This window comes from Manis pentadactyla, chromosome 14 (genome assembly GCF_030020395.1).
Source record: "Manis pentadactyla isolate mManPen7 chromosome 14, mManPen7.hap1, whole genome shotgun sequence".
In the NCBI taxonomy this organism is placed as follows: Eukaryota; Metazoa; Chordata; class Mammalia; order Pholidota; family Manidae; genus Manis; species Manis pentadactyla.
Window position 1 is genome coordinate 33,422,181 of NC_080032.1, and position 121,896 is coordinate 33,544,076.

The following is a 121,896-nucleotide window of genomic DNA, read 5'->3' on the forward strand; positions in this document are numbered from 1 at the left end:
GGAGCTCATGGTGTTTTTTGTTCCATTATCAGTAACTGTTTTCTCCTGTCCACATATATAAATTATTTTTGTTATCCTCTTAGTTCTAAAATATTGAAATAATGCATCAAAGTGTGGCCATAGTTTTCAGTCACAGTTGATTCTGGAACAACATGGGTTTGAATTACATGGGTGTACTTACATGCAAAAATAAATATAGTAAATATTTTTTAATACAAAATCTGTAATGAAGGCAGCAGATTCTATGGGAAAAGTGTCATACCTGTTGTGCTCAAGGCTTTGGAGTTATTAGCACAATGCTCTAACCGAGTGAACTAATGTTGCTACCTGAACTGGCAGAGATGCAGCGATCTGAGAAGAGCAGACAGAGGTCAGGGTCAGGCAACTCAGAGGAAGGGGGGGCAGGAATCCTTTGCCCTTCAAAGTGCACCCCTCCCATTCTGAGCCTAATTCACCTGCTGGCAGGTGTCCACCCTAACTGGGACCAGTAGAGCAGATGATTCCCCCTCTGCTGGCTCTTTCTCTGTCCCTATAACCCTCCCATTTCTTCTCTACTTTTCTGCTCTGTTGTATCTTCAGTTAATCCATTTCACATACAGTAGGTGATTAATAGTTGAGTTTAAGGGGAGTCAAAAGCTATGTGGGAATTTTCGATTGCACAGTAGTGAGGGGTCAGCACCCTTAACTAGTTCAAGGGTCAATTGTATTGCACTGGTCACTAAGTGGATGGCTTCAACCAAAATATGTGTGTCCTTCAAGTAAGGGAAATTTTCTTGTAGCTTTCTTTAATATTTTCCATCTCTGTTTCTTCAGAATTCCTATTTATTGAGTAATGGGCCTTCCGGATTGGTCCTATGCTGTCATTCTAATAGTTGGATTAGGTCTCATCTTTGAGAGATTTGTTTGATTTAGTCTTCCAATCTTTCAACTAATTTTGTATTTCAACATTCATGTTTTTAATTCTCAAAAGTTTTCTTTTCCATCTTTGTGATATTTATTATTCTGTGAATACAAACAAATCTCTTTTTATACTAATCAGGTTTCTTATTAAAAAATGTTTCTATTCCTTAAATTCCTTATCATTCAGGGTTCCATTTTCTGTTTGTTTATCTGGGTCTGTTCAAATAATCAGCAGTCTTCACTGTTGGCTAAGTTTTAAGAGAACAGAATTGAAAAGCTGATTTCTGGGCACTGTGTACATGGAGGGGGATTGGTTTGATTGGATAATTTAGCCACGGGGATGGCCAATTATGCTGAAGCTCCTATCTGATTTTTAGAGTCTTTTCTCTGAGGCCATTCATTCTCTCTGGAAATAAATACCTTTCCTGTTTTCTCCTATGATTAGGGGTGTGGATACCTGTGTGCTGAGAATTGAATTCAGAACCTGTGGAAACAGCTGGGGTGTCAATTATTTCATCTTTGTTTTTTCAAAGAAACTCTCTGATTGTAGATACACTTTTGTCACTTCTGCCCACTGTCAAAATGAGCATTTCCCAGTTGCAAACCTCTGTGAGAGCCTAGAGGTCTGTCAGCTCCTGCCTGTGTGCCCGTGCCTCTGGCCATTTCCTCCTGCTTCGGTCCACTTGTTACCACTTTCTGTCTTGCAGAAGCTTGATGAACTCTCCTGTCTTCTCATATCTATTCTCCAGGGCTTAGGCATTTCAAGTTGATCACTTTAATGTCATTTTAGCAAGTATTCAGCTATGTGACAGAACAAGTATTATCTATCCACTACCTACAATACAATGGTGAGACATTTTCTAAGATCCTTTCAAAATTAAAAAGAACAAACACAAGTTTTAAACCTATAAAGATAACGAATACTTAAGGCCCTTGTAAGTCCAGGCACTAAATTTATATTCTGAAGTTTCTGAGAACAGGGTGTCTTAAAAAGAACTTGGAAGTCAAGCAGGACACTGTTTGGGTTCCACTCCTCCAGTGGCCTGTTTGAACGCAAACCTAGATGGAGCCTGCTTGATTACACCTGTCTGTAGGGCTTTTGTGAGAAGATAAGTATTAAGTCACCTGAAACTGTGTCTGAAACATAGTAGGTACCCAGTAAATGCTAGTTCCTTTGCTTAATCGCTTCATGTCTCATTTTTCCTCTCCTCTATACACAGTTCTTCTCATAACCTTTCTGTACAGACCAAAGGAATTGATTGCATCTACTCCTTCACCTTCTGTCCAGATGCCTCCACAATTATCTTTTCACATAATACACAGAAATCAGGATGCATCTGTTTGCTTTTCCTGAGTGCCAAACTACTCCAAAATCTAGCAGATTGAATAATAATTATTTGTTTAATTCATAAATCTGTGACCCAGGAAGCTGGGTTGGCCCCGTGGGCTGGTTCTGTCGATCTGAGCCAGCCTTGCCAGATCATTTGGCCTTGCTGACTTGTCTTTGGGCAGTTGCTGGTTTGACTGGGAACTGGCTAGTCTCAGATGCTTCTTCTAGAGTGGTTTGTTTACTTGCCATGAGGTTTCTTATCTTCCAGCAAACATAATGACAATGTTCCCTTGCTGGCCTATTCCATGAGTAAGGGCAGATGTGGGCAAAACACCAGGCTGAATTTGTACAATGTCTCTTTTGCTACATTCTGTTGCCCAAAGTAAGTCACAAGGCCAGCCTGCCTGGTTAAATATACTCTCGTAGTCTCTTTCACCTTCTGATAAGAGAAGCTGTGAAGAATTATGGTCACCCTTGAATCTATTATGGAATAAAGGCACTTAGAGGATGTGTTGGAGGCCATGTCCAGGGAGCAATGCACCGGGAGTTCTGAGGAGTAATGGGTTGAGAACCAATGTAAGGTTTTTACTCAGCAGAAGCCTGATTTTTTGTCCATCACTTCATATCCACTTGATTTATGACATGCTTAGGGAAAACATGACTTGTTAGCCAGCTTTTGCCTGCATCTGTTTTTTATTGCATTCTGGTAAGCCAAGGATGGTTTTTACACTTTAAATGATTGAAAACAAATCAAAAGAAGAATAATATTTCATGACATGTGAAAATCATAAAATTCAGATGTGTTCATAAAAAAATTTTATTATCAAACAGCCATACCTATACATTTGCATATCATCTTTGACTGTTTGGGGGCTGTAAATGGCAGATTTTAGTAGTTTCAAAAGGGACTGTAAGTGGCCCACAAAGCCTGAAATATTTACTACCTGATCCTTTACAGAGGAAGTTTGCCAGCACCTGATTTATTACATATGCCACGCATCTGGAGACGGGTGCGCCATCCATGCAAAGCTGTTGCCAAAAAAGTAAAAGTCAGCAAAAACTATGAGAAATGAAATTTAACACAGAAAAGCCAGCACTTGACATTCACTCTTGAAACATTAATGATTCAATACCCTTAATTATCTAAAAATAATCTTGGTAAAGGAAATTGTTTTCCTGAGGTTTCTTTTTTATTAGGCATAAATAGGAAGAACTACCAGATTTATCAGGTAATTCAAAATACTCAGCAGGAAGGGTCTATTTAATTTTTATTATTTTGATCAGAATAAATGGTTTCCTAGAGCCATAGTCAATCTTTTCAAAATGCAGTGCCCAAATGCCTTGACTTCCTAACAAAACTTCAGTTAGCATTTATTTCCAGATCTTGGGAGACATGCCGTGGAAGGGAGGCAGGAAGATGACAGGGAGGGGCAGGTGGCAGAACAGACAATGAGAAGTTGACAGTGAGTTATAAAAATCTAATTTTTCCCATGAATTAAAAACGAGAGCAGAATTCACAAGTAGCAGGAACACTGAGAGCTTAAATGCCTCTGAGCAAGGTCTTCCAGCTCCCTAAAATTAAAAGCACAGCGTTTTTATAAGTATGCACCTTTTTTTTTCTCTTCTGCATGGCTCTGTACTGTAAAAACCTTTTACCATTTTCTTTCAACTATTTTTCATTAAGAGAAGTCCTGAATATAAAAAAATATATTCCATGTAGAAAAATTGGAACAAACAGAAAAAAAAATTCTGAAACTAAATTTAATGTCTTAATCCTCACTACTTAAGTATACAACATCTAATATTTTGTTGTGTTTTATTCCCTGTTTTTTAATAATGAACATTTGCATTTTCCAATGTTATACAATTTTTAATGTCTGCCTAATGTTCCAGCAAGTTACTATATTTTAGAAATGGTTTATCTATTTTGGCTTTTTATTCTTGTTTATTTTTCAGTATCATAAATAATAGCATTGAGAAATTTGACTTAATTTCCTTTCAAATTTTTCATTATGCCTAAGGAAAGATGAGAGGTTAGCACGTTAGCAGATACGGATATTTGAAAGCTCTGGGTTTATGTTGCCAAATAATTTTCTAAAATTTCTTTTTGCTGAGGACTAAGATACCACTTGATGGAACAGAATGATTGTAAAGATCATTGAGTCCCCTGCCTTCCATTTTAATTTTGTAACACACAGCTGTGTAGACTGGACTTAAGTTAGTAGATGCAGTCTTTCTTAGCAAGGCCTAGTGAGATAGAGAAGTGACTGACTTATTTATTCAGTTGCAGAATAGCAGGCTTTCATGATTGAAAAAATTTGCCTCGACTTTTATTATTCTAGTTCTGGTGCAGGTCAGTCTCATTATAAATCAGGTTGTGATTTTAACCAACGCTAAACAAAATGATAATGATTCTTAAGTTTGTGTAATACCAGAATTCCCAAAAACTTTGTCAGTACTTTGTGATATTTGAAAACAAAAACCCAAATAAGCAAACGAACAAAAAAAACATGTTGCAATACATTCTAGTTCTGGCTTGGCTATCGATGATCTGGGTGATACTGGGAAAGTAATTTAATCTCTTTGTATTTTGATTTTCTCACATATATGAATAAATTCTTGGACTTGATAAATTTCAGCACCCCTCAAAGTATTCTTAAAAAGCTATTATTCGCCAGGCAAGGGAAACAAAAGCAGAAATGAACAAGTGGGACCCCATCAAACTAAAAAGCTTCTGCACAGTAAATGAAACTGTCAACAGAATGAAAAGGCAGCCTGCTGAATGGGAGAAGATATTTGCAAGTGATATAGCCAACAAAGGGTTAATGTTCAAAATATATTAAGAACTCACACAGCTCAACATAAAAACACAAATTATTTATTAAAAACAATGGGCAGAGGAACTGAATAGACATTTGTCCAAAGAAGACTTACAGATGGCTAACAGACACATGAAAACATATTCCACATCACTAATCATCAGGGAAATGCAAATCAAAACCACAGTGGGTGACCACCTCACACCAGTCAGAACAGTAGTATTCAAAAGATAAGAAATAACAAGTGTTGGAGAGGATGTGGAAAAAAAGGGAACCTTTATGTACTGCTGCTGGGAAAGTAAATTGGTGCAGCTATTATGGAAAGCAGTACAGGGGTTCCTCAAAAAATAAAAAATAGAAGTAGCGTACAATCCAGGAATTCCACTTCTGGGAATTTACCTGAAGAAAACAAAAACACAAATTCAAAAAGAGCTATGTGTTCTTATGTATATCGCAGCATTATTTACAATAGCCAACGTGTGGAAGCAACCTGTGCCCATCAATAGGTGAATGGTTAAAGAAGATGTGATGGATACCCACTGTAATATAACTCAGCCGTAAAAAATGAAATCTTGTTATTTGCAACAATATGGCTGAAACTAGAGGGCATTATGCTAAGTTAAATAAGTCAACAGCAAACAGCAAATACCGTATGATCTCACTTACATATGGAATCTAAAAAGCAAAACAAGCAAACACATAAATAAATAAACAACCCAGAAATAGACCCATACATACAGAGACCAAACTAGTGGTTGCCAGAGGTGGGGGATGGGCAAAATAGATGAAGAAGATTAAGAGGTACAAACTTCCAGTTATAAAATAAATAAGTTACAGGGATGAAAGTTACAGCATGGGGGAATACAGTCAATGATATTGTAATAACTCGGTTGGTGACAGATGGTAACTACACTCATCAAGGTGAGCATATTATAATGTATATAAATGTCAAATCACTGTGTTGTACACCTGAAACTATTACAATATTATGTCAATTATACTTCAATTGAAAAGAAAGCTATTACTTACATCACATATTAAAACTGTGCATATTGGTATTTTCCCTTCCAAAAAACCCTTCAAAGTCACCTACTTTCTAACTGGTAACCAATTTTGGCTGTAAGGCAGCCACGATAAAAAGCCAAAACGTTTCCTAACATCCTTCTATCCCCCTTTTTAAATCTCTTCCCCAGCAATATATGGATAGTAGCCTTACTCTAACTAAGCAGGGGAAACTGTTGGGGTGATTCTTCCTGGCAAATGATTACAGGCTTCATAGTAACTTTCAGTTCATGCTTACATAAGAAGCAACTGACAATATCACTCTTCACAGATGAAAGGAGAAAAATAGTATCTTAAAATCAGTTTTAACATAAACCATTATAGTAATATTGTTAAAATTTAAATAGAATTACCAAAGGAGTGGTAATGGGATGTAAATAAATGGCACACTGAGCTAATATAGACATTGTGATTAATATTAAGTGTTTTGTGCAGCCATGTAAAAAGTAATAATCATGGATCACCTTATTGTATAAAAAGAAGCACGTATGTTTTCCCAATTTTTTTCTACTGATTTCTAAATAAACCACACAAGGTAACCATTGTTTGTGCCAGAGGTTAAACAGAAAATACTTCGTATCTGAATAGAACTCGGGAGCATAATGTTAACACACATACTCCATTAAATGCTTTCTGAAGCTTCTTTCTAGGTTCATACCTTGTTTTGATTTTCTCACATAAAGGAAAGGAATTGCAACCAAAAAATAACCTTATTTTCCTTGTTATTGCCTAATAGAACCTACAGATGCCATCAAATCGAACCTAACTGGCTAAATCTCCATTAACAGGGCTTCCTCATCGACAAGCCTGACAGGGCATCCTATACAAATTGTTCCCCATTTACAGGCAGGTGACAAGCTGGCCACGTCCATAAGAAGACTCTGCATTGTCCATTTCCTAAAAGCTTCATGCTATTCAATGTGACAAACTGATTTTGGCTTGTACAAATCAAATATGTCACATCACTCAGCATAAGTGTCCAATAAAGTAGAATTTCTTTCCATAACAAACCGACTATAATTAGAAAACATGTGAAATGCTCTTCTGAAAATATATGCCTAGTGGCCTCGAGTTCCTCTTTAAAGCTCCAGTCCAGATGTTACTATCCTCATCACTCCAAGAATCAGTCCCAGAGAAGTACTAAGACCTTATTATCAACTGCTGTCCACATAGAAGGAGCAATTTTGGGAATATGTCTGCAAACCAGTCCCTGCCAGTTACAGGATTAGGGGTGAGCCCCAGAGAGCAAAGCATGTGCTCCAAAAATCCTCCTCCTCCATGTTGCCAGCCTTAGGATTTCCTAATCCACGCATACCAATCCCCTTAAAAAGCCTCCTTCCGTGCCTCTGAGCTTTCTCACATGCTGTCTTCTCTGCCTGAAACATGTCTCTTACTCTGGTCTGCTTGCAATTTCTCCTTCTGCTCTTGTCAGCCTGAGGGTCTCCTACCCATCCTCCAAAATTCAAGTTAAACTTCCATTTTCTGCAAGTCCTCTCTGACCAATGCTAGCATAACTATTAGCATTCCTTCCCCGACACGCTGCTCTGTGTCTTGTCACACTTTGCACGCACATTGCATCATGTCTACATGCCTGTCACCTCTGTTTTAGTGCAAGCTTTTAGCCCCATTCTCATTGTTTAATTTATAGACAACACAATCTCTCAAGGACTTTTATGAAAAACTATGCCACACATCTAGCACACAGCAGGTTCCATGGAATGTATCTTCATTAAAGGAAATAGATCCCACCATATTACCCTTTTGTGGCTATAAATACATAAATGATCAAGCCATTTCCCTCCTTCGTTGTACTGTTTCAGCAGGACACGAAGATGACTTTAGGGGTGGGGATTTCTCTCCTAATGGGGTGAAAAGGAAAGAGAATGCTGCCTCCTAGAGGTTGCTCATAAACCTAGGGGCGGGGCAAGTGCTGTCCAGGGTTGGGAGGTTCCATGCAGAGCAGTATCTACCTGGGCTTCCTGGCGAGAGCTGAAACCAGCTGTGAACAGGGCTCTAACCTGCATCCCTCACTGCCATGTATGGTCTCACTAGTGCGTGGCCACTCGAAAGTGCATACACTGGGAGAGAAACAGAGAATGGACTTCTAAGTGCCATTTCCAAGGCTCCCTGTGATGTGAGCATTGTGTCCAACAGGACCTCCCAAATGCCACTTGGAAATGCAGCGGCTTCAGTTCAGATGTCAAGGGGGCTTTTCCCAAAGCAGATGATGCTTCAACATGTGGTGATTAATTTTCACAATTCCTTTCGGGTTAAATGAAGTCATGCAAGTCCAGCAAGCCCATTCACGCAGAAGTATAAGTGAATTTTGTCTCTTTAGTGCTTTGTCAGAAAGAGTCATGTTTAAAGCTGCTCTTTTGCTTCTTTCCCATGAAGCATGAGGTGGCTCTCATTTCCAAAATTATTTTCTACCATTTGAACAGAATATAAAGGGAAGGGAATGGAAGAAACTCTACCTTGAGCAAAGCTGAAAAACAAAATAAGAATATTGAAAAGAGCCTGTTTAGGAGGGATAAACAGGGAAGAGGACACATAGGGTCATCCTCAAAAACCAGTGGCTGTGCTGGCATTTCTAAGTAGAAGGGGTCTGGGTGGAGCAGCTGCATGAAAGTAGCATATTAAAGCCTCTTTTGCACAGACTTCACATAAGGTTGTCTATTAGCAGTTGTCCATGTCAGAGAGGGCCAAGGTCTGGCTTTGCTGGAGACACACACACACACACACACACACACACACACACACACACACACACACACACACACACACACACACACACAGTAGCCCCATCATCTCCACATAAACAATGCCTGCAGAGTGCCCTGTAGTTTGTTTGGGATTTGCTCCTTTGTCAGGATTTTTCCCTTTCTTTCCTGAATCGCACAGCCCTGGGACTCAGAGCTCCTTCTTCACATTCTCATCATTTGAAGTTATAGATCATGAGCCTGGCAGGACTTTGATTCCCACACTGGATATTTTTCAACATAAGTAACTGGAAATTGAGGCAGCCCAGGTTTCTGGGAGTCACTGTAGGATAAACAAGGTTAATCTGCAAAGGCGGGAGGCACTTTGAGTTCGTGTTAGTGAAGAGCTCCATCTCCTGTTCTGTGTGGGGATGTTCTCAAAACAGCTTCCACCAGCAAGGGGCTGCTCCGAGTGCCTGAGTAACCAGAAAAACAGACAGCCTGTGACCCTTCTGCAAGGCAGGTTCTTCTGTTCACTTACTGCACCTAAAAATGAATTTCATTTGCATGGCGGTGGGGACTGAAACCTGAGGGAGAGAAACTCAGAAAGGAATAGAGATTTCACATTTAACCCACAGGAAACAAAAAAAGTTACCAGCAATTTTAGGTTTTCTTGAAATAATTTTACCCTTTCACTTAGAGAATTCGATTCTGTACCTCAGGAAGAGCAACTAGAAAACAGTCCTCAGCACTGTAAGATAAGTGAGTTAGGATAGCCTCGGGACAGATCTGGCTCAAGTTGGTCAAGAAACATCATTCTTGGCTCATCAATAGACCCAGGTTTGGTCTACTGGGCTCTGTCAAACTCCTTCCGTATTGATTAGATCTTAGTTCCCCCTCAATGCTCTGCCTTTCATTACCAAAAGGAGCTTAAAGGAGAGGAAAATGAGTGGGAAGCTGTTTATTTTAAGATACAAATGTGAATGGTCCAATAAATGTGATATACAGACTGAGGAGAGCGGAGGCTTCTAGACAAAATTACATTTTCCTCTCTTTGCTCTGTTGTAAGAAGAACTATTTTTGGCAGCAACTCAGTGGTAGCTTTTGTTTGCTTGTTTTCCCCTATTTTATTGGAAAGACAATGAATCAATGAAATTTAGCAGCTTTTCCTCCACAATTATATCGGAAGACTATGTAATTTGGAATAAGATGCATTGGGCTATAAATCAAAAGAACTGAATTTTATTTTTACATAGAAAACCAACAAACACTAACAACCTCTATGGACTTCAGTTTATTCACTGTGGAAGGAAGGGTTGCCTTAAATGAAAACTTTGTTTTCATATCTAAAAAGGTTATTTTTGTGTCATCCACCAATAGTATGCCAAACTTTAGAAACACATTTCTTATTATGTTTGTAAGAGTGGTGATTTGTATATTTGCATATTTTGAACCAATGTATTTAAATTATCTCTATATAGGATTTTTTTTTACAGTGGAATGCCATGATCCTTTATCATTCTAACTAGCCAACTTAGGAAAAGAAGCCCAGTTTTGCTGATTGGTTTTCCACATTAGATGGCATAATTTTAACCTCAGCCAGTGACAGCATTGCTAGTATTCCTTGGTTATCATTCAGTTCCCAGATGACTGAAACTGCCTTATTAACATCACTTCTTTTTGTTACTGCATAAAATCATACCCAGTATCCTGAAGTAATTATAATTAGTATGTAACAAATATTTAATATCTGGAGGGCAATTAATATGAAACACTAAACAGAGAAAACTTGTTTATTCCATAGCAACACAAATATACTGAGCCAAATTACTTATTTTTGAAAATCATCATCATTGATCACAAAGAGAGGTTTGTATCCACATGGATCATGAAATCATTTAGCCATTTGATCAGTGAGGGTTCATTTTTATGCCAGGATCCCAAAATGTCTATCTAGAACTGTGTTAAGAGAAACCAGCATTAACTCCACTATGTTTTGATTCTTATAATACATTTTAAAGAAAAAGTTTTTAAAGTAAATATTATAAATATTTGATGTAAGATTGAGAGTGATTCTGGTAGCTCCCAAATAACTTACAAACTAATGACCAAAAGTTCAGAAAGATCAGTTTTACCAAGATTAGTTTTTCTCTTCAAGGTCTTCATTTTGTTGACTTTGGATATATACCCAGAAGTGAGATTTCTGCATCATAAGGTAATGCTATTTTTAATTTGAGGTATCTCCATACTGTTTTCTGTGATGGCTATACCACTTTACATTCTAATCAACAATGCACAAGGGTTACCTCTTCTCCACATCCTGTTCAACACTCGTTATCTTTTTGAAAATAGCCATCCTAATGGATGTGAGGTGATGTCTCACTGTGGTTTTGACTTGTGTTTCTCCAGTAATTAGTGATGTTGAGCATCTTTTCATAATCTGCAGGCCACTTGTCTGGTTTCTTTAAAGAAATGTCTATTATAGTCTTTTGCCCCTTTTTAAATTGTGTTATGTGTTCTTTGCTTTTGAATTATATGAATTTCTTAGATGTTTTGGATATTAGCATCTTTATTGGATATATGGTTGCAAGTATTTTCTCTTATTCTCTAGGTTGTCTTTTCATTTTTGTTGATTGTTTTCTTTGTCATGAAGAAAGTTTTCAGTTTGATGTAGTCCCTCTTGTTTATTTTTGCTTTTGTTGCCTGTGCTTTTGGTGTCAAATCCAAAAAAATCATTGCCAAGACTAATGGCAAGGAGCTTTTCCCCTGTTCTCTTCCAGGAATTTTAAGGTTTCAGGTCTTACATTTGAGTCTTTAATCCATTTTGAGTTGATTTTTGTATAACATAGCATAAAATAAGTATCCAATTCCATTCTTCTGTGTGTGCCTGTCCACTTTTCCCAATACAATTTACTAAAGAGACTGTCAATTCCCCCTTCTGTGTTTTTGGCACCTTTGTCAAAAATTAGTTGACTGTATATGTGTGGGGTTATTTCTTGGCTTTTTTGGTTCCATTGACCTACGTGTCTATTTTTATGCCAGTATCATACTGTTTTGATTACTATAGCTTTGTAATATAAGTTTATATCAGGAGGTATAATGCCTTGAACTTTGTTCTTGTTGCTCAAAATTGCTTTAGCTATGTGGGGTCTTTTGTGGTTCCCTATGACCTTTACTACTGTTTATTCTATGTCTGTGAAAAATGCATTGGAATTTTGATGGGGATTTCATTGATTCAGGAGATCATTTTGGGTAGGAACAGTATGATGTCTTTCTATCTACTGGGGTCATGACAGTTCTGAGATTTTTCAAATCACCCCTCAGTGTTTTTTATCTCTCATACTAAGTTCTGTTTTAATTGTCTTATGCCTTTTAAAGGTTACTGGATTTGGTTTAACTTTCTAAGCATAAATAATTAGAATGTTCAGAAGAGTCTAGCTTTTTTTAGAATTAATTTCCTGACTACCAAAAGACTGCAGACCACTATGAGAAACCTTGACCAAGTTTAAAGTTTGACATTTTACATAAACACAATTTCCATTTTCTATTTAATACACCATCAAGAACATCTTTCTTTTGGGAAGGGCAGCTTTTAAAATATTCTGATAATTTGCAATTATTCAACTACCTACTTAAAAGGGAAAACTACCTGGAAATAAGGTAAAGACTACATTATTATTTCACTTTCAATTTACTTCTTTGAATATTCTCCTGGGGAGGGGGGGAAGAATAAGGGGAATATAAAAGAGGTTAGAAAAAGTCAAAGTAAAGAAATATGTATTTTCATAAAATATCAGATACTTTTCTAAGGTATTCCCATTACTATTGAGAGGTGACAGGCAAATAAATAGGAAAAAATTTGAAATTATTGTTGTTGATGTTAACAATAAACTGACACCTCTGTTTGCAAGGGTATCTTCAAGTACAAAAACTTATTCAACATTCAGGACAGCTCTGGGAGGTGAGCATGGCAAGGAGAATCTCCGAAAACAGTTTTCCATTTTTCTCTTCACTTTCCTTCCTCAAAGCTCCTAACCGTGTTAGGCATTTGGTGTCAATTGTGGGATTTCCTGCACCTGACCAAGATAAGCTTCATCAGACATCCATCAGTACATGTCTTCATAAAAGTTATTACCAAATCTAAGATAGAAAAACCTCTGAGAATTTCCAAATATAAACTTATGCTCAATACATAATGGTAACCAAGAGCTGGTTAAAGGATAAGTCAGAAGAGCAATTTTGTGATGACTACTCTATAGAAGCACCAAAACACCACAGATATAAACTTAGGTGTCTAAATAGAATTCTTAAGTAACTAGTGACATGTAATCTGGACTAAGTCTTGGTAAAGTAAACAGAATCCTAGAGTGTGAATTTAAAAGAAAAAGTCCTTGTTATCAATGTCTGGGGAGTTTTACATCAGAACAGCAGTGGCACTGCCAGCAGCCCTTTGATGCTCACTTGGATTTGCACTTGTGATGCACAGATACCCTAAAACCACATGGCTTCCCACATGCTATGGTGATATTTGCAGGGAAATAGCAGGTCGTTTTAAAAGGAAAATTTTAATTGTTTTAATTTAATTCCTAAAATGATGCCTGGTTTGAAAAATCACTAAACAAAAGTGAGGAAGAACCAGATCTTAAGAGCCACAGTTGCCAGTGTGAAAGCTAGACAGAAATTTCAAAATACAATTTGAACATGATTTTAATAATTATATATTCATGTAAGTTAACTTTACTTGGGCAGACTGTGAGAGAATAGCACCAATTAAATACAAGTGGTGGGAAAAAGTGAAATGAAAGACAAATACAAATGTTAAAATGTTTTATATCTAACACATATAAGCATTTATTATTTTATGATAAAAAAGAAGTAAACAATTTTTGTTAATATAAAATCATATTCTTAATAACACCTTCACATAAATGCTCAACACATATCCAAAGAATATTGTGCTAACGGCTTTTAAATGATTAACTTGCCTGGATTACCCCCAGTGTCATCAGCTCCATATATTTAGATTAACTTTACTCAGTATAGAAGGTTCCTTATCACTTGGAGGAATCAGTGATGGAGCACATCACCGAGAAAATAGCACCGCATAAAATCGCTGTATTGAATCTCACTGTAGTTCAAAATAAGCATTGCCAAGGCTTATAGGAATGTTACATAACAGAGCTAAGAAGAGAACCTTCACTGTAGAAAGGTTTTGTAAGATCAGTTTTCTGATTTATTTTCATCAGAACTTATTTAAAACATGGAAGTTAACTCTTTCATGGCTAGTCTCCTGGTGTGCACTGTTCCTTTGCTTAGCTTTGAGTTTTCTCTTGGGAAGAGCTTCATTGTCCATTGTTCTTTGTGATCTCTGGGTGAACCCCACTCTGTAGGGTTCTTCTTTTACTTTTCCCTCCTGTGTCAGCCCTGAAGCAGGCATTGGGGAGCACACCCTTCTTGCAGGTTGCAAAACTTTCTCAGCCTTCGTTCTGCTAGTAGTGGGTGCCCAACTCAGTTATAGGACCTTTAAATACAGTCTCTTGATTTATTTGATAATACAGTTCTCTCAAAATATAATAGATTTCTTATCAATTTCATTCCAGCAAGTTCATGGGTCAGAGATCTTTTTGAACACATGGTTTTCATGTAAGTTGTGTTTCTTTGCCTTTTTTGTCTTCCTCTCTCTCTGGGTTTAAATTAGACTGCTTGGAGCTTCTGGGCTGTTCTGGAAATATTTTTATTTTTGAGAACTGAGGCATCTTAATTCACTTAATTATCTTAACACTAGAAGTAAAGACCATAGCCTTAATTTGGTCTATTCAACAGATTAGATTTTAGCGGGTTTTAAGACTTTCTCAATTTTGTCTTTTACATTTTCAGTCTAAAAGAAATAAGCTATTCAATCTTGATATTACCACAAATTTCTGAAATCTATTTATTTTTTTCATTTCCACTTTCAAACTAGTTAATTGTTTTAATTAGCTCATATCTTTTCTTAATTCCTTGCCAAATGCACCGATTTCTTTTAGTTCAGTAGCCATATGGTCTACCTACCAAGTTGCTGCAGGTTACTGTTTATGAAATATTTTCCATTATAACATGGGTTTCCATTTTTCTAGCCTCTAATATCCATTTCCTTACTACTTCAAAACAGCTGCTAAGGCAATGCCACATATTTAATATTTTTATGATGGGGTCAAATTTCTACCACATTAGCCAGGCCACGTTAAGCCAGGATATACCAAATTTCAGGGCCAGGTCCATTGTAAATTATGTAGCTCTGAGTCACATATTTTGGTGTTTTCACCATAAGGAATATTTCATAGATTTTTTTTTTTTTGTATAGTTTAGGGTTTGTAGGTGAGTTGTATCCATTTCCTAATTTCTTTAAAATTTTGCTCAATATTTAAATTTTCTAATAGACTTAAAGATTGAGGATTTGAGCAAACATTATTTAATCATATTTAGTAAGGTCTCAAAGTAACAAAAATTTAAAGGCATACAGGGCATTATGTCTCTTTTCTTTCACTAATTAGTAGAAAAGGAAACTCCATACAGTCAGATCATGGTTCTTATTTTAATTTAAAAAGAATTCTAAACATTCACATAACATATTTATAGCTTATCTCTCCAAAAGCCCATATAAACATTAGTAATAGAATAAAATATAACATAGAATAAAATACATAAATAAAAATATTTATGTATTTATATATACATATGTAACTATTTAAATAAAATATATAAATACAAATAAATATATAAGTGAAAAATACATTTTTATATACAAATTAAAAAATTTTATATAAATACATAAATAGGCAGAGGTAACAGACAAGGCAATATCTGTAGCTTGGAGATCTCAATACTTTTTGGGGAAATAGAAAGCAATAGGAGAGTGGAGACTCTCTACTTGAGAAGGTTAGAGCAGAAAAATTAAGAAGGCTGAAGAAGAAGATCTTTCTAGTAAGAATTTGACCTGTCAAGCCTGACAAATTTATAAGCAGCTAGTGCTATAGAAGTTGGAAGTGGTACGTGGGCTGAAAAGGCAGAGATTGCTTTAGAGTTTACCTATGGAGTGCTTATGCCTCCAAGCAGCCTCTCGCACTCCATATGGCTGATCGACTACTACCTTTCTGAAACGAAATGAGTCTAGAGATCCCCTGACTGAAGAACACAAAGAACAGTGGGGAATGGGGTGAGACACAAGGCTGAAAGTGGCATAAGTGAAAGCCTAGCCTGATCTTTCCCTTTCCCCTTGTCCCAGACCATTAGAGACCAAGTATACACTTCAGACAACACTTTGGAGGATTCCCTTGTAGAGAGATTCCAAAAGATCAATAGAAACTGATACTTGCTTTCAAAGCCCAATTGTTGTGCAGTGACTTGCACCAATAGATAAATCTTTCCTACATGCAGAGGTTTAAAATCACCTATTTAATAATTTGCTCATAAATACAAATGGACATCCAAGTATGACCAAATTCAAAGGACATACGAGAAGAGCTTCCATCTTGATAAAAAGAGTCTAAACAAATAAATTTTAAAAATGAAAAAGAGCTCAGAGGAAACAGACCATGAAGTGAATTGAGGAAAACAGATAATGGTGACTACAAGAGTTAACACTATCTCCAGTATTCTCAAAGGTATAAGGATATTGCACCCATAAAAGGAAAATACAATGTGATTTTAGTAAGAGCATCAGAGAACAAAAATTAACTTATGGGTTATGGAATTTTAAACACTAAATAATAATAGAAATTGCCACAGTTAAAGTGAGAGAATTCCAGAAACATGAGGAAAATGCCAAAGATGGAAAGTTTTTAAAAGTGCCTCATAAAAACAATCCAGAAGATTTAAAAAAAGTATAGCAGAACCATTAAAAAGACAGGACAGGGTAAACACGGGGAAGGAATTAAAGAAATAGCAATATATTTCAAGATGTAAGGACCTGTCTACCACAATAAAGAGAAAAAACCTCCCTCCAATGTGTATTAATGTAACATTTTAGAACATCAGGAAATAAGTGAAAAAAATTAAAGCCTTCATAGATTAAAAATAATAAAATTCAAAATATCAGAAATAAAAGTTTTAGGTCTTCCTAGCAGCAGTACTGGAAAGTAAAGGGCAATGCATCCAAAATCCTCAAGAAAAATAGTTTCCCACCCTAGAATTTTATACCCAGCCAAACTACTCATGCTTAAGGCTAAAATAAATAGAATGACAGAGTCAATTTACCTTCTAAGTAACTTTCTTCTTAGAAAACTTTTGGAGTACAAACTTTACTAAGATGTAGGAATAAACCAAGAAGTGGGAAAACAGTATACAGAAATGGGATCAACACTAGATGAAGTAGGGCAGTTCTGGAATAATATATGTTCAGAAGTCCAAAGAAAAACCAATATAGGGATGAAGCAAAGGAGCTTCAAAAGGAAAGCCCTAGAAAAAATAAAATACACTGATGAGTTGTCTGACATGTTTGATTAGAGAGAAAATGGAAGCTTTCTGGAAGAACTTACAGTAACTACACAGAAAAGAAAACAAAATTATTTTGCAAAATACAAAATGCAATCATATTTCACTAACTGAAGTTGAATATTTAAGAATGTATTTCAGTAAAGCCATTTATTTACACCATAAATATAACGACTGAATTTTGATTTAACCAGAGTTCATGAAATAACTCCATCTGCAATATAAAGGAGCAATGGTTGGGGAGGGCATCTTTTCTGGCTAAATCCTAATCCACCATACAAATAAGTTGACCAACACTATCTGGTGGGCTAAGCCTGCCAATAGCAATGAAAACAGAGTATTTAGAAATATTAATAGAAGTACTTGAGCAAGTAGTTAACAGTGTTGGGCATTTTAGCTTTGGCAATTGGGCATCAGGTGTAGAAAGGGACAGCAATTAGACTGGTATCTTTTTTATGCTCTATCATTTAGAACAATTTAGTTTTTTAAAGTGCATATTGATTTTTTTTAAAAACATGAAATATAAGGTAAGTAGAAAACTATATAAAGTCCATATTTTTTTATTTAGGAGCTAAATAAAACTAGTTTCACTTTCACACTGGGATTTTGTCAGAAATAGCAGAAATGTTTTAGCACTTATACTAAAGCTGTCATTTATAATTTCAGTTACAAAGGCAATGATACTCATTACAGGAAGAATGGATCTATTTTTGATGAGCTTGAGTAAGAGGCTAATTCACGCCAAGAGCAATCGTATGGGTGCTGACAGTACATTAAAAGATATTAATGTCCTGAGAGACCAGGCAGCAGCCTCGGAAGGAAAATCACTGGGAGTAACAAGAAATACCACTGATAACATAAGGGGAGAAAATGAAGCGAAGGGTTTTACATGCCTGGCTGAAGTTTGACTTTGATCATCAGCAAATGAACATTATCTTAGGATGTTGGGCATCAATTTCAAAAACTCTCTGCCTTTCTTGAAAGTACTCCATTCCTCTTAGAGAGGCTTGCTATATATCAGAGATATAAGAAATCAAAGTTACTTCTCTTATTTTTCTAAGTTCTAAACACTAAGACCCACCTTTATTTTTTCCTTCCTGAATACTTTTATCTCTTCTACACAAGACATTACCTTTCAAACCCTCCCATTCAAGGGATAACCTGCATTAATCTGTTATTAGGCTATGGCCTTACTTGGTGACTGACTACAGGTTAGCCATTGTAGAAAACAATAATGTAACATCTATGTTAAACAGAAACATACAGTTAGGGGAAAAGGGTGGTACCATGATGTGTGTAGTTTATAAAAACATCTTTTGGTTTAGATGCTTTTGTGCACAAGGGAACACTTATCTTTTCCTGAGTCCCTACTCTCAAGGACATGATAGAATCACTGGCAAAAAGAAATTGAATACATTCTGTAATAACAAAAAGAGGCTTTTAAAGCAATCAGTATTTTTCAGAAACTTTAACAGTAATAGCCCTGAAAAGCAGAGAGGGAGTGTGGGCCCCTGGGGAAACTTTTGGGATCTAGACTGAAACAGCCTTGTTCATACCACCCTTGAGCTTGTCTTTTGTCTTTTAAAATGTTGGACATATAACTGCATTACATATATCACTAATGTGTCCGTTTTTATTTAACATTAAAATAATTTCCATTGTTCACCAGTATAACTGTATGCTCAACGTACTCTTAACATTTTCTAAGAATCTTGAAAACTCACTAGAAGTGTCCTAATAATACCATGACTCTGGTCATCCCACAGCCAATAGTACAGATGGCTTCTGTAGGGAGAGGATGGATGAGCCATGACCAGATGCTGGTCCTGGTGAGACTGAAGTCCTTAAAGTATGGGCTGTTGCAAAAAACAAAGGTTTGGGAGTCAAAAATGTTGTGTTTTAACTCAGCCACTCACTAGACTCATGACCTCAACACGTAGCTCTTGTCTCTGATCCTTGATTCCCTCTCTGAGGTGCAATGCTGACTCACTTATCAGACGAAGGGGGTTGTAAATGAGGTAGTGTACCTGGGAGGACACCATAAACATGTCCAGTGTCATGTTCGGAGATGGCCCCCTTCCCTACCACCTGATTTTCCTTTCTCCAGGGTGTTTTCATGGTCTTTGCAGCTTCTAACCTACATACTCATCTTCCAGACGCTGAGTCTTTGACTCAGGAATCCTTGCCTAATGCCTCTTTGAAATTTGCTATCACAGTTTCTTAGCAGTCAGGAAATGATTTAAAAAATCCTTACACTGAAATGAAAATAAATGACATTGTCATTTTTAACACAATAAGTTATTGACAATGATATTACAGGGACAAATAATGATAGCTATTTTGTTTCATAGGATTTTTTTCCAGCAGATCTGCTGTGGTCACTATTGTGTTGTCTTCTATTCATTATTCATTCATGTGCCACATGTGTGTAAGGGTGCTTGGGAGGAGAGAACATAGATTCCCTCCCAATGGGAAAGGGAGCTGGGAAGATTTCTGTGCAAGAGTGGGTTGGACCATCAATGCTGGACTAAACAGAGAAACCAGAACACACAGTGATTTGAAATCAGGGGGTAAAAACATCTTTCTCAGGATAGGGAATGTGACAGAATAAAATAAAATAATTACAGGTATAATTTTAAGTAGTTATCAAGCTTCCTACTTCTTTAAGTAGTAATTAAAGTGCTATAAATTCTTCTTGGCTGATGGGAACATTCAGAAAACAGAATGAAAAATATCTGAAGAAGACATGTATTTTAAAAGATGAAAAGTGAGATAAAGGCAGGAGTTCCCTCCATGTGCTAGGGCTCGACATCGTTGCAAGAGAAGAAAGTGCTGAGATTTGAAAGCTACAAAGATCTCAGTCCTGGAAAACCAGACACAGGGTCACACAGGCAATGAAATTTAACACCTAGATCTCAACAGGTGGACGGGCTGAAGCTATGACAAACTATTTCAACTTTTGTGCTCAGCCCAGGAACTGGAACAGCATGCTATTCAAAAACGAGCTGTAGAGAGATGAGAGAGAAAAAAGGCAGGGCTGATGAGGAAAAGATAAGGCAGCAGATGCCATCTCCAGATGCCCCAAGAGCCAACTGTAAAAACTACAGGTCCTTTGAAATCGAATAACTCATTGGAGAAAGCTGAGCCTAATAGCCCCCCCCAAAAAAAATCTGTTCAGTATTGTTCCTTACACCAAACAAAGACTTTCCTTTTGATTATGAGTTCAATGGAGGAAAATGGCTTTAGTGAAAATTCTGCACCAGAATATATGTGGTTTAGCTTCCTGAGGAGATCTCATGTCATGATGCAGAATTCGAACCTGGCTCTTGATTAGTAGCATCTGTCTTCTCTCCATCCCAGCCCAAATGCTGCAGAACAGACTCTCATCCTATTTGAGATCCAGAAATGCATCCCCATCTTGTACTTTATTGTGGTAATGGGGCTAAAATCCTCTCCTTGTTAGTTTGTTTCTTGACATATATTCTTTGTGTTTATTTTTCCCCATAAATGTTATTTTAGTAACCATTTCTGTTCCTAAGCAGATACAATAACACATATAAATGTATACATGTATCAAATCATCAAGTTGTACACCTTAAACTGACACTATGTTATATGTCAATTATATATCAATTAAGGTGGGAAAAATATATAACATATATCTTGCTATCTGTCAATTACCACATGAGCACTTTTTCATATTCATTTTCCATATTTATTTGTAAGTACTATTATAAAGATAGCATTCTAGTCCATCAAGGATTTACACCAAAATTTACTTAAATATTCCCAATTGTTAAGCTGTCTCTAAGTCATCATGAATATAAATAATACTGTGATAACCAAAGCATGGAAATTTTCAAATTTCATATTATTTCTGTAATATATATTCATTCCCAGAAAGAGAATGAAAAGCATGTAAATGGTTTTATTGTTCTTAGGGCTTATTGCCAGTCACTGACAGAAAAGATTGCATTTACTTTTGCTGTATGTTGTGAGTGTGCCTAATTCACCACACCCTCCAGACCCCATTGTTCTTTCCCTTCTTAATTTATGAATGTTGGAGCAATTTTCTTGTAAATCTCATTAGGAAATAAGTTAGGCAGTTTTACTCAATGGAATACTGTTTCTACTATTATAAACATATACTGTTTGTCCTTATTAATGGAAGTCAAAATTCCTATTTTGGGTCAGATTCCTACTATTCCATGAAGGTTCCCAGATCAGCCCTGCCCTCCAGGAGCCCCTGCTCACCTCCGATGTGCCTCAGCGTGCACTCTCTGCCTCTTTCCACTGACACCTGTGGGCTATTGTTTTTAAGCAACTATGTCCCGACTCTTTGTAAGAACTTTACTTCCTTAAGAACAAACACTCATTGCTTTTGTTGCTCAGAACTTTTCATGTAGCACCTTGATGCATTGGGTAAGCATGTGACAGACCTCGTTAGGGGACAGAACAGAACCTGAGCTATCAGAGGCCTGTGGACACCTGTCTTCCCAGAATCTCAGATGGCACCTCTGCTTGTTCTGATGGAACACTTAGACATGCATCTAGATCCAGAACCTCCCTGGGTCCTGCAATGGGATGAACTGACCATCTTCTCAGTGCCCCCCTTACTTACCCTAGCAAGGTGACTTGGGAATCAAAGGGCATCTTTTGGGGGTGGTTCCTTTTGTCAAAATAGTTTCTTCAGAACTTTTCTCAACCAATGTGAAGGCCTTTTGTAATGAAGGCCAATTCAGGACTCAGGGACAAAATGAATGCTCTTTTTAGGATGATTAACTATGGTTAGCATGAAAAGAGAAGAGAGAAAGTCACATTAATGCCAGATTAGACCCTATGACATTAAGAGGAAAATTAATGTTTGTTGTGGTGAGATGTGTTTAGTTAATTCAAGAGAAATGGTCCGCAGTCAATGTTACTATAGAGAAGTAAACTAAAATTTGAAGATACTCCCTTTGCCCACCTTCTCTATCTCTAACCGAAGGGCACCCGACACCATGGCTGCCCTCCAGCGAGCCAGATTTGAATGGGTAGAGGAAAAGGCCATCGGTGTTTGGCTGGTCTGAGGCAGCAGAAGCTTGCAACATACCTGGATCGAGGGCTGAAACTTCCCGAGGGTGTGAAGGGGTTGGAATGCCCTCTGGGAGGCAGGCAAAGGAGGGATACCAGGGGGGCAGAGCTTGAAGGAGTTTGGGACAAAGGACTGACTGGAGAGGACAGGGAAGAGAAGCCCATCTTTCTGCACTGCCCTGCGAAGGCCTCAGAGTGACAGCCCCGGCTCCTACAGCACATGCAATGTGAGGGGAAGAGAGCCGAAATTTTAACTTTAAAGTAAACTCCTAGTTGCTCACTCTATCCTATTTTGGGACAATGACTTGAGCAGCTCAGTCACAGAGCTATTTAAACCTCCTCTGACTTGAATATGCGTTCAGACCCAAGAAGATGGGTGAGAAACAGTTCTCCAAACAGGGCCAGTGCATGCTTCTGATGGCCTGCCCATCCTCATTTAATTGAGGTGGAAAGGATTATAGTTGCAGGCAATTCCCTAAGTCTGAGAAAACCTAATGGTAGTTTTGCTGATCCTTTCCCCAAACTTACACAAAGATTGCAAAGAAAATAATTGTGTGGTACTGAAAATACAGACTGTCATTCATAGATAATAAAATTGCTTCTAATTTTTTCACAATGAATAACTTACCCATTTTCATTGTTAAGAAACTCAGTACAGGATACTCAGAACAAATTGTGAATATACTCTACCCAATTTTCAGCCTAAGAGTCAGCACTGAAAGCTTGGTAGGTATACTTTCAGTATTAGCCATGTGTATGTCATTATAAATATAAATATTAATGAATTTATTAGATCATATTGTAAAATAGTTTATGATTAGTTTTCTAGAAATTTAATATATGTCATATAAAATTTATATCACTAAAATAGGTCTACCAAGTCCTTTATAAGGTCTGTAGCATATCACCTCATAAAAGTAGTAGAGATTTGCTTGTTGGATTATATTCATTGGGCTACAGCTCTCTTCTTCCGGATACATGGATGATTTCACTTCGTCATTCCATTGAACTTAGCATGGCAGTATGACACGTCACTATCAATGACTTTTGAGTGGAAATAACATGTGTCATTTGTGGGCTGAAGCAATTAATTGCCAGGGCTTGACTGTCCTGTGCTCTCTTCTTGTGTTTTGAACAAGCCTGTGTTGATACAGGAAACCACAGAATGAAAGCAGCCTGGACAACTGAGCGAAGACTTGTGAGAGAGTGTGCCAGGAGGGCTGCCTGCGTCTGCAGGTGACGGTGTGTGTATGCAGGCCCGTGTGTGTGTGCACCTGGGTGGTGCCGTGACAGAATCATTGGCTTGAGAGGGGGTGCATTGTGAGGAAACCAGTATTTGAGTCAGGAAAGATGGCAAACCATGATGTGCAGAGACAAAACATACAGTAAAATTTTGACCTGGAAGGGGATGTGCCTAAAGAATCTGCAGCTCTAGGGGAAATTAAATTTAAGTAATATGATGTTTAGTTTAAGTAGGTGATGTTTTCTGATCTTATAATAATCGTAAATAATAAGAAAAATATTGGTATTACTTATTATGTGCCTATTTTATAATAACACAGAGATCTGTCAGGTTGTATTACAGAACTTTGGAAGGTGGTTTTGTTGAATGGCCCCAACAAACTATGACCCCAGGGTTCATATTCCTGGCTAGTCCCCTTCCATGTTGACTCTGGGCCTTTTTCATGTGACTTTCTTTTCATTTTCTGAGTTAAAGCTCTGCTCTTCTGCAGGAGATGTTACCTACATCCATCCCCTTCCTGATGAAAGAGTTCTTTTGTTCAGAATTTCTCACTCTTTGCAATTCTTTAACACAATGAGCCCTTACAGCAAAAAATAGCTCATGCTCATGAATAACCCAATTAATTAAGAAATAAAATATTTGCCTCTATTTCCTGCATGGTTTAACCAGGATTTAATGATTGCATCTAGAGACAAATCAGAGCAAAAGACCCATAGGAGCTAAAATAGGAAAAGAGACTCTGATCTTCCAGCGCATGGAACAACAAGGCAGAGCTTTATTTGTATGTTTTGCAGTGGAAATGATGAACCTTTTACTGATGTGGCTAACATGACAGCCATGCTGAGCTGCACAATACTCCCCAAGCCAAGTAACACATACTTAAATCAACTTGCCGAATTATGTGGAGTTTAGTCCTCCCATCTGATCTATTCCGGATTGTTGCAAGCACCTGCAGAAATTCAGTGTTTGATTATTAGGCTGAAATCTAGTATGTATGTTCCTTTTCCTCTGTTGGGAAATTAATCCAATAAACCATTGATTAATGCTTTCTGCTATTTCTCCATCTGCCTTTTGCCCACTGCTCCCACGAGAGAACTTTAGCGTTCAGTGGGATCTTCCAGTCAGCTTCGTATTCAGCCAACCAGCAGCATCTGTACCACTGACCTGAACTCCCATTTGGAAACCTTCCCTCTTGGCTTATCTGACAACATACTTTCCTTATTATTCTTTTTTCATCTTTTCCCCCTCTGGTACCTCAGTCTGTATTTCCTTAGAGAATTATTCTTTTCTGAATTTGAAAAGATGGCGACCCTCAGGCTCAGGCCTGGAGCTGTATTCGTGGTTCATACCCTCTTTCTGGGCTATGACACTCGGTCTTTTATGCTCTAAATGCTCTGTAGTAACAAGTCCCAACTGTTTTTTCACCAGCCCAGGTTTTCTGGAGGACTCTATGCAGCTGCATAAAAATAATACTCATCTGTATACCACAAGGACATCTCAAAAGCCGGTGTTTCTAAATCCGAATGCAGTATCTTCCTCCTACAATCTGATCCTCCTCTAATGATTCCCAGATAGTGGTGACTGGGACCTTCATCCAAGACGGGCTGTGGAGCCAGAGATCCCAGAGTGGATCTTATATTCAGCTTCTCCCCCATGCCTATTTCCCTTCCCTAAGTCCTGTTTATTGTACTTTGAACATATTTCCTACGTGTAGGTGTTTTTATCCGTCTCAGCAGCCACCACGGTAGCCTCGGCTGCTGCCCTTCTCCTGTATTCCACGCTCCCTACTGTTCACACTGCATGCAGTCTTGCCCTCCCCGAGTCATTCTCCAGAAAGCAGCCAAAATTCTCTTTATGAGACACAAGCATGACTTGTCACATTCCCCTATTAAATCCTTATGGGTTTGCCCTAGGTTCTTAGGATAAGAAAACCCATACCACGTCAGAATGGGGTGGTCATTGAGAGCGGGGGCTTGGGCCTGATCAGACAAGGCTTTAGTGGGGGCTCAGCTCCCTCCCTCAGTCCTGAGCCCCTGCAGCTGGCCACTGAGGCTCTATTTCCTAACCTAATCCTTCCACATCATGGGTTTTTATGAAGACTAATTAAGACAATGTGTGAGAAGCACTTAGCAAAGTGTCTGACACATAGAAAATGCTCTGTACATCTTAAATGTACTTGGTTTTGGCCTTCATTCATGTCCTTCTGACCCCACCTACCTCTCAACCCTCCCCTTGCGCCATCACTTACCTTGTTCTCAGTGCCCTGGCCGTGTTACTCTCCAGGCAGTTCTTCTAATGAACTGTGATCTTTTTAAACTTCAGAATCTTCATGGATGATTTGCTCCCTGCTTGGACACCCACCTCCTTCACTCAGCTAACTTCTCCGATTCACGATGCAGCCTCCATTTCTCTCTCTTTGCCCAAAGCTTTACCGAGACCTGAGAGAAGCCATGCTTCCCCCTTGCCGGGCCCGGGAACACCCCTACAGCTGTCGGGAGGCATGGCTGCTAAAAATCTCAGCACCCTTGTCCAGAGAAGGGGCCTTGACTCATGGTCCTCAAATATTATGAATCAGAATCATCTGGGGGGGTTTGTTCACCTTCATATCTCTGGGTCCTGTTTCCAGAGTTTCTGATTCAGCAGACTAGGGAGCTCCCTGAGAATGGACAATTCTAGCAAATTCCCAGCTGATGCTGATGCTGCAAATCCACGAATCACACTCCTAGGCCAGGCTGCCTCCGACTCACCTGGGGGTTCCAGCAAACCCACCCCCATCCTCCACATGAAGGATGAGGACTGACTGTTGGGGGGCAGAGAGAGGGCTGCCTTGCCACAAGAGGCACCAACTCTGCAGGACGCCTCCTGCTTGGGAGTCCCCACGAGCCTGGGCTAAGGGGCAGCCGGGTTCAGCTCCTTTCTCGGCCCCACCCCTGCCTCTCCTCCATCTAGACCATGTGCCCAAGAGTCCCCATCACAGCCTTTACTTCTGAAGGACCCAGCCAGAGACACACAGTGTGGAAATACAGGGAAGCCAGGAGCAAAGTCATCAATGTAGCCTAGACAGGACCACGAATTTCCTCAGAAAGGGATTTGCGGGAGCTTTCTGAGATGCAGAATGTGTATTTTTCCTTGAAGGCTGCAACATAGGAAAAGAGACGCATCTGATAAAAATCTTAAAAGTTTATCAGCATCATTTTTAACAAGCCTCAGAAGCCCAGTTATACCTGTGGCCTATGAACACTTGGAATTGCCCCGTCTCTGAGGTGCTAGGTTGTTATTTCATATAATGAGACTATCTGTACTTTCCAGGATCTTACGCAGCAAGACTCAATAAATTCTGCATCAGGCAGTGTGCGGAAGATCTCTTAATGGTCCCAACAACTACCATTTCACTGTCTGGAATCTGCCAATATGAGATAATGTTGATAAACTACACAGCCTTCCACCAGCAATCAAACTAGAGAGCAAACAGAGTTTAAAGGCTGCAACTAACTTTTTTTTACAAGCAAGGCCAGGGAACAGGGCACTGGATGAGTGAGGAGTCCTCAGCGGCCTGTTTCTAGAAATGGACGATGGGGTCCCACATGACTAACACTCTTGAATCAGTGTCATCTTTGTAAATCAGAATGAATGGGCTCAGCCCTCTCCCTCTGCAGGCTGGCCAGCCTGGAGCAGAGGCTGAAGCCATCTGGACCACTGTCAGGGAATCACGCTGTTGCTGAGTTTGGACCTACAGGGCAATTAGCAGGCTGCTCTGCACAGCAGCTCTGTGAATGCCGGGGCCCCTTCATCAGCCAGTTCCTCATGCCTGACGCGACAACATCCACTTGGCTACAGTAATAATGAGGGGATGTGACTGGCCAGGCCATCTGGCATGTTGGTAAAAATAACGAGAAGCTCTCTGCATAGGTAAGTGTTTCCGGTCAGAACTGAAGGACAAGTACCTGAGTCCCGGTGTGTTGAGTATTTCCAGATTTACACCTTCTTACCAATAGGGGGCGTTAGGTCTCTACGTTGTCTGTGGTCTTTATTTTGCTTTTATTTTGCATGTCATAGATCAGCAAATACCTGGCGCCACCCGGTAGTTCTCTAAGCGAACTTGGCTTGTGGGTGCCGTTGCCATACCTTTCATAGTCCTTGAGTAAGTTAAATAAAGACAACTCTGGCTGACAGAATTGCAAAAAATTCGATGTATATTTTAGCTCTTGCCAGTCCTGGGAGGGCAAGAGCATGCAGGACCCCAGTTCATCTTTCAATAAAGATCCCAAACAAAGAAAGAAAATGCTCTTTCCTTTCCTCTGGAGCATTTCACAATTCCTTCCCAACCATCCCTTACTGAAAATAGGAAAATCTTTCATATTTTGCGTGTCACTGGGAGGAGGCAGTTTTTATCTGGAAGTTGATGCAACCCAGTTTTTCACTGTGGCCTTTCTCTCTGAGATATTTGTCCAGAACGATTTTCTTTTCTTATCTCCCAAGCAAAACTGTAGCATCAAATACTCCAAATTCTAATATCTACACTGGGCAAGAGAAAAATCATTCCAGACAATGGAAACATGTCACAGATCAGAAATGTAGAGTGGAACACAGGTACACTAAGTCCTGGGGACTTTTTGATTGACATCTGAATTCAGATAATCATCAGGAAACATACAAAGAAGGAATTGGAGGCCCGTCCTGAAGAAAGTCCTGTATGTACTAGGCAGCTCTTATTTTAACAGGTTAGCAGCTCCTATGGAATATGGTCTTGGGAAAAGATACATAACATGAAAAACATAGTGCCCCCCTCTTTTCACACTACTATGTAAATGACTGATCGTTTTTAAAGAAAGAAAAATTTAATACAGTGGAATCCAGCTCTAATAACGGCTCCATCAAGGGAGAGGAAGCATTGCTTTACTGGGACCCCATTTCAAAAAAAAAAAAAAAATTCAACTGACGTCTTTTGTAGAAGACAGTTCTGCCCAAGACTAGTTAGTGACTAAGAAGAAAAATAGAAGCTGCTCTTTTTAAAATGCTCTTTTTAAAAAAAAAACCCCAATCTTTTTTTTTCTTCCGAGTTTGTAGCTGGAGGAGCAGAGATGCCAAGGGGCTGCATGACAATGAAAGCGGGTTCTGGCCCTTTCTGGCCGAGGAGGGGGAGGGGAGCGCTCACCAGGAGCCCATGAGGGAGGGATCCTTGGAGCGCTTCTCTGGCGTGGCTCACTCAGAACCCTGTCCCCTCAGCTGGGATCCTTCCACCTGTGCATCTTCCCAAGGAATCAGCTGTCAGCAACCACTGTTGGCCTGTTCTTCCCACACATTTTTGTACTCTCTGGCTCCTTGTGGTCAAGTGTTTTTACTTAATATTATGGGTAATTTTCTCTCAGGGCACTCTTTCGGTGCCCTGGTTATGATTAAAATGTTTATCTCAGTAATTTTTCTCTCATCGTTGTAGGCAGTTTATAGAGGCTGACTTGTGTTTTATATACAGTATAAATGTTAAATATTTGCTAGGAGCCCAACAGATTACACTCGAATTTAAAATTTTTACACACAGCCATCCAGAATAATAAACAATAATTCCCTGCCCTCTGAACAGAAAGTGGCATCGTTATAAAAAGTCTTCTATAAAAAAGAGAAGCTTCTGGAATGTCAGACTTTTTCTTTATCCTTTCAGAGACAAGGATGGTGGTCTACGCCATGCTCAAGAATATGCAGCTTGCTTTTGGGAGTCCCCTTTGGTTATTTTAGAGAAAAAATTTTTTTGTCATTTTTTTCATGAAGAAGTGCCTTTTCAGAAATGGCTGTTTGTCAGAGGAGGAGCACTTCCCCTTCCCATCTCTGTTCATGGAAGATCTTGCCATCAGCTTGTAAACAGCCAAGCATGTGGTGATTTGTGTGGGGCAGGACAAGTGTTCCTCACCCACATCCTTTCCCCACCTCTTAGTGTGGCTAGTGAAAAGGACCTGCCATTGTTTCTATCATTTGCAAGTTTCTCTTTATTGGAGAATAGAGAGCTGGTAGGATTTGTGTTGGGGGTGATTTTTCTCCCTTGAGAGGATGATAGCATGCCTAAAATTATGGAAGCATAAAAGCCGCAGGTTTTCTATAATGGGCACTGCTCAGTATTATTAATAACTGTGCGCAAGGCACTTTTATGTTGGCAAGTGGCTTCAATCATTTTTATCACATAATAGCTGCAGAGGTTCAGTGAGCTTTTCAATCTCTTCACCAGATTGGGTTCCAGTAACATGTAGAGTTTTAAGGCTGGGAAGAAATTTCTAAGTCTCATGCAAGAGATGGTTTTGAATTATTAATTCAAAAAATATTACACACACACACACACACACACACACATTGGTATATGTCAGTAGGGTTATGCCAGGGAGACGAACACAATCCCCACATTATCTCATTTAATCCTTACAATAATTCTATGAGAAAAATGCTATTATTATGGCCTTTTTGCAGATGCAAGGTGAGATTCAGAGAAATTGAGGAATTTGTCACAAATAAGTGGCAGAGCCTGGACTCAAATCCATCTGCCTGATGGATTTGACCACTTATAACAGGCAAGAGGATGCTCTGTGCCCTCCCACGAACCCATGTCCTCTATGATGCAGGACCCAGAATCTCAGAATCTATGCTAGAGATGGAAGGAGAGACAGTCTCATGTAAACCTTGGCTGTGATGAGGAACCATGTCCTCATCTACCGTGCATCCTCAGCGGGCAGAGACTACACATTTCAGAAAATAAAAATCGAAAAGAGAAAAGAAAATCAGTAAAGACAGAAATCAATACATTAGGAAGCCAAAAGAAATAAAAAGTGAGTGTTTAATTTAAGAGCTACTTTTGGGAAACAGTCAAATCTCTGACAATGTTGAAGAAGAAAAAATTATTAAGAAAGAGAAATGAGATACAGCCATAGATTCACAGGAGATTAAGCAGCTAATTATATATAAAAATAGCCACATGTAACTCACTCCTATGTGTTTACAGTCTCACTGAAATAGTTGGTATCTGGGCTTATACAAATGAAATATTGAAAAAAGATAGAGGAACCAGAGGCACATGCAGAAGAAAGAGGGAAAAAGTTTCAAAAAATTGAAGGTTTAAGAAGCATTAGGTTGTCACTACTTCAGTGGCAAATTTTATTAAGTCTTTAAAATATACCTTCTTTCTGAAAAATTGAAGTGTAGTTGATATACAATATTATATTGTTTCAGGTGTACAACCAAGTGATTCAACATTTATATACATCGTCAAAAATGATCACTGCAATAAATCCAGCTACCATCTGTCACCATACAAAGTTGTTACATATTATTAACTGTGTTCCCTATGCTATATTTTGTGTCCTCTTGTCTTATTTACTTTGTAACTGGAAGTTTGTACCTTTTAATCCCCATCCCTTACTTTACCCATCTTCCTACTCCTCTCCCCTCTAGCAACCACCAGATTGTTCTCCCACCTGAGTCTATTTCTGTTTTGTTTCATTGGTTGGTTTTGTTTTTCAGATTCCACATATAAGTGATATCATATGGTATTTGCCTTTCTCTGTCTGTCTTATTTCACTTAGCATAATGCCCTCTAGGTCCATCCATGTTGTTGCAAATGACAAGATTTCATTCTCTCTCTGGCTGAATAATATTCCATTATGTATATGTACCACTTCTTTATCTGTTCATCTATTGATGGACACTCAGATTGCTACCATATCTTGGCTATTGTAAAGTAGTGCTACAATAAACATAGAGGTGCATATGTCTCTTCAAATTGATGTTTTAATTTTCTTCAGCTAAATATCCAAAAGTGGAATTACTAGATCATATAGTAGGTGTATTTTTAATGTTTTGAGGAACCTCCACACTCTTTTCCAGTGGCTGCACCAATTTACATTCCCAAAACAATGAATAAGAGTTCCCTTTTCTCCACATCCTCACCTCTTGTTATTGCTTGTCTTTTTAATAACAGCCATTCTAACAGGTGTGAGCTGATGTCTCATTGTGGTTTTGATTTTCATTTCCCTGATGATTAGTGATGTTGAGGACCTTTTCATGTACCTTTTGTCCATTTTGTATGCTTTCTTTGGAATATATCTATTCAGATCCTCTGCCCATTTTTTAATTGGATTTTTGTTGTTATTGACTTACTTGAGTTCTTTGTATGGTTTAGATATTAACCCCTTATCAGATACATCAATTGCAAATATTTTTTTCCGATTCCATAAGTTGTCATTTCATTTTGTTGATGGTTTCCTTTGCTGTACAGGAGTTTTTTAGCCTGATATAGTCTGACTTGTTTATTTTTGCTTTTGTTGCCTATTCTATTGGTGTTAAATCCAAAGAATCATTGCCAGAACTGATATCAAGAAACTTACCCTTATTTTTTCTTCTAGGAGTTTTATGGTTTCAAGTCTTACATTCAAGTCCTTAATCCATTTTTTAGTTGGTTTTTGTGTGAGGTATAGGATAGTGGTACAGTTTCATTCTTTTGTATATGGCTGTCCCTATTGAGGAGACTGTCCTTTTTCCATTTTATATTTTTGGCTCTTTTGTCTTAAATGAATTGAACATAGAGGTATGGGTTTATTTCTGAGCTCTCTATTCTATTCCATTGATCTGTGTGTCTATTTTTATGCCAATACCATACTGTTTTGATCTGTGAGATCCTAAAAATTAACCACTATCCTAACTTTTTTCCAAAACCATAAACTGCAGGAAAGTACAGAAGTTTATAAAATAAGCCTAGTGTTGATGCAATAATCTTACCAATAATTATCGTTAAGAAAACTATGTCGGCCATTCTCATTTTCAAACACTGAAACAAAAAATCTTAAATGAAATACTTGATATGATATATCATTTGTAACAACATGAGTAATACACCATAATCAAGTGTGTCTTTCAGCAGTATTAGGAAATATAATACACTAATAAGCCAAAGATGAAAAAATCATATGAATCATATCAATTAATGTCAAGAAAAGTTATTTATAAATTTAATTTCTATTCTTATTTTTTTGAAATAAGCTTATTGTATTGAGAATTTCTGATTCTCCATGGTAAAATATTTAAAGAACTTTTATTAGGGGTAAAAACAGAAAATGGATGTATACTCTCTCCTTCATTATTTATATTATTTTAGAAGTTCTAGTTAATGCAGTAAGGTAAGAAAAGTATTAGATTTTTGAGGTTGCAATGGAATTCATTATAATTCCCTGCAGATTCTCCAAGAGACTCAAGGAAAGAATGAGCAGTTTAAAGGACAATCCAGTAACTAGGCTGAATAAAAAGAACAATTAGAACAATTCTACTTTCAGGAGCTTATTACCCAAATTTGTATTAAGGTCATTTTTATCATCAATTTAAGCACTCTCTGAATATTAATTTTAGTTTCACAACTCTTTTTTCTATTGGATGGTGATTTTTACCATTCTTTATTGGCTGGTGATTTTTGCCAGGAATCTTGGTTTATATTGCCTTTTGTTTTATGTTTTGATTGAATTCTCCCATACTAGAAATGCTTCTTAAGACACTGGCTGTTCTCAGTGGTCTTAGGCAGAAATAACTATGTGTCTAATTGCCACTTCCTCCTTCTGAACATATAGCAGTCACCATTAATTGGTCATGTCATTTCTTCCCCCCATGCAAATGTGATCTCCAAATCTTTCTCAATACAGTTACCACCAACTGATTTGCATTGGTTTATGCAGTCTAACCTCCCCTGCCTAGGAGATTTGCATCAGTCCATCCATTGGATTTCCTACTGAAAAAAAGCACAGACTTCTAGCATTCTATACAACCTCTAACTTGCTACAAATTCAACTGTATTGGGTTCTTTCACAAAGGTCAAGGGTTATAATATGTAATGTGTTAGAAAGGAAGTCCTTTGGAAATGGGATTAGCAGAGGTTGTGACAAATTGAGTCAAAGGAAACATCAAATTCATTTCTGAATTTTCTGTAACTTGTAGCCTTAGAATGAAAAGCTTGACAGTTCTTTTATATCTAGACTGTCAAAGCAGTCATGGCACCAAATATCTGTATTTCACAGTCATTTCTAGCTGCCAACAATATCAAGAGCTCAAGCCAGCCATTTGGGAAGACCCATACTTGACTAAAAACAATTAAAGATCCCCTGGAAATAAGAAGGTGCAGAATTTCATACATACACTCCAGGGAGAGTTGGTATAAGGATATATGAGAATAGCATGGTGAGTTACGGTGACAAAGCATATACGTTTCGGAAGATAGAGACACTAAGTCATTCTGCCTCAGGAATTAAGTATTAACAACTGATATCCTCAAAGAATCATGTTAGGCACTGTGAAGTTAAAAGTACATTCAAGATAAAATGGGTACCTGCACATTGTGTTTACCTTTCAGAGGATTAAACTTCTGAAACTGGATTGCAGTAAGCACTGGTTAAATCTTGTGAGAGACTTCCATTGGCACTTGAAGAAGGAGTGAACTCTTTGGCACTGCAGAGTGTTGAATGATCTGGCCCTGCCTTCCTTTCCACCCTGACACCATTCTACTTTTCCCCTCCTTTGGGTCACTCCAGCATTTTGGCATCAGGGTTTCACTTCAAAATCCTGGTGCTCCATTCACACAGACATCACACAGCTCTACACTCCATTCTTGAATGACTTTCTTTTAATTCTTAGAAAACACAGTCTTTCTCTGCTTCAAAGCCTTTGTCTATGCGTTTCCTTCTGCTTAAAATGTTGTTCCTCCACCTTCCCATTCTTGGCAAATTTCGTCTTGATACCTTGGATGACATTTCACTTCCTCACCAAGACCCACTCTGAACAGTGCTGCCCCCCAAACACATTATTATCTTTCTTTATTTTCTCATTGTACCCTTGCTTTTGCTTCACAGCACTAATTAAAATATATACTTATTTATTTTGAGCTTACTTAAATTATATGATTTTTATTCTAAGTATCATGTTTATTTTGTTTTATAGACCAGATGCCTAACAATGTCCTTGCTATTTAGTAGATCAAAACTTAATAAAATATTGAATGGATAACAAAGTGAAAGAAACGTATTACTTAAATAAATCAGGGGATAATATAGTCAGTGCTGTGCTAAAAATAGAGAAGAAGATTGATAAGAACTCAGAAGAGTGAAAAATCACTTCTAACCTGGATGTTGGAAAAGACTTCATGAATTTGGTGGTAACCTAGATATAAAAACAAGTAATATTTGGACCATGAAATGTACTTAAGTTGAAAGAACTCTGGAGTCTAACAGAGTAAGTTGTGTGAGTTTGGACAAGGTCCACCACAGTTGTTTCAAATATAAAATAGAGGCTGTGATGGTTAAAGTGAATGAGATAATCACTCAGTTCCTGGCACAAAGTAGATGGTTGCTGAGTGATAGCTGTCTCCATTATGCAGATGTGATAGCATTTTCTAGACCAACTGGACAGAGTGAATCAAGGAAGGAGGTCAACAAGGATGTATAGATGGGAGCTGGGGATTTGGATTTGAGTGGAACTGAAATTACCTGAAAGGGAGAAAGAAGTATGGCTTGAAAAATAGTATTCAGATTTTCTCCCCTGTGGTTAGTGGAGAGTCACAAAAGGCTTCTGGTTGAGAGAATAAAATAGTTAGAGTTAGGTTTCAGGAATGTTGATCTGGCAGCTGGGACAAACAACTTTGAGTTGCTATGGAAATACCAAAGGGAAGATTTTCTTGTGGCACCAGTTTGTGGGAATTCAGAGGAGAGAGAGAAGAGCATTTGGAGATGGTTTGCTGGAATGCTATTTACTAAGTGACTTTTTAAACAGTAAATGGATCTTAGAATATGAGGACCTAGAGGTAGGATGGACTTTCATTCAGAGCTGGATCATCTTGGAACAATTTGACAACATCAATTAAAATATACAATACATTTAATAATTTTATTTGATGTCTCTATTTTGTGAAATGTGCACAAATAATGTTCATATTGGACAACTGTCAGTGATATTCAGATATTTATCTATATTTTAGATAAAGGGCATGCTTACTACTCAAAGCAGGAATTGGGATGAAAGGAGAAGAATGTGAGACACCCATCCATCCTTCACAATGCTACCTTCCTCTCCTAGACAGATTTATATCTACATGTCTGTATGTCTGGGTCTATAACTGTACCTGTATCTGTATTTTATCTACATTTTTCTATGTATTTCTACAACTACTATTGGGTTTAATTGCTATAATCTATGGCACACATTAGGATGGTGCTTTTGGAAAGCAATTTGTCTCTATACATCCAGAGTCTTCAAGATTTGATAGCACATACTCTTAACAGCACAAGATTGGTGGATGAACACTGTTAGATCCTAACCATAGCACCACATCCAGCACAGAAACCCAGATAAAAATGAGTAAACATCTGTTGAGCAAGTAAATAAACCAATGAGTAAATAAAACTTTGATCCTTACTACCAATTCTAAGATTTTATTGTGAATAAGTAATCCAAATTATGGGGAAGAGAACTTTAGAATTCAAAAATTTTAGACTTTAAGAAGATTTTAATACTAGTTTATGAGAATCATGATGGTTTATCAGAATCATAGTAATATTGGTTTATAAGAGTCATAATGTAAAAGCATAAACGCATTATCATTAAATAGTGGCTGGGTAAATTATGACAGTCAACTCAATTGAAAACAGTATATTTTACAAACAGTATCATAAAGAGTTTATAATAACTTGTTAAGATGTTATGTGAAAAAGCTGCATACAAGATTTTATGTGTAGAATGAGCATAAGTAAAACATATTAATAAAAAGGTAAGTGGCATAAAAACGTATGGAAACCAACCTACCTCAAGTTAACAATGTTTTTTATTGGAGATAGGCTTAAAAACAATTAACTGTTAATCTTTTATATTTCCAATTTTCTAAAACTTTGGTAATAACCATGAATTCCTTTATTATTAAGAATTCCTTATTTTAAAATCAGCATCATTAACAAAGCCAACAGACTTCTTAAGCATAAATCCCCACCAAGGAAGGGCTTGGTTTTGGAGTATTTATCACTACTCTAATTTCTGTGGGATGCTCACATCAAAGTTTTAGGTTGCCATTTGAGAAGAGGTGTCCTTGGTAAAAAAAAACAAAAACAAAAACTGAAAAATGCTGGGCTAAATAAAGCTTGAGAGCATTCTTTAATGCAGTACTTTTCAGAGCATTCAATATGCTCACATGTCTTTTGCAAACTTATTTGACTGTAACTGCTAATGAACCAAACAAACCTGGTTCTCCTCGCCTGATGCACAGCAAAACCAAAAGCTGACATCAGGATGTAGTGAAAGAAAGTGGACTTGACTGCAGGTGAACTCTGTTGGTTTACAAGCAAAGGTTTTAAAGGCAAAATTATGGGAAAGGGCATCAGGGTGTGTGGTCAGCTTGTGCCCATTCTTCTGATTGTTCAGTGGTGAGATGAAAGGGGTTGTCAGGAATTTTAGTCATCAGTCTTCTGGCTACACCCAGTCTGGGGTCTACATCAGTAGGCGGCCCTTCTGTTGGGGGTCTAAGTTCCTGCAAAACTGCTCAAGTATACATGAGTCAAGAGTTTTTCTATGGCCTTGAGGGAAACTAAGAGCCCTGTGTCTGTTTTTGCTTTGCCTTGGATTGCAAACTCTCATTTTCTTTCATCTCTGACTACACAGTCTAATCCCCACAGTCTGGGTCATAACTGAGAAATTGGGGATTCTCCTTGATTTGTTAATGAGAAGTCCAAAAGGCATCTCCAAAAGGGGGCTGCCTGTGCAGGAACATAACCACTCTGGAAAACATTTCCTAATCTTTCTCATCCTCCCCAGCCTTCTTGTATGTGATGATTATAATACAAGCCAATTATTGAGTCCTTACACTATATGTCAGATATACTGGCAAGGATATTTATATACATAATCATATTTAACACTTGGCAACAATTCTATTAGCCACACAACATTATAATCCCCATTATATAGATAAGGAAACTGAGGTTATGAATTTTCCCAAACCTGTATGGCAACAGCAGAGATAGTTCTTGAACCAGATCCTGTGTCCAGATCTTGAATCCAGATTCTGTGTTTTTGCATGGTATGTGATCCTGCTTCACATAAGATCATTAAAAATGATCTTTCTGTATTCAGACACACTAATACAAGTATCCTAAAAAAATTGCATACTCAAAGTGGAGATTCCAAAACTGCTTTTCCCCCTTTCTGTGGACCCACACTGCTATAACCCCCCAAAGAACAGAATTGATATGTCTTTCACTAACAGAGGCAGGTCACATCTTCAATCTTCAAAACCAATGCTTAAGCCAAGAGTATTTCTGACATTTTAATTTATTATCCATGTTTGAGGTGGAAAAGGGATTTGAGTACTGTTGAAGATAATTTGATTTGTGCTTTGGATAGCAAATGCACTATCAATCATATTTTCCTATAGCATTTTTCTACCTATTTTTTGCCAGGATGGAATGAATAAACAAAAGTTCAATTGGAATATAATAGTTATTAGACCATGGCGGAAGACACATGGTCACATGTGGGAGAAAGAAATCTAGCTTTACCTTTCAAAAACAGCTGAGAGAAACCCCCCAGTTGTAAATGCTTGTCACTTGTATGATATTTCACTTTACGGGCGTGTATTTACTTAATTGTAATCTATTGAAGCTTAGCATGGTATTATGACACATTAAAAAAAGTCCATTTAAATGAAGGTTCATTTTAACTCCCATAAACATTTTGTATTCAACATATGATGGCTATAAAGGAAAAGGCACGGGTTGAGCCTTCAGACTCTTAGGGAAAGGAATTTATGCTGAAACCAGAAGGAAATGGTGCAGTGGAATCCAGTCTCCAGAAGCCTGGACAACTGCCACAGTTCAAATTCCGGGAAGGCTTGGCCTGAGAAATTGCTAGGGTTTTCTGAAAATGTTCTCTCATGGAATATCAGCTTGAGGTGTGTAATCCAGTTCAATCAGAATTAACTTAGGGATGACCAAATGCCCAGAGGCAGCGAGGCAGTGCGGGAAACAGCTTTGCACAGTCTTGTAGCCAGGTATCCCTGGCTTATCCTTACTCCATGGCTTTAAACAGCAACCAAAGTTCTTGTTTCTTTATATGTTGTAGAAATTATTATATCTAAATCTGCTGTGATTATGTGTCTGAAATGGATGGTGCAGTGCTTGGTACATCTCACAAGTAAATAATAAGTTGGTGCCTCCTCACAAGTGTCTTGAAGCCTGCACACTGTATGATCGTTCTGTGGGTGACACAGAGGAAACTGACAGATGCTGTCAGTGGGTGACCAGTTCTTCCAGGATAAGGCTCAGCATTCTATTTAGTCTTGATTAGTCTCAAAGCTCAGAAAGACTTACTAGTCCTTAACCAGACTTAATCAGGGACAATGGGCCCCGCAGCAGGTTTATAGACAGAGAAAAGTGAAAGAAATAGGAAGGGGAATAATGTGGTAAGGGGGCCATAAGGAGAAGGAGCAATAAAGTAGGAGACAAGGAAGGAGAGGGGGATGCATGGAGAAGGAAGGAATATGACAAAGGAGGCAGAGGTGAAAAAGCCGAGGAAAGAGAGAAACCATCAAAGTAGGACTGTGGTACATGCAGAAGGCACGTGAGAGGTTGCCTGTCCTGTGCAGACTTTCATAGCTTGTGCTTTTCTAAGCTCACTTTTGGTAATTAATGGGCATTGATTATTATTAATGGATATTGTTAGCCAAAGTTCAAGGAATATTTATTTCTTCTTGCCAGGTCCCCAATAAATAAATGGGTTTCATAAAGCAGTGAGGGTTAAGTTCAGAAAATCAAGAGGCAGAAATCATCAGAAAAGACTTCCAACAAAATTTGTTGATTTTCTACTCAGGATAACGTTAAGTAATGACAATACTCTCCTAGAAGTTTTCTAGCTCCCTGTTGGTTAGGTCATGAACTTTAATTTTTCAAAAATAAGAGCAACACTGGAGACTCCACACTGCCCTAGGAAGAACAGACCCAAAACAACAGGGCACATCCAGGTCCGGGCTCCATGAACATGGTCTTCCTCTTGTTCTCCTTCCCAGGGCAAAATGTAGTCTCCCTGTTTAAACATAAAGATGATTGGCAGTGATGGCATTGAAAAATATTCATTTCTCTCTCTTTGAGTTACCTAACATAGGTTTCCTCTATTCTTTGTCAGAAATATTACAAAGTAGTAGACACAAGAAAGCCTCATAATATTTTGCTCAATAAAAAGGCTGAGAAATACATTATTCCCCTCCTAAAAGCACATATATAATGTACCTTCTGGGCAGGGAACTGCCTGGGTCCTCCTGTACCATGCTTTTCTAGTAACAGCAATAAAATTCATGTGTTCATAGATGAAAAAAGCAACATAAAGCACAAGATGTTAACAAATGGTGCGTGAATATGATAAGTTCTATTTAAATTCAAAATGTAAATAGCAAATGGTTAATAAAAATTGTACATAACAGACTGTGAGGCAAGCAGTCTGGGTTCATACCCAGAACTGTCACATACATCTGGGTGACCTTGGGCAAGGCACTAAATCTCCCTGTGCCTCATCTTTCCAGAGTTCCTTAGAATATAAATCAATATAGCTTCAAAAATATTAAGGAATGATGTAAAATATTTGACTAATAAGAATTTGGATATTTATTTAAATGGATGAGCATGGGTGTCAAATTGCTCAAGTATTTAGATTATATTAGATACACTTAAGAGTTTTATTTTAAAATGTCAGTATTTATGATCTAGAAATTACATATTTTGCAACGATTTAAATTTATAATAAAAGTTTTATGTGTCAAATGTAAATACATAAAGAGGTAAAAGCATTTCTTTTTTTTTTGTGAGGGCATCTCTCATATTTATTGATCAAATGGTTGTTAACAACAATAAAATTCTGTATAGGGGAGTCAATGCTCAATGCACAATCATTAATCCACCCCAAGCCTAATTTTCGTCAGTCTCCAATCTTCTGAGGCATAACAAACAAGTTCTTACATGGAGAACAAATTCTTACATAGTGAATAAGTTACATAGTGAACAGTACAAGGGCAGTCATCACAGAAACTTTCGGTTTTGCTCATGCATTATGAACTCTAAACAGTCACTTCAAATATGAATACTCATTTGATTTTTATACTTGATTTATATGTGGATACCACATTTCTCTCTTTATTATTATTATTTTTAATAAAATGCTGAAGTGGTAGGTAGATACGAGATAAAGGTAGAAAACATAGTTTAGTGTTGTAAGAGAGCAAATGTAGATGATCAGGTGTGTGCCTGTAGACTATGTGTTAATCCAAGCTAGACAAGGGCAATAAAACATCCAAGTATGCAGAAGATTTCTCTCAGAACAGGGGGGTGAGGTTCTAAGTCTCACCTCTGTTGATCCCCAATTTCTCACCTGATGGCCCCCCTGCGACTGTGCCTGTCTTAGGTTGCTCCTCCCTTGAAGAATCTTACCCGTCTCTGGCTAAGGTAAAAGCATTTTATGGTAGAAAAGCACAAATTTTGAGGAAGCAAATAGCTTGCTTCCTAATGTAATCAGAAAACAAAAATCAGTTTTGGTGTATAGCCATCACTATGATTATACAAAGTACATTAAAATATCATACTATCTTTGGTAAAAATTACTATAAAATATTCTTGGCATCTGTAAATAGAAATCTTCAATTATGATTTGACACAAGTTTTATGACATCCCAAGTAAGCTCGTGGCTGTTTTCAGTCATAGGGCCTCAGGTTACCAAAGGAGCATCAGACATGTAAAACTCAAAAACATTTCAAAAAAGGTTTGATTAAAAAAAATGAATATTCAGTGGATTTAAAGTGATCCTTTTGGTTTTATATTCCACTGGAAACAGCAAAGTAATCAGATTATGCAGGCTTTTTGAGCTCCACATCAGTGACTTGGCACTATTTTCCTGTCAGCTTGATTCTCGAACTTATACATTAATAACACCTAAAAAGTGATGAATCATGGATAATGGACTAATTGTCTTTCCACTGGAAAAAAAACACCTACTACATCCAAACAATAAGTTTTTTGGGGGGATGTTAATGATTCACTGTTTGTCACTATCTCCATCCAAAAAGAGATCCCTTTTTTTTCACATCTAAAAGATGTGAACACATTCCAAGCAGGAAAAATAACAGACGTGGGTCATGCAGAGGTGAGCCTGTAACATGCCTCCAAGCCTGCCTCCAAAACAAGGACAGTTTGAGGGTGTAGTTAAAGAGGAAGGAGTAAAAGGTGTTTCCAATGATGAACAGTGGTTACATTGAGGGGGAAAAAAACAAAACAGGTTCATTAGAGAAAGCATCCTTGTTTCTTCCATATACATCTGAATCTTTTACAACAAGTTATTTGTTGTGTGAATAAAATAATACAAAAAAATACCCTTAACCCAAACTGGTACTTTATTGCTGTGCTGTTACATCATTTACAAAGTTTTTCACTTATCTTTCTTTCCACAATTGATTTGTACAACACTCTTCTAGGCAGGTGTTAATATCCCTACTTGGTAGAAAAGAAAACAGGACCGCATGGGCAGATTGACTTTCCCTGAGGACGTATAGCTAGCAAGTTATCAACCTACTTTATCATTACTGAATTCAGGAGTTTTCTCCCTAACAGAAGAGAACATCTACCTTCAAGATGGAAAAAAGCTAAACTAGTAAAAACAGAATGGAATGGTGGTTACCAGAGTCGCTGGGCTGGGGGATTTGGGGAGATATAGTTTAAGGGTAGAAACTTGTAACTTGGTGATAAATAAGTGCTGGAGATCTAATGCACTCCATAGTGATTATTGTCAACGATACTGCATTATAAACTTCAAAGTTGCTAAGAGACTAAATTTTAATTGTCCCACCACAGAAAAGAAGTGATAATTATGTGACATGATAGCACTGTTAGCTAACGCTGCAGTGGCAATCATAATCACAATGTATCAGACCAACACGTCGTATACCTTAAACATACAGAATGTGTCAATTATATTTCAATAAACACTTTTTAAGGGCATAAAAAAAGGAAAAGCAGAGCTATTGCCCAAGACCCCAGTTTCTCCCCAAGGTTTTTGAATCTGTTTGTCAGTTTCTCATCCTCTGTGTTCAATATTCAAACGCGTCAGTCATGTTGAGGCAGAATGAGTGTGCAAGGTCTCATCTGTACTCAGGCATTTACAACTATCGTTACATTACAAGAATGACCTCAGCGTTTTTCAGCCTTTCAGAGGATACTTGGAATTTTGCTGTGGAGTCAGTAAGTTAAAATAAAACAAGCAAAGTCTTTAGGAAATTAGTTTGCTTGGTGTCATGTTTTAAAAAATAACGGTATTCAGACAGAGTGAGGATTTTGTTTTAAGGTCAAGGCATTCAACTTCCCTGCTGTGTTTAGTGTCTTCACTACCTGAAATATTCAATGAATTATTCATAGCTATAGGGTAATGGCCATACCTTCTGGTTGGTATTTTAAAATAATGACAGATTCTAGAAGGTTTGCTGCAACCGAGAATGTCAGCTGTTGGCAGGGAAGGAACATTGCCACCAATTCACAGCCTTTCTGTCAATAACTGGGAAGCAAGCATGTCATTTTGTCAGGGAAAAGTTTCTAACCCCCAATACAAGTGGCACTAAAGAAACCGCAAAGGTCTATTATTTTAGAGATGGGGGTAATCACATCATTTCCATTTTGGTGCTTCCTCTTTTAGCACCTCGTCTCTGATCTGGTCCTTTTAAGTCATCTAATACTGCAATTTCTAAACTTGAAAGATGGCTACGCCTGTCAGAGACTGCTGCTTTGAGAAAGTGATCAGGATGGGAAGATGGTTCTGGAAAATGCACGATACCCATCTTGCTAATTACTCTCTGGCAATACCTGTAATTATGATATTGAGAGAAGCTCAACACCTCAGCAGCGTGGCTTGTGTTTTGTGTACAGGGGAGAGTTCTGTACTCTAACGACCTGTGTTTTGCAGACGAGGAAGCCCAAGTAAAGGAGGTAGAGTAGGAAGAGGTCCCAGGTAAGGGCACCGGTGGGCATTGGCTGGGGAGAACACCAAACAAGGCTTCACAGCGATTATACACTCCTTTCTAAACCAAATAACCGAAGCTCTTTACAAAAAAAAATCTTTTAAAAAATGGTGATGATAAATTAGCCAGAGTTCTTTCAATGATAAGGAAAAGGAGGAGAAGAGGTGGGGAAGAGGAACAAAGCAAGGGGTGGGAACTGCTGTAAATTTTATCTTCCAAGTTCTGAAGGATCATCAAGTCAGTCACACCAAAACTCACATCTGTGCTTCACCTTGAGAAAGTGGCCACTCTGCTCAGCATGGCAAAGATAGAAGAGTCTTCCACACTTGTAAAACGAGGTCAGCTCAAAGTCGGGGCACTGGTTACATAAAGGTATGTCTGCACCAGGCCTGGCACCCAAGAACAAATTAATAAATGTTTATTCACTTTCTCTATCCTCACTGAAACCAATTTTCATGGCCTGAAATGCCATGTAATCGGCATGTATCCATTTTATTTTAAAGTGGCGGCTAGTGAACAGAAATTTCCTTAGGGGGTTCCTGTCTCCGTTCCTCCTCATGTGGCTGTGCTCTTCCCAAGGGCATCCACTGAATGGCAGCCATTCCTCTGCTTTTGCTCATAAGCTGAGACAAGAGGGTTCTTAGTGCCAAAGAAAACAAAATCACAAACCACAGAAAAGCCCGCTTTAGCAACTTCCATGGGCATTGGACTTGGGCCAGCCCACCTAAGGCCTTCTACCGCCAAGAGGATCACCAGGGTTGACCAATGTACAGCTTTTTAATATTGTCTTTGCATTAAGTCCAACCTTGCATCAGCCACTTTCAAAGTGGTATTCAATTTTCTCTTTTACTTAGAAAATATTATACAATTAGATATGATCCTGAAGTCTAGTTACTGGGAAGTGTTTGGTCACAGGGTTGATAACAATACTATTTTGGAGAAGAAACTATGAGAGCCTTACTTTCCCTGGTATCAAAACCATCATCATTGTTTTTGTTAAAGGTAGAATCACTTTCAGATTCTGAGATTACAACTTGCTAGTTATGGAGTCAATTAATAATGACCACTTCTATGCATCATACTGTGAGTTTTAAATCAAACAATTGTACAGATAGACAGAGCCAGGAATATGGTCATTCTTCAGTGAATGGTAGCTCACTTACAAAATTTCACTACATGGAAATGTTAAATCCTCTTCCACCCAAAAATGTTTAAGAATGGTGTAATAACTGGACTCAGAGGGATATCTGCAACAGCCTGCCAGTCTTTGAATGTAGTGATGAAAAATAAATTTCAAACCCCTTGTACACACCTTTTCCCTCCCTATGCCCTAAGTAATGTCATGCACCATTTTCACCATCCAGTCTAGACTATTAACTATCATAGTCTATTTAGCTTGGTTCTGGGTAGATGGGCTCTGAACTGAGTCAATAAAACACTGATTGCATTTCTCCCACATCCTTATTTAGAGTAGGCTCAACACAATTATTTGTTTCTGGGAACACATCAAATTATATGTATAATTTGTTGATGATTTCAAAGAGAGCCTCAAACATGAATAAAAGGTTTTGAAATGAGGCCAAGGGGAAAGATAGAAGAGACTTTTATTTGGTGTTAAAGAATAAAAATCTGTTTAGAACTGAAAATCATCTGGGTGATGATTGTCCAGCCTCACTCTGAGCTGAGAAAAACAAGGTTCTAGGGAGTGAAATGCCTTCCTCTGGTGACAGAAGGTGTCAGTACAGCCAAACTCAGGCTTCTGAGATTTAGGGTCCTTGCGATAATAGGAAGAAGAAGGCAGAGGACAAAAATAATGAGTCACTATTATGTTCACCTTCAGAGATGTTAACAATCATTAAAACGGAGGCTAGTGACCACCTGTTTTCTATCTTAAGGCTAGATCACAATATCACAGCTAGAGGAGAAGGTGAAGCATTACACTGGGCCCTAAGATATCCTTCTGTGGTTCTTAGGTTAGTACCCAGGGCTTCATAGTGAACCCCTAAGAACTGCAATATGCAGTATAGTAAAATTATTTCATGCACTGGAATCTGCAAGTCCTGTGCTTGAATGTGCTGTTTACTTTTCAGGTGATTTTAAACAGTTGTCACATGGTGTCCCAGTTTCTTACCTACAATATGAGGAATAATAGTAGTGACATCATGGAGTTAGTTTATGAAGTCAGTAAGAAAATGCATGTATATGCAATACATAAATATATTAATATGTATATATATTATATAAAATGCATATTTTAATATATTTATACATTAAATATATTATATATATTAAATATATTTAATATCCACTACAACATTAAATGTTAGATATCATTGTCTCCATTCCCCAAAAAGATTAAATAGCTTGCCTGATACCACAACCAAAATTGTTGAACTCAAACCCAGGCCTGACTCCCAAATCTGCATTATTTTCTCTCTTCCCAGCACATTGTTAATATAGCCAAGACATGATCAATATTATAGTATCTGAAATGAATGTATAATATTCTGCACCTGCATGAGAGTTCAGTTACTACCCAACACAGAGAATAGAAAATAATCACATGCATTATTAATTGTGGTGACCATTTATTTCTATGTAATAATTGGGGGCTCAGTGTCAGCTAGAAGTAAGGTTAATTGAGACAGAAACTTAACTTGTAGGGAGGTTTATTAGTATAAGGCAGAGGGAAAAGAAGCATACAGGAAGAAAATTTAGGTATTTTCAGATCATTTTAATAGTTTTGTAATGTTCAGAAATATTTTCAAAAGACCCATTAATTATAAGACTTAACATTTCTTTTAGGAAACCCTGATGGAATCTTGACTTATTTGCCCAGATGCTTGTAACAAAAGGATCATTATGTTCTTTGCTTCTGCACCACATAATTTCCACAAAGTGGCTGTTTTATTTTGAATGAATTGGTTAGGTAGCTTTCACAGGGATTCACTAATGTGTTTAAAAGCCCCTTTCACAGTATCAGAACAATGCCTCCGCTTCAGCCAATAATTTGTCTTCTCCCGCCTTCTGTATACCCCACCCCTTTCAACTTTCACTGTTACAATTCCTAATGGTAGTTTTCCTGAACAATGCCTGTGAATTTCAGTGGAGGAAAATTTATGTCCGAATGTTCTGCTGAAGTGATGCACCTCCCAGGATAGATGCTATCTACAAGACGGGAAAGGAGAGCACCAAGTTAAATGAAGAGCAAGGTTGCTGACATTCTCAGGGCCTCAGGAGCCAAGTTACAACTTCTGGAACTCACCTTATTAAGTTTACATGTCAATCTTCTTCCTCCTCGATTTCATACCCTCTCAGCCAGTTCCCAACACATACACTCAAGAAAGATTCTTGTATATTCTAACCTACTCCATGAATAATCCTGGTCTTTGCTGTGTGTGAATGACATTTCAGAATTACAAGGGATGGAAATGGTGGTCTTAGAGCAGTAGTAGATTCTTTGGAGAAGCTTGAAAATATGGAGGCTTCAGTGGGGAGGGAACCAGAGAGAGTGCATACTAACTTAATGAAGCGGGAGTTATCTTTCATGTCCTCTACCCCAAAAGACAAACAACAAAAAAACCTAGACATGTACTTAAAATATTTAAAACCTATATGAGAAAACATTTAAAATAATTACCCATTATAAAACTGGTTTGAACGAGTAGAAAAGTAATGCATTCATGGTCAGGGAGACAAAGGAAATGGGAGAGTTGACAATTCTTCCTAAGTAAATTTATAAATTTGAAGGGATTCCAATAAAATACATAAATTATTTTCATACCTTGACAATTTGAAGACAATGCTATTCTTGAAGATAAGAATAGTTAATAAAAACCCTGAAAGAGAAAAGCAGTTTGGGGAACATCCCTACCAAAGTATAATGTCTCTAATTAAAATAGTGTAGTATTGGCACAGTAATGCACCTACAGACTAACTGAACAAAAGATAAAGCTCTGAAATATATACAAGGGAATGTGAAATCTTAAGATGTGACAAAGATGGCATCTCAAATTAGCAGGGAGTGGACGGACTTTCTAATTAGTGATATTGGATAATCGATAGCCATTTGAAAAAACATAAAATTTTTGTATAACACATCATACACCAAATCCCAAATAGTTGAGAGATTTAAATGCTTTTTAAAAGGCTATGAAGGTACTAGAAAAGAATGGATGGATTTCATTATAAAATGAAGGGGTGGAAAATTTATCTATGATTCACAATTCAGAAACAGCCAAAGAAAATATGGGTGTTTCAGTTACAATACAAAACATTTGTAACTGAAAAACCATTGACAAATCCCTTCAAGGAACATACACAAACCAATCTGCACCTTACTTCATACTTGCTGGTGATCATATGTAATTACCTCTTCCTCAAAGATCATGAATAAGCTCAGCATTCCTATTTAACATCAAACATGGACACATAAACAGAGCAGCAAGGGAAAACAAAGAAATATAGAGCAGAAAGGAAGAAATAACACCTTTGTACTTAGAGACAACTTGAATGTCTATGTAGAAAAATCCCAAAGAATCTACAAAAATGCTCCTGGAACTAATAAGTGAGATTCACATTGGTGTAGGATACCAGGTCACTATATAAATATCAATTGTCCCATATGCCAGCAATATGCAATTGGTACTGGAAACTGGAAAAAGAACAATATTAATCACAGTAGCACCAAAATAATGAAGTACTTAAACACAAATATTTCAAAACATGTGCAGAATCTGTATGATAAAAACTTTAAAACAGTGATAAAGTTAAATCCAAGGTCTAACTAAGTGGAGAAATATATCATGGTCATGAAGTAAATATCCAATATTATGAAGATGCCAGTTTGCTCTGATTTGACCTATAGAGTCAATAAACTCTCAAGCAAAATTGTAGCATACTCTTTGTAAGGAGTAACAAGCTGATCTAGAAGTTCTATAGTAAGGCAAAAGACCTAGAATACAGTTAGAATCATTCTGAAAAACTAAAGTAATGTTGGGCTCAAATTGTCTGGTTTCAAGACTTACTAACAGCTACAGTAATAAAGCAGTGTGATGTTCATGAAGGATAGATGACACATTGCTAAGTGGGACAGGAGAACTGAGAAATGTACCCACAAAAATGTAATCAACTGATTTTTTTTTTAAATAAGTCTAAAGGCAATTTAATAGAGAAAGGACAGTTTTAAAAATAAACAGTGCTGATATAATTGGATGTCCGCATACAAAAATAACCTGACACATTATATCTCATGCAAAGATGAACTAAAAATGGATAATAGACTTCAATATAAAATATAACATTATGAAACCTCTGAAAAAGAAATAGGAGACAATCTCTGTGTCCCTGGGTTTGGCAATGAATTTTAGATACAATATCAAAGGCATTATCTAGAAAAGAAAAACTGATAAATTACACTTTTTCAAAATGAAAAATGTTGGCTCTTCAAATGATACTCTTAAGAGAATGAAAAGACAATATACTTGCAAGTCACACATCTGATAAATGACTTCTATCAAGATTAAACTCCTACAACTCAATAATAGGAAAACAAACTACCCAATTAGAAAAATGGGCAAAATTTGTGAAAAGATGCTTTATAATCCTTGTGAATCAGAAAGACATGGAAAGCCATCCTAAAAGGGTCTGGCTATTCAAGGATAAATATTGACTTTGATCCCTTGAGCCATAATGTCATAGCCCAAAAATAGGATGCTTCAGCAGACATATTCTGAAATTGGCTCTGGTTTTATTTGACCATTAAACCTTGTTGCCTTGGATTTGTCTATAGTTTCAGTAGTTTTGGCTTTTCTCAGCTAGAGATTTTTTCAAAGGTAATATAAACATCTAATTAAAAGTCAAATAATGGAAACAATATGCAGTGAAATGTAATTTTCCTTTGTGCTTGACTTTCAAGCTCTTGGCCCAAACCCTAAAGCTACCTCTAACTGTAATCCTGATCTTCTTCCAGTTTCTTGTACAGTGTGAATTCTTCCAGTAAGTCAAAGCAGAATGGTAATATACACACACTATTCTGTATCTTGTGTTTCTCTCATTGGTGCACACAGGTACACGTACACACAAAGAATTTAATGTGATGTGCTGTTTTGTTGATGTACCATAATTTCTATTACCAGCCTCCATTAATGAATAGTTTTGTGGTTTCCTTTTGGTGCTACAAATGATACTGCAATTTAAATCTTTGTGTCTTTGTATATATGTGTCGGTATATACTTTGCTCAACAAAAATATATGATACATTTTATATTCCTTGATATCTTGAAAACAACTCATAACACACAGACTCCAGGGCTGAGGTGTTTTCTGGACTGTCCACAATATTTTGACTAAATTGTTTTCCTAGGTATTCAGTTTCCTCGTATTTACTCAACCATTGAGTTCACATCAATAAACTGAACATGTGATGGATCCCTCCCTGTCCTAAGCACTAGGCGCTCTAAGCAATACCATAGTGAAAAGCACACAAACCCTAGAATCAACGGGCCTGCAAACTAAGAAGAGTGAACAAATTTAAAAGTATATCTAAAATATCTTCATAGAATTTGTAATTGCGTTAATGTCCTGAGAAGTTCCTTTGAAGGTGATGAGGAGAGCTATGACAAATCTCAGTGATAGTGGGACATTCACATGGCACTGCTGTGTGCAGCTGATTAGAGAGAGTGGCCTCAGAGCTGCAGGTTGTCATTAGGTAATCCTGTTTGAAGAATTGAGAGTATTTTCAGTCAATTACATTTAGAAAAAATCAGAGGGTTAACAACTGTGGCTTCAGGACCCACAATTAGACTAGCAGGCTAAAAACGCAGGGAAGGAGAAATGCCAGTGGTAAGAGCTAAGGGGACTTGAAGTCCTGGGAAATAATGACTGTCCATGTTACACCCAACAGGCTCTCCTATGAACCAAACCACCCATGCCAGGTAATGCCTGCAACAGGTCATCAGGTCTGTCCAGGTAGGTGCCAGGACGCTGTTGGCTAATTGTGTACTCTTGCTTCTGGTACTTAGAATAACATCTGACAAGCACTGGATTAGTGTTCTCTGTGCTTCCTCTTCCTTCCTCTCCCTTCCATCACTTTCCTCTGGCTCTGCACCCCACGTATGAACCCCTCTAGGCTCCTACATCTTGTTAACCCGCTTAGATTCTGTCTCCAGATTGCTAGGTTTGATTTCTGCACTGCAGTTAGCTCTGCCCATATCCGTGATTTCCAGGGTCCGCCACAGGTTCACCAGAGGCCTTTCCTCTATTGGGCCCTGCTGGTAGGACCTCAGAGACTGGAACAATCCCGTCCCTGCCCAAACCAATGAGAGAGGACCTGCAGCACTTGAGCAATTGTGGCCAAAGAAGAAAATGAGAAAAGAGAAGTTGGACATGAGTAGATAGGGTGGGAAAATCTCAGTAGTTTGTTTTTCCCAGGCTACCTCTGATTTTTAGTACCTCAACTTCCATGAGAGTACTTTGCTTCCAAATTAATTTGATCATTGAATTATAGAACAGATCATTATTATTCCTAAATACTATTTAGGTACATGAATTTCATATACATAACATTTTATGTTAAATTTAGACATTTACCCTAGTAAAGGGCAATATTTAATGAAAAACTTTACCCTGAACTGTCCTCTTTTTCCTTCTTGCTGAGCCCTGAACACGTATGAGTTAACCCATTCTGTGGATTTTTCAGTCAGTGATCAGATGTATATGTTTAAAATGGCATACTGGCAATGTCAACCACAGTTTCCAACTCTAAACCAGAGTTGCTCTAAAAGTTTCACGTAGGTGATGATTTTCTGTGCAGAGTGTTAAAAACTGCTTTATAATGGCAACTCCCACAATGCCTCTTCACTTAGGTGGGTCTGTTAGCATTTTATTTTAAACCCCATTTGACAGGTGTATTATGTAGTTATTATATTTTCCATGCATAGAACATTCTCGACATTCACTTTACTTACAGGTTTCTATTAGAAAAAGAACAACTTCAGAAAAAAATTGTCTTCTTGGCTGCATGAGAATGAAAAAGAAGTCCATTTTGTGAAGACTTTTTGTATCATTGACCTGAAGTAAAACAAACCCTCAATTCATTCAGAAAATTTACATTCATCCAGCACTCAAAAGCCCATTCATTTATTCTCTCTTTATATATATATTTTTTCATGCATGTGGCCCTGTGCTGAGCATTAGGAATCTAAAGACCAAGACCTTGCTTGTAACACAAAGTCCATCTCCTTATGTGGGGTGCAGGGATGCAGACATGTCACTACCACAAAGCAGCTTTAAGATGTGCTAGAAAGATATCACAGAAGTGACATAAGGACAAGTGAGAGCCAGGAAAGCCCCACAGAAAGGGTATTTTTTTTCTCTGAGGAATCATGATTTTCCAGGCTGATATGGAGAGGAGCATTCAAGGCTGAGGAAACTGCCTCTGCAAAGGCAGGCAGACAAAGTGGAACCTGGGATTTGGGTGCATGAGAAGATAGCCCAGCACATCTGAAGAAAGACAATAAGGAGCCAGGGGTGGGAGTGGAGTGGGGAGGAGGACCCAGATCATCAGAGATGAAGGAGCTCAGGCCTCGGGGCTGCGGGAGTGGGAAGGAACCAGAGATTGACTGGCTCATGGGCTGACTTGCCATGGCACCCAGTGCCCTATTTATCTGGTCTCTAGGTTTTTCCTTTACTTCCCCATTCCTCCCTCAGCCCAGCCACCGAAGCCTCTTTTCTGCTGCTCCTCAGGGAGGCCAAGCACTTCGCCACTGCATCCGCGGCTCCCTCCCACGGCCCTCACACCTCCTCTTTCTTCTGTTTGGTTTGTTTTTCTTCCAGTCATTCATGGTCTTACTCCATTTGATTCAAATCTCTGCTCAGAAGCACCTCCTTAGAGAGGTTTGCCTGGCTCCTGTGTAAAATAGAAGCATCTCATTATATCTATGTGATGATTTTTTTATTATATTTCATTGTGCTATGTAATACTTTGAGTTATATTAGATAACATGTGTCTATCGTCTGCATCCCTTACTAAAACATAAGCCCTATGGGGCAGAGACTGTGTTTCCATTACCACACAGAGCAGCAGCAGCTAACACAGCCCCTGGCCATAGGGGATGCTCAGTAAATATTTGCTGAGTGGTGAAAACATCAAAGAGATGACTTCCGCGTGCACGTGCACACCCATGTGGCGGTTAGACCACCCACCAGAAACCCAAACACACTCTACAATAAGGGAGTGGGAGAGCTGGTGAAAGTTGTCCCTCATCTCATCTCATTCCAGTTTTAAGTTTTGAGAGAGCTTGGAGAAGGGTTCTTTACTAACACAAAATAACAAAGCCTTGAGAAAGAACCTGTGTGCCTCAGAACCTTGTGATGCGAAGTGGCACCATTCCCCTGACTATCTCCCCTCAAAGGGTGACAGCCCTAAAATAAGAAAAGATTTGATAAGCAAGTGGTTTGCCAACTAATTTCCTTCCCTAAGGTACTTTGTTGAGTTTGGCATGAGACTAACAAAGGAGCTGCTATCTGAACATCTTGCTCTGCTGTCCTCAAACAGCATGTATTTCTCTGTACCTGTCAATCTTATCTTGAATGGCTATAGAGAAATCCTTTGCCCCAGTACCGTGTCAAGTTTACTTTGAGTGTAGACAGTCTTCCTTAATCAAATTGTCTGTCACAGGGCAAGAAATGGCTGTCCAGAGTGTGGGAAGAAGGGAAAAGAGGATTTTCTTCCTTACACCTTTCAGTACCAGTTGTACAGACCCCATTAATTAGAAGTAGCCACCTTTAGGACACCTCAATCTTTACTGGACCATCTGGGGCCTGAAGTTAGCACTAGAGAGAAGATACGAACAAGTTGTGTCAGCTAACAATGACTGCCTCTGAAGAGTGGTGATCTGGGTGATGTATATTTCTTTATGCAGTTCTGCAAATTCAGAATTTCCTAGGGTGGATTTGCATTCACTTTATACTCAGTAAACAAAAAAAATTTAAGAATCAATAGATTCTTCTTCCTGGCCAACCAACTTAAGAATCGAGCCCTTATGCCTGCAGGATCTGTTGATTTAGGTAGTCCTTCCTTTGGGCCGACTGTGAGCAGGAGTGTCTTGTGTCACTGCTGGGCCCAGACTACCCAGCTTTTTTTAGCAGTAGGATTCCTGTTGTGTGCCGCTCAGTTTCTCGGGTGAAATGAGAGAATAGAAAACACAGACAACACAGACAGACAATGGCTGTAGCCCCGATGTGGCTCAGCACCTTTATTTTTATACTGCATTTCTCAGACCTCAGCCAAGTGCTACACTCATCTTTTCCTTCTCAGGGCGTACAGGCCAGAGCACCTTGTTGATTTTCTTAAAGCCTGCCCAGTAAGCAGGGGCATTATTTTCACACATCCTCAAGGTCTCCCTGTTTTCAGAGTGAGGCTTCCTGGCTCGTTTTCGAGGACAAGATATGCTTCATTGGGCCGATAACGTCCAAGGACTGCACCAGTTGTTCTCAAGCTGGCGCTTTCCCATGCTGCATTCAGATGTGGGGGAAGGTACTTTCCCATTCTGCATTCAGACATGTGAGAAGACAAAGGCTGTCCCCATCATTCCAGTTTTACAGGGGCATGTGGCCACCTCACTAGGATTTTCTTCCGATGTCCCCATGAAGTCATTTCTAGGAGGGTCAGTTGCCACTCTGCCCTGGAAAATCAATAAAATTCAAGTCATTCCTTCTTACTTGTTGCCACCCTTAATGAATGGAGAGGGTAAGAACTGTACCAGACAGGGGCTGGGCTTGAATCTTGTGCTGCTCCAATGCATTGTCTGCTTTACTGCATTTTTGTGCCCAAACTTCACAAACAGCTTTGTGAAGTCATAACCCCAGTCCTTGTCTGCACCCTTGGTTCACTGAATGCCCCACAACGGGTTTCCTCTAATCTTTCCCCTCTCTAACTTTAGTGACAAACTACTCTGCTCTTCTTAGTCCCAACCTACTGTTTACTGTGCTGACTTGTGTGTCATCTCCTTTTATCAGCATGCGTTGGTAAAGATTGTGGTTCTGACTTTCAGTGTTTTGGAGGGTAGCAGCCAAGTGCAATGGCTTTCAGGCTAAGCAGCCCTGTTTTTACTACTAGCTGTGTCATCTTTTGCTTAGTCCTTTTCTCTCATTTGTGAAATGAGGAGGAGGATGGTAACAATAACACCTAACTTGAGAATTATTTTGGTGATTCAATGACATAGCACAAGTGAAGTCTTAGGATTGTTCCTGACACATAATAGGAGCTGAGTGAATGTTAGTTATTGTGGTATCCCTGGATATCTTCACCAGAGTCATTACCAGGGGATTCATTAGCCATTGTTAAATACATAAATATGTGAAGGGACTCACTTTGGAGCGCCTATTGTATTGCCTTTCCAGTGAGGAGCAGCTCCATTTGCAAGTCAGTTGCCCTAGAGGTTGATGGTCCAACACTCTGAAGTGGCCCCCCAGCCCCCCTACCCTGCAGGGTCTGCCAAAGTGACCTCCGTATGTGCCACATAATCTTCATTTTAAGTAATGTACTTCAGATATCCCCTCCAGGTTTGTAAAAAATTCCTCCAGTACTTTGTCACGTGATGCTATCCATGAAATTTCTCCATTCACTTATGTAGCTACAGATACTAATTTCTTGAAATCTGCTCCCATATGTAAATACAAGCAACTTATAGACTCTTACCTGTCTGAGTCAGAGTCTGAAAATCGGGTTCTACACGTTTCCTTTTAAGAGAACGTGAACAAAACTTGTGAAGAAATGTATCAAGCTCTTGCTATTATTTGGGGTAAAAGATGTTTCTAGCAATTGCAGCGTAGAATCAGTGTTGGGCTGACTTTGTAAACACAAGTGTAAGGCGGAAATAAACAACTGCGCAGTATATATGGTAAATGCTCCTTTCTGGATCTCTGGACTTGTTCTCCCCAAATGCCGAGTATACAGCTCCCACCCGAGAGGACCTCTTGAACACACATGTCTCTTATCACCTCCTTCTGCTCCCTTTACAGAAAAAGGGAGGAGAGCAGGAACTAATACCAAGCTGGAATCGCCAGTGATTAATGCTCTCACTCCCATGGTGTCTCCTGAAGCACCAAGTCTCACGGGCCTGCCTGCTCCAGTCTCTGTCTACTGTGACGCCCACAGAGAACGATTTGGCAGTCCAGGGAGGTGCCCCTCCTATTTGGTAACGGCAATCAGCGAAATGAATGACTAATGAGCGAGAGAGAGTGTTGGCGACTTTGGTGCTTAATGAGTACAATGGTCTTTCCCGCATAATTGTAATTTCCACAGCTTGCTAAATAAGAGTTTATTTATATTCTTTAGTGTAAGATAATTTCCACATGTGAGCTTTAATAGAGTGAGAAGCAGTACAGAGAACACAACAGGAAACTAATGAAGGAAAAAATGAAAAATGGAAAAAATAATTTTTTATTAGGGATCCCTGCCAAGGAGCCCCGGAGTGTGAGAACAAATCATGCTCACTAAGTAGAAATATTACTTAACATGGATGTGTTCTCCCTTGAACAAGGGAGGTAGGCACCCTAGCTACTGGACACTTTACAGCGAACCCCAATTCTGGCCATTCATCTTTTGTCACTCTACCCTACATTCTGGCTGCCCATACATTCTGGCTGCAGACTGGTCTTTCAAGATCACAGAAAAAGGCTCTCAGGTTATTAAAGTACCTGGGAGGAATTTAACTCCTCTCCAGCCTGTCATTTGCAGATTCTTCAGTGTTGTCTTCCAAATTATGCTCCCACACCTCCCAGATCCTCACATCTTAAGGGGGAAATCTGTTCTTTGATGTGGCAGAGAGTGCTGGAAGCATCCCGGACCACGGGATCCAGATCTATGAACAGAACATCTCAGATAGGTCACAGCCAAGTCTTTGGACATGAGTGTATCTGTCCCTCGCAGAGGGTGCAAAAGGCCTAAAGATGTAGAAGGAGGCCGTGGGCAGGTTGTTGAAGGGAGATAACTATCTGTGACTTTGATTTAGCTTTGCAAATCCCTGGGGCACTCTCCTGCAGAGGCCAGGGGAAAGAGGAGAGAACCACAGAGGCCCAAGCAGGAGCAACCAGTGGAGTAGGAAGAAAATCTGGACCGAAGGTCAAGTCACGACTCTGTTTCTAGGAGAAGGGAGGGCTTAGCTATATAAACTGTACCCTGATAAGGTAGGGACTGAGACTGGAACATTGGATTTAAGCATAAAGGCTGTTTTTAAAGTATTTCAATGGAATAATTGGGGGAAATCATGTATGTATGGGTATTAGAAACAACAGGAAGAGGTGAAATGGAGACCATGACTATATTAAGCCTTTGATGAGAAGGAGGGCAAATAAAACATGGATAGTAATTTGAGAGGAATGTGTGTGCAGTAGAGGTTTTTAATATCAAAGAAGTAGCAGGTTCATATACTAACATGAATAATCCATTTGGGCGAGGAAACTGGTAATATTGAGAGAGGGGAATATGGCTGGAGTTTTGTCCTGTGTAAATGAAGGAGGACAGGAGAAAATGCTTTTGGAAATGAAGGCAGATAGTTAATCTGCTGTAACATGAGGAAAGGTCGAGCAAATAGTCATAGATGTTAGGTATGTAGGTGAGCTATAAGAATCCTGAGAAATTATCTTCTGATTACTTCAATTTCTCAGTGAATTAGTAATCAGCATCATCAACTGAGAGTAAAAAAATGCCGTGAACCTTAAATTGCTCCAAAAAAATAAAGTCAATTGAAAAAAAGTGAATCTTCACCTAAGCCTCCTATTATATATCAAAATTCACTCAAAATGGATTATAGACTCAAATATTAAACATTTAGAAGAAAATACAGGCGAAAGACTGCAGCACCTAGAGTTTGTTGAAAATTGTTAATCGTGACACCAAAAACATGATCTGCTAAAGAAAAAAATCTGTGAATTGGACTTTATCAAAATGAAATCCTTTTGTTCTGTGATAGAGACTGTTAAGAGGATGAAAATACAAGCTTCAGGCTGGGAGAAAATATATATCAACCACATAGCCAACAAAATACTAGTATCTAGAATGTCAGGACCCTCAAAACTCATCAGAGGAAAAAATCAGAACAATCCAATGTGAAAAATGGGTAAAAGAGGAAGAGAAATTCACAGAAGAGAGTAAATTGATTGAAAATAAGCATGTGTAAAGATGATTGCCATTATGAGGGAAATGTCTTGCCTCCAGACTGCAGGCCTGCGGGGAAATGTTTGTGAATTTCCATCACCTTTTACATTATTCCAATAACCATTACTTAGATGGGTAGGCTGAGAAAAAATCACTACTCATCTGCAATTGAGTGGGGTTGGGATTGCACAGGTCAGAGAGAGAAGACAAAGATAATTAGAACCAATGAAATGGAATTGCTAGAAGTAGATGGAAAATAGAATGTTAAAAGTAAATAAGTAAATGCATTCATGGGAATTCAAGTAGAGCAGCAAAGTTTTCTTGCACTATACAACATGGTTTCAAAATTAAACACTGTAGATTAGTTGAAGAACAGGCTGGTAACTGCTGAGACCTCAATTAGTGGTCTCAGTGATCAAGTGCTAGAAATTTCTCAAAACATGGAGTAAAATAAAATGAAGCTAAAAATCATAAGGGAGAACATAGGAGTCCTGGAGGATCTAGAGTTCTAACATATTAATACATGCATTTCAGAAATAGAAGAAAGAACAAAGAGAGTAGAGGCAATAATTAAGCAGATAATAGAGGAAAGTAGAAAGGCCAGAATCTTCAGACTGAACATGTTCAGAGTTCTAGGCTAATCAAAAAAGGCGCTTTTAGGTATGCCTGGTAAAATCTGTAGTCTCTAAGGATTAAATATGTATAAGCTTCCAGGTCAAAATTATAAGGTACCTACAAAAGAAAGGCAAAATCTGACTGCTTTGAGATTCCTTGATTGCAACATTTAGAAGTCAGAGGAGAGAAGTCAGAATATTGGTTACTCCTGAGACATGAGAGAATCTTCCAGGATTCTAGAAATATTCTACATCATGAAATAAGTTGTAATTACAAAGGTGTAAATATTGTAAATATATGAAGATATTTATTAATCTACATAATATTTGTGCCCTTTATGCAATCTACAGCCTGTAAATTATACTTCAATAAAACAATTTAAAAAATCATTTAGAAAAAGAACTCAGAGGAGAGATGTCTATATATCATTTAAACAATGATTGCAACAAGAGTTTCCTAAATTCAGGAAAGACATTATTTGACAATTATATCTCTATCATCAATATCCCTATCTATTCTCTACCTACCTATCTATCTATTATGTATCTAATCAAATTTTTGACAAATTCTTAGAATAATCCACATATCCCATTTTTCCTAAGAGAAAAATATTTGAAACATTCTTTTTGAAAAGCAGGTGGAACAGAGACCTCACAAAGAAAAGAAATAGTAAATATGGGATGCATAGATATAGAGAAGGCTGATAGCTTGTTTGCACTAGTACAGGTGTAGTGATTGTTAAAATATTGAAATACTTCTGTACTTTTTGGTACATAATTCCTGACCTGGTCCCTGAACCCTCCTCCCTACCCTTGCTACCTGGGCTCTTTTCCAAAGATTCCCTGGACTATCTCACAATCCAGCGACTAAAGGCTAAATATCTGGACCATTAGGAGACCTCCTGGTTTATAAACTTGTCATAGAGCTATATAAATCTCCTGCTAGTTTGAGCTTCTTCTGATATGTATTCTTTCCCATTTTCTCCTCCTTCCCTCTCTCTTTTCAGTTTGATTCAGTATGAGTTAATCTATTTTTTTTTCAGTTTTTAAAAATAAACACTGCTTGCATAATGTAACTGGAATTGGTTTCTGTGCTTGCCGACAGAGATCCCTCATTGATATGCCCATCATTTCATCACCCATAGATGAGCTTTGCTGCTCTATTGATTTGTCTGCTTCTAGATACAGAGACAGATAAATATGGACATAAAGATATCAAAAATAAAATCATATTTGCTACCAGCAACCTACCTATTGTATTTATTAACAAACAATGCATACTGTAAGTTCAATAAATATTAAAATACACTATAATTCTACCACTACAATGGTGTCATTTATTTCACTAGGTCTTCTATTCTTGAATATTTAATTTACTACCAGTGTTTTGTTATTGTAAATACCATAGTAAGTGTACATATGCTCATAAATTGTCTTCTTAGGGGTATTTCCTATAAGTGGAATTTTTGAATCAACTGTAAGCATAAATTTATTTGATATGCACAGCCAATTTTCCTCCAGAAACCAGGTTCCTTGATAATTCAATTAGCTGTGTCTTAAAAATCAAGTTCCCAAGTAATTCCATCCATTAGCAAATAAGCTGTTTAATAATGGGTAATATTTTTTCTTTTGACAATTTAATTGGGTAAAAATAGTATTACTTTACCTTAATTTACATTCCTGGAGTTGGTAGCCTTAAAAGGATATTCTGCATTATCCACTTCTTTCCCACTGTTTTGAAATTTCATTTTGTATAAATCAAATTGTCTGTATATTTGGGCTCTTTCTTGGCTTGTGCTGTTCCATAACGTAGCCACTATCCAAAAATGGTTATTTAAATTTAAATTAATTACAGTGAAATAGAATTAAAAATTTACTTTCTCAATCACACTAGCCACATTTCAAGTAATCAAAAGCCACATGTGACTAGATGTGAACATACAGGACTCCACACTTATATATGTCTGCCATTGTGAAAAGTTATATTGGGCAGTGCTATTCTTGAATTTCTATCATACAATACTTTTTAAAAATGAATAGACTTTTAAATACTCAAAAAATTAATACATTTATTAATTTAAAATCTTTTGAAACAGGCCACTGTCATTAATGTCTTTTTTTCAGATTTATTTTGTATCCAAGCATTCCAGCCATTAGCAAATAATCTGTTTAATAATGGATAAATTTTGTCTTTGTTTTTTAATTGTAGTTTTTAAAAATGAGTCATGTGAACTCTTTTCATTTTTTTTAAATTGAAGTATCATTGATATGCAATCTTACATTGGTTTCAAATGTACAACAGTGGTCCAACAGTTACCCATATTATTAAATCCTCACCCCTTCTAGTGTGGTTACTATCAACATAGAAAGATGTTACAGAATCATTGACAGTTTTCTCCATACTGTACTACCATCCCCATGATCAATGTATTTTGTGATTGCGAATTACTGTGCCTCTTTATGCCCCTTTTCCATGTACATTATTTATAGCTTTAAGTATAAAATAAATATTATAAAATTCACCTATTGTAAATGTTCAATTTCAATTAATTTTATGTTGTCCACCCATTCCCCTGGCTTCTAGACTTTTCCTAAACTGGTCATTTTCCTCTAGAGGTTCTCACATCTGTCAATAATCTTCCTAAAATAAGATGATGCTCATTAGTAAGCACAGGTGTTCCGGCATCTGGGGGCCTTGACAGCACGGAGGTCCTCTCTGGGCATGGGCCCTCTTACCAAGGAACAGTCCCGGTGCAGGACCAGGAGCTGAGCCCACAGTGCAGGGATGGGCTTAGTGCTGCATCATCCGGAGACGGTATGTATCCTTCCCATGGTGTTGTCATACAGGATTATTTACTCTTATGTTTAAGTACTCCTTTGCTTAAGAAATAGCTGTGTATTTGCCTAAGAGAACAGAAGGGAACAATAGTTTCCAGCTCTTCCTATGTATGAGGCACCATTGTAAACACTGTTATCTACAGTATCTCATTTAAGCACCACAGCAACCTTTGAGGTGAGTCTTTGTGGGAGATGTTATTATTCCCTCTTCTAGTCTCAGCATTATTAAGTAGTTTGCACATGGTTACAGGGTGTTATGGACTGAATGTGTCCCCAGGAAATTCATATATGAAACCCTAACCCCCAGTGCAATAGCATTAGAAGGTGAGATAGTGAGGGTGGACTCCCTGTGATGGGATTAATGCCCTTATCAGAGGAGGAAGAGACACCAGAAAAAGGTAAAAATATATACAATTTAAAAAGGAGAGACCTTAGAGTTCCTTCTCTTTGCTTCTCCCCAGAGTTGTCCCTTTCTGTTTAGTTTCCACTGTAGAACTTACAGCTCAGGACTCAGGTACACTGTCTGCCTGGACATGGTTTGCTCTTTCACTGATGCTTCGGACATAACTCCATGAACTCTGAGCAAATTCTGGCTTGCCCTAAACAGCCTGAAATCCCCAGGTACCCCACGGAGTTCCCGATGTAGTATTCTCTCGGAAAGGGAGAACTAAATAAGGGTAGAGAGAGAAGTCAAGGGGCAGGATTCAGGATAAAACTGGTGATACAGAGAATGAGTGAAGAGATGGCTTATTGTGTGGCTGTGAAAGAAGAAACTGGATGATTCTTAAGAGGAACAGAAGAGTCAACGTTTTTGTTGTTGCTCTTGGTTGTGTTTTAATGATGAACGGATGGCATGGGTGTAATGGCTGAAGAGCCCCATAGGGAGTGATGTCTGACATGACAGTCTCTGAAAGATACTCTGCTGAACCTACCAAATTGAAGGGGCTGACTATTTGTGCCAAGTTGCATATAACAGATTGAATCAAAGAAACAGAGTACTGAAAAAGTCTTTCATTTTCTTACCACCATATAATAAAGATAATCACAATGTTTATTTCAATTTTAGGCTCTAGGGACACATTCAGTAAGCAAAACCTGCCGATGCAGGATAAGAGATGTAAAAACACATGTAGAATTCCCCTTGTTGCTAAAAGAAGGATCTGTGTGTGCCACCTCACATTTGCAGAAACAGTATAATGAAGGGTAAATATATTCAGTGATTGCATTTTCTGTCTGCCATCAGCTGAATGTCGTATTCTCCTCTTTCAGAGAACTTGACCATCCTCCTGTGCGCCCACCTCGGCTCTGCCCCAAGGTGAGATTCACCGACATTCATTCAATGCCTGGGCCACCAACACTGCTGAAGGTAAACAGTGGTGAATCATTTAAGTTATTTGAAGCTCAACTGATGATCAAGCTACCATTAATAGATCAGGAAGACAAAGATACTCAAACTACAAATCCTCATGAGTTCATAAGAGTTTATTGTAAGGGTGAAGTTAGTTCAATTTCAAGGTGATGTATAGAGAGCATAATTTTTATGACACAAACATTTGTACACTATACAATTGAGTTGCTGTAACAGGCATTCAGGGGTAATGAGGTGATTCTCCCCATTTCGTGAGTTGAAATGTTAGAGAAAATGTCTCCCATTTGCTGCTGCAGCAGCTTAACAGATTGTAAGCCACCATCACTTCTCCAGGGCACAGCCTTCTGTCCAAGACAGAGTTTCTGGGAAACCAAAAAACTCGCAGCTGGCATGATGCTCATTTGTTCCCCATAGCAAATTTCCTGTGAAGGCAGTGGCTTTCAAATTCCATGTTCTATGAGGCACTCATATTCCGACAAATGTTCAAGGGTGCCTTTTATTTGAGGAGGAGGAAGGTGGGACTCTGAAACCCTCACACCAAATTAACCAGAGCAATTTCTCTCTGGTCATCTTTATATTTGGGGCTTCTGATGTACACTGCAATAAGAAAATGGATTCCACTAATTTAAAAATGTTTGAAAAACACTGGTGTTTTAATTAGAATTGGAGCAGAATATCCACTGAATCTGAGCAGAAAATCAAATCAGAATTTGATCAGATGAGGTGGGAAGGAAAAAAGTAACTGACACATTGTCTTGGGCCTGCAGGTAACACTGAATCATTGATGCAAGCACTTTGTGTAGTTGTAGCAAAAACAAAGTTGTTTTTGTGTTGTATGATACCTTTAAAGGGAACTACGAAGAATCAGCCCAACAAATGAGGTTTGGATTCAGACAAGACTGCCTTTTATCAGCAATGGGCCTTCAGCCACTTATTTAATCCAATTATCTTTTTCTTAGTTTTCATAGGACAGGTGATTCCTACCTCCTAGGGGTGTTGCAGGAATAGATGAGCTACAGGTGTGAGCAGGTGTTCACAAAAAGATGAATTGCTTTGGCTTTTCCATTCCTGTTCTGATCTAGAAAATGAGCACTTAAAAGACCAATTTTTCCTGATTGGTTGTTAACAAGTGAAGTTTCCAGGCCATTATATTATTCAGTACCTTGAAGAAACGAAACAAAGTATTTTGATCCCAGTCTCACCTTAGTCATTATGAAATCAAGTGTCTGTGAGCACAGAAGATGTGCACGGAGGCGGCTGCCCAAATTCCCCATGAACTGCCTCAGGGACCACCTCAGGCTGCCTGGTGCTATGAGAGTGCTGGGTGTCTTCTCCTAGAGGGAAGGGCTGTGCCCAGGTTCAATTCCTAGAGTCCCACAGCCCCCCAGTTCTCCATGTGCTATGCTGGGAGTCTGGAATTTCTCAGCACTCCTTAAATCATCTGTGCCTAGTCTGCAACCAATTAATATCCAAGTTTAGATGTTTATGGCACAAATGCATTGTTGTTCTCATGCTTTTTGCATGAAAAAGAGGAAGAGCATAGGCCCTCTAATTAGATCCATCTACCCATCCCCAGCCCAAGGATGCCTCCTCACAAGATGCTGAGAGAGTGGGTACCATGATATTCAGCAGCCTTTTGCCCAAAGCCCAGACTGGACACAGTGGTTTTCATTGGTGTTTTCCCTGAGCTCTGTGCTCAGAAACTATAGCTGTGACCATAATGCTGAAAACTTCTTTATCTTGAAAGAGCTTCCACTCTTAAAAGGGAGCTGTAACACTTATCTTCTCATAGGAAAATATGGAGGACTCATGGAAATTATTCAGCCAACACCAGGACAGTATTAATTGACTGAAATGTAGGGAGTAGTATGTTTGAGGCTTACACATAATTAAATGCCCCAACTGACATCCATATAAATGGAATTGGTGAAATTTGAGTAAAAATATTTGACTTTGTGCTTTATTTTGTTGTTGCATTATTTAGTTTAAAACTACTTGACAGCCAAATGAAAACTTCAATCATAGTTTAGGGAGAGATATGTTTAATCTAATTAGATAACAGTGCTGTAAACACTTGAGCAAAAATTTATACATGAATAAGAAAATTAAATTTTTCTTATTGCATCCATTAAACACAGCAGTCCTGAGGGACACTAACATGTCAGTCTATGAACTTAAAATAAATAAAATCTCATAATCATCTATAATTTAGAGATTTTGAAAAACAAAAACATGCCTTTTCTCTAGAGTTTAGAATTTTCCCAAATTATGATTCATCATGAAAGACATATTCCACTGGGTAAGTCATTTAGTGGAGAAAAAGATAGCAATTATGTTATTAATGTACTTTTATGATATTTATTATAGCCACTAATATTTATAATAACTTCATTTATTTAGATGTTATATAAATTTTTATTTATGTCATTATTATATTTAGGCAGCTTGAAGTCTTGCAGCAAATAATAAATATCATGTTGTCGACTCTGGGTCTTTTGTTCTCCAAGTAAATGTTAGAATCAGTTTGTTGATATGCATAAAATAACTTGTTGAGATTTTGACTGGGATTGCATTGAGTCTAAAAACCAATTTGGGAAGAACTGAAACTGCCATCTTGGTAATATTGTGTCTTCCTATCCATGAACATGGGATACGTCTCCATTTATTTAGTTCTTTGATTTCAGTCATTACAATATTATAGTTTTCTTATAATAGCTATTGTACATTTTTAATAAGATTTATACCTAAATATTTAAATTCTGGCAGTGTTAATATAAATTATTTTATGTTTTTAATTTCAAGTTCCACTTGTTCATTGTTGATTTATAAGAAAGCAGTTGATTTGTCTATTTATATTGTATCCTGTAACCTTTCTCAAATTGCTTATTAGTTCAGAAGTTTGTTGATTCTTTTGGACTTTCCATATGGGAAATCATATAATCTGTGAACAAGGACAGTTATATATGTTATTTCCCAATCTGTATGCTTTTTCTTTTCTTTTCTTGCCTCTTCCATTACCTAAGTCTTCTGGTATGATGTTAAAATAGTGAAAGGGACATCCTTGCTTTGTTCCTGATCTTAGTGGGAAAGCTTTGAGTAGCTTACCATTAAGGTTGATATTAGCTATTCTTCAGTAGTCTGTTGATGTCATGAATTAGATGAATTGATATTCCAATGCCGAACCCCTCTTATATACTTGGAATAAATCCCACTTGGTTATGGTATGTAATTCTTTATATATTTTTTAGATCAGATTTATTAATAGTTTATTGAGGATTTTTGCATCTATGTTAATGAGAGATATTGGTTTATTTTCTCTTTTCATAGTGTATTTGTCTGGTTTTAGTGTAAGAGTAATGCTGGACTCATAGTACAATTTAGGAATATCCCTGCTTCTCTCCTGAGAAAGCGATTGTAGAGAATTAATATAATTTCTTCCTTAGATGTTTTGTAAAACTGTCCAGTGAACCCATCTGGATCTAGTACTTTCTGTTTTGGAAGGTTATTAATTATTGATTTAATTTCTTTTATAGATATAGGCCCATTCAAGTCACCTAATTATTTTTGTTTGAATTTTGACATATTGAGTCTTTCAAGAAATTTGTCCATTTCATCTAGCTTATGATATCTGTGGGCATAGAGTTGTTCATAATATTTATTTATTATCCTTTTACTTTCCTTGGTATCTGTAGTGATGTCTCCTATTGCATTTCTGGTACTAGTAATTTGCATCCAATCTTTTCTCCTCAGTCAGCCTGGCTAGGGTTTATCAATTTTATTGATGTTTACAAAACAACAACAAACAAACCAGCTTTGGGCTTTGTTGGTTTTTTCTAATGATTCCCTGTTTTCATTTATTTCTGCTCTAATTCTTATTATTTCCTTCCTTATGCTTACTTTGGATTTAATTTGCTCTTGCTTTTCTAGTTTTCCAAGGTGGAGACTTAGATTATTTATTTTATATCCTTCTTCTTTTCTAATATATGTATTCAATGCTATAGATTTCCCTCTAAGGCCTGCTTTTGATGCATTCCACAAAATTTGATAAGTTATATTTCCATTTCCCTTTAGTTTAATATATTTTTTAATTTTCCTTAAGATTTCTTCTTTGACCCCTGTATTATTTAGAAGTGTGTTGTTTAAGCCCCACATATTTGGAGAGTTGCCAGTTATTTTTCTATTATTGATTCTAGTTTAATTCCATTGTGGTTTAGGAACAGACATTGCATGACTTCTGTTCTTTTAAACTTGTTAAGTTGTGTCTAATGGCCCAGAACATGGTCTTTCTTGGTGAATATTCCATGTGAGCTTGAGACAAAGGTGTATTCTACTGTTAAATGACGTGGCAATAGACGCCTGTCATGTCCACTTTGTTGATGATGTTGCATTCAACTATGTCCCTATGTCCTTACTGATTTTTTGCCTGCTGAATTTCTGAGAGAGGGCTGTTGAAGTCTCCAACTATGATGGTGGACTTATTTATTTCTCCTTGCAGTTCAATCAGTTTTGCCTCACATAGTTTGTCACTCTGTTGTTAAACACATATGCTTAAGAATTGTTACATCTTCTTGGAAAACTGACTTCTTTATCATTATGTAATGCTCTTCTATATCCATAGATAGCTCTCTTTACTTTGAAGTCTGCTTTGTTTGGATTTAATATAGCTACTTCTGCTTTCTTTTCATTTGTGTTAACATATTATATATTTCTCTACCCAGTTACTTTTAATTTGCATGTGTCTTTACACTTAAAGTGTGTTTCTTTTACTTATCATATAATAGGGTCTTATTCCATGCATATTAATCACAGTTGTTTGAAATTCCTGGTCTGATAATTCCAACACCCTATCATATCTAGTCCTGGTGCTTGCTCTGTCTCTTCAAATTGTTTTTTTTTTTTTTGCCCTTTGGTATGCTTGTAATTTTTAACTTGATAATCAGACATGATGTACCAGGTAACAGAAAGAACTATAAATAGGTCTTTAGAAAGGTTGGGACAAGGTGTCTGGAAGGGGAAGTCTTCTATAGTCCTGTGAGTAGGTGTCAGACTTTTAGTAAGCCTGTACCTCTGCACTGTGCACCGCATAGGTGTTGCTCAGTGTTTTTACCCCCCTTAGGTGGAACAGAATGGCTAGTGTGGGCTGGAGTTCTGTATTCCACTTCCCCAGGTTAGTTAGGCTCTGGGTAACTAGTTTTTCCGGAGGGCAGGTCTTGTTCAGAAGAAAAGAATGCTCTGGAGTATTTCAACATGGTTCCCTCTTCCCTTTCCTTGCTGGGAGCCCAAGAGGATTTTTTTCAAACATTTACTTTGGGAGTCTTGTCGGTCTCCTGGAAGTAAATCTTACAAAGTTGTGGGGACCCCCTATGACTAGGTCCCCTGGAGTTTTTGACTCTCAGACTTGTCTACAATGGGCCTCCAGCAATCCATCAATTACAGCTCAGGCTTTCCTATGTGGGCGCTGGTTCCTGAGGCCTTCCTTCCGAGTCACCCTGGTAAGCTGTGATTGATTACCTGTATTTGCCTGTCTGTCTCCCTAGTCTTTGGGGCGAAGTTGCTTTCCCTGTGTCCTCTCCTCTCTTATGGAGCCAAGAACAGTTCTTGATTTTTCCAGATTGTTCTGATGTTTCCTTGTTGTCAGGATGGAGAGACGACTTTTGAGCTTTCTCATTGTCTTTTTAATTTGCATTCCCAAATGATCAATGGGACTGAGCACCTTTAATGTTTGTTGGTATTTTGGATGTCTTTTATGGAGTTAAGATTTTAATCTCTTATCAATTTTTAAAATATCAGGTTGTGTGTCTTCCATTGTTAATTTACATTACATCTTTATTCATGAGCTCCTTTAGGATTTCTACAGCAGATATATTCCCATCTCTCCTGCCAGTTCTGCCTAACACATTGCAAGTTGTGGTCATTCTGCCTATTACATCTGTCAACACTCCAACTGCTTTTAATCTTTAAACATTTTGTTGTAATTGCTTACACACTGGTGTTCTCTCTAGCATCCTTCTCTCCCTTGGCTATTAGTGGTTCACTCTTTAGCTTATTCCTGTACTTTATTTCACTGGGACCTTAGTAACAAAGGGGAAAATATGCATGCTCAGGCTCCCTTTTTGAACCTGGAGCCTTTGTGAAATATTTTTATTAATAGAACTGAAATCTAACCTGATACAGTTGTGTGAAAGGAAGCTGTTTGTTCCTAGAGCCAGACCTTATTTTAACATTCTCAGGCTGAATGAGCAACCAGCCCTCTCACTAAGGGCCTTCACTTTTACCTTCACATTTTACATTGAGAACAGCAGCCTTTGACAGATACATCTGATTTCATTTCCACCCAAATGCGTATGGTTGAGCCTCTTGATAATTGTTTCACCGTATTGTCAAATAAGTCTTTCATGGGGTTTGGTGGGATTTCAGGAGAATATTCTGGGAAGGGTGGTAGAGTGGCTTCAAAGAGCTCACCAAGCTCTGTGCTCCAAAACTATGCATGTTGACAGGGGAACAAAGAATGAATACAACCATGCATAGGATAAGCCTGGGGATCAAGTCTTGTGTCTGCTGTTCGTTTCTGCAAATAGCCTCAAGAAGCCCTGTTTCCCATCTCTTTTTAAAAAGTGAGGATACCAGACCTACTCAAACCAAGGGAAATGTAGGTAAAAATCATGGGAAAAATGCCTTTAACACTCAAACATTTGACTTTTTCCTCATGTCTATAATCATGCTCAACTTGGACTGAAAGGCTTTGTGCCAAATCTTGTGAATGCTTGTCTCACCTGAGGGGGATTGTCCCTGGGCAAGTTCACTCTGGATTCGGTGAGACCCAATAACAATGGATCTTTAGGGGTAAAAAGTTTATAGCAAGTTTTATTCTCACGATGGCAGGTCAAGTGCTGGAATCATGTCTGCTTTCTGGGGTGATCACAATCTGTCTCAGTCTCTGCCTCCAGGAGCTAGCTGGTAGCCAGCCAGGAGCACTGGGCAGAGCTCTTTACAGAGCAACACAGACAATAATGGCCCATTTCCTACAAGTGTGTAAGCACTGGTCCACACAGTAGGCCAATTACATCATTGCAAGTAGATTAGGGTAAGGATCCTGGCCATGGGAACTTCCATTTTTCCTCCATGCTTTCCCTATATTTATTAAATCCGCACAAAAGCACTAAAAAAGATATATGAATGGTGTCTCTATTTTGAAAAAAAAAACAAAAATGAACAAGTCACAGAAATATGAAATAACAGACTAAGGCCACATAACTAGAAGAGAGACTGATCAGGGATGCCAGTGCAGAGCCTGTCACTGCCCTGTTCTTCCAACCACTGCGCCATGTGGCCTCCAAAACCACCCCACCCAGAATCCTGGGTAAGGGTCCAGCTGGGCAGTAAGAACTCATTGAATATTAACAGTTACAAATAGAAATGAACACTTTGCAGTCCTTGGCAAAAGCCCTCACCAGGAACATTTTAGACTCCTCTTTTTCATTATATTTGTCATCAGAAAAGGAAAAAAAGTGAAACAAATGTGAAATATGCTGTGGAGCAGCATGACCCAGAGCAGGTGTGGTCCGTGGACCTGCAGTATCAGCATTTCCTAAGAGCCTGTTAGAAATGCAAATTCTTAGACTCCTCATCAGACCTGCTGAATCAGAATCAGCAGGGGTGGAGTCCAGAGAATGGTCTTCCACAGGCTGTCTGGGTGACTTGGATGTACTGGAGTGTTTGGGAAGAGATGCTTTAAACTCTGCTGCTGCTCCCACGTACACTGTAAGACTCTTACCTCCCTCTTATGAAGTAGAGGTGATTTGGCTCATTTTACAATGGAGTAAAAGAAGGCACAGAGAAGAGTATAAGGTAAAAGTCCTTTTCATTTACCACTAGCCAGGGTTCTTTCATCTGCACCTACCTAGTTATGTGGGATTCTCATTCTCATGTTGTGATCTCCTCTTATTGTCATAAGATTTTTATTTGTTTGCTTATTTTCTGGGAGGGAGGGAGAGAATATTAAGGAATTAGATGAGAAGACAGGGCCAGATATTTGGGGGTAGAAGAGGTATATAACCCTGTATGACTATTGTTTATGTGGAACACAGTGTTTCTTTATTCCCCGTGCCTACCTGCCAGGAGCATCTCCACCTCCTACCTGATTCCTAAAGTAATTATTTCTGTACACTTTAGAAACCTGGGCTTTTGGATTAACCAGATTTCCACTAGAATAATAAAAAAGCATGTTTTAGGATTTTCCCGTCTATATCTGCTCCTTAGAGATGCCTAAATATGGAGATGGTCCAGTTGAGTATTTATGTGCTGCTGAATTGTAAATAATTTGTGCAAAGCCCAGCACATTTTCCACTTTGGCCTACTTTTGAAAGCTGCAATTCCTCAAAAAAAAAAAATGTCTGCTAGAAAATGAGCTAATTCCACAATTGCATTAAGAAGCAAGAGTAGTGTTTAGAATTCAAAAATGCCACTCAGGGAGTCCACGTGTTTCTTGCAGAGAACTGAGCCAGGAAGAGGCAAGCAGTGGGTCAGCAATCATACAGTCAAGGCTAGCAGCAGCAGTCACTGGACTCAATTATACTTTCCCAAATTATGCCTTCAATACCTCGAGTCATGGTGTCTTGCCAATGGGTTTCAGCCCTGGGCAAGTTCGCTATGGATTCAATGTGACCAAAGAAAATGACAGTAAAACATTCTTGGGGTGAAAGGGTTATACCCAACTTTATTTCCAGGTGGCAGGTCAGTCACTAAAATCTCATTCACTCAGAGCGAGCCTGCATGCAGCAACCCGGTCTCTGCATCTGGGCCCCCTCTGTCTGCACAGTCATCTTCTGGACCTCTCTGCCTGCACAGCTGTCCCGCACAGCTGTCCTCTGGGCTTCTGTCCTCGGCGCTGCCACCACTCCAGCCTCTGCTCTGCTCTCCTGCAGCCTTGCAGCCCTGCCACTGTGTCATGTGCAGAGCATTGGGCAGAGCACTTTATATAGAGTCAACAGCCATGTATTGCCCACATGTGCAGTGAGCTAGTCAAACAGGCCAGGTGAGAATCCTGGCCACAGGAACTCTCATTTTTATCTGCACATGGTAAAAATGAAAGTAGTAGTAAAGGTGAGCTTCTGTTGAGGGCTTGTTGCAGGTCATGTGCTCTGAGCTTGGCATGCACACCTCAATCCTATGAAGGAAGTAAATTTATCCCACTTTGTAGTTAAGGAAACTGCAGCCACAGAGGTTGATGGCCTACCCACTAGCACAGAATTGGTAAAGGTTGTTGTCTCATTTGTATCCCTTGGGTTTGATTTCAGAGCCCGTGTAAACTAATGCATTGCATGGAACTTAAGATCTCATCAGTGAGCTTAGACCTCAGATAGACTTGGGGGAGTTTTTGATCAACACAAGCAACATCATTCCTTTAAACCAGTGCTCCTCAAGCTTTAGTGTGCACATGAATTGTTTGGGGGTCTTTGAAGGGAGATTCTGTTCAGTGGGTTTGGGTGGGGGCCCAAGTATCTGTACCCTAACAACCTCCCTGGTGATGCCAAGGCTGCTGATACAGGCCAGGCTCTGGGAAGGTGGTGAGGCTCCAAACAGCAGTAAACCCTGCTGAGTTGAGCTGCTGTCAAGCAGGACCATATCTACTTGTTCCCATTGGGTGGGCCTCCCAGTGACTGTACCTTATCCTTTAGGGGTCAGCTTGCTTAATTAATGAACTGCATAAGCTCTTCGGTCAATTTGCCCACAGTGGATGGAATTACAAGAAAGACTCTCTTTGTCTCTCCCTGATTTCTTTCATGCTTTGGAGTAGGCTGGGAAATAGGTAATTCATGCCAGTGGTTACAGGTTACATGTGTATTTAGCTAACTGAGTGTGATAATATGGCTCTGCAGGGGGCCAAGTGGGTTTCCAGGTTTGTGGGATGCTGAAAACCTCTGCCCACATGGAGCATTTATGCAGGTATTGATGGTTTCCTTATGCAACCCCAGGTAGAAAAGAATCAATCCTCATGATATTAAATGTGAATCTGGCTAGTGACCTATTGGTGCCCTCTTCGAAGGCTTTCCAGTTCTTCCAGATTTCTGGGCATGCAGGAGAAAGCTGAACTGTGTAATTAATTCAATAAGCTACACATGCTGGAGAGGCTGTAGCAGCCCTGGTAACTCCTTCACCCTGTGTGGGACTCCTGGTGAGGACACTGTCTTCTTGGCTGTCTCAGCAGCACTGCTGCTCTGAATTTGTTCTCTGGTGATCCCTAACAGCGTTTACTTAATGATAAGGAGGGTGAAAATGAAACTATGGGAGTGTCAGATGACCCCATTTTTCACCATCTCCTCTAAGCAAAGCTCTGGGAGCGACATGGCTAGACAGACAGAACCGCTAATGTCTTTGCTCTCAACATAAGCAGAACAAAACAAAGCGCATCTCTAAAGTGGAGATAATAATGGGCTGTGTTTGGCTTCTGGAAGACTGATATCAGTTGGGGAGGTTGTCTTTATGGAGGAGACCACAGATGAGGTGCAGATCCTTGGGTGAGCCTGTGCTGGAGAGGGACTCTGAAGCTTGAATGTCATCAGGTCTCCCACCAGTTCACCTGTCTGTGTTAGTGTTCTTTGACTATCCTCAGCTTCAAGGCCCTGTTTTTTCATCACCCTCCCACCCCTCACCGAGTCAGCTGGATGTACTCTCTTTGCTGTTCTTTCACTTCATGAATCCTTCTTTGCCCTGGTCGTTTTTTGAGCCATCATCATCTGTACTGCTCAGAATCTTTCTGAGGTTTCATATGGCTCCAGAGACATTTTAGAAACCTGAATTGCTTAGGCTTTATTACCTCTTTTTGTGAACTTACTCTTCTGCCACTCTGTTTCTGCTTTTTACCCCACTATCCTGCACAAGCTTAGAAATCAAGGGAAAATACTTCTGTAGGGAAAATGGAAGTTTTCATGGCCAGTATCCTCACCTGACGCTAATCTACTTGATAATGTAATTGGCCTACTGCATTGGTGCATGCTTACACACTTGCAGGCAATGAGCCATTATTGTCTGTGTTGTTATATAAAGAGTTCCTCCCAGTGCTCTGACCCAGGGGTGAAGTCTGAGGCGAATTGCAGATTGCAGACTTGTGGATGCGTATGTGATTCTAGTACTCGACCTGCCACGGTGAGAATAAAGTTTGGTATAAACCCTTTTACCCACAGTGTTCCATTGTTGTTATTCAGTCTCATCCAATCTAGAGTGAACTTGCCTGGAGCTAAGAACTTCTTCTGGGCTGGAGCTACAACTTCTACAAATGGATTGAACGGAATAATATTTAATCTGATTCATTTGCCACATTTCATCTTGCATTCAGCCAGGTGTGTCCTGTCATCATCTTTTTCTCCCATTAGCTAACATGTAGGTGGTCCCCAGTATGTGAAAGGTATTGTCCCAAGCACTGTATTTACAGCATCTCATTTAATTATTTTTTTCACATCAGATTTGAAGAACTCTTGTTGTCTTGCCAATGGGTTTCAGCCCCAGGCAAGTTCACTATGGATTCAATGAGACCAAAGAATGACAATGGAATGTCCTTAGGGTGAAGGGGTTTATACCCAATTTTATTCTCATGGTGGAAGTCCATTTCTAGAATCCCGTCCACTCAGAGTGAGTCTGCATCCAACAAGCTGGTCCCTGCCTCTGGGCCTCTCCATCCCCACAGCCATCTCAGTCTCTGTCCTCAGTGCTGTTGCCACTCCATTCTCTGCTCTCTTGCAGCAGCCGTGCAGCCGGGAGCACTTGGTGGAGCTCTTCATAGAGAGTCAGTAACACTGTACTGCCCACATGTGTGTAGTGAGCAAGCAGGAAAGGACCAGGTGAGAATCCTGGCCACAGGAACCTTCACTTTCTCCACACTTGTTCTTGCTGATCAACTTATGCATGTTCCCTTGTGGACCTAAAGGAGAGTTTCTTGGTATATTTCCAGGAGTAGAGTTGTGTCCTAGAGTTTGAGAATCCATGGTTACACTAAACAGTGCCAGACTTCTTTTCCCAGGAATAGTAGTGCCACTTTATATTCCCACCAGGAGAGCAAAATATATCACATTTCGTTACATCCCTGATAGTATTTGATACCATTTCAGTTGTCTAATTTTTGTCAGTCTATAAGGGTATACCATTGGTCTCTTTTTAAACATTCTATTTATTTTACCTTTCAATCCCTTTTAACTTCTTATCAAACTATAATAAACAGAAAAATATACATATCACAAGTATCCAGTTAATACATTTTTAGAAACAGAACTCACTTGTGTAGTCAACAGGTCAATGAAGTCTCATTTTTGCTTTAATTTGCATTTCTCTGGTTACTGTGAACATTGAATTTTCTTTTGCTCATTAGCCACTTGGATTCTTCTTCGTAGCCTTTGCCCAATGTTCTATCAAATCCCTTCTTTTTATCTTGCTGCTGTGCAAGGCGTTCTTTCACATTCCAGAAGTTAGTCACTTGTTTTATGTGTTATAAATGTCTCCTGCTGGCCTGCATTGGGTCTTTAGATGTTTTAAATGCATTAGAGCTGTAATAGTTGAGGAGTGAAAAATATTTGTGTTTCAAAAGTAGTGGGCACTGGGAAAAAGCCAAGGGTCTGGTCTTTAAAGCAGAAAACTTTTCCAGTCCATCATAATAAAAGGAGTACAGACTGCAGGCTGCAGACAGAGATATATGGGGCCTTACCTGCTATGAAAGTAAGAAAGAGCATCCCTATGGACTTTTCCAGGAAAGCTATAGAGAAAGACACATTGATATACAAACTAAAACTGCAGCTGGTGCAGAGTCACACCTGTTAGCGTTTCTGATCCTTTTCATGAAATAAAGTCTTCTACTTGGCAAATATACTTGCTCTACTTTAACACTGTTGCTTTGCCAGTCTTTTCACTCAACGGTCTCTGACTGACAGCTTGATGGCCACTAAATAGGTTTTCTTAGAATTAGATCCAAGTGAGTCCACTAAATTAATTGAAAGGGCTGTGGATTTGGACCCCCTGTTCCTCAGCTGTCTTAGAGGTACAAGCATGTCAGATAGTCCACCGGGTTTAATTAACCTTATTTCATGAAACCAAACAATCAGATCTGTAGAATACAGAAGAAAATGTAGCATTTAATTGGAAACTGAGCAAAGACAAACCTCTTGGGTCTCAGTGTAACTCTTACTCTGATGCTTACAATAAGCACCATCCAGCGAACAGCAGTATACCCAAAAATCAGTATCAGCAGCTGAAAATTACAAGCATGACCTCTGCCTGAGAAGGGAGAGACAGCTTACCCAGGCTCTAACAAGTGTTTGGCGAGTATGTGAGCAGCTCTCATTCGCATATAGAGGGCTCTTAGGGCGGAAGTGCAGGCTGCACCAGGCAGCCAGAGATGCTGCAATTGCTGGAGTGTACAATTTCTGTTAAGGTCTGGGGCACTTCTTCGGAAGGACTCCCTTTCCTTGACACATCCATAGAGATAAACACCTGCCTCCCAAAGAGCCATCAAAGAAGAGCCCCAAGAAGTGAAGGGAATGGAGGCGATTAGCTAAACTGCACAAGAAAGAACGGAATTTCAAGGGAGGTTTGGTGCCTAAAGGCAGCAAATGTCTCAAATAATACTTTTCAAGAAAGGAAATGAAAGTATGGATGGCTTCTCCCCTCTCCCCAAAGAGGCAGAATTAACCTCTTAATGGGAATAGCAGGTGGTACATTATTGGTGGGAAAATGAGTGTTTGTTGAATGACGAGAATATTTTTTTAATAAAGAGTAAATACACAAGACATACATTCAGCCAATCCGCTTTATTGATGGCATATTGATAAGGCTGAAACCAATAGGTTTCTTCTGTCTACTGTCTTTCCCTTAGATACCACTTGTTGATTGCTATGACTTTTGACAACCCTGTACCAAAATTTGAAAACAAATTTGCATATGATAATTATTTTATAGGCTGCTTTCTGTATTTGAAATGTGGAACCTGGAACTGTGATAATTATGTTTTGTTATCTCTCTGAACCCTTCAAATGGGAGATGGTTGAAATAATTGTGTATAACTAATGCAACATCCATGGCTCTCCAGGACATATACTCAATCCAGTGAGAGACACCTGGTGTCACCGAGGAAGGAGCTTCTATTGCTGATTCAGAGCGGAATTGCCCAGGGATCAAGAGCCCCTCTAACTAAATGGTTAGAACAAGAAATGGAAGAGGAGTTCAATTTCTTAATAAACTTTTTTACCATGCTAAACTATATATAACATAAACTTGCCATTTTAACCATTATGAAGTACACAATTTGATGACATTAATTACGTTCACAATGTTGTGCAACTGTCACCACTATTTCCAAAACGTTTTCACTCCAAACAATCTTTGTAGCCATTAAGCAATAATTCCATTTGCTCTCCTCTCTGCCCCTGGAAATCTCTCATCTACTTTCTGAGTAAATATTACTGTGCTACATACTTTATATAAGTGAAGTCATACAATATTTTTCTTTTTGTGTCCAGCTTTTTTTACTTAGCAAATGATGGGAATCTGGAAGTTGATGTGTTTTTAAGGCAGGACTGTAAAGGTACACTGATATCCTTCCAGGAGATGCTGTAGCTATTTTCTGCTTATCAGTATAGAAAAGAGAAAAGGAAGCATTTTCCTGATGAGTAATTACATAACAGGTACCAGAACAATGTTGATTTTCTTAAGTAAAGACTTTTCTAGAACAGCATCAGTCATTGGGATCAACACACCAGTGTGCTTTCACCGACCTTTATTTTCCAAGATCCTATTGCTAACCAGCCCACACAATAATTGCCTTCAATAGGCTCTTTTGAAGAATGTCATTCTTGTCTGCAGCTCATTCTGGTACCAAATGCTACATCAGAGATAAGTTGTAGATAACAGACACCCCTGATCATTTAAGCAGATGTGGAATGTAGTTCACAAAATTAAAGGCTTACAAAATTGCTGGAGGAGCCAGGGACACAGTCTCCAGGCTGGACCCGTACGGATGACTCAGGACAACAGGACACACTGGCTCCTAAAGAAAACAGCTTCCTTTGCCTTAGCCAAGAAGCTGGGAATCACAAAGCACCTGTGTCAATTTGTAAGAAAAAACCTTAGTTAAAATTACTAAGGGGAAACAAAGCTAGTAACAGAACCAGTGGTTTTAGAAACATATCACCTTATTTGTGAACTGGGTTACCAGAAATTCCAGCAAAATTTATCTTCTAGGCCAGGATATTCCCATTGTTAGTGCCTGCAAAGTAGGCATCAAGCATGCTGTCTGCTTATTTAACTCCAAATTCAAGTTAGAGCAAGCATTTCCAACTGACTGGAACTAAACTGTACCCATACTCTAGCTGTAAGGACAAATGCAACTTTGGGTTTTTCATTCTCTGAAGTAAAGAAGTTATTCTAGAAAGTCTGGAACACCTGGTGAGTGCATGTATCTGCCCTCTTCCCCAGAGAAGAATTTCTAATGCATACAAAAAATGAAGTTTTCTGGTGTTTGAACATAAGGTAATTAAGTATTAACTGGACTCTGATCATAATAAGATAATATATAAACAATGGCCCTTACTAGATCCCAAGAAAGGAATCACCACAGCTAGGTAAGTGATCTTTCATTTAATCGTCATTTAAAAAATTGTTACTAATACCTAATATTGTTTTAGAAGGCATTAAGCTATGACAAAAATGAAGTTTTAAGATAATGGCTTGCTTTGTAACACCCTGTACAGAAATGTGTATAATAATATAAATGCAACTCAGGCAATAAATGCAAATAAATGTGTTTTGTAGGCAGCATATATTTGGGTCTTGCTTTCTTATCCATTTAGCCATTCTGTTTTTCAATTGAGAAACTTAATCCATTTATACTTAAAGTCATTATTGGTAGGTATAGACTTACTGTTATTTTGTTATTTTTTGTCTGGCTATCTTGTAATTCCTTTTTTTTCTTTTCTTTTCTTCCTATCTTACCCTGACTTGATTTTCTCAGTGGTATGCTTAGATTCCTCTCTTTATCTTTTATGTACCTACTGTAGGTTTTTGTCTTGTGATTACCATGGGGCTTAAATAAAACATCTTAGAGTTGTAACAGTCTATTTTAAGATGATAACTAAGTTCAACTGCATTCTAAAGCTCTATATTTTTAATATGCCCCCACTTTTTTTGATATCACAATTTACATCTTTTTCTTTTGTGTCCCACTAACAAATAGTTGGAATAACAGTTATTTTGCTACTTTTGTCTTTGAATCTTCATAATAAATTATGTGGTTTACCCACCACCGTTATGTTAGATTATTCCTAAGTTAAGTATATATTTATCTTTGCCAGTGAGATTTATACTTTCATGTTTTCCTATTACTAATTAGTCCCCTTTTAATTTCAGCTTAAAGAGTTTAACACTTCACATAAGGCTGAGTACTGGTGACAAACTCCTTTAACTTTAATTTTTCTGAGAAACTCTTCATTAGAAACTCTGTCTCTCTTTTAGTTCTGAGTGATAACCTTGCCAGGTAGAATATTCGTGGTTGTAGGTTTTTTCTTTCATTACTTGAGTATATCACAGCACTGTCTTCTGCCCAGCAAAGTTTGTGCTGATAAATCTTGGTAGTTTTATGGGGTTCCCTTGTATATAGCAAGTTGTTTTTCTCTTGCTACTTCTATGATTCTCTCCTCATCTTTAACTTTTGACAATTTAATTATAATGGGTCTCTTTATATGAATCTTTTTTGAAACTCACTATAATTCCTGGATCTGTGTGTCTGTTTCTTTCCCCAGGTTAGGGAAGTTTTCAGCAAATATTCTTTTGAGTAAGTTTTCTGCCCCTCTCTCTTTCCTCCTTTTTGTACCTGTTATACAATTGTTGCTCTGCATGATGTTGTTCCATAAGTCTCATAAGCTATCATTATTTTTTATTTTGCCTGCTGATTGTACAAATCCCACTGTCCTGTTTTTGGGTTCATTGACCCTTTCTTCTACTTCATCTAGCCTGCTGCTGAGCCTCTCTATTGAATTTTCCAGGTATTGCTTTCTTCAGCTGTATTTCTGTTTGGTACTTATATTTTCTATTGCACTGAAATTCTCACTTTGTTCATGCATTGTTATCCTGACCTTAACAAGCATCTTTATAGCCATTATTTTGAACTCTTCATCAGCTAAATTACTTGTCTCCATTTCCTAGAGCCCTTTTCTGGGGTTTTACGTTTTTTGTTTGGAATATATTCCTGTTTGTTCATTTTTCTTGACTCTGTGTTGTACATTAGATAAAATAGCTCCTCTTCTAGTCTTGAAAGAGTGGTCTTGTGGAGGAGATAAACCTTATTGCTCAACTGTGCTGTACCTCTTGGTTTTCTCTCAAACCTCTATGATTGTCCAAGGAGCCTACTATTTTTAATAGTTCTCAGTAGTTGAAGATGTACCCAGACCTGACAGGGTCCCAAACGGGAGGATCTCAGTGAACAGATTCAGGCTGAGTGGAAGCCAGACCCTCAGGCAGCAGCTTTTAAAGTATGTGAATATACCCCTTTCAAAAAAAGACTTGAACATGGCCATTTGTCTGTCCCCTTTGCTCTGAGCCCTGTGGGGACAGCCCATTAAAGCCTATTATTTGTTTGCTACATTCTATTGAAACTGTGAACACATGCCCTGCCTACTATCAGAGCCAGTCTATCAAGGGCTGTGTCTTCTTGGTAACAGCCACAAGTTGGGGCACCAGACATGTGCACAAAGGCACCAGTGACCTGGGGTGGGGCAGAGGGAGAACCCAAAGATGGCCCACTGGCTTGCTTGGTTTCGGAGGTCATTGTAGTCAGCTTCTCGATGTGTGTTCAAGAGTCTGAACTTTGGGCTGAAGTTTTTAAGATACACAAATAGGCCTATTTCAAGGAAGCCAACTGGTTAAGAATATTTTCTGTTTATTATAGTCCTGTGAGACCTGCTGATGTATGACTCACTGGTCTCCCAAGCCAGGAAATCAAGGGGTGCATTCCATGGTCACAGCTATAAAAGTTGGCATGCTAGATGTGTGCATAGGCTCCTCGGGACGGTCCTGTGAGCTGTAGGGAGGCAGAGGAAGTGTGTGCAGGTGACACCGGTAGGCCTCCCAGTATATGAACAGTATCTCAATAGGCTCCTGTATGTGTGTTAAATTAGAAGCCTGCCCCTGAGGCCAAAGCTTTTAAGATGTGCAGATAAGCCTTTTTCACAGAAAGGCTGGACATTTCAGTCGACTGCTTCTGCACTGAGCCCTTAAAGGTTAGGCATGGGGAGTCCTTGCAAGCCTAGTTGGAACAGTTTCTTTGCTATAACCTTGTGGGTTTCATGGACACAAACCCAACCAGCTTACATCTAGTTGTCATCTCTATGTTTTGGGGACTGCCTCTCAGGTGGGCCTTGAAAGTTGAGGTACTAGACAATGGGTCCAAATCCTTAGCTCCTCAAGGAAAAGCTGGAGATTGTGAAATCTTTCCCAATTGTGTGCCTTTGTGTTGGGGGTGTGTCTCAGCCTCTCGTTCCCATTTTGATGTGAGTTTTTTCTCATTTACGCATGTGTAGGAGTCCCTCAACTAGTTTCTGGATTTCTTGGCTCCGTGAACTACACTGTTGCAACTCACACTGGAAACTAAAGGAAAACTTCACTGAAGTACAATGAGTTGGAGACTGAAGAATCAATCTTCACCCCTCCTCTTTCCTTCAGGTAGCTTTAGGCCTCTGTGCTGTCAGGGAAGTGAGATCTACTATACTTGCTCCAAATCCAAGATGGGGGTTCCTCTGAAGTTGCTTCTTAGCAGCAGTGGCCCCAGGTCACACAGCTAAACCAGAGAAGGTAAACAAATATTTCGGTTACTTATGCCATCTACAAGTTTGCCAGTGGGAGATGTAATGGTTCCAGACTTAAAGGGTCAGTAACACCCACTTCATTTCCAAACCATAGTTATTCCTGTGTATCATTCTTTAATGATAAAAATGAACATACAGGCACTCTCCCCAACACTATTTCAACATCTACTATCTAGATGTACAAGTTTCCCCTAATTGATTTGATCTTGTTTGCAGGTGTCCTTTATCATTATGAAAGCAACTTGAGGGAGGGATCAAGAGAGTTGCTTCAGTTCCACCACTTGAGCCCTGGACTATTTTTGACAGAACACCCAGTGTGTTCATACCACTGCTCTGTTTTGCACAAACGTCAATGCTGTTCAGGCTCCCCTAGGCATTGTCTCCATTCTTTGTCTTCCTTTTTAAAAATGTTCCCTTTTCTCTTTCCTTGCCTTTAGAATCACTTCATACATTTCTTATTTTATGTTTAGTGTTTTAAAAGTTATGTATTCTTTTTATATTTTAGTGTATCATCCTCACATCGTAGCCTGCAGACTTTTATTCTGATGTAAACTGTTTCTCCTATGAACAATATTTTCACTGTAATTATAATTTTGATCAGTCAATATTTGTTTATATATGTCCATATGTGGTACTTTTGCTTTTTATTTCTGCTTCCATGTTCTACCTTTCATCTCAGATCACATCCTTTCTGCACTTTCAGTATCAGTTTTACTTTTTTTTAATTTCTAGAAGTATTAAAAAATCATAATATGGCTGTGCTATTTATTTGTATTTTTTGTGCCTCTTTGTGAATGTCTTAAAGACTCAATATTTTATTTTTGAGTTGGATAATTCCAATATCTGTAATTTTTTGGCTCTTATTGTGATGTCTTGTTTCTGGTGACTATCTTCTATGCCTGTTTTTCTGTGTACCTTGTGACTTTTTCTTTTTTCCCTATGTAGCCTTGGGACACTACACATCAAAACAACTATAAACTAAATGCTTGATTCACTTACTTTTGCACAACTCAGGCAGTTCATTTGAGTTTCCTTTCCTGTAAAGTGCCTGTTTAAGTCACTGTTCTCAATGTTTCTACTGGATTTGTCTCATTCTTCTTGAGATGCTAACTATTTTAGGTAAGAATACTATTTGGGTTGAATATGGCATAAATAATTTTTCCCATATGTGACATGTCTTTATTTTCTTTATGGTACTTTTTTAGAGATTGTCTAAAGTCAAATTTTAATATAGTCAAATTTATTGATTCTCTATTTTGTTTAAGGACTCCTTCTCTACTCTTATGTCATAAATATAATTTATATTTTTTCTTATAGTTTTGCCTTTCACATTTGGAACTCTTTATTCAAAAAAAAATCTGTGTACAAAGCAGGAATTGCAATTTAATTTTCCCCACCTCTATAACTAGTATAGACAGTACTATCACTAAGTAATTAATCTTCTCTCCACTTCAATGCCAGACTTGACAGGAACTAAGCTTCTGTAGTGTCATTAGTTCCTTCCCAGATGGTAACTGTTTTATTGGTCTATTTGTTTTTGTTTGTCACTAGGCCAAAAATCACACTGCTTTAACAAATAGTATCACAATCTTGTTAAGTCTTTGTCTTGTTACTTATTTTGTTTTCCTTCCATGTTTTGCTCTTTTTATTTTTTGTTTTTGGACTTTGGCTTTTTCATATAAATTTTAGGCTTAAATTGTCAACTTCTGTTAGTCATCTATTTTTTTAAAATTAGATTTAGATCAAATTTTGAGTTAATTTTTGGAGCACTGACATCTCTACTTGTATCTTCTCATCCATGAACATAGTATGCTTCTCCTTTTGTTTAGGTCAACTTTACTCCTTTTCAAAAAGATTATATAATGTTACCTCATAAAGCACCATATGTCTTATAGTAGTTTTATTCATATATATCTCATATGTTGCCTGACTTTCTTTGAAATATCTTTTGTTCCATAAGAACAAAACTGTATTCCTTTGCTTGCTTCTCACTTGTCAAGTTGTTAGTAGTTTTGATTTCATTATTTCATTATATCTGATTGAAGATTCATGGAAATTTAATCTCTAATGACTTGATATATTTTCTTTTCCCCAAATAATCCAGCATTTTTCTACAAAATATTTCTATAATCAGGCAGGAAATCATATTAAATTAGAAAGTTAACCAAAGAATAATAAGGTGCTTGTTTGAAGAGTAGGTTCCTATAGTGCAGCTAATCCAACACCCCTGCTTCAGTGATGTTTAATATTAAAACATCAGTCATTCTATGACAATCTCTAAGATAAAATAGGAGAAGCCTGAGTAGATTTTTTTAACTGAAAAAATTCTAAATACCATATGATTTCACTTGTATGTGGAATCTAATAACAAAACAAAACAAAATGAACAGAACAGCAATAGACACATAGACACTGAGAATTGACTGGTGGTTACCATGGGGGAGGGTTTGAGGTGGATGAAAGGGATAAAGAGGCACAAAAATCTCAGTCATAATGTAAGTTGGTCATAGGGATGGAAGTATAGCATGTATAATATAGTCAATGGTTCTGTAACATCTTTTTATGTTGACAAATAGTAACTGCATTAGTTGGGGTGAGGATTTAATGATGTGTGTAACTGTTGAACCACTGTGCTGTGTATTTGAAACCAATGTAATATTGTATGTCAACTAAACTTCAATTAAAAAAGTCATCAGAAAAAAATTTCTAAACCCAGAATGAAAAAAGTACCCAATAGGCTAACCTTCTTTCCATCTTAGTATGGTGATTCCAACGTATCATCTATAGGCTACCTATGCAGTAAAATTAAACATAAAATGCAGCCTGGTAAGGTCCACATTGAAGTGTTGTCTGCTTCTCATTAAGTTGTGTGAAATTGTTGCCTCTGGAGCTCAGGAAGCTGTACTAGAATAGCATTGTGCTATTTTCTCTAGCAGTTTCAAAAATTCTATATTTAGAAATTTAAAGGAGTGAATGCAAAGTTATGAGTGTTTTGGCACATGTTTCTTCATTCTTATTTTAAAATATAAAATGAAGTAAATTCTGGGTATAGGGTATAATTTTATGTCTTTGCGTATATTTCCTTGCCCATTTCTAGTCTTAATTTTCAAATAAGGCATCCATGAGTACAGTTTTTCCGGCTCAGCAGTTTTTCTATTTGTCTGTCGGTACATGCTCTCAGTCAATGATTCTGTCTTCTCCCTCCTTCCTGAAATAGCTACATTTATTCTTTTTTTTTTTTCCTGGATAATTATTTTTTATTGAAGGGTAGTTGACACACAGTATTACATTAGTTTCAGGTGTACAACACAGTGATTCAATATTTATATACATGATAATTCTAGGTACCAGCTATCACCATACCAAGTTGTTACAATATTTTGACTATATTCCTTATGCTATACATTACATCCCGGTTACTTATTTATTTTACAATTGGAAGTGTGTTTATATATATATATATATATATATATATATATATATATTTTGTGAGGGCATCTCTCATATTTATTGATCAAATGGTTGTTAACAACAATAAAATTCTGTATAGGGGGGTCAATGCTCAATGCACAATCATTAATCCACCCCAAGCCTAATTTTCGTCGATCTCCCATCTTCTGATGCATAATTAACAAGTTCTTCCATGGAGTACAAATTCTTACATAGTGAATGAGTTACATGGTGAACATTACAAGGGCAGTCATCACAGAAGCTTTTGGTTTTGTTCATGCATTATGAACTATAAACAGTCAGTTCAAATATGAATATTCATTTGATTTTTATACTTGATTTATATGTGGATACCACATTTCTCTCTTTATTATTATTATTTTTAATAAAATGCTGAAGTGGTAGGTAGATATGAGAAAAAGGTAGAAAACATAGTTTAGTGTTTTGAGAGAGCAAATGTAGATGATCAGGTGTGTGCCTGTAGACTATGTGTTAATCCAAGCTAGACAAGGGCAATAAAACATCCACGTATGCAGAAGATTCCTCTCAGAACAGGGGGGGTGAGGTTCTAAGCCTCACCTCTGCTGATCCCCATTTTCTCAGCTGATGGCCCCCCTGAGACTGTGCCTGTCTTAGGTTGTTCCTCCCTTGAGGAATCTTACCCGTCTCTGGCTAACCAGTCATCTTCCGGGGCCATACAGGGAAATGTAAAGTTGGTAAGTGAGAGAGAAGCCTTATTGTTTGAAAAGGTTAGCTTTTTACTTTTTTGCATATTTATGCCCTGTGGCTTCTATGCCCAGCATTTGTCTTGAGGTGTCTTTACCACTTGGAAGAATTATGATACTCGGTAAATTCGACATGTGGCACGAATTCTATTTAAGGGTTGTAATTAGGTAGGAAGAAGAAAAGCTATAGAAGTAGCAGGCGGAAGAAAACATGGGAAGATTGATTATTTCTTTGACATATCTTCTTGTAGAGTAACTTCAGCATGGATAGGTTTTAAACTACTAATTAAATTGTGCGCACACATTAACATAATAGGAGTATAGTTACATAACCAAAGCATACCTGTAATTACCAGCCATCTCCAGTGAAACCAAGAAAACCAGTTAGGCACCTTAGGCATTTGTGAAAACTTATCTATGATATGGTGGATACTGTCCAACTGAACTTGAACAGTCTGAGAGAATTCAGATAAATTAATTAAAACAACCCATTCCTGGGGACTGTTCACATCCCATATGTTCTTTTAACAGTAAATTGTCTGTGGTTGTAAGATTTTGGAGCACTACAATTTGTACTTCTCCTAATTCTTGGTTGAGTTCCAACAGTATAGATCCAGTCAAATTTGTTGTTTTACTGTATGCACAGGCCAGCTTAAATATCTCCTTCCTCATTCCCATGGCAAGTCCAGGAGCTGGTAGGATGAGTGCATCTACAGCTGTAGCAGTGCGTGGATCTTTGTTGGGGTTTCTTTTGCTGATCATCTTCTGGCATGAGTCTTCCCAAGAGTGCTGATGTTGGAAGTTCTTTTTCATATCGTATCTTAGTTCATTTTCGGGGTAGCCAATTTAGGCTTTGATCCTCTGTATAAACACAAACAGACCCTTTGCCTACACTTTTATATGCCCTTTATACCCTTGTGTAGAACTCATTGGAGGTCACCACACAGGAACTGCTTTTTTTTTTTTTATCATTAATCTACCCTTACATGACCAATACTTTGTTTACTAGGTTCTCCCCTATACCAGGTCCCCCCTATATACTCCTTTACAGTCACTGTCCATCAGCGTAGCAAAATGTAGTAGAATCACTACTTGTCTTCTCTGTGTTGTACAGCCCTCCTCTTTCTCCCACCCCCCCATGGATGCTAATCTTAATACTCCCCTTTTTCTCCTCTCCCCTTATCCCTCCCTACCCACCCATCCTCCCCAGTCCCTTTCCCTTTGTTACCTGTTAGTCCATTCTTGAGTTCTGTGATTCTGCTGCTGTTTTGTTCCTTCAGTTTTTCCTTTGTTCTTATACTCCACAGATAAGCGAAATCATTTGGTATTTCTCTTTCTCTGCTTGGCTTGTTTCACTGAGCATAATACCCTCCAGCCCCATCCATGTTGCTGCAAATGGTAGGATTTGCCCTTTTCTTAAGGCTGAGTAGTATTCCATTGTGTATATGTACCACATCTTCTTTATCCATTTATTTATCGATGGACATTTAGGTTGCTTCCAATTCTTGGCTATTGTAAATAGTGCTGCGATAAACATAGGGATGCATTGGTCTTTCTCATACTTGATTGCTGCATTCTTAGGTTAAATTCCTAGGAGTGCAATTCCTGGGTCAAATGGTAAGTCTGTTTTGAGCATTTTGATGTACTTCCATACTGCTTTCCACAATGGTTGAACTAATTTACGTTCCCACCAGCAGTGTAGGAGGGTTCCCCTTTCTCCACAGCCTCGCCAACATTTGTTGTTGTTTGTCTTTTGGATGGCAGCCATCCTTACTGGTGTGAGGTGATACCTCATTGTAGTTTTAATTTGCATTTCTCTGATAATTAGCGATGTGGAACATCTTTTCATGTGTCTGTTGGCCATCTGTATTTCTTTTTTGGAGAACTGTCTTTTCAGTTCCTCTGCCCATTTTTTAATTGGGTTGTTTGTTTTTTGTTTGTTGAGGTTTGTGAGCTCTTTATATATTCTGGATGTTAAGCCTTTATCAGATGTGTCATTTTCAAATATATTCTCCCATACTGTAGGGTTCCTTTTTGTTCTATTGATGGTGTCTTTTGCTGTACAGAAACTTTTCAGCTTAATATAGTCCCACTTGTGCATTTTTGCTGTTGTTTTCCTTGCCCGGGGAGATATGTTCAAGAAGAGGTCACTCATGTTTATGTCTAAGAGGTTTTTGCCTATGTTTTTTTCCAAGAATTTAATGGTTTCGTGACTTACATTCAGGTCTTTGATCCATTTTGAGTTTACTTTTGTATATGGGGTTAGACAATGGTCCAGTTTCATTCTCCTACATGTAGCTGTCCAGTTTTGCCAGCACCATCTGTTGAAGAGACTGTCATTTCGCCATTGTATGTCCATGGCTCCTTTATCAAATATTAATTGACCATATATGTCTGGGTTAATGTCTGGATTCTCTAGTCTGTTCCATTGGTCTGTGGTCTGGGTCTGTCTTGATTACTATGGCTTTATAGTAGAGTTTGAAGTTGGGGAGTGAGATCCCCCCTACTTTATTCTTCTTTCTCAGGATTGCTTTGGCTATTCGGGGTCTTTGGTGCTTCCATATGTATTTTTGAAATATTTGTTCCAGTTCATTGAAGAATGTTGCTGGTAGTTTCATAGGGATTGCATCAAATCTGTATATTGCTTTGGCAGGATGGCCATTTTGACGATATTAATTCTTCGTAGCCACGAGCATGGGATGAGTTTCCATCTGTTAGTGTCCCCTTTAATTTCTCTTAAGAGTGACTTGTAGTTTTCAGAGTATAAGTCTTTCACTTCTTTGGTTAGGTTTATTCCTAGGTATTTTATTTTTTTTGATGCAGTTGTGAATGGAGTTGTTTTCCTGTTTTCTCTTTCTGTTGGTTCATTGCTAATGTATAGGAAAGCCACAGATTTCTGTGTGTTGATTTTGTATCCTGCAACTTTGCTGTATTACAATATCAGTTCTAGTAGTTTTGGGGTGGAGTCTTTAGGGTTTTTTATGTACAATATCATGTCATCTGCAAATAGTGACAGTTTGTTTAACTTCTTCTTTACCAATCTGGATTCCTTGTATTTCTTTGTTTTGTCTGATTGCCATGGCTAGGACTCCAGTACTATGTTAAATAGCAGTGGGGAGAGTGGACATCCCTGTGTAGTTCCCGATCTCAGAGGAAATGCTTTCAGCTTCTCCCTGTTCAATATAATGTTGGCTGTGGGTTTATTATAGATGGCCTTTATTATGTTGAGGTACTTGCCCTCTATTCCCATTTTGCTGAGAGTTTTTATCATGAATGGATGTTGAACTTTGTCAAATGCTTTTTCAGCATCTATGGAGATGATCATGTGGTTTTTGTCTTTCTTTTTGTTGATGTGGTGGATGATGCTGATGGACTTTTGAATGTTGTACCATCCTTGCATCCCTGGGATGAATCCCACTTGGTCATGGTGTATGATCCTTTTGATGTATTTTTGAATTCGGTTTGCTAGAATTTTGTTGAGTATTTTTGCATCTACGTTCGTCAGGGATATTGGTCTGTAGTTTTCTTTTTTGGTGGTGTCTTTGCCTGGTTTTGGTATTAGGGTGATGTCAGCTTCAAAGAATGAGTTTGGGAGTATCCCCTCCTCTTCTATTTTTTGGAAAACTTTAAGGAGAATGGGTATTATGTCTTCCCTGTATGTCTGATAAAATTCCGAGGTAAATCCATCTGGCCTGGGGTTTTTTTTTCTTTGGTAGTTTTTTGATTACTGCTTCAATTTCTTTGCTGGTAATTGGTCTGTTTAGATTTTCTGTTTCTTTTTGGGTCATTCTTGGAAGGTTGTATTTTTCTAGGAAGTTGTCCATTTCTCCTAGGTTTCCCAGCTTGTTAGCATATAGGTTTTCATAGTGTTCTCTAATAATTGTTTGTATTTCTGCGGGGTCTGTCGTGATTTTTCCTTTCTCATTTCTGATACTGTTGATTTGTATTGACTCTCTTTTCCTCTTAATAAGTCTGGCTAGAGGCTTATCTATTTTCTTTATTTTCTCAAAGAACCAGCTCTTGGTTTCATTGATTTTTGCTATTGTTTTATTCTTTTCAATTTTATTTATTTCTTCTCTGATCTTTATTATGTCCCTCCTTCTGCTGACCTTAGGCCTCATTTGTTCTTCTTTTTCCAATTTCGATAATTGTGACATTAGTCCATTCATTTGGGCTTGTTCTTCCTTTTTTAAATATGCTTGGATTGCTATATACCTTCCTCTTAAGACTGCTTTTGCTGTGTTCCACAGTAGTTGGGGCTTAGTGTTGTTGTTGTCATTTGTTTCCATATATTGCTGGATCTCCATTTTGATTTGGTCATTGATCCATTGATTATTTAGGAGCGTTTTGTTAAGCCTCCATGTGTTTGTGAGCCTCTTTGCTTTCTTTGTATAGTTTATTTCTAGTTTTATGCCTTTGTGGTCTGAAAAGTTGGTTGGTAGGATTTCAATCTTTTGGAATTTACTGAGGCTCTTTTTGTGGCCTAGTATGTGGTCTCTTGTGGAGAATGTTCCATGTGCACTTGAGAAGAATGTGTATCCTGTTGCTTTTGGATGTAGAGTTCTGTAGATGTCTATTAGGTCCATCTGTTCTAGTGTGTTGCTCAGTGCCTCTGTGTCCTTACTTATTTTCTGTCTGGTGGATCTGTCCTTCGGAGTGAGTGGTGTGTTGAAATCTCCCAGAATGAATGCATTGCATTCTATTTCCTCCTTTAGTTCTGTTAGTATTTGTTTCAGATATGTTGGTGCTCCTGTATTGGGTGCATATATATTTATAATGGTTATACCCTCTTGATGGACTGAGCCCTTTATCATTATGTAATGTCCTTCTTTGTCTTTTGTTACTTTCTTTATTTTGAAGTCTGTTTTTTCTTATACCAGAATTACAACACCTGCTTTCTTCTCTCTGTTGTTTGCTTGAAATATCTTTTTCCATCCCTTGACTTTAAGTCTGTGTGTGTCTTTGGGTTTGAGGTGAGTCTCTTGTAAGCAGCATATGGATGGATCTTGCTTTTTTATCCATTCTATTACTCTGTGTCTTTTGATTGGTGCATTCAGTCCATTTACATTTAGGGTGATTATTGAAAGTTATGAATTTATTGCCATTGCAGGCTTTAGATTCGTGGTTACCAAAGGTTTAGGGTTAGCTTCTTTAGTATCTTACTGTCTTACTTAACTTGCTTGTTGAGCTATTATAAACGCTGTCTCATGATTCTTTATTTCTCTCCCTTCTTATTCCTCCTCCTCCCTTCTTCATATGTTGGGTGTTTTGTTATGTGCTCTTTTTAGGAGTGCTCCCATCTAGAGCAGTCCCTGTAGGGTGCCCTGTAGAGGTGGTTTGTGGGAGGCAAATTCCCTCAGCTTTTGCTTGTCTGGGAATTGTTTAAATGATATTTGTGCTGGACACGGTATTCTTGGTTCAAGGCCCTTCTGTTTCATTGCCTTAAGTATATCATGCCATTCTCTTCTGGCCTGTAGGGTTTCTGTTGAGAAGTCTGATGATAGCCTGATGGGTTTTCCTTTGTAGGTAACCTTTTTTTTCTCTCTGGCTGCCTTTAATACTTTGTCCTTGTCTTTGATCTTTGCCATTTTAATTATTATGTGTCTTGGTGTTGCCCTCCTTGGATCCCTTGTCATGGGAGTTCTGTGTACATCTGTGGTCTGAGAGGCCATTTCTTCCCCTAGTTTGGGGAAATTTTCAGCAATTATTTCTTCAAAGACATTTTCTATCCCTTTTTCTCTCTCTACTTCTTCTGGTATACCTATAATTCGTATATTGTTCCGTTTCGATTGGTCACTCAGCTCTCTTAAAATTCTTTCATTCCTGGAGATACTTTTATCTCTCTCTATGTCAGCTTCTCTGCATTCCTGTTCTCTGTTTTCTAGCCCATTAATGGTCTCTTGCATCTCATCCATTCTGTTTTGAAGTCCTTCCAGAGCTTGTTTTATTTCTGAATTCTCCTTCCTTAGTTCTTGCATATTTCTCTGCAAGTCCATCAGCATGGTTATGACTTTTGTTTTGAATTCTTTTTCAGGAAGACTGGCTAAATCTATCTCCCCAGATTCCTTCTCAGGGGAAAATGTAGCAGATGCCAAGGCTGTCTGGGTTAGTCTTGTCTGGATCATATTTTTTTGCCTTTTCATGTTGACAGGTGCTATTGACTGTTGGCTGGAAGGGCCAAAATTTTCACTTGCTACTGGCCTTTCTTTACTGGGACAACTGCGACCCCTAGTGGCTTGTGTTGGGTAATTGCGTGTAGAGTGGGTCTTTGTGTCTTGCCTGGCCGGAAGGGAGGCATTTCCCTTTCTGTGGGCGGAGTTTGTCTCAGGCTGCTTCTCTGCTTTCGCAGCGCCCGGAGGGGTAATGGACGGGGGGCGGCGGGGGGGCTGTTTGGCTGTTTACCTCCGTGAGGGGTCTCAGAGCTGTTGCCCAGGGGTTAGTGCGCCCGGTTTTCCCTGTAATTTCCAGCTGCTGGACTATGACCTGTGTTGTTTCCATCAAGCTGTTAAGTCCCTGTCCCTTTAAGACTTTCAAAAAGACCCCGCTTTTCTTTGTCACAAGGGCATCAGCTTCGGCACCCGCTCAGAGGTCTTACTCCCTGTTTCCCCAGTATCCAGGGCCCCCCGCCCACGCACTGTGTCTGCGCTCTGGCCCGGATGGCTGGGGCTGGGTGTTCAGCAGTCCTGGGCTCCGTCTCCGTCCCGCTCTGCCTATTCTTCTCCCACCGGGAGCTGGGGGGAGGGGCGCTCGGGTCCCGCCGGGCCGGGACTTGTATCTTACCCCTTTCACCAGTCGCTGGGTTCTCGCTGGTGTAGCTACAGTCTGGCCACTGTCCTGCGTCTTCTGGTCGCTCTTTTAGGACTAGTTGTGTTTGTTGTATTTTCAAAAGTATATATGTTTTTGGGAGGAGATTCCCACTGTCCTACTCACGCTGCCATGTTGGCTCCATCCTCTACATTTATTCTTAAATTATTGAAGTTTATGGCTAAGACATCCAAGTAAATTTGAAGTTTTGAAGCCTTCTCAGCAAGGGCTTAAAAATAAAACTTTAAATGAGGAACAGAAATATGATTACAATTTCCTTAAATTTAAAGGAGTCTCCTCTAGGAATCCTGAGGGGATGTACTACTTCTCTGAGACCGAGTCTTGCTTGTAAAATGAACCTCGATTTATTACTTCCAGTCCTGGTTTCCCTGATGCTAAGTTGAGTACTAAAGGGCTAATAATAGCAACACATCAAAAAAAAAAGTCTAAAACCAATCTAGCTGTTTCTGCTGCAGGAATTTTACAGTAGAGGAAAAATAGTGCACTGAGATTCAGTAAATAGTCAATCTCTTACAGAATTAAACATTATTCCTGAGAACAGCTTATGTGTATATAGGAAATTTTAAACTTAGTCGATTCAGTTCATCTTAGAACACATTTTTCCCCCTTCTACTTGTAGCATCAACATAGCTCAGCAAATTTTTGTCTGGGGAAAATCTAAATCAGAACTAATTCTATCATTTTCTCCTTTACAAATACAGTATGAACTTTCACTTTCAGAAGTCAAATGTACCAGCTCAATTTTGTACTGACTCTATTTTAATGTATTTCTATCCATATTACAACCAATATTTACTGAGTGCCTTTTTGGCATCAGGCCTTTCTGCAGAAAGGTGCCAAAATTCAGATATAATTTCCTACTCTTAAGAGGATGCAGTCTAATCAATGAAGAAACATTCAACTTCTGGTCCTTATATATTTAGTATTTGGTTTGTGAGGGTAAATTATCTCTTGACATTATGGAACAATGACCAACTTATGGGACATGAAACTCAGCAGACACATGAAAGTAGTTAAAGTACCTTCAGTAAATAAACTTAGCTACAATTCTGGGTTCTGCAGATGCAATGGAGTTATGGTTCCAGGGTCTACTGGGAAGGATGAATGTCTAAACAGATTACTGTAATATCACATGATTAAGGATCCTTAACAAGAGCCAAGAAGGATTTCACAGATCAGTATCATTTGAATGGAGAGAATGAATATGTATAGTGAGTTCAGTAAAGGCAAGAAAACCCTTGTGAACACTTCTTGAGGGAGTGATGGGGGGAAAGAACAATAGTAAGGCCACATGGGCCAGACCCAAGTTTTTTGAGGAATTACACTAGACTCGATGAAGATGAATGTCTACAGTTAGCATTTTTATAACAAAACAAAAAAAAAACATACTCTTCTCTATAGATGAATACTTCAAACAGTAGTTGACTCACAGAAACGTACTAGAACATTCTGTCTCCGATGAAGGAGAAACTGACTTTTAAACTGCTTTTAATGACAAGTAACATTTGTAGCTATCTGCTAGGGTGTATAAACTGTCAACTCTCATTCATGTTTCCTTGCTCCTTGGGGTATCTCTTTTCTTGCATACTGTGATCCAACCGCTAGTACTCTCCTGAGGAGCATGAGGATCATGTGCCACCTGGAAAATGTGAGTCCCTTTACTGTCACTTCCTGTTGATTTTATTTAAATAAAAGCTTCCTAGTTCTAGGAAGAAAGCTTTGATCACTTGAAGACCCCAAAGAGACTGCGAATGGCACTGAAGTTGCTTTTGTGTAGAGGAAATAAATATAACTGGTCAATCATGAAGAATATGCCTGTGATATCAGCTCCTGGCTAGCTATGCATGGGTGCCCAATACCCCACTTTATGAATAACCGTAAAAGGAAATGAGAGAGACAGAAAAGGCCAAAGAATTAGAATGCAAGAAGCAGAAACAGAGGGCTTTGAAATATCTGTCCCAAAATTACATCTGGGGTCACACTTATTTATCATAGATCAATCAACAAGGCTAAACAGAACCAATCCATAGCAAGACTTCCACAGCTTAAGTTCAAAGGAACTTTCCTTGCCATCTAGTCTCAATTAGCCTCCCCTATATCTACCCAATCATCCTTTTTCCCCCCACTTAATTCATTGGCATGGTCTTGCACAGCAGTCAATAATGACAGGTATTAATGTATTGATCAAGCAAAATATCAGGTTTTCAAAAGGACTGATTTGTTCAATACAAAATATCTTCTGTATACTAAATATTGTAGAGAAATCAAGTGAGTCTTGTACTGCAGTAACTCATAGCTGAATGGGAATGAGACATTTACTCATTCAATTCATTTAACAAACATTTATTATACTTAAAGACTGTTTTAACCAGGGTGAATATAGAAAGGAATAACAGCAATAGAATTTCTACCTATAAGGGACCACATTTTAAGGAGAAAGAAACAAAAACCAAGCAAATAAATGCCTTATTAATTACAGATTGTAGCAAATGCTAACACAAAAAAAGAATGATTGGGTAGATATAGGGGAGGCTAATTGGGACTAGATGGCAAGGAAAGATCCTTTGAGAAGCTATCTGAGCTTTGACTTGAAGGAATCTCCCACACAAAGTTCTAGGGAAAGAGCATCTATGGCAGTCAGAGATGCCAGTTTCCAAAGAATAAACTAGCTGGGCATGTTTGCAGAACAAAGAAGTTATGGAAGCTGGAATTCAATAAATAAGATAGTTTTTTTGAGAAGTTCAGAGAGGAAGCCTGAGATTTGCTCATGTAGCATCTAGAAATATATGATGAGGAATTTTTTTCTGGCTTCATTGAGATATAACTGACATATGACATTGGGTATGTTTAAGGTACAGTGTAGTGTTTTGATAAAGGGGTACTGTTTACCACAATGAGGTTAGTTAACACATCCTTCACCTCACATAATTACCAGTTTTGTTGTTGTTATGGTGAGAACATTACAATTCTATTCTCAAAGCAACTTTCAAGTAAACAATACAGCATTGTTGACTATAGTCATAATACTGTGCCTCAGATCTGTGGAACTTATTCATATTATACATAAAGTTTGTTCTCTTGGCCAACATGTAACCATTCCCCTTCCACACCTCCAAGCCCTTGGCAACTGACATTCTACTCTCTATATAACTTTGACATTTTTAGATTACACATATAAGTTATGTCATAAGCATTTGTCTTTCTTTGTCTGACTTATTTCATTTAGTATAATGCCCTCAAGGTGCATCCATGTTGTCACAAATGGCAAGGTTTTCTATTTTTAAATGGATTAATAGTAGTCCATTTTTGGACTATACACACACACACACACACACACACACCACAATTTCATCATTCATTCATGCATCAATGGACACTTAGGTGTTTCCATGTTTTGGCTTTTGTGAATAATGCTACAATGAACTTTTGTGTGATATCTTTTCAAAATCCTCTTTTCATTTCCTTTGGATATATATATACCCAAAGCTGGATTGCTAGATAATATGGTAGTTCTATTTTTAATTTTTTGATGAACCTCCATACTGTTTTCCATAGTGACTGAGCCACTTTACATTCCCACCAGCAGTGCACCAGGGTTCCCTTCTCCACATCCTTGCCAGAATGTTCATGTCTTGTCTATGATAACTACTCCAGCAGGTGGGAGGTGATCCAGATTTCCCGACACCCAGAAGTTTGCTTTGTGCCACTTTGCCTTCCCAAACAACTGAGATTAGGACCTGTTGTTGCTAACTGAAAAAAAATCTGAAGAGGATTTTTGTTTTTATAAAATGGTAATTGCTTCTTTGCTTGAAGCCATTTTGGCTTATGAAAGTCTTCATAGGAATGTTTTACTTTCAAATAGCAGGGAAAACCTGTATCTCATTGTGGATTTGATTTGAATTTCCTTGTTGAGTAGAAATGTTGAGCCCCTTTCCATTTACTTCTTGGCCATTTGTCTTCTTTGAAGAAATGTGTATTCAAGTCCTCTATTTTCTAATCAGATTGTTTTGTTTTTTGGCTAACAAGTTATATGGGTTCCTTGCATATTTTGGATATTAACCCTTTATCAGATAGACATACGATTTGCAAATATTTTCTCCTATTCTGTAGGTTGCCTTTTCATTTTGTTGACTCTTTTTGTTGTGCAGAGGCTTTTTAGTTTGATATTGTCCAATGCTGATTTTTTGCTTTTGTTTGTGCTTTTGGTGTCATATCCAAAATATTGCAGTTACCAGTGTCAAAGATCAATGCTTTCTTGTAGGCAATTTATAGTTTCAGGTTTTATGTTTAAGGCTTTATTCCATTTAGAGTTAATCTTTGTGAGTAGCATAAGATAGGGGTCCAATTTCATTTTTCTGATGTGGTTATCAAGTTTTTCCAACACCATTTATTAAAGACCCTATCCTTTCCCCATTGAGTATTGTTGGCCCCCTAGTCAAATATTACTTGACCTTATATAAAGGGGTTTAGTTCTGAGTTCTCAGTTCTGCTTCACTAGTGTACGTGTCTGTTTTTATGCCACTATCATAATGTTTGATTAGTGTAGCTTTGTAATATAGTTTGAAATAGTGTGATGTCCCAGCTTTGTTCTTTCCCCAGGTTGCTTTGGGGTCTTTTGTGATTCCATATAAATTTTGGATTTTTTCTTCTATTTCTGTGAAAAATGCCTTGGAATTTTGGTAGAGATTGCATGGTCTTGATAGATAGTTTTGGGTAGTGTGGATAATTTAACAATTTAACTCTTCTGATCCATGTATATGGGATATCTTTCCATTTATTTGTGTGTTCAATTTTCTTTAATCATGCATTATAGTTTATGGTGTATAGGTCTTTCACTTCCTTGGTTAAATTCCTAAGTATTTTGTTTTTCATGATATTGTAAATGGGATTTTTTCTTTTATCTATTTTTTAGATAGAGCATTGTTACTGTATAGAAAAACAACTGATTTCATATGTTGATTTTGTATCCTAAAACTGTACTAAGTTTATTTATTCTAACAGGTTTTTGGTGAAGTCTTTAGGATTTTTCTATATATAATATCATGTCATCAGCAAACAATTTTTACTTCTACTTTTCTGATTTGGATGTTTTTTATTTCTTTTCCCTTCCTGTTTGTTCTGTGTTGGACTACCAGTACTGTGTTGAATAGGAGTGGTAAGAGTGGGTACACTCGTCTGGCTCCTGATCTTAGAGGAAAAGGTTTTAGTTCTTCTCTGATGGGTATAATATTAGGTGTGGGCTTGTTATATATGGCTTTTATTATATTGAACTATGTTCCTTCTATGTCCAATTTGTTGAGAGCTTTTATTATGAAAGAATATTGAGTTTTGTCAAATGATTTTTATGCATCTATTGAGATGATATGGTTTTTGTCTTTCATTTTATTAATGTGGCATATTAATCACATTTATTGATTTGCCTAAGTAGAACCATTCCTACATCTCAGGGAAAAATCCCACTTAATAATGTTTAATAATCTTTTAATGTGCTGTTGAATCTGGTTTGCTAATATTTAGTTAAGAACTTTTGCATCTGTATTCATCAAGGATATTGGCCTGTATTTTCTTTTCTTGTGGTACCCTTATCTGGCCTCAGTATCAGGGTAATGCTTCTCTTGTAAAATGAGTTTGGGAGTATTCTATCCTCTTCAGTTTTTTGGAAGAGTTTGAGAAGAATTGGTGTTAAGTCCTCTATAAATGTTTAGCAGAATTCACCAATGAAATCATCTGGTACTGGAATTTTCTGTGTTGGGAGGTTTTTGATTACTAATTCAATTCCTTTACTTGTTATTTATCTGTTCAGATTTTCTATTTCTTCATGATTTAGACTTGGTATAGTGTATGTTTTTAGGAATTGATATATTTCTGCTAACTTATCCAAATTGTTGGTATAAAATTGTCCATAGTAATAGTCTCTTATGATCCCCTGTATTTCTATGTATCAGTTGTAATGTCTCCTTTTTCTTTTATAATTTTACTTGAGTCTTTCTCTTTTCTTCTTCATAAGTCTACTTAAAGGTTTGCCCATTTTGTTTATCTTTTCAAAGAATCAGCTCTTAGTTTGTTGATCTTTCCTATTGTTTCATTTACTACTGCTCTGCTCTTTGTTATCTCCTTGTGCCTTGGGCTTAATTTCTTCTTGTTTTTCTAGTCCCTTGAGGCATAATGTTAGTTTGTTCATTTGAAATTTGGCTTTTTACTTTCTTTTAATGTAGAAATTCATTACTTTAAACTTCCTTCTTAGTACTGTCTGCTGTACTCATAAGTTTCAGGAGGTTGTGTTACCATTTTCATCTTTTCCGAATTGAAACACTTTGTTTCAACATGAAAAGATTTTTTCTTATTTCTCTTTTTATTTTATCTTTGATCCATATTTGTTCAGGAGTATGTTGTTTAGTTTCCACATATTCGTGAATTTTCTGTTTTTTCTCCTGTTGTTGACTTCTAGTTTCATACCATTGTGATCAGAAAAGACATTTGATATGTTTTAAATATATTTAAATTTTCTAAGATGTGTTTTATGCCCTAATTTATTATCTGTCTTGGATAATGTTCCATGTGCCTTTTAAAAGAATGCATATTTTGTTGCTATTTGATGGCATATCATGTGTATGTCTGTTAGGTTCATGTTTCCTTAAACTCATTTTCTGCCTGGATGATCTATCCGTTGTTGAAAGAGGGATATTGAAGGCCCTAATATTATTGTTTTTTGTTTGTTAATACCTTGAGATCTGTTTTTTACTTAAGGTCTTTAGGTGCTCTGATGTTGGGTGTAAATATATTTACAACTTTATATCCTCTTGATGAATAAATCCCTTTGTCATCATATAATGACCTTTGTCTCATGTTACAGCTTTTGTCTTAAAGTCTATTTTATCTAATATAAGTTTAGCTACCCCAGTTTTCTTTTGGCTTCCATTGCATGGAATATCTTTTTCCATCCCTTCATTGCGAGGTCATTATGTCCCTGAAGCTGAAGTGGGTCTCTTGTACATATATAGTTGGATCTTGTTTTTTTTAATCCATTTAGCTACTCCATTACTTTTTATTGGAGAATGTGGACGATTTATGTGTAATCATTGATAGGTAAGGACTTTCTACAGCCCTCATGTTAAATATTTTCTGTCTGTTTTGTAGTTTCTTTGTTCTTATCTTCCTTTTTTGCTGCCTTTCTTGGTGAATTGATGACTTTCTGAAGGTAGTATACTTTGATTCTTTTCTCTTTCTCCTATGTGCCTCTATTACAGGTTTTTGTTTTGTGGCTACCCTGAGGCATACTTGAAATATTTGATTGATATAGCGGTGTATTTTAAGCTGATAACAAGTTACTTTTGATCATACATCTACCTTTTTACCCCCTTACCACTTTATGCTTTTGATGTCATGATTTAAAACTCTTTGTAAATCTATCCATTAACAAACTAATGTAGCTATAGCTATTTTATTTTGTCCTTTTACCTTTATATTATGGATAAGCAGTTAGCATAGCACCATAGTTTTGTATTAGAGTATTCTAGATCTGACTTGCCTTTACCAGTATGTTTTATATTTCCATATGTTATGCTACTAATTTGCACTCTTTCCTTTCAGCTTGAAGAACACTTTTCAGCTTTTTTTCATAAAGCATTTTGTGGTAAAGAACTCTCTCAGCTTTTGTTTATTTTGGGAAATTTTTTCTCTCTCCTTCATTTCCAAAGGATACTTGTTTGGCTAAAGTATTCTTGGTTGGTAGCTTTTTTACTTTCAACACTTGGAATATGTCATCCCATTCTTTTGCAACCTGCAAGATTTCTCAGAAAGATGCTGATAACCTTATGAGGGTTCCCTTATGTAAGGGAATTAATTTTTTCTCTTGATGATTTTTAAATTCTTTCTTTTAAAAATTTTAGACAGTTTTATTATAATGTGTCTTGGAGAAGATAATTTTGGTTTGAAATTATGGGGTGACCTATTAGCTTCATGAATTTGGATATCCAAATCTTTCCCAGGTTTGGAGAGTCCCTAGTCATTATTTCTTTAAATAAGTTTTATTCCCCTTTCTCCTTCTCTTCTTTTAGGATCCCAATTATGCATAGCTTATTTATCTTAATGGTGTACTATAAGTCCCACAGGCTTTCTCAATTCTTCTTTCATTCTTTTTCTTTTAGTTCCTCTGACTGGATGATTTCTAATGATCTGTCTTCAAACTCATTGATTTCTTTCTACTGCCTAGTCCAGTCTGTTGTTAAGCTCACTAGCGAATTCTTCAGTCTCATTGTCTTCAGCTCCAACATTTCTGTTTGGTTCTTTTTTGTGTTTTCTGCATATGTGTGTGTGTGTGTGTGTGTGTGTGTGTGTGTGTGTGTGGTGTGCTTCTTGTTTTGTTCATGTATTGTTTTCCTGATTTCATTGACTTCTTTGTTTTCTTTTGTATCCCTCTGAGCAGCTCTAGAACAATTATTTTGAATTGTTTTTCCAGAAATTCATGTATGTCTATTTCTTTGGGGTCAGTTACTGGAAGTTTACTGTGTTTCTGTTGGTATCATGTTTCCCTGGTTCTTTGTGTCCCATAGCCTTGCTTAGGTATCTGCACATTTGAGAAGCTGTCACCTCTTCCAGACTTTATGGACCAACTTTTGAAAGGAAAGAACCTCACCTGCAAGTGGGGGCACACTGGAGCATACTATGAACCCAAGTCTAGTGGTGCAGGGTGCCAAGTGTATTTGGTATGTGGTGGCTGTGGGTTTAGAGTATGTGTGATTTATTGTTGGCTCAGCCTGGTGTCCACAGCACTGACAACTGTGTGGTCTTTGCTGAGTGCTGTGGGGGTCTTCAATGTCCACAAGTGCTGTATACCTCTAGGTCCCATAGCTAGTGATCAGGGCAGACAGTGGCAGTATACTGAGCTGGTAGTGTGCACACACTTAGCTGCAGAGGTGAGTTATAGGTGTCTGTGTAGTGGCAGGTCTGGTTGCAGACATACACCTGGTGGTGGAGACCAGCACCAGCAGCAATGGCTATGGCCAACTGCAGAAATAGTTGCAGCTGCAGCAGTCCTTGATGTTGACATGCACTCCTATGTATGCACGGTCATGCCATAGGCACCCAGCAGTGGAAGCTGGTGTTAGGATTGAGTCTGGAGCATGTAGATGCATAGCTGCAGAGCTAGCTGCAGGTGAACGCAGTGGTATAGGCTAGTGATTGAAGAGAGGGCCAAGTCTGGGCCCACAAGCAGCTGTGGGGGTCTTGGCTGTCAGCACTTCTGTGGCTGGCAGATCATTGTCATGGGTGCGTACATAGCAATGGAAGCTGTGATGGACATAAGATGTGTCAGGCTGGCAGTGTAGAGGTACATAGCTGGAAGGGCTAGCCCAAGAGTGGACATGGCAGTGGTGGTCAGCTATGGGGGCTTTAACCTGGCACCTTGCATTCCTGTACTGCAGAGGTCTAGGCTAGCTGCTGCTGGGTGTCTTGGGCTCTGGCAAGTTGGGGAAGGAAGGCAAGAATGATTTAGGTAGCTGGCATCTGTGAGCAGAAATATCTGTGGGGTGAAATCTTCACAGGGTCTGTGGTAGCTGTGTTGGCTGAGGGCTTTTTCAGTGGTGAAACCTCCTGGGTCCTCTACAGAATGGGTCACTGGGAACCACAGTCATTCCTTGTGGCTCTGCTCTTCTGTTTTGTTCCTGGCTATTCCCATATCTCAGCTTTGCAGATTTTCAGGTACAGTGGAAAAGAAGGGGGACTTTTTGTGCCCTGGAAGGCTGGGGAAGCTGGTTGCTCACTCTGCTCTCCTTTTCCCAACAAGCGGAGCATTCCAGCAGAGGAGTTCTTTCTTGGAAAGTGTAAGTGTCAGCCTGGGGGGGATGGGATGATAATACAGACAAAGTTATTTTTCCTTCCCTTTTTGTATCACTTTCTCTGGTGTTTTGTTCTACTTTGTTGTTGATATTTCTTAAGTGGATTCCTGAGCTCTCCCACATCTGTTTTTGGTCATGAACAGCTATCTAATTCTTGATCTTGGTTGGGGATGAGGCTGGGGTTTCCTACTTGGCCACCCTGGTGATATTACTTTCTGAGGAATTCATATTTTGTTCTGATTGAAGTGATCAGATAGCTTATGATTTTAAAAGAGAATTGATATATTGTAAGTATATTTATAAAGATGACTCCAGCTATATATGAATCTAGAAGGGACTGTATATATGAGGCAAGAATACAAGCAGAAAATCAGTGAGGAGAAGTTGTTTCCGTAACCTAGGAGGAGTAGATTGTGGTAGAAATGGAAACAGTAATAAATGGGCAGACTGAACGTGTGTTTAGAAAATGGTGTAGAGAGATCTTGAATTTGATATGGGAGTGGAAGGAGAAAGAAGAACTAAGAATAATTCCTATTTTGTGGTGGTTGACTTAAAAATAGGGTAATGATTATGCTATTTATAGAATGAGGAAGGACCATATTTTGAGAAGCAAAACAAGAGTTTTGTTTTGACATCTTCAGTTTGAGATGTTTGTTAAACATAAGAGATATCCAATGGGAGTGAATATATAGGTCCGATTGTCAGTGAAGGTGAAAAAACTGAAGGATAGCAGTTTGGGGAAACATATGTTCAGGCATGGTATACAAAGGCATACATTTTAATGTTAAGTGCTTAGAGTATTAAAAGGAAAGACCAGGGGCTTCCAGGTCTGCAATAAGATGGTATAGATTCATTTTCCTCTATGGCTCTTTTCTAAATACAACTAAATAACCTAGAATTAATTCAACAGAAAACAAAAAATAACTACAAACTGATAAGAAAACAGTGAGTTGGTTAGAGATATCAGGACAAGGGAAAAACTGAATTCTCTAGATTTCCTTTCTCCCATATATCTCAGAGTAAAGACCAGAGAGCCTTCAGCCCAACACCACCACTAAGCACAGACAAGATGAACAAACAGATGCATAACAAAACTCTGCTCTCTTTTGTCAAAGACTGGGAAAGCAGAAACCCATCAGACAACCCCTTCCCCACAACTAGGAACTGGCAGGTTATCCAATCTCTCCATAAGGAGAGCAGAGATGCTGCAGTGGGACCAGCCAGGTCTGCAGTCTGGCTGCTCCATGACCTGATCCATGGGAAGTGATCTGGTCCTGCCACTGTGGCAGCTACAAAGCCCCAGTGGATCATTCCAACCCTACTCCACACCCAGCTCCAGTGGGTGGGCCACCCAACCCTAGGGGAGCACCAGTGAAGTCCAGCATGGCCCCGAGCCTCCACCCAGTGGCATGCCCAGCACCTCAACCACAGGATGGTATTAGAAAGGGTCTGAAATCTGACTTCATTGGAATTAAAGCCCATAAAAGTAAGCCAGAACTTTCACACTAAACCTAAAGGGGGCAAATGCCTGCTAAAATAGAGTATTTAAATAGAATAAAGAGTATTTAAATAGAATAAAGAGTATCCTAATATAATAAGCAACTTTCTGGGATACACTTAACCTTCTAAGAAGCAAGAACCACAGACTGGATGATAAGACAGTCAACTGATATCAATATTAAGATGAGTCAGTGTTGGAATTATCTGACAAGGATTTTGGAGCAGCCACCATAAAAAGGTTTTGCATGTACATTTGTGTATGGTGCTATCTAGAGTAACCACTAAGAAGAGTATATAAAGCAACATATTAAAATATTACAAATACATCAAATAAAATTCTAAAATGTATTCAAGTAGTCCCTGTTTATATAAGAAATAAACAAGCAGGAATGAGAAAAGATGAACAAATAAATAATGAAATGGTCAACTTAAGCTCTAACATAGAAATAATTACTGTAAACATAAGTGATCTAAGTACAATAATTAAAAGACAAGATTCAGAGTGGATTAATGAAAAAACAAGGCTGGACCCAATTTTATGGTGTCTATAAAAATTTCAAATAGAGTAACATGCATAAGTTAAACATAAAAAGATGGAAAAGGATATATAACATGGATCAAATAAATCAGATAAGAATATTGCTAGTATTTAAATTAAATTTCCTAGCAAAGAAACTTAGTAGTGACAAGGAGGGCCATGCAAAAGGATCATTCTACCTGTAATATAGGACAATCCTATATGTGTATGCAAAAACAACAGAGCTTCAAAATGCATGAAGCAAAATCTGATGGAGCTGAAAGAAGACATAGTTGGGGATCAATATCCCATTATCAGTAATTTATAGAACTATGAGAAGATTAGCAAGGATATAGAAGAACTGACCAAAACTATCAACCAAAGGATTTAATTAATATATATATAGAACATTTCACCTACCACCAGTAGAATACATATTCTGTTAAAGTACCCATGTAATATTCACCAACATATACTACATTCTGGGTAATAAAACAAATTTATCAAATTTCAAAAATTTGAAATCATTAAGAGTACAAACATACCTGTGTGTGTTTTTATTGCGCTTAGCTTTATTGTGCTTCACAGATATTGCATCTTATACAAATTGAAGGTTTGTGGCAGCCCTGTATTGAGCAGGTCTATTTGTAGCATTTTTCCAACAGCATTTGCTCACTTCATTTCTCTGTGTCACATTTTAGTAATTCTCACAACATTTCAAACTTTTCTCAGTATTATTATATTGGAATTGCTGCAATCACATGATAAAACTTGAATGGATGAAGAGTTGCTTTTCATGGATGAACAAAGAAAGTGGGTCCTTGAGATGGAATCTATTCCTCGTAAAGATGCTGTGAAGATTACTGAAATGATAAGAAAGAATTTAGAATGTTACATAAACTTAGTTGATAAAGCAGTGGCAGGATTTGAGAGGACTGACTTCAGTTTTGAAAGAAGTTCTGCAAAATGCTATCAGACAGCTTCTCATGCTACAGAGAAATCATTCACGATAGGAAGTCAGTCAATGTAGCAGACTTCACTGTGGTCTTATTTTAAGAAATTGCCACAGCCATGCCAACTTTCTGCAAACACCATTCTGATCAGACAGTAGCCATCAACCCTGAGGCAAGACTCTCCACCAGTAAAAAGCTCAGATGATGACTAGCATTTTTTAGCAACGAAGTATTTTTAATTAAGGTATGTACATTTTTTTTTACCTGTAATTTTCTTGCATACTTAAGATTATAGTATATTGTAAACATAACATTTTTATGCACTGGAAAACCAAAAATTCATTTGACTCGGTTTATTGTGATACTTGTTTTACTGTAGGATTCATTTTATTGTGGTGGTCTCCTTATTGGGTTCGGGAACACAGCCTGTGGTATCTCCAAGGTATGCCTGTATATTCCTTCACTATAATGGAACCAAAAAGAAATCAGTAACAGAAATATGACAGGAAAACCTCCAAATACTTGGAGATTAAATGAGATACTTATAAAAATTCCTCTTTGACTCAAGGATTAATCAAAGGGAATCAATATAATACAAATGAAAAATAAAAACACAACAGACCAAAATTTGTGGGGTGCAGCTCAAGCAGTTACAGCACTGAATGATGATTATATTAGAAAGACCTTAGTCCTGTCACCTAAGTTCCTATCTCAGGATACTAGAAAAAGAACAAAGTAAGCCAAAAATATGCAAAAGAAAGGAAATAATATAAAGCAGAATTCAATATGATTGAAAACAGGAAAATAATAGAGAAATAATAAAAAGCGAGCTCCTTGAAAACAATCGATAAAATTGATAAACTTCTAGCAAGACTGACAAAGGTTAAGAAAAAAGGACACACATCAGGAATAAATACGGATATGACATCTTGAAATCATTGGAGAGATGGTAAGTGAATACTACAAACTGTTTCGTGTTCCTAAATTTGGCAGTTTAAAAGAAATGGACCAAATTTTCAAACACCACAAGCTATCAGAAACCAGACAAATTAAATAGATAACCCAAATTATTCTATAACTATTATTGAATTTATAATTAAAAAGCTCCCCCCAAAGAAATTTCTGGACCCAGAAAGTTTCACTGGAGAATTTTACCACACACTTAAAGAAGAATTAAGACCATTTCTACAAACTTTCTTCCAAAAAATTGAAGATAATGGAGCATTTCCAAACTGATTCTATGAGGCCAGAATTTCCCTTGCATCAAAACCAAAGACAGAATAAAAAGAGAAAACTATAGTTGAATATTTCAAAAGGCTTTTGATACACAGATACTTAGAAAAATACTAACAAACTGAGCCCAACAATATATTAGAAAAATGTACACAAAGACCAAGTGACATTTATGCCAGATATGCAAGGCTGGCTCAACAGTCAAAAATCATTTCAGAGTATTAATGGATGGGGAAGGAGAGGACAAGTTTGCTTGTAAAGCAAATGAGCCTTGTAGTGATGCCAGATGCAGGGATCTTGTCTGTTGTGGTGGTTCAGGGAAGCTACATATGTGGTAAAATTATACAGAGCTGTGTACTCACACACAAATGAGTGCATAGATAACTAGTATTTACATAAGCTATGTGCATACTATTAGGAAATTATGGTGAGAATGGGACAGGAACCATATAAAGAGACAGTAGCAAAGATTGTTCAGAAATTGAAGCCACAAAACTTCATAGTAAGAAAGCACACAATATCTCAACTATGATAAGAAAAAGAAATCTACATTTAGATGCATGATAACAAAACTGCACAGCAAAAGGAAAAGATAAAGTCTCAGAAGCTAGTGGGAAAAGTGATTGTCTAAAGAGAAATAAGACAGCTGCTTTCTCAGTGGCAAAAAAACAGAAGTGTCAGAGAAACATAAATGAGTTTTTTTTTTTTAAATCAGAGAACTTCATTGAAGGTATTTCAGAATAAGGGAAAATAATCCTATAGGATTCAAGAGGGGAATGGTGAGCATAGAAAATTGTGGGTAAATGTTAGCAATTACTGACAATTTAGAAGACTGTTTTTAATGTCCAATTCACAGGTACAAAAATACATACTTTTTAAGTCTAATTCACATATAACCCAAAATAACACAAAATAAAAAATGGCAGTGTTTGAAATTAAATCTACCTCAGGTTCTTATATTGTTTAAGAAAGGTATAAATATATTGATTTGATTTTTTTGTTTTTAGGTGCATATGTTAAAATTTCAAAAGTAAACTTTAAAGAAATATAAAAGTGGGTCAAAAAATTTCAAACTGTGAAGAAGAAAGTGGAAAAAGAAAATCTTGATAAATTAAAGGGAGGATAAAAACATGAAAAACTGAAGGAAAAATGAAAAAATATAGAAAAACACAAATGTTGTCACTATAATAAAAATTACTAAAATACCTCCTCTGAGAATCTGTCTTTTAATGAGATAACAAAAAAATGTATAGCTGTATGTGGTGTATTGAGACATATATAAAACATAAGGACAAAGAAAAGACCATACTAAAAGAATGGGAAAGGGTGTAGAGAGGTGTTAACAGGCTAAGTAATTTAGACACACCGTCATGGGAAAGGTTATTTAAAAAGTTGTGGAGGGCTTCTCACGTCTGGTATGACGGATAAAAACTCACTTCTCCAGAATGCAATTGAAAAGCTGGAAAAATGGTCCAAAGCAACCATTTAAATGCTAAGAAATTCAACCAAGGCACACAACAAACTAATCTTTAAAAGCTTTTAATCTTGGGTACAAATGGTATGAGTATGTGGCATTCTTGCCTGGGGCTGCCTGCACCTTCCACCAAGCTCAGTCTGTGGTTTTTCAAGGAGGGTGGGTGGCTTATGAAAACTTCACGGTCACTGCCAAGAGGGGGTGCATTTGAACTGAAGCATTGTCGGTTCAAGTGGTAAATCTGGTAGCAAGTGGACAGGAAAAACAGACGCTGGTCTTTTGGGGTCAAACAACAGACTGGAGAACTAACCAGGGACTTTCTGAGTCCCGGGATGACTGGAGGCGGTGTCAGAACCCTGGTCACCTGCATTTCTCTGACTGACAGCCCGTGCTTGCGTAGTGTATATGTGAGAATCCAGTACATAGTGAAGACCAGAGAAGGCTTGGAAATGGCCTGAATTTTGGATGTACTTCCCAGCTTGCAAACAAATCTGTGAGCAGAGAGTGGAAGCGTTAGTGACTTGAAATATTAGAGTGTAACTTCTGACCCTCTTTTAAACCCTAAGCTTTGCAGTCATGGAGGCAACAACTAGGAAGGCAAGCTTAAACAAAAAAGTCAGGAAGTTTAAAGAAATGAGCAGAGAGATTAGCAGCCACATCCTTGGGGAGACAGACATGGCAGATTTTGTCCAGGCAAGTTGCTGTACAATCTGATGAAACTATAACAACAAAAACCCTTGGGGCACATGAAGAACCCAAAATTGCAACAATATATTATTCAAAATGTCTATTATTTAAGAAAATATAGCAAGATATTAAAAGCAGTTAGTGTGTCTCATACTCAGGAAAAAAGATCAGTAAAAATTGTCTCTGAGTGTTCTCATGTTGGATTTTGCAGGCAAAAAATTCAAGGAAGATATAAATGTATCGAAACAAAAGAAGTCACTTTAAAAATAAAGTATAATTACAATGAGTCAGCAAATCAGAAAATCTCAAAAAGAGATAAATGTTATTAAAATGGAAATTAGTAGGTTGAAAATGTAATAAATGAAAAACTCACTATAGGGGCTCAACAGCAGATTTGAAATGACAGGAGAATCAGAGAACTTTAATATAGGTTAACAGAAATCATCCAATCTGAAGAACACATAAGAAAAAGACTTAAGAAAAATGAACAGAGTCTCAAAGATCAGTGGGACAAACTCAGCCACACTAACATACACATGATAAGAGTCCCAGACAGAGGTGAGAGAAAAAGAAATAACTCTCTAAAATATAACTGAAAATATCCCAAATTTAAGAAAAGCAATAGTTCATGGTATTGAGAATCCCAGTGAACCCCAAGAAGATTGAACTAAGAAAAGAAAATCTACCCTGAAACAAATCATAGTCAGACTATTAAAAACCAAAGGTGAGATAATTTTGAAGGCAGCAAGAGAGAAATGATTCATCAGATAGAAAGACAGATGATTAATGGCTGATTTTCATCAGAAAGAATGGAGTTCATAAGAAAGCACACTGCTTCATCTTTCTCTGACTTATTTTACTGCGCATAATACACTGTAGGTCTGTACATGTTGTAACAAATGGAAAGATTTACTTTTTATGGCTGAATGATATTCCATAGTATATATGTACCGTATCTTCTTATCCATTCATCTAGTGATGGACACTTTGGTTGTTTCTGTATCTTGGTTATTGTAAATAATGAGCAATAAACATAGGGGTGCACATACCCTTTTGAATTAATGATTTCATTTTCTTCAGGTAGATTCCCAGAAGTGGAATTGCTGGGTCCTATGGTTTCACTTATATATGGAAGCTGAGAAACAAATGAACAAACAAAACAAATAGATTCACAAACACGGAGAATGGATAGTTTGCTGATCACGGGAGGTGGTGAGGAGATGGGTGAGACAGGTGAATGGGATGGAGGTACACACTTCAAATTACAAAATAATTTAGTCACAGGGAGGGAAGTATAGCATAGGGTATACAGCTTGTAATATTTTAATATCTTCTTAGGGTGACAGACGGCCACTACACTTATCATGGTGAGCATTTAGTGATGTATGTAATTGGTGAATCGCTAAGTTATTCATCTGAAGCTAATATAATATTGTATATAAACTGTATCTCTGTAAAAATATGCCCCTCAATAATGAAGATGAAATTCTCGCAGATAAACAGAGACGGCAATAATTGTTGCTAGAAGACCTGCTCTTTGAAAAAAAGAAAGTCCTCTGGCTGAAAGGAAATGACACTAGATGTGACTTGTATCCAGAGGAAGTAAAGAAGAGAGTTGGAAGACTGAATATATGTGAGTAATTGTAAAATACTATATAAATGTATTTTCTTATATTTTTCTCTACCTTCTTTAAAATAAGACAGTATAAAGCAGTAATTATAATACATTGTTGCATAAAGCTCTAACATACACGGAAGTAGAAGAACAAAGCGTAGGGAAGAAAAGGAGATGTGTAGGGGCAAAATTTCTAATATTTGCCTGGATTTCAAGTATACAATATAGTATTTCAAGTATACAATATAATTAACTATGATAAGCTAATGTAATTATACAATTAGCTATAATCACCATTCTGTGCATTAGCTCCTCAGAACTTACTCATCTTTTCACTGAAAGTTTGTACTATGTTGGTCCCAACACATCCCCTTTTCTCCCACCACCCAACGCCCGGCAACAACCATTCTGTTCTGCTTCTCTGAGGTAAACTTCCTTGTCTTTCTTTTTACCTTCCTTGCTTCCTTTCTCTCTCTCTCTCTCTGTTTCCCTTCCTTCCTTCCTTCCTTCCTTCCTTCCTTCCTTCCTTCCTTCCTTCCTTCCTTCCTTCCCTCCTTCCCTTCCCTTCCTTTTCTTTCTTTCCTTCTCTCCTTTTTTTCTCTCTCTTTCTTTCTTCATGTAAGTGAGATCATACAGTATCTGTCTTTCTTTCGCTTATTTCTTTTAGTATAGTATTCATCCATGTTGTCACGAATGGCAGGATTTCCTTCTTTTTTATGGATGGATAATATTCTAATATATATACCATATTTTCTTTATCTATTCATCTATCAATGGCACATAGGTTGTTTCCATTCAATAGACATGGGAGTGCAATATCTCTTCAAGATACTAATTTTATTTCCTTTGACTATATACCAGAAAGTGGAATTGCTGGGTCATGCAGTCGTTCCATTTTTACTTTTTTGAGGAACCTCCATAAACCTTTCATAGTGGCTGCCCCAATTTGCATTCCCACTAGCAGTGCACAGGAATTCCCTCTTCTTCACATCCTGCCAGCATTTATTCTCTCTTTGAGAGCCTCCATCCTAAAAGGTGTGAGGAGATGTCTCGTGTTTTTGATTTGTATTATCTGATGTTAATTTGTGTTGAGCATGTTTTCATACATTAGTTGACTGTTTTATGTATGGGTTGACTAGTTACAACAGAGATGGTATGATTTGCAAAGGCAAGAATATTTGTTATCTGGCCCAGAGAAAGTGTGCCTACTCCTATTCCAGTCCAAAATATGAAGATTTTATACCCGGCAAGCTTGAATCAAATTTTTATCTGCTTCCCCCAAGCCCAAAAATACTGCTTAGCTTCCCAATTGCTCTGTCTACTGCAGTCAGCAAAGGGCTTTGGAGGAGCAGCATCAAATGACAGTCTTATCTCTCAGTTTCCATTTTTCCCTACATCTTTTCCCCTGGTAATTCTTCACAGCCTTGATATCAATCTAGCGTCTTTATTTCCTGTGATTCTAATTGTTCCCAGCCGGAGGATTGGTCTGATTGCCCAGTCTGTCATCACCAGAAGCAGAAACCACTGCAGCCCCCATGTAGTTTCAGAGCACCTGAGCAGGGTGCACTCTCTGTTGGCCACACAGATAGGGCTTTCAAGGTCAGAGCAATTAGGTCAAAGCCATCTGAGACATCCAAATCGTGGGTTTCACTGTTTCCTTGGATTTTAGTTACCATCATGATGAGCCCCTAGGGAATTCATGAGCCTGACTGGCCATGTGAATAATCTGAGAATCATTAAGCTGGAAATAGTCATTGGATTGTCCAGTTTCTACAGGTACCACATCCGAATTAGCAGAAAGAGCGAAGTCAAGGACTTTCAGTTTTGGAGGCTATTTAACAGGCATTTTTTAAAAGTCTGGCAGACAAGTAGCTTTGATAAGCTTCAAAGGGACACTTGAAAGAAATGTGAAGCATGCTGAATGGGTGGGTGAGTTAGAGATGTCCCGGTCAGGAAGGGCAGCACTGGGAAATTCAGGAGCATGTAACTCCAGCAGAGAGCCAGGATGAGAGGGGCAGCAGCAGACAAATGGAGCAGAAAATGTGTTTGATATATATATATATATATCTACACATAAATATATATATATATATATTTTTCTCTTCCATTGGCTAGTGGTCAAATGTTGACCCCTTTGTTAATGGCACGTCCAGATGTTTCACACGTTCTTTGGTACAGGCAGGCTTTCATCTCAGAATGTGTTACCATGAGAACATGAATTCAGACTTCTTTTTTTTTTTTTTTTACAATGAGATGAAAGCATTTTCTATTTAGGACATGTAACAGAGCCCTCACAATCCCCCCACTGGGAAGTTCCAATCCATGATTCATCTATAGTCTGAAAATAGCAGCAAACATATTATAGATGCATAGAAACGAGGCAGGAGAGTTGATGTTATGGTTATTAATAATAATTAGGAATATGATGGCATCTACACTGACAAACTTCACTGATGTTGGTCCGTCCTATCCATTCAATTGCACCTTGAAAACCTTATAAACAGCCTAAAGGCACATTGTCCAGAAAGAAGGAAGATATTTCTGATCTTACTCTTAAATTCTTACCACTTGAAAACGTGTTCTTATCTATACTTAGAAATGTTACCTGAGATAAGCTCACCTCAGGCCAACTGTAGTCCTGACAGTACTTCGTTCGGGATGCGCGGAGCCAGGGTCCACTGGTGGGCATCCCAGCCAGCTCTGGTCACCACTGCCCTATAAGGCACCTTTGTGAGGGTTTGAAATAACAGTCTTCCCCCCGAGGAAACACAGCTGCAGAGATACGTGACATGGGTGAGTGGAAAGTGGATGTATGAGAATCAGGAACTTATGCTTGACAATGAAGACTGGCCTCGGTTTCAGCTGCCCCTCACCCTCTTGACCAGATGTCCCTGTGAAGTGAATTAAGTCTGTATGTCCCTGAAAGCAATCGTACATAAATCTTGGGATCTGTGCATTTCACTCACCTGGCATGGGGGTCTGGCAAAGTCGCTTATCTCTGCTGTTATAAAGCTTCATTTTGGGATCCAATTAGAAGCTAGAGGATTACATTTCCAAAGGATTCATAATTTGCACCACAAATGTGGAATTTTAAACATGAGTTTTAACACACTAGTGTTTGCATGCCTATTAATACAGGGACTGTTACTAATAGTAATAGCTTTGTTTTCAGTAAATAGATTTGTTTTCAGTAATTACTGCTGCATGAATGATGACTGCATGAATGAATGAGAGAGAGCAAGGCAAGTGTATGTGCCACAGGGCCATAGAAATAACTCACTGTCTTTGGCAGAATAAGAAAAATAAGAATTGCTTTGAAATCAGGCAATTCCGAGTTTGAGTTCTGCATCCCCAGTTTGTGAATCAGATGAACTAGATAAATTCCAGGTAGTTGATCAGTCTTGCTGAGCTTTAGTTTCTTTAACCCTCCACAGGGTTGTTGTGATGATTAAATGTAAGTATGTATATAAAAGGTTTTAAGCATTGCCTGACACCCAATAATCTTTGGTATATGGTAGCTTTCATTTTTAGCTTTTTTAAAAAAGTAAGATCTTTCCTCTCTTTATTGGTGGTACAGTCATCCACCCAATGTTGAAGCCCAGAGATGTAGAATTCATTCTCATTCTGCTCTCCTTCTCACTCTCCACCCCAACAAACCTAAATCATTGCCCCAAAATGTTACATGGACCAAGTGGTCCTTCTTCCTGATGTCTGTCCTAATCATGCCACCATCCTAACCATGTCACTTTCTTGTTTGCATCTTTAAGCTACCTTCCTCCCCATCCATTTCCTACAAAACACATTGAAAATTTCTAAAACTAGAGTTCAAGTCCTTTTACAACCTGGTCTTGTTTATTCCTTTAGACTGATTTCCTGCCTTTCTCCCATCCCTGAACCAGCCTTAAGTCAAGAGACCTTTGTCCAGGTTACAATTCTGTAGGCTTCATTATGAAAAAAATGCCTGCATTAAATGAGCTTTCTGGAGCTATGTGTGCCTGCAGCCCTCACCTCCAAGAGGCTCTGCAATAATTCCTTTAAGATATCCTGCACCCCTCCATTTGATTGAGGTTCACTTCTGCGAGGTTTTGACTTTCCTGTATGCTTTCCCCATGTGTGGAATTTCTCTCATCAGTGTCATTCAAAGCAAGAAATTGGCCTGACATGCACCTAAAGTCATAGGTTTCAGATTAATGTTATGTCTTCATTAAGGAGGGTTTCTACATCTCTCTCTCTCTCTCAAGTACATTACACTATCTCTTTTAAGGTTTTCTCTTGATGTTATCCCATTCAGCTAATGCTAAGATCATTAGGTGCTTTGAACAAAGTGGAGGGATGTTGTTAAAATAGGCATGTCTTTCTCTGTCCACCTATCATGAACCCAGGTAGAAACCATCCATCAAAAGCCTGACAGGAGTTAGCAATGTAACCAACACTCCTTAACTCTAGTGTGCTCTCAGTTGGAGTACAGGGTCTCCCTAGGTGCAGCTAATGCTAGACAGCAGCTAACTAGAGTAGAATAAAGCCACCCATTTCTAACATAGGATGTTATCTTAATAGGAGAATCTGTGTGCAGTCTTGATGCTCAGGAGCTAGGAGATAGGTTACTCGGCCATCTGGCTTGGTTGGTCACCTTCAGTTGCAACATGGTACTTATGGGAGCAAGGTTACTGCCCCTTCCACATGTGGGCTGACTTGATCATTGCTAAACAGTACATGTTCCTACCCAAAAGGGCACTGGGTCTTTCCTGACATAGCACAACTATATTTAAAACTATATTTATATCTTCCAATTCTTAAAAAGTTTTTCAACAGAGTACCTTTCAGTTGATGTGAAGTTACACAAGTTTAAAAAGCCCAGTCTGGGCTCCCTCAGTCTGTCATTTTGGCATCCCAGAGATACTGTCAACACCCAGAGCCTGCTAGGTTTCCAAGTTGCTTTCCTCCAATACATGCACACCTTCCAAAGTACATTAATTCTGTATATGTTTCTGTCTCCTGGGAAAGATGGATTGTGTTGGATACAACGCCAAGCTGGGGATAAAGGCTGGGTGATGTGTGACTCTGATGATCTCTTCAAGAACACACCTCAGGGAAGTGCTGACCTGCCTGTGGCTCATCTAAAGGAGGAATCTCTGGAGGAAGCAAAGTCACACACACTAGCTGTGATTCATTGTACTCCTAACCACTGAATGTGTTACTTTCTCATGCCCTTATTTGAACTCTCACCTCATCTACACAGCCCAAAAACTGGGAAAACTGCCTATTCTCACTGACCCAAATGTAATATAAAAATATCCTTTATGGCTACTCTTATCCACCTGAAATTCCTGTAGAGGCAGATGTCAGATGGTACACAAATACACTTACGTTTTTTTTCCAATCACAACCCAGAGGCCCAGAATCAGCAGAATCAAGAAGGCTTCCAAGAAGAGCAGTGGATTGGGCATTTGTTTTGTCTCCTCTTCGTACCAAGATCCCACTAAAATGACAATGGGCTGTTGTAAACATCCTGCGAGACAGGATGGACACTCATCCATCCAGGTGTTGACAGTGATACCACACACACACAAAAGGGATATGAAGATATTTCCTCAGATAATAAGACATTCTGAAGCAGCCAAGATGATTTGAAAGTGGCTTGAGAGATCAGGAAAAGGAGACAGCCTTGGGGTTTTTATTTTAGTTTAGTGCCCCTGGTTGGGGCCAAGGTTCCTGCACATGGTATGAACTTAACCCCAGTGGCAGAGAGGGAAGCACCCCATCTTTCTTATTAGCTTGGGGCAGAAATGGAAGGCAGAGGAAGAGGCTTAAAAGCTGTCAGAAAGCATTAAAAAAAGGAATCTTTGTTACATAAGTAAGTTAAAAAGTACAACATATAAGTCTATAATAACCTGAATGGAAACATCAGCGGGTGAGAAATTTCAGTAAGATGTTGAAAAATAAAAGCAGCATGAGACTATTTTCTTCCCTGGATTGGGACGTTGCAACAATTATTTCCTCATAGAGATTTTCTATCCCCTTTTCTTTCTCTTCTTTTTCTGGTACCCCTGTAATGCGAATATTATTCCATTGTGATTGGTCAAACAGTTCTCTCAATATTCTTTCATTCCTAGAGATCCTTTCTTCTCTCTCTGCCTAAGTTTCTTTGTACTCCTGTTCTCTAATTTCTATTTCATTTACTGTCTTCTCTACCTCATCTAATCTGCTTTTACATCCCTCTATTTTATATTTCATTTCAGATACTGTGTTTTTCAAAGTTTCTATATCTTTCTTGATGTCCTTCCTGAGGTCTTGAATATTTTTCTGTAGCTCCGTGAGCTTGTTTATGATTATTTATTTTGAAATATTTATCAGGAAGATTGGTGATTTCAGTTTCACCCAGCCCTCTTTCTGGTGTTTGTGGGATTTTGGTTTTAACCATATTCTTTTATTGTTTCATATTCTTCATGATTACTATGGAATCATAAGTTTGTATCGGCAGTGCCCTCTAGTGCCCAGAACCTCTACTGTCTGGAGCTGCCCAGCCTCTGGAGCAATGGTGGGGGGGCACCAGTGCCTGCCAGGAGGAAAGAGCTCTTTCCTGTTTCCTGGCTTCAGTGCCTGCCTCCACTGCCAAGGCTAGTGGGCTGAGTGTGCAGGGAGGAGCCTCTATGCTATACTCTTGTAGCTGTCATAGGCGGAGCCACCCTCCAGCTGGCCTGGTGTGATGGAAAGGGAAGCTGGTTTGTGAACCAGTGCTGGCCAGAAGGAGTGGCAGGCTGTGTATTGCAGTGGGGGTTCTCAGTGCTGCATTGCCAGCCAGAGGGATGGAGCACGTGAAGCTCCAAAAGTTCCCAACCTGCTGGGATGAGTTGCCAGGATGATTTTGTCCACTTGTCCTTTCTCCTGAGCAGAGAGCTCTGTGTAATCCTTGCCCCTTTAGCAGCTCTCTCATTGTTGGGAAGTCTTTCAAAGTGCATGCCTTTCTTTTGTCCTGAAGTGGCTGGTTGTGGGTACATGTTCTCCACAAGCTGCTGGAATCTCAGTCTCTACAAATATTCTGTCTGTCTTTGCTTTCCAACCCTACTAATCTCCAGAGCACCATGTAATGTAGGTTTGTGTTTCCGGAGTAGATCTCCAGCTGTGAGTATTTAGCAGTCCTGGGCTTCTACTCGCTCCCTGCTCCATTTCTCTTCCTCCAGCCTATGAGCTGGGGTGGGGGAAGGGCTTGGGTCCTATTGGATCACGGCTTTGCTACTTAATCCTTTTCTATGAGGTCTTCTCTTTTCCCCAGATGGAGACCATCTGTTGCAGTCTTATTTCTGGTTGCTCTTTCAGGAATAGTGGTATATGAGGTATTTTCATGTTATATGTGGTTTTGAGAGGAGGTTTCAGTCTCACTTCTCACACCTCCATCTTGTTTAATTAAGAAGAGTTAAGTTTTAAAGCTGTATTTGATTTTTATCACCAAGACTATACAATGATTATAACTATCCTTCCTGTTTTTATCAAGGTCTCAAATCAACTTAAATATCTTCTTGGACAATCTTTTTCAGTTATAATTAAGCACCAGTATTAGAAGGAGGAGGAGAAGGGGAGGGCTAGAGGGAGGAGAATATAATAGAAGGCATTTAGTCTTGAAGAACATGTTTTTTATAAGTACCTATTTGATTTTTCTTTTATTTATTTTTTGTTGTGAGGGCATCTCTCATATTTATTGATCAAATGGTTGTTAACAACAATAAAATTCTGTATAGGGGAGTCAATGCTAAATGCACAATGATTAATCCACCCCAAGCCTAATTTTTGTCAGTCTCCCATCTTCTGAAGCATAATGAACAAGTTCTTACATGGAGAACAAATTCTTACATAGTGAATAAGTTACATGGTGAACAGTACAAGGGCAGTCATCACAGAAACTTTTGGTTTTGCTCATGCATTATGAACTATAAACAATCAGTTCAAATATGAATACTCATATGATTTTTATACTTGATTTATATGCGGACACCACTTTTTTATTATTATTTTTAAAAAATGCTGACGTGGTAGATAGATACAAGATAAAGGTAGAAAACATAGTTTAGTGTTTTAAGAGAGCAAATGTAGATGATCAGGTGTGTGCCTGTAGACTATGTGTTAATCCAAGCTAGACAAGGGCAATAAAACATCCACGTATGCAGAAGATTTCTCTCAGAACAGGGGGAGTGAGGTTCTAAGCCTCACCTCTGTTGATCCCCAATTTCTCACCTGATGGCCCCAGTGCGACTGTGCCTCTCTTAGGTTGTTCCTCCCTTGAGGAATCTTACCCGTCTCTGGCTAACCAGTCATCTTCTGGGGCCATACAGGGAAATGTAAAGTTGGTAAGTGAGAGAGAAGCCTTATTGTTTGAAAAGGTTAGCTTTTTACTTCTTTGCATATTTATGCCCTGTGGCTTCTATGCCCAGCATTTGTCTTGAGGTATCTTTACCACTTGGAAGAATTATGATACTCGGTAAATTTGATATGAGGCACGAATTCTATTTAAGGGTTGTAATTAGGAAGGAAGAAGAAAAGCTATAGAGGTAGCAGGCGGAAGAAAACATGGGAAGATTGATTATTTCTTTGACATATATTCTTGTCGAGTAACTTCAGCATGTATAGGTTTTAAACTACTAATTAAATTGCACACACACATTAACATAATAGGAGTATAGTTACATAACCAAGGCATACCTGTAATTACCAGCCATCTCCAGTGAAACCAAGAAAACCAGTTAGGCACCTTAGGCATTTGTGAAAACTTATCTATGATATGGTGGATACTGTCCAACTGAGCTTGAACAGTCTGAGAGAAATCAGAAAATTAAAACAACCCATTCCTGGGGACTGTTCACATCCCATATGTTCTTTTAACAGTAAATAGTCTGTAGTTGTAAGATTTTGGAGCGCTACAATTTGCACTTCTCCTAATTCTTGTTTGAGTTCCAACAGTAAGGATCCAGTCAAATTTGTTGTTTTACTGTATGCACAGGGAAGTTTAGACATCTCCCTCTTCATTCCCACGGCAAGTCCAGGAACTGGTGGGATGAGTGCATCTAAAGCTGTAGCAGTGCGTGGATCTTTGTTGGGGTTTTTTGATGATCATCTTCTGAAATGAGTCTTCCAGAGAGTGCTGATGTTGGAAGTTCTTTTTCATATTGTATCTAGTTCATTTTCAGGGTAGCCAAATTAGGCTTTGATCCTCTGTATAAACACAAACAGACCCTTTGCCTACACTTTTATATGCCCTTTATACCCTTGTGTAGTACTCATTGGAGGTCTCCACACAGAAACTGCCTTTTTTTTTTTTTGGTATCATTAATCTACACTTACATGATGAATATTGTGTTTACTAGGCTCTCCCCTATAAGATGCTAATCTTAATACCCCCCTTCTTCTCCTCCCCCTTATCCCTCCCTACCCACCCATCCTCCCCAGTCCCTTTCCCTTTGGTACCTGTTGTCCATTCTTGAGTTCTGTGATTCTGCTGCTATTTTGTTCCTTCAGTTTTTCCTTTGTTCTTATATTCCACAGATGAGTGAAATCATTTGGTATTTCTCTTTCTCCACTTGGCTTGTATCACTGAGCATAATACCCTCCAGCTCCATCCATGTTGCTGCAAATGGTAGGATTTACCCTTTTCTTATGGCTGAGTAGTATTCCATTGTACATATGTACCACATCTTCTTTATCCATTCATCTATTGATGGACATTTAGGTTGCTTCCAATTCTTGGAAATTGTAAATAGTGCTGCGATAAACATAGGGGTGCATTGGTCTTTCTCATACTTGATAGCTGCATTCTTAGGGTAAATTCCTAGGAGTGCAATTTCTGGGTCAAATGGTAAGTCTGTTTTGAGCATTTTGATGTAACTCCATACTTCTTTCCACAATGGTTGAACTAATTTACATTCCCACCAGCAGTGTAGGAGGGTTCCCCTTTCTCCACAGCCTCGCCAACATTTGTTGTTGTTTGTCTTTTGGATGGCAGCCATCCTTACTGGTGTGAGGTGATACCTCATTGTAGTTTTAATTTGCATTTCTCTGATAATTAGCGATGTGGAGCATCTTTTCATGTGTCTGTTGGCCATCTGTATTTCTTTTTTGGAGAACTGTCTCTTCAGTTCCTCTGCCCATTTTTTAATTGGGTTATTTGTTTTTTGTTTGTTGAGGCGTGTGAACTCTTTATATATTCTAGATGTCAAGCCTTTATCGGATGTGTCATTTTCAAATATATTCTCCCATACTGTAGGGTTCCTTTTAGTTCTATTGATGGTGTCGTTTACTGTGCAGAAGCTTTTCAGCTTAACATAGTCCCACTTGTTCATTTTTGCTGTTGTTTTCCTTGCCCAGGGAGATATGTTCAAGAAGAGGTCACTCATGTTTATGTCTAAGAGGTTTCTGCCTATGTTTTCTTCCAAGAGTTTAATGGTTTCATGACTTAAATTCAGGTCTTTGATCCATTTTGAGTTTACTTTTGTATATGCGGTTAGCCAATGGTCCAGTTTCATTCTCCTACATGTAGCTGTCCAGTTTTGTCAGCACCATCTGTGGAAGAGACTGTCATTTCACCATTGTATGTCCATGGCCCCTTTATCAAATATTAATTGACCATATATGTCTGGGTTAATGTCTGGATTTTCTAGTCTGTTCCATTGGTCTGTGGCTCTGCTCTTGTGCCAGTACCAAATTGTCTTGATTACTATGGCTTTATAATAGAGCTTGAAGTTGGGGAGTGAGATCCCCCCTACTTTATTCTTCTTTCTCAGGATTGCTTTGGCTATTTGGGGTCTTTGGTGGTTCCATATGAATTTTTGAATTATTTGTTCCAGTTCATTGAAGAATGTTGCTGGTAGTTTCATAGGGATTGTATCAAATCTGTATATTGCTTTGGGCAGGATGGCCATTTTGACGATATTAATTCTTCCTAGCCACGAGCATGGGATGAGTTTCCATCTGTTAGTATCCCCTTTAATTTCTCTTAAGAGTGACTTGTAGTTTTCAGAGTATAAGTCTTTCACTTCTTTGGTTAGGTTTATTCCTAGGTATTTTATTTTTTTTGATGCAATTGTGAATGGAGTTGTTTTCCTGATTTCTCTCTCTGTTGGTTCATTGTTAGTATATAGGAAAGCCACAGGTTTCTGTGTGTTGATTTTGTATCCTGCAACTTTGCTGTATTCCGATATCAGTTCTAGTAGTTTTGGGGTGGAGTCTTTAGGGTTTTTTATGTACAGTATCATGCCATCTGCAAGTAGTCACAGTTTAACTTCTTCTTTACCAATCTGGATTCCTTGTATGTTTTTGTTTTGTCTGATTGCTGTGGCTAGGACCTCCAGTACTATGTTAAATAACAGTGGGGAGAGTGGGCATCCCTGTCTAGTTCCCGACCTCAGAGGAAATGCTTTCAGCTTCTCGCTGTTCAATATAATGTTGGCTGTGGGTTTATCATAGATGGCCTTTATTATGTTGAGGTACTTGCCCTCTATTCCCATTTTGCTGAGAGTTTTTATCATGAATGGATGTTGAACTTTGTCAAATGCTTTTTCAGCATCTATGGAGATGATCATGTGGTTTTTGTCTTTCTTTTTGTTGATGTGGTGGATGATGTTGATGGACTTTCGAA

At 38.2% G+C, this 121,896-nt stretch overlaps 1 long non-coding RNA gene across 1 annotated transcript; it reads right to left on the reverse strand.

Annotated features, from left to right (window-relative positions):
* Positions 1–81,353: 81,353 nt before the first annotated feature.
* On the reverse strand, positions 81,354–109,795 carry LOC130680705 (uncharacterized). Its single transcript, XR_008993765.1, has 3 exons — positions 109,708–109,795; positions 104,857–105,174; positions 81,354–81,430 (listed from the first exon to the last, which is right to left on the reverse strand). It is a non-coding gene; the product is annotated as an uncharacterized LOC130680705 (long non-coding RNA).
* Between the last annotated feature and the right edge of the window lie 12,101 nt (positions 109,796–121,896).